This window comes from Podarcis liolepis, assembly GCF_965112155.1.
Source record: "Podarcis liolepis genome assembly, chromosome: 9".
Taxonomy (NCBI): domain Eukaryota; kingdom Metazoa; phylum Chordata; class Lepidosauria; order Squamata; family Lacertidae; genus Podarcis; species Podarcis liolepis.
In genome coordinates, this window is record NC_139564.1 from 29,190,775 (window position 1) to 29,324,191 (window position 133,417).

The 133,417-nt window shown below is 40.2% G+C and overlaps 1 protein-coding gene across 37 annotated transcripts; it reads left to right on the forward strand.

Annotated features, from left to right (window-relative positions):
* Positions 1-2,281: 2,281 nt before the first annotated feature.
* On the forward strand, positions 2,282-104,504 carry BLTP1 (bridge-like lipid transfer protein family member 1). 37 transcript variants are annotated; one of them, XM_083460286.1, is made up of 88 exons: positions 2,282-2,443; positions 10,725-10,851; positions 12,148-12,264; positions 13,624-13,702; positions 14,208-14,272; positions 17,380-17,566; positions 19,286-19,367; positions 20,038-20,231; positions 22,156-22,235; positions 22,722-22,872; positions 24,827-24,983; positions 25,556-25,634; positions 26,322-26,413; positions 27,335-27,452; positions 28,871-29,026; positions 30,917-31,014; positions 31,905-32,083; positions 32,226-32,332; positions 33,008-33,213; positions 33,727-33,954; positions 35,022-35,159; positions 35,986-36,162; positions 38,398-38,526; positions 39,075-39,194; positions 39,435-39,715; positions 40,414-40,664; positions 41,111-41,366; positions 42,026-42,869; positions 43,787-43,857; positions 45,629-45,802; positions 47,358-47,478; positions 47,765-47,908; positions 48,244-48,371; positions 48,837-49,039; positions 49,299-49,496; positions 49,583-49,794; positions 50,147-50,298; positions 50,987-51,137; positions 52,234-52,386; positions 52,756-52,996; positions 55,232-55,380; positions 55,942-56,161; positions 57,923-58,081; positions 59,147-59,322; positions 60,637-60,812; positions 61,625-62,331; positions 62,579-62,824; positions 63,462-63,555; positions 65,105-65,155; positions 68,773-68,979; positions 69,118-69,356; positions 70,314-70,558; positions 71,017-71,122; positions 71,910-72,007; positions 72,304-72,489; positions 72,891-73,059; positions 73,342-73,553; positions 74,655-74,714; positions 75,281-75,479; positions 76,593-76,652; positions 77,547-77,773; positions 79,143-79,343; positions 79,539-79,669; positions 80,025-80,148; positions 81,978-82,087; positions 82,666-82,756; positions 83,224-83,286; positions 84,592-84,836; positions 86,270-86,485; positions 87,481-87,661; positions 88,903-89,080; positions 90,748-90,909; positions 91,019-91,158; positions 91,819-91,999; positions 93,612-93,815; positions 94,249-94,428; positions 94,699-94,836; positions 95,958-96,218; positions 96,676-96,826; positions 97,659-97,816; positions 98,373-98,565; positions 98,768-98,985; positions 100,415-100,666; positions 101,159-101,362; positions 101,606-101,800; positions 103,026-103,160; positions 103,454-103,619; positions 103,878-104,504. In XM_083460286.1, the coding sequence occupies exons 1-88, from the start codon at positions 2,297-2,299 to the stop codon at positions 104,092-104,094; spliced, it is 15,474 nt and encodes a 5,157-aa protein (XP_083316412.1). In that variant the 5' UTR covers positions 2,282-2,296; the 3' UTR covers positions 104,095-104,504. The 37 variants fall into 37 exon arrangements, with proteins under 37 accessions (XP_083316412.1, XP_083316423.1, XP_083316446.1 ...); XM_083460297.1 differs by having other exon boundaries at positions 95,961-96,218; XM_083460320.1 differs by having other exon boundaries at positions 88,903-88,999.
* The last annotated feature ends 28,913 nt before the right edge of the window (positions 104,505-133,417 follow it).

Below are 133,417 nucleotides of genomic sequence, written 5' to 3' on the forward strand. Positions count from 1 at the left end.
TGTTATTATTTCCATATTATGGGTTAGGTTGTCTCCGTCTTATGGCAGCCCTGCACTATAGTCCACTGCTACTAAGCGTATGTACATTCTGCGAGATAATGTACATTGCAGTGCGAGATGCACTGGTGTGCTGTACACATGATGTCATCCCCATGCTGTCCCTTGTCCCATATTATTTGTCCATCTAAAGTGCATTCTACTGGAACAGTTACAATCCTTTTGGTGCCCAGAATGCACTTCTCAAGTTCTTGCTGGCCACATGTACATGCAGAGAGTGCTTTCTCAGGTCAACTCCTTTTGTGGCAGGTCTATTGACATTGCAGGGCTATGTTTAACTTGTCTATGGATGAAATAGGAAGCAGTACAGCAACACAGCAGCCTCTGTATACCAATATATACCGTATTTTTTGCTCTATAACACGCACCAGACCATAACACGCACCAGACCATAACACGCACGTAGTTTTTAGAGGAGGAAAACAAGAAAAAAATATTCTAAATGAAATAGTGGATATATGATTTTTGTGGTTCATGCTGTGGCCACAGACATGTGATCTGACAGTGAGTTTGGAGTAGCCCAATGCAAAAATCCTGAGGATCCATGTGGATCCATGCTTTGTAACCACGGAGGAGGGAAGGAAGGGGAACCATGGATCCTCTGCTCATGACTGCAGATCCCCCCCCGCCACCTGTAGGCATTCCCTCCATAACACGCACAGACATTTCCCCTTACTTTCTAGGAGGAAAAAAGTGAGTGTTATGGTGCAAAAAATACAGTATATCCTCTGTATATCTGTAAATCAACACAGCTGTTCCAGCACCTGTCTCTCTCAAAAAATACAGCACACACACACACCGTGGAAACCCTACTTGAGGGTAGAGTAGTGGATAACACCAGTGTGCACTAATCTGAAAACACACCCATCTGATAGTAGCTGCCACGATAAGGTGTGTACAATTGCAAACTGCTATGTACAAAAGGGCATTGTGGAAGAAATCACCCCTGTGTGTTTCAAAGGCTATGTGTGTACACAGCCTAAGTTACAGGTTGTCTTGAGGCAAATAGAATACTGAATGAACCTGCAGCGTCCTGGGAGCCTGCAGTGGTTGACCCCGGCGGTGGCTTTTGGGGAGGAGGGTAATTAGCACTTTCCCTGTGTTGTGGACCATTATTAAATCCTTATTAAAATAACCTGCTTTCACATGTGAGAGGAAAAGAGGGAGACTCCCATACCCTCCAACATTTATTCAATGGAAATAGGGGTGTTCCATTCCATAATAATAATTTTACTATTTATACCCCATACATCTTATTGGGTTGCCCCTGCCACTCTGCGCAGCTTCCAACTTATATAAAAACATATTAAAACATTAACCATTTTTTTAAAAAAACTTCCCTATATAGGATTGCCTTCAGACAGCTCAAGGGTTGAGTAACTCCACACCCTCCAACATTTCTCCACTGAAAATAGGGACGTCCTAGGGAAAAACAGGACATTCCAGGATCATATCAGAAACTGGGACGCATTCTCAAAATCACGGATGTCCCGGGAAAATAGGGACACTTGGAGGGTCTGGATTCCCCTAGGTGAGATAGTAGCACGTGGGGGTGCAGCAGTTTTGATGGTGAAAATGGCCAGTAGAAAAAGGGTTGATCACATCCTCCCGCCCTACGTCTGCAAAATCAGTTTTGAACCTCCCGAGCCTGCACTTCCTTTCCTTCCTTAAAACAAGAGTTTAGTGAGAGCCTTATTGGTTGTTACATAGCGTGTTGATTAAATTGTTGCATCCACAGCCAGACAATACCTTTACTATATTTGGACCGACCAAAATGTTACAAAATAGCGAGCGAGCTTTCGAGTTATCCCGCTCTCTTTGTCAGGCTGGATGCTAAGCAGTGATTAAGAGTTCTGGATAACTTGAAAAACTGCTTCCCCCTCGCTTTTCTTATTAATTAGGCTTCTTTGGCAGCCCCAAATAACCTCCTCCCAACCCCCAGTCAAATTGCCTTGTGCTCTAGTGACGTCCGCGCCGACGGCGCTTTCTGACGGCGGCGTAAAAGCTCAGCGTGAAAATTTCCAAGCGTACCCCGAAGCCGAGCGGCGCGCGCAGGTCTCCCCTTTTTATATACATCTATATACGCGCTTCGCTCTCTTGCTCCGCAGCCAGGGCCTCCGCCCCCCACCCGCGCTTCGAGTCTTCCGCGTTCCTCATTGGCTAGCAGCCTCGTTTTTGCCAACCCCCTTCTTCCGGCTGCGGCCCGCTTCTATTGGTCGGCGGGCACCGCCTGCGCCCCATGATTGGCAGGATCGGCCCTGAGGGAAGGGCTTGGGTGGAGCCCACCGGTGTTTTGCGGCGGAGGTGGAGGCGGCGCCGGTTTCCGGGTTCTTCAGGCAGGAGCCGAGCAGGGGGCTTTGGATGTAGGTGGTACCCGGACCATGGGGTAAGTGCAGAGAAAGGGCTGCCGCGCCCTGGAGCCGCGGGCCGGCTCCCCCCGCTCAGCAGGTAGCTGTGGGCCGGACGGAGGGGAAGAGGGGCGCCGACGGAGGGGCTCCAGCCAGGCCTTCCTTGGCAGGCGAGGCTCTACCTGGAGCAACAGGGAGGCTCCGGCGGAGGCGGCGCCTCGGGGTCGCCGGGCGTTTCTGTCAGCAGCCGGGCGAAGGGGCTCCGGTGGCTCTTCGCCTTTTCGATGGGCTGTTTAGCCCCCCCCCTCCGTTGCCTGTTCGCCCGCCTCGAAGCACCCGCCCCGTCACTTTCGGGTTCGCAGGGACGTGGCCCCGAATAACGGTGCGCGTGAACGCTACACGCAAGCTCCCCGCGCGCTCTTCATTCAGACGCGACGCTTCTCGCAGGTTTGCTTGCACGTGGGGGTTTGAGACTCCCCCGTCGCGCGTGTTTAGAACGGCGCCACCCAGCAGTGGAGTTCTGCGTCTGTTGACTCTGAAGTAAATCACGGCCTGTTCAATAGGGTTGTAGCTTTAGAACAGCACATATAATACGTATAACCTGAAGCCGTCAAAAAAAAGAAAAGAAAAAAAAGAAGGTAGCAGTTCCAACCTGGATGATTAAAGTCTAAAATAAACCCCTTTCTTCCAGCCCTCTGATAAGCACCCCGATTGTCAATACTGTAAAGCAGAGCAATTTAAACCATACATTAAGGAGGTATCTAGTATGTAGGCACACTGGCTCTGAAATGAGGTTTGATATCTCTCCTTAAGTATGGAATAGTTGTGGGTTGTTACTCTCAGGGTCAAAGTTGTGCTTACAGTAAAACAAAAGTAAAAGTACATTGCTTATAATCTGAGAATTGTTGACTCTGTGTACAGGTGTGTATACAAGATGCAGCCAAACCTACTATGAACTTAGTTTATATAGTTTAAACGTTCCTGCCTTCAGTTAGTGCCCCTACTTGTCTGCCTGTATTCTAGTTACCTACCTACACTTTACTTAAAGTACTTTATGTTTATTCTCAAGTGTCACAAAATGCATTGATGTTTTGATGTAGCTGCATGGCCCTCAATCAAATAAAAAGTTGTATTGAAGGTAAAAGTGATTTCATAAAAGAAATTCTTTATTAAAATTGGGTAAATGTTTCATACTAAACGTGTGACAGCAGCCACACCCTGGAAAACCCAGTATGTTTCTGAGCACAATTCAGAGTGTTGCTACTGACCTTTAAAGCCCTAAATGCCCTTGGCCCAGTATATCTGAAGGAGTGTCTCCATCCCTATCTCTCAACCCGGACACTGAGGTCCTCCAAGGGTCTTGTGCTGGTTCCCACACTGCGAGAAGTGAAGTTACAGGGAACCAGTCAGAGGGCCTTCTCAGTAGTGGTGACCTCCTTCTGGAACACCCTCCCTTCAGATGTCAAGGAGATAAAGAACTGCACAGCTTTTAGAAGACATCTGAAGGCAGTCTTGTGTCGGGAAGTTTTTAATGTTTGGTGTTTTACTATGTTTTTATATATGCTGTAAGCTGCCCAGAGGCTGGAGAGAAACAGCCAAATGGGCGGGATATAAATAATAAAATTATTATTATAATTAATAATGTTACACTGTTTCAGCTTGCTGGTTAAGTTGTGAGTGTGGCTGATGGGTCTCAAACCCTCAGGGAATTCCTTGTCAGCTACGACTATAGTAGAGAATCCTACTTCCACAGTTGGAGGCAGTATGCTTCTGAATACCAGTTGCTGTAAACTCTGGGAGGTAGGAGTGCTGTCATGCTCAGGTCCTGCTTGTCACCTTCCCATAGGCATAAGAAGAATAATAAGAATAATAAATTTTATACGTATGCCGCCCATCTGACTGGGTTGTCCCAGCCACTCCGGGTGGCTTCCAGAAAATAAAAACATCAAACACAGCAAAACATCAAGCATTAAAAACGTCCCTATACTGGACTGTCTTCAAATGTCTTCAAAAAGTCAGATACAGTGGTGCCCCGCAAGACGAATGCCTCGCAAGACGAAAAACCCGCTAGATGAAAGGGTTTTCCGTTTTTCGATGCGCTTCGCAAGACGAATTTCCCTATGGGCTTGCTTCGCAAAACGAAAAAGTCTTGCGAGTCTTGCGTTTTTTTCGCTCCCCCCCTTTTTCTAAGCCGCTAATAGCCTTTTAGCCGCTAAGCCTTTAATAGCTGCTAAGCCGCTAATAGGGTTGCTTCGCAAGACGAAAAAACCGCTAGTCGAAGAGACTCGCGGAACGGATTAATTTCGTCTTGCGAGGCACCACTGTAGTTATTTATTTCCTTAACATCTGATGAGAGGATGGGCACAATTACTGAGAAGGCCCTCTGCCTGGTTCCCTGTAACGTCACTTCTCTCAATGAGGGAACCACCAGAAGGTCCTCTGAGCTGGATCTCCATGTCTGGGCTTAATGATGAGGGTGGAGATGCTCCTTCAGGTATACAGGGTAAAAGCCATTTAGGGCTTTAAAGGTCAGCATCAACACTTTGAATTGTGCTCAGAAACATTTGTTGTTGTTGTTTAGTCGTTTAGACGTGTCAGACTCTTCGTGACCCCATGGACCAGAGCACGCCAGGCACTCCTGTCTTCCACTGCCTCCCACAGCTTGGTCAAACTCATGTTGGTAGCTTCTAGAACACTGTCCAACCATCTCGTCCTCTGTCGCTCCTTCTCCTTGTGCCCTCAATCTTTCCCAACATCAGGGTATTTTCCAGGGAGTCTTCTCTTCTCATGAGGTGGCCAAAGTATTGGAGCCTAAGCTTCAGGATGTGTCCTTCCAGTGAGCACTCAGGGCTGATTTCCTTACTCAGAAACATATTGGGAGCCAATGTAGATCTTTCAGGACCAGTGGTAATATTGTCCCAGTGGCCTCTCCCAGTCACCAATCTGGTAGCTGCATTATGGATTAGTTGTGGTTTCTGAGTCACCTTCCAAGGTAGCTCCATGTAGAGCACATTGCAGTAGTCCAAGCGGGAGATAAGCACAGCATGTACCACTCTGGTGAGACAGTTGGTGGGCAGGTAGGGTCTCAGTCAACATAACAGATGGAGCTGGTGAACAGCTACCCTGGACACAAAATTGTCCTGTGCCTCCATGGACAGTTGTGAATCCAGGCTGACCAGTGTGAGAATAGGACATTAAACTAGATGGATTTTTGGCATGATCCAGCAGGCTCTTTTTGGGATCTTGTGACTATCATATATTAACAGAAAAGGACATGCATGTGCTGTGGTCTAAACCACTGAGCCTCTTGGGCTTGCCAATCGGAAGGTTGGCAGTTCAAATCCACACGACAGGGTGAGCTCCCATTTCTCTGTTCCAGCTTCTGCCAGCCTAGCAATGCAAAAGCAGACCAGTGCAAGGTAAACGGTGTTTCCTTGAGCTCTGGCACTCGTCACGGTCCTCTTTGTGCCAGTAGTGGTTTAGTCATGCTGGCCACATGACCCAGAAAGCTGTCTGTGGACAAATGCCGGCTCCCTCGGCCTGAAGTGAGATGAGCACCACACCCCATAGTTGCCTTTGACTCGGCTTAACTGTCCAGGGGTCCTTTACCTTATGTTAATAGAAAAGGAGAATCAGTGTTGCATAAGGTCTTCCCACTCTGAAAAGGACGTAGTGCTCAATGCAGCAAGAAGGAAGCCATGCATCATGTTTTCTTAGTTTTTTGATGTTAAGTGAGGTTTATTCTCTAATATGTGTCTGTAGTTGCAGTATTGATGATCACAGCTGAAATCCTGTGTACATTTACTTTGGAGTAAACCCCGTTGCATGTAAAGGGATTTAATTCTGTGTACCTATGCAATAAGATTGCACTGGTAGGCGCACTTCAGCCCCTCTTGTGACACGCTAACATACAGTTTGAAAAGTGAAGCACAGTGTCATAATAAAGCTGACAGTCAGTAAAATCTGATGGAGATGATCGGGGCTGGTTTGTTTTTAACTAAAAGAAAGAAAACTAGCTTTTAGTTCTTCACAATTCTAAGCTATTGTTGAGGATTAGGATGTACTCATGCGGTGTCTCATGTTGGGAAAACCCTCTGATTACTTGAGGATTCACTTACATAGTTTTAATAGAAAACATGTTGATTTTAAGTTGAGCTCCACCATTCAGCGATTCAGATGGCAGTCAGTCAACGAACTCATTGGCACTGAGCAATGAACTATGTTTGGAAGATGTTTATAGTGGTGCTAATGTTGTAACAATTTGTGCACGGGCAGGGAAAGAAGACTAATAATAGTCTTTCTTGCAATATTGTTTAAAAGGGCAGAGTAACATGAGAAGAATGCTGTGTTAAATATATCTTGAGCATATTTTAAAGTCTGGTAGCCAGTTCAGGTAGTAAACATAAAGTTATCTCTAAGTTGTTTAACAGTATAGTGGCATAGGCTTTTAAGAATTGAAACTGTTCAACAAATGTTTCGTTCTCATGGAAGTTACTACAGTGGTACCTTGGTTTACAAACTTAATCCGTTCCAGAATTCCATTCTTAAACTGAGGCATGCTTTCCCTAATGAGGCCTCCCACCACTGGTGCCCTTCCACCATTTGGCTTCCATTTGTAGACAGAGATAAAGTTCGCTAACTGGAACACTACTTTCGGTTTTGCGGAGTTCGTATACCGAATAGTTCATAAACAGGGCTGTTCTTAAACTGAGGTACCACTGTAATGATGAGCTTTGAGTTAGCACATCAATCCTTAAAGACTGGTTATAAGCAATGGTCCAAGAAGACTTATATGTTTCAGTAAGGCTGCAGTCCTATAAAGACATATCTGGAAGTAATTCCCTTTTGATTTTGATTTAGTTTACTTTCAAAGAGACATGCATGGGATTGCATTGTACATTTGTTAGCTTTTAACTGTGTGTATGTATGTAAGCAGCGTATTTGGGGCAGATGAAGAAGTTTAAGAAACAGAATGTCTTTTGTTTGTGATGGATCTTTGTGTGAGGAATTGTCAGTTAGTTTCATAACTTTTCCAGGATAGAAGTACAGCAGCTAGTGCATCATTGAACCAAACAAATGTTCTCTAGTCTTAGTGAGAGTGGCTTCTTTCGCCTTATGCTCCTGTTAATATGAACAGCGGTTTCCTTTTCCTTTTGCTATTTAGCACAGCACCAATAAGTTTTTTTTGTGAGGCCAACAGTTCTTAATTCTTTCAATGTTTTCAACAAAGTATATGTGTAAAGTATATAACAGGTGAGATATGGATGCCTCCCCTGTCTTATCTAGTGTATCTTTTGGTTTAATAAAGTCACCAGCTATCCATCCACTTGTAATCTTTGGCACAACATATGCAAGTTCTCCTGGTTCAATAAGGTTAAGAGGAAACAAACCCACATCAAGGCTGCAATCTTATTGTTTATACAAAACAAAGTATTATTGAACTAAGTGGAAACTTTGTTATGAGCAAATATGCATAGAATGGTGCTTCTTGAATGCACACCATAAATCTGCTTTCTTGCAATTGCATGCATGCATAATTCTTAGTGTTGACTATCAGTTCTGGGGATCAGTCAAACAACTGTCTTTTGGCTTTTCTGGAATCTTGATGTCAGTGTTCTTGCTTTTGATCTCTTTATCTCCTGTTTGAGAGAAGAAGCATCTGTCTGTTTGTCTTTGGTGTGGTTGGGGAACTCTAATATTGTGTTCTTGTCTTTATGATGGTTAGTGTGATGAGTGCCCCCTTTAAAAAACACGTTCCCTTGAGCAAAATATTAAAATGGTAAGTTTGTGGATTATGGAGGGGAGTCTTCACTTAATTTATTGTATTAATTTTTACCAAGGCTCTCAAGGCCTTTTGCAATTTTGTGTGTGTAGCGGGGGGAAAGATAGAAAAGATAGGATAATGAAAAAGCTGGTCAATGGATGTCTGTTCTGGAACTGATGGTATGAGCTTTTTTGTGGACTTGCAGGTGCTGCGGTGATGCTGAATGTGATTTTTGCCTTACTCATCTTCCAGTACAATATAGTCCCCTTTAACATTACATTACATAGCTGTGGGTACAACACCTAAGAGAATCCATTTACCAACCTCCAGATATCATTTGAAATTACAACAAGTTCTGTTTTTTCAGTTCTAATATTACGACTGCAGCTGGTAAGAAAAGTATTTTAAATTACATTGCTATCTAATGTGGCAGTAAATATTTTTCTGTTCTAAAATGTCCTACAACTTGGCCTTTTGAGGCAATACCTTTGCCAAGATAACTAACGCTGCTTCCTCTACTGACCCTTCCACAGCTAAACAAACAGAGTTCTTCTCTCTGTTTATATTTTTCATGATGGAAAAAGGAAGCAAACAAAAACATGTAAATGCCAAGTAGTATGAAGTGCTGTTAGAATACCATTGAGTTTTGTGAGAGAATAACATTAATAAACTTGGGGAAGTGCTCAAAGAACAGACTGCAAACACAGAAAACTTAACTATAGTTGGTATTTAGCATAAAAAGACTGAAAATATATTTGAGTACACTTAGAGCTTCATAGCATTTTAAAGAACTGGGTCTGTCATCATCTAAACACATAAATCACATAGTTGCTAGAATTTTAAAAACATTTCCTTCAGTGGCTGTCTTCAGTCTACATCACTACTGAGTCTATTTTCTCAACCTTTTCACAGTTAGAGAACTTTCCCCCTAATAGTCTTATAGCAATGACCTGTTTATTGAGCTTAGACATTGGTTATTTAATTAATGCATTATTATTTGTTTGTGCAGAGGGTAGATGATGGTGGGTCAAAGGAAGTGTTACCACACACTTTCCAGTGTATTTTTCCATCACAAAAAGTCCTTATCACAAAAAGTCCAGTCTTTTGAAGAAGCTGGTTTGTTGCACAATATCTCCCAATCATTTATAATCGTGCAACCTGAATTTGCTCTTCTGTGATTGAATTCCACCCAATAAGCCCTACTCAATAGACTGAAAACCATAGCAATGAATATAGTGGTTGTGTATGCTTGGAAGCTTACCATTGTTCAAAAGGTTCCCTTTCAGAAAGTGCCCCACAGAACCCTAAACTTTGCTTTACATTTTCCAAAGTCAATAATCTGGCACGCAAGCTTTTTTGAGCTTTCTTCCTATTATGAAAAGCAAATGCAAGGGAGTTGGGTTCTGATGCTGAATGAAACAGTTCTGGGAACAAAGATTTAAAGTTCCCAACACCACTCCCACAGACCACACTCCTGATCCAGCTTCGAGCAGACTTGAGAGGCAAATACGTAGGGCCAACTAAAATCCAGTGAATTTTATAAAGTGAAATTTTATGAAAAAATTATACCACAACATATCTGTTAGTCTTTAAGGTGCATCAGGTTCTTGCAGCAGACAAAGAAGGCTACTTTTGGTAACTTATTTTGAAGTTGTTGCTTGGTCAGAAGAACACTTTTTCCTTGAGACTTGCCTGCATGTATTGTTTGCTATTAAAGGAAAGGATTTGGTAGGCTATTTGTGACTTTGTGCTCTCAGAAATATGTCAGAGCAAGTAGAAAAATGAAAGGTATGCTCGCCCTTTAATTGCAAGAAATACTGCACTTTGTGATACAAACAGGAGTCCAAATAGAACAGTAGAAAAAAAGCTTAGCTAATGTTTTTGTTTACATTACTGTGAAGTTGAGCTAAAGCAAAAATATGCTAGAGCTAACATTGGCTGGGATTCCAGCTCTATGTACAAAATGGGTTTAACTGTACTACTTCCTGCTAATCACACCTAATTATTGTAATGAGGTCAAAAGATTGTATAAAGGGTTTAGAATGCCGTCTCAGTGTAGAATGTGTATAAAGGTGCTTTTGAGAAACATTGGTTGTTAGGACATAAAATATTATCTTCAGGAGAAAAAAAGTATGTAAACATCACTGAGAAAGGAAGTCTTTTTAGCATGGGAAAGGCAACAAGATTCCAAGCCAATGAACTGTGTCACGCAGAGAACTTGACCAAAGAACTCTTGCAAGTGATAACAGTGCAAGCACTTCAGATCTTGAAATATCACCTTCCTCTTCTTTCTTGACAATGTCATAGAACTTGCTAATTCTATCATGATTTTAACATGTGCTTACTGCCACAATTCTGTGCACACTTATATGGGAATAATTGCACACAGTGGGACTTGCTATAGAGTGGGCAATCATAGGATCAGATATCTTATAAAGTTTAAAACTGTTTGAAACTCATTAGATATATCCAGAGTAAAACATGTGCAGATGCTTTGTAATAAGGAATGAAGCTACTTCATAACTTTGAAAAGTAATTATTTTTTCTCTCTTCAGTCATCTCGACCCTATTGCAACATTCTAGCAATGGATACAAGAAACGAAAGTAACATTGTTCCCAGTATCACCCAGTTGGAAAATTTCCTTACTGAACATGACTCCAATGTTGTTTGGCTTCTTGTTGGTATGTAACAGTTGTCTTGTTGAATATTTCAGGTATTTTGAATGCTGTGAAATATCCCATCTTAAATACATACATCCAAAACAAACATGCTATACTGGTTAATTGGAAAAGTTGGAGCAAAACATTGCTTTCTAAACTACTGAACAGTGGTCTCTTCCCAGTTTGCCGTTTTTGTGGGGACTGCTGAGGCTAAATCAGTAGAGCTTATTTGCCTAAGAAGTTCTGTCCCTTTGCATACACAACTCATTGGCTGAGAGCCAACATGCATAATTTGCAGCATTGTCAGTGCCTCAGAGGAGCAGTTTGTGATTTGGAATACAATGCTGCAACAATATCTGAGACAAAGCTGGTATCGTTGTAACTGCTACTATTATTATTATCACTATTACAATAATTATACATCACTTCTTATTTGCAAAGTGCTTTACTGTTTTATTGTATTCAACCCCACTGCTGTTCCATTTTATATATAGGAAAGAGGGGTTGAGCAAAAGTGGTTTGACTAAGGCCAAATAATGACTGTTCACATGTAACAGTGCACCATAGTTTAGTGTTATGTGCAGAAGCACGCGTCCCCTCACTTCCGGTGTAATATGAGGAGATAGAAGGCATTTGCTTCCAGTTTGAACTGTGTTATTGTGTCTGAATCTGGACAAATTATATTAGTGTTAAATATGCTATATTAAAACAAGCCAACTTCGGACTGTTATTAATTATTGTGGTTTGTTTGAGTAAGCCATATTTCACACTAACCACAGTTTCTGGCTTGGACATAACAAACTCTGGTAAGTTGCGTCCATTTCAGGTTACGTCTTTTCAAGTTGCGCCCCACAGCAACAAGAAAGTACCGGAATGGTTATTTCTGGGTTTCGCCGCTCGTGCATGCGTAGAAGTGCTATATTGCGCTGCGCACATGTGTTGACGTGGTGCTTCTGGATGTGAACGCTTCGAGTTGCGGATGTGCTTCTGCAATGGATTACGTCCGCAACTCAAGGTTCCATTGTAAATGTTTCCACTCTCCCTCTAACTTTGCTAAGGAGAAGAGAAGTGGGAACAATAAGAAGCCAAGGTTCATACTTACAGTGCTAAAAAATGGTTTAATATTGTGTGATAAATGGACCCAAAGCAGAGGTGTCCAGGGCTCCCATACAGCAGTTTAGCCCTCTCTGGCCCATAATGAAGAGATTCAAATGCTACAGCTGGGTTTGTGTGTGTGTTTTTCAATACAATTGTTCTTTTATCTTTCATAATAATGCATTTGCACTTTTTTGGAACGTATGATCATTTCTTTTGCAGCTACAATTTTGTCCTGTGGCTGGATAATTTATCTAACCTATTACAATTCCCGGAACATTGGCCTTATTTTGACATTGGTTCTTAATAGATTACATAAAAATGGCTACATCCATATTGGTAAGTGTTCTTGGAAATATATACTATTGAATACATACTGAAATATTGTGTTAATAATAGAATGCACCATCTAGCCAACGTTAGATGTCTTTACGTTTTGTAGCTTTCAGTAAGAGAGAGATGTAAGTACATGCTTAGCTGTCCCACTGACATCCGTGTGATAGGCAGAGCAATCCTATACCCAAATTACTTTAGGTGGGAGATCTGTGGCTACTACAATGGCAGCATGACCACAGTATCCTATATGTGTCCATATAGGAGGAGAAGAGAAAGCACGCAACTAGGAAATATAAAAATTACACATGAAAGCCTGTAAGTGGCAACCAGTTAGAAACTGCATTGGCAGTTATGCTTACATGTGGCCAAAATGCAGAAGACATGGAGGAAGCCAGTGAACTAATGACTGCAAGGATATGCACCGACACACTTCCTGCATTACAATACACCATGATGCCATAACACCCAATTTTTCTGCTTCAGTGATGTAGTCAGCAATGACCCTGTTACCATGGGAGGCCAGGCATCCCTACAGGCAAGGATTCAAGTCATTTATGCTCCTCACAAGCATAGTATGCGAAGGGAAGGATAGAGGCCACACAGTACAGCACCTACATAATTCCCACAGCAGTACATCTGCAGAGAGCACGGACAATTTTCCTAGTTTTGTATAGCGACGATGGTGTGCTGTGATAGGGTTAGAGGTTACATCATCCTGTGTTTTTGATTGTGGTGACATGGTTAGGGCAGTTGACACAGCGTACCTCTTCTCTATATTTTTATTTCCCACCCATTAAAGTAAATGGCAGGGAATTTTCTTTAGCTAGGTCTGCGGCTGGCATAAAATTGCACTTTTGATGGGGACAGGGCTGTGAATTGAAGGGTTATTTGATATGTGCTACTCACCAGCCATTCCTGCTGCGATGTTTTAATTCAGGGATCAGCAAACTTTTTCAGCAGGGGGCTGGTCGACTGTCCCTCAGACCTTGTGGGGGGCCAGACTATATTTTTTTGGGGGAAATGAACGAATTCCTATGCCCCACAAATAACCCAGAGATGCATTTTAAATAAAAGGACACATTCTACTCATGTAAAAACACGCTGATTCCAGACCACCTGTGGGCCGGATTTAGAAGTTGATTGGGCCGGATCCGGCCCCCTGGCCTTAGTTTGCCTACCCATGCTTTAATTTTTGCCCTTCCACTGACATATCTGAGAAGTTCTACGGTATATCTTGAATTTGGCAAATGTAGCCCCTTGCCAATGGAGTATAATATTGTACTTTTCATCTAGCTAAAGTAACAAAAATTTGTGCTAATAATGTTGATGATTGACTTACCAGAAATCTTACTTTTAATATAGGTTCCTTCTCATTCTCTGTCCTGTCTGGAAAAGTCATGGTTCGTGAAATATATTACATTACAGAAGATATGTCTATTAGGTACTTAACCTTGCTTACCATTTGTTTCAAAATAGTGGTTGTGTTAAAATGTTTCTTCATCCTCATATAGTGCTAGGCTCTAATATGCTTTGGATGATGCATTCCATTTTGACATCAGTAGTGGTAGAAAAAGCATGAACACAGGGTAGTTAGCCATTTCTGTAAAAATATGAGAACTTCTTAAATGGTCTCTATCTTTCTCTTGTTTAAGATAGTGAGCTCCCCATGCTGGTAACATTCACTTTCATCTTTGGTCTAGAGCATAGAGGATTAATGGCAGATAGTGATGAGTGACAGTGAGTCAGGTGGTTTATGGTGCTTTTTAAGGTTCTGAAAGAGGAACCACAAATACATTTATAAAAACCAAAATGGCTTATGCATTGTTTGAAATAGTTTTTAAATTCACCGAAGCTGGTCTGGGACCGTAATAAATTTCATTTCATTTCAAATTTGTTATATATAACAAGATTACTTATTATTTCTAATTGTGTAAAAATATTTTCAGAATCCAAGATGGCTTTATTATATTTCGTTGGTGGAAGATGTACAATCCAAAGCAGAAGCAACATGGTAAGTTTTCACCCAAAAAGGAGACATGTTACTGGATTTTCTGTTGAAGGAGCAATTCTGCATGGGTTGAATAAATAGTGTTTGTATGTTACAAAAACAAATTATTTTTATAAATATTCAGTAAAGCAAAAAATAAAAACAACAACAACAACAACAAAACCACAAAAAACCTAAATAGCTTTTAAAGGTTAAATGGTGTATATCTTCTTAATTTAGTAGCTTACTCTTATCAGAGGCAGTATTTCCATGCTGGAGCTGGGCTGAATTAATATTTTCTTTTAGTGCTTCTCTGGTCTTGCATTTTAATTATTCCCCTGTGGCTCATATGTTAATAAAATTCTACCTGCATCTCTATGGTTACATGAGTTTCAGTTCATTTGAGGTATCCTAACTTGCAAGGATTGCAGCATGGTTATTTAAGAGGTTTTAAGCAGGCAAATGCACCAGTCATGTCTCAAATTAAAAAGAAAGTAGAATAACGTAAGAGGAGATTTGCTGGTTGGGACAAAGTTCCATCTGATTTACCTTTCTAAAAGTAGCTAGTTGAATACCTCTGGGAACCTTTCAAATAGGTCATGAAAGCAGCTGCTCCACCCCCCCCCTTTGTTTCTAGTATCTGGTATTCAGAGGTATAGTGTACTTGGAAGCAGGGGTTTCACAGGTCTTCAAATAGCTATATAGGCATTGATAGACTTATCCTTAATGAATTTATCTTACTCACTCCTAAAGCTGTCAAAGCTAGTAGCCTAATCACAAACTGTGCCAGATCCCAGCTCCTCCAGAACTGTAGCATAATTACAACAAATTAAAGAAAACTTACTGATAGTAAAAACAACCAGTACGCTCTGTAGCCCCTTAATGTCTTTTTAAAAATACTTAAAGCATTTTATCTTTTAAATGACAGCTGCATGTGAATCTCTAATCTGAAATCAGAAAAGATACAAACCTTCTTTAATTTATTTCACAAACTTTTAATGACTAATTGGATTTGTTTATTTCCTATACTGCAGCTTTGAAGTCGAAAACATACTAAAAAATTTAAATGATAGCACTGTCCTTTATTGCTTGTGGCAATAACTTTGCTGCATTGCATTGAAATGTAAAGAAAGCATTCAAAATTAGTAATTAGTATTTTGATATCTATACGGGCCATTGTGGGCTAGAAGTAGGTTTTCACTTTTGTCTCTGTAGGTAAGTGCAGAAAGAAGTGGTTGGCAAGATAATAATCTACTTTAAGAGACCCAGTTTACTGGATTATCAAAGGAGTTCATGTCTCTTGAGTAAATAAGTAATAGGGCTGTCTTAAAGAAAGAAAGAAAAACTAGTTAATTATAACCACATTGTTTTAACTAGGTCATAGCTTTTGAAAATGTAGATGTGATATATCATTAATGTGCTACATTATTATATAGAAAAACATCTGAAGAACCCTCTTGCATCAGACCAAAAGCTATGTAGTCCAACATGCTGTTTTTATACTGCCCACCCAGATGTCTGTCTTGACACCAGGACAGTAGCAATCTTCTGCTTGTGTATCCCAGCAAGTGGTATTCAGATTCATATGATCATTTATAGTTTTGAATGTTGTCTTTTGAATTTATGACGTAAATTCCGTTATTTGGCAGTTTTAAACGGTTTCTTTGTCAGCCAGGGGTTGCCAATCTTTTGGGACCAGTCGGCACATTTGGAATTCTGAGAAAGTGTTGTGGGTGCTGGTTATGAAATGGGTGCTCTGGGGGTGTGGCATAAAACAAATGGCGACTGTGAGACCATGGCAGTGAGGATGTGGCATAATGGCAGCTACATCTAAAAAGAAGAGGAAAAGAAGCAGAACCTCAAAACGGTGCAGTCATGACCCATCAGCGGGGGGGAAGTTTCTACCTTGTTACAGACTGGCAGAGGAGAGACAAAACTCTTACGCATTTCTATGTTGAGTGTGAAGCATTAGACTTGCGTCCTCTGGTAGCCTGCTTTGTCAGCTCAATTGCCTGAATGGAATTTCATGCACTCACTTGCTGTGGCTACTAGGCTGGGACTTAAACACAAAGCTTGCCTTTTGTCGTATATGGTAACCCAGTGCTATTGGGCGGCAGTATAAGCTATACATATAATGAGTAAACATGACTGTAGAAACAGGCTGAATGAGGATACGAGAACAAAAAGTTATTATGCAGTAAATCTTTAAGATCTCACCGGGTTCTTCGTTGCTTCCTTAGCTATTTGTAATACACTTCAGCTTTTTCTGTCTATTGCTAAGGAGATTTCCAGTGACTGTCACAGTGTGGGTTTTTATATACCGTATTTTTCACCCTATAGGACGCACTTTTTCCCCTCCAAAAATGAAGGGGAAATCTGTGTGCGTCCTATGGGGCGAATATAGGTTTTCGCTGAAGCTTGGAGAGCGAGAGGGGTCGGTGCGCAGCGACCCCTCTCGCTCTCCAGGCTTCAGGAAGCTATCAGCAAGCCCGGGGAGCCCGCGGGAGTTCGCACGGGGCTCCCCACGCTGCGGATAGCAGCCTGCCGCCCGGCACGCAGGGTGCCCTGAAGCAGAGCGCCCCGCGCGCCGGGCAGACATCGGCCAGCCCCATAAGCTCGGGGGACAGCGGGGAGGCGCAGCGCCGCCATCCCGCTGTTCCCCGACCTGGTTTTGGGGGGGAAATAAAGGGAATTTTTCCCCCCTTTATTTCCCCCCCCAAAAAAAAAAATTAGGGGCGTCCTATGGGACGGAGCGTCCTATGGGACGAAAAATACGGTAATTAAACCATTTATTTTAAAAGTAGCCTACCTGCCCATGTAGGCCTAAGACAATCTATGTAATTCTTCCTTACTTTAGTGCTAGGATGTAATAGGGGGAAGCCGCAGGTGAAACGGTGAGTAGTTATTTACAGGCCTCAACTTCAGTTTGTTAGTCATTCATACTGGCTTATAATTCTCCCAAAAGTTCACTTTTAAAGCTTTGGGCATTTGTATACCTCTGTTACTTCATTACTCTATAAATTTGTTAGTATACATATTTTTGTGTGTGTACTACTGTTTTTATAAAACAAGTGTGTTCGTTTTCTGAGGCTGTCTCATGAAAAGCCCCCCTGTTTTGTTGCACTTTACAGACCCAAAGGCAGAAACAAGATTGTATATCATGGTCAATGATTTTGAATTTCATGTGTATAACCGTTCTGACCTTTATGGGCAACTTCAGGAATTATTTGGTTTGGATCCAACCATAATTCCTCCCAAGAAAGAGGAAGAGAAAGCACGAGAAAATGGGAGAGAACGAACACACACAAATCTGGAAAGGTACAGCTATTTATTCACTTGAGTATCTATTTGAATGTTGTGTCAGATTGAGTTATTTCATTTTGCGTTTTTGTTCAGTTGATTTACTAGCCTCTTCCTTGAAGACCATAAAGTAGCACCTTCTTCTTACTTAAAGAGTATGTTTGAACATAAACTGCTCTATTTTTTAAGGCCTCTCAGCCACATAAACTCTTCAGGCTTTTAGGTGATAGTTTGATATTGGAAAATCTAATCCTCTGGAATGTGGAATATAGCACAGAGCATTGCTTGTTCAACATAGTTGGGACATGCACTTTTACTATATACACCTCTGTCAGAACTGAACGGTGCCACTATTGAAGTAAGAGTAGCAGTATTTGTTAACTTTATTATTCTCTTTTTTAATAAAAAAAAGTTTTTGTTTTGTTTTGACATAATCTAACTCTCTGACGCGGGTGGCACTGTGGGTTAAACCACAGAGCCTAGGACTTGCCGATCAGAAGGTCGGCGGTTCGAATCCCCGTGACGGGGTGAGCTCCTGTTGCTCGGTCCCTGCTCCTGCCAACCTAGTAGTTCGAAAGCACATCAGAGTGCAAGTAGATAAATAGGTACCGCTCCGGCGGGAAGGCAAACGGCGTTTCCGTGCACTGCTCTGGTTCCCCAGAAGCGGCTTAGTCATGCTGGCCACATGACCCGGAAGCTGTACGCCGGCTCCCTCGGCCAATAAAGCGAGATGAGCACCGCAACCCCAGAGTCGGCCACAACTGGACCTAATGGTCAGGGGTCCCTTTACCTTTACCTAACTCTCTACCTGTGGAAGGGACACTGTGTTTATGCGTTCGTGTGTGTCCACTGTCCCATTTAATGTGGGAATAAGTGACAGTGGTGTCCAGTCTGTGAAATCATTTATTTCATGAGAACTGGATAGATACTATCTTGGGTACATTTAGTTATCAGATTAAGGTACTCTTGTTTAGACAGCTATGTTTCAATTTTTTGTTTTATTCTTTGTCTCAGATCTTTGCTACTTTTTTGTCGGTATTGTTTTGGCAGCTTTTTGTGTTTTAAATTGTTCGTGCTTTTATTGTTATTATCAATTGCTAGCTGCCCTGAGGGTCCTATTGGTATGGAAGGTGTAGGATGACAACAATTTTATAAGTAAATAAATGGGGACATAAAATAGAAAATGAGTTTTAGAATGCTGGTAATGGCCTTGCATATTGCAGTTGCAGTTACTTTTAAAGGCCGATGGAATTACCTGCATCTGTTCTGTTTTGTGTTTCTCTTTAGAGTAATTGTAATTAACTTCAGCAGAGAGCATTTCCAGGGGTTTAATGGCCTAAGAGAATTACCCAAATCAGTCACTTTCGTGCAATAGATGACTGCTATAAAGTCATTTTTGCTTAAGTAAAAATTGGAGAAAGGAAATGTTACTGCGTAATGCCTAGATGGAAGCAGCAAAAACCCCTTCCTTGTATCACATCTTGTGAAGCTGTGAGACTCCCCATTATTAATAAACAAATAAATAAGTTGATAGGTTGGTATGTTGTGTGCACTTGGTTTTTTAATGTACTCAGTAAAACTCTTGTGTTTTCTGTAGTCAGTTTCAATATGCTTTAGAGTATCAGGAATTTGATTCCATTTCCTTTTTTGTCTGACTTCCATGTATGTTTGGGGCATCAGTGAAATATTTTTTTGAATGTGTTAATTATATAAATCTAAGTATGTTTCCATCCTCAGTGTTAAAGTAAAAAGTGAATCACATGACCCTTCATCATCATGGAGATCTCTTATTCCTGTGATCAAAGTCAATGTCAGCACAGTAAGTGAAATATTCTGTTGTGTTTACAGATTACCTGGTTTTTTCCTCTGCAGTTCGAAGACCTACTTTAGTAGCAATTTATAATATTTTACTTTTATATAATAAAAAAATTAATTTAGGCAGCATAAGAAGTTTGTCACATGGCTTCCTTAGGGTTCTGAGTAAGTCTTTCAGAAATTGATTTCTTTATACCTTAGTTTCTGGAAGGACATTATAAGAGTTTGGTGAGGGATTGCTATTAGATGGCTTGGAGAAATTATGATTTCATTGTGGAAATTAGGATCAATATGCTGCAAAGAGAATAGCCCTGTTTGCAGTGGCAGCCCCATAACTGAGATGTATTTTATTCTCAAACAAATATGCAAATTGTAAATGCCATTCATTGACTGACCTGGATTTAAAATCATGCTTGTTGTTTCCTTGAGTCTAATCTTCTTGTTCTAAATGTTGTGTTTTCAGTACAAAAACCTTGCTGTTTTCAAGTGTAATAACCTTTCATTAAGAAATAAATCCCAATTATTCTGGTTATAAGTTTGCAACACTAATGGGCTGCTCTGGACTGATTATAGTCCTAACTGGAGAGAATACCAATAATAAAGAAATAATTGAGAAGGATGACTTTTATGACGATGAATTAAAAGCTAACATTTAATTGTCTTACTCATTTAAGGGTCGTTTAGCCTTTGGGAATCATTATCAGCCTCAAACCATCTGCATTAACTTTGATGATGCTTTCTTAACATATACCACAAAACCACCTTCAAGTCACCTTGATCAATTTATGCACATTGTGAAAGGAAAACTGGAAAATGTGAGGGTTATGCTTGTTCCAAGTCCAAGATATGTTGGCCTTCAAAATGATGAGTAAGTGTTTACAGTTTATGTAGGAATATTTTGAAAAATATTTTGGAAAATGTAGTGTATACAAAATTGGGTCCAAAACTCTTCATACAAAGGACCACTGTGCATCCTCAAGCACCCTGCAAATATTAATGCACAATTTTAATTGGTGATAAACACCCAACACTAAAGGGGAGCATTAGTGAGGGGTGGTTAACTTGTGGACCCCCAGCATGTTTTTGTTGACTGTATTTTTAAAATGATATTAGAATTAGTTGTGTTAATCCTTGGTTGCTGATATAAGATAATTTTAACTTGATATTTTAGAAGGAATTGTTATAGTAATTGGTATCGTACGCATTAGTAAAGATCAACATAGAAGTCTCACCTCGGCTTCTCATTTCACTGAATATTGTATAACAAGATAAAATCACCACACAACTATAAAGTTACCTTCTAAGTGACCCAAAGTGTGTTTGTCATAATCATGAGAGGTGTTATTATTTCTGAAGCTCAAATGAGGCTAAACATTTAGTTCTAAGATTTCAACGCTTCAAAACTAGTGTAACTGCAAGCAGTTAGAAACAGAAAAGAAATATATTTTGAATAAATTGAAAATGATTAAATAAATTACATATCAGTAGGGTTGAATCCATACTAAGTTAGTCACATTTTAGCCCCACTGAGATCCATAGAATTTAAGTTAGTGATGACTCACTTGTCCCATTGATTTCAATGAGATGAAAGTGTATGTCTGGATCCAAGTCATGGTGAACTATTGCAAACTTTAATATTATTGCATGCACATCTTATAAAAATTAGGCTTTCTACCTCACAGATTAATTGATGGATAATTTATTTGCATCAGCCACCCACCATTGTGAAAGTGAACATGTATAAACATACTAAGCAAACAAAATTGCCAAACTAAATTAATAATTGTATCGTTTAAAACTCGCAGTAAAGCAGATGACCAAGTGAGGCAACACTGGTTTTCTATTGACTACAAACTAAGTGTAATATGAGACAGCACAGTGAGAAGGTGTATTCTGAAATTATCATGTATTGCTTTAGCAAGGTCATGTTCAAGAAGTGAAGCTACTATACATGGCTCAATTAATTGGCTAAAGTAATTACATTTTGGGGAAATTATTTCATATGAAAGTCACAAAATAACTGAATTTTTCCTTTATAGTTATAAAATGTGGATGTCATTCTCAGGGTAACATTGTTTTGCTCTTTTTTTGTATGGATTTGTTACACCTATTGGTCTAATTACTGAAGATGGTCTGTCCCTATGGGCTCAGATTCTATTTTAGCTGGAAAACTATTAGCAAATTAAAAGAGTGAATATAGAGCAAGGGTAAAGCAAAAGAAAGGCAAATCAAGTCTTCAGCATAGAAGGTGAAAATGTAAGAGTTTTGCCATTATGGTTGACTAACATTGGATTATCTTGATTTCGATATCAATTTTGATCTAACCGGATATCTTAATAAATTCATTATAGCAATTGGAGTTTTAAATTAGTCTGGTGTGTTTTCCAAATAGTGTTACAGGTTTTCTTTCTACAGAAAGTTGAAAACTACCAGAGGAATTAGTCTTTTAAAGACTTAACTGATTGATTGTGGACTGCTACATCAGATACATGAAGTGTTATCACTGAGAGTAAAATGGGACCAAGTGGCCATAAAATCAAAAAGTACAATCTGTAACAATTCTGTTCTCTGGTTTGCATATCATGCTAAGCCAAACCATATCATGCTAAGTGTGCGGGCTCTGGGAGAGATTACAGCCACTTTGATCCTCCTTAGTTGTTTTGCTGCTGAATTGAGTTGAGCCATGATTTGGTACAATGTGGATCTGAACCTGGGCTCCTGGTTAGCTCACCCAGATAAACCACAAGCTTAGAGTGCACAGTGTTTATATCTCCCCCTTTCTTCTTTAACAGACCACCAAGATTAATGGGTGAAGGTTTTGTTGTGATGCAGTCAAATGATGTTGATATCTACTATTATATGGATGAACCAGGTAAGTTCAGTTTCTGCTCAGAGGCTAAAAATCGTTACAAGTACGTAGTTCTCATAGTTGCTTAGTAAACAGCTGCTAAGTAGGCATTTTTAGATTGGGAAAATAGTATGGGGGAGGGGGGGAGTGTTCAAGTCACCCCAAAGCATCCCAGCCCCTCTAGTCCCTGGTAGTTACTTTTAACTAGTTTTAAATAGTTTTCATGCAAGCAGGAGGGACAGGGCACCTTGCAGAACTGATGGGCAGGGAAGCATCTCCCCTGCGCATTAGCTCTGCCCATCCACAGAGCAGCCCTGTGTCTTTGGCTGGCGCGCAAGCACGGGGGACAGGGAAGCATTCCTGTACCTTTTTTTTCTAGAAAAAAAGCACTGCATATATTAATTGCATCGTAATAAGTACATGGTTCTATGTTAATTGGTAGTAGTTTACAGATATGTTCCTTGAATATTTGTTATATTTAAAATGCTTCTGCTGTTTTCTAAAATACAGGGCTTGTACCAGAAGAATCAGAGGAAACTAATGAGGGAGAAACAAGTGATGAGGATAGTAAATTGCAAGACCTCCCGCCCTGTTGGGGATTAGATATAGTTTGTGGCAAAGGAACAGATTTCAACTATGGTCCATGGGCTGACAGGCAAAGGTACTGTTGTTTAATTATTTTGTTTTTATATCTACTGTAAAAAAGGAAGAATATAATCAAAACAGATTTTCCAGCAAAGTTGTCCTAGCTACTTTCATGTGCCTAGAGTTTGAGGACATCAACCCTTTTTAAAAATAAAATATATGCTTGTTTGTATTATACTGTTATGAATTTTGCTTTCTCTATAGTTCACACCCATGTTCATGCACCTGCATGTTTATAGAGTAGCTGTTTGTTCAGAGATTAGACATATTCCAGTTTGATAATTTTAAAAGGAAGGCCTCTGTACCAGATGTCTTCTAAAAGTTTTGGGCTACAGAGGTCTCATATTGCTCTTTTATAAGACAACTTTGATCAAGTGTTCAGTGGTGAATGAACAGTAGTGCTTCCCTGGAAACTCATTTCATCTGTTCATAGGGATTTTCCTTCCTGAACCTTGAAGAATAACTTTATATAAGGCTGCCACTGGGTCCACTGTGCTGATCGCCTGTTTGAGGAACACAACTTGGCTTTTCAAAAGCAGATTGGTGTTTCAGAATGATTCTTATTATTTTGTTACTTATTGATTTTGTTAGTCGCTTTATCTTGCCCAGAGCAACCCAAAGCAACTTTCAACCAACCAACCAACCAACCAACCAACCAGATAAGAACCCCCCACATAGATACATTAAAACAAAGAGAAAAAAGAAATACATTAAAAACATCCATCCCACTTTTAAATGGCTACAGATAGAAGGACAAAGGCCTGGTTATAGAGGAAAGTTTTTGCCTGGCACCTGAAATTATATAAAGATGGTGTCAGGTGAGCCTCTCTGGGGAGAACATTCCACATTGCAGAAAAAGCCTGTTATTGTGTTGCCACCCTTTGGACCTCTTGTGGAGGGGACACATGAATAAGGACCTCAGAGGGTCTGGAATGGATACCTTTTTCTTTCTAATGAAGGCTGCATTCCCTTGGCAGTGGTGGGCAGGGCCAAAGTCAACAGTGGGTGAGAAGGGTATACAGTGGTACCTCTGGATGCGAACGAGATCCGTTCTGGAGCCCTGTTCGCATCCTGAAGCGAATGCAACCCGCGTCTGCGCATGCGTGGGTCGTGATTCGCCACTTCCGCGCATGCGTGTGACATCATTTGGAGCGTCTGCGCATGCGCAAGTGGCGAAACCCGGAAGTAACACGTTCTGTTCCTTCTGGGTCGCCGCGGAGTGCAACCCGAAAATGCTCAACCCGAAGCTACTTCAATCCGAGGTGTGACTGTAAAGCCAAAAATAGATGCACCACTTTCTTTCTGTTTCTCTCCATGCAGTGGGTTGTCAGGGGAGAGTTAAACCCCTCTTGCGTCAATATTGCTTGCTTCCAGAGAGTTTTCTCCACCTTCCATTGCTTCATCCATTTTGGCTTTTCCCCATTCCGTATTTTTCCCCTCTCCCCCTCCCCATCCTGGCTCCCCCTGGAATAAAACTAGGCCAAGGTCTGTAGCTTTCCACCCTTTCTCTGGACAATTTAGCAACTTCAGTTTAGCAACTTCATCTTGAATAAGTTGTGCTGAACAAGGCAGGGATAGGTAGCATGCTTCACTTCTACAGCCTGTTACCCTTTACTGCTCTAGGGAGCAGGGTTGGGTTCCGTACAGAAGTGCATTTTATATGAGTTCATATGCACTGTTTAATCTCATTAGTTAACTTCACAAGGTCAGCTGTGTAAATCTTTTTGTTTTCTTATTTCTATTTTCAGTTTCTAGGGTAATTGAATTTTATAGTGCCTTAAGATAAATCTGGAATATAGCTTCACTAATCAAGCCTTTTGAGAAATATAGCAAAACACATATTTTTTCACTCTCCAGTTCATGTTCTTGCTTCTTGTGTGCTGTGTAGAGTGTCTTATAGAAAATATATAAATAGCTCATAATTATTTCTAGATGAATAACTGAATTAATATTCTGCTGTTGTTTTGTAGGGACTGTTTGTGGAAATTCTTTTTCCCACCAGATTACCAAGTCATGAAAGTCTCAGAAATTCCACAGCCTGGGAAGCCAAGACAAATCCTTGCTTTTGAGCTCCGTATGAATATCATTGCAGATGCCACTATTGATCTGCTCTTCACAAAAAATAGGGTAAATAAGAAAGACATATCTACATGTGAGATCTGGGAATATACGTGTATATTTTTTAGATTAGTCTTTCAAATATCATTTCAGTTTTGAAAGATGTCTTCTGAAATAAAATGGAATTTTCTTTGTCATTCTGTTTTTGACTATATGTAAATATTCATATCCAATATATTTTGGCTGATCACATAAATCATAACCTACCAAAATATATTACTTAAATTACTAACAATATTTCCACCCGTCTGGTTGTGAATAAAATTTCACAAAGTGAAATGCTCACCTTGGCGAGGACTGTTGAATCATAACCACTAAATATAGTATGCTGTTCATGAGCAAACATTAATTTGTCTAGCTGTTATCTGTTGCCGTTCTTATAGCTTCAGATGAATACTCCTCATGCTTTTCTTCAGCTTCATTGAGTTTTTCTTTTACTTTTTAAATGTATATCAAGCTTTTAATCAGCTGTGGTCTACTAGTTCCCTTTCATAAATCCTGGAAGTTTCTAAAGTGATAACTTGAGGTGTGATTTAGTCTGAGTTCAAATAATCAAAATAATGTCTGATTTTTATTGGCAGGAAACTAATGCTGTTCATGTAAACGTTGGAGCAGGCTCTTATTTGGAGGTTAACATTCCCATGACTGTAGCAGAAGATGGTAGGTTGAGACTGAGAGTGTTTTATGTTGAAATAATTCCAGAAGAGCAGTTACTTGCAGAACCTGGTTCAATAAGATTACATGCGTTAGGGTTGAGTTTCAGTAATACCAAATAATTTTCTCAAAATAATTCCTGCGTTGGAATGGGTTGGACTAGATGACCCTCATGGTCCCTTTCGAATCTACAGTCTGTGGATCTATGTCGGTCCACAGCTTGCATTCATTGTTTAAAACTTTTTTTGTTGTTGGCTTCTATACTTTAAGATTTGTGAACTTTAGTTCCAGTGCTATCTACTTGGGAGTGAGATACAGTTTTACTTTTTAAGTATATGAATGATCTGGAACATTGAAGAACTATCATGCTGATCGTTCTTAATTAATAAGCGATGAACTCAAGATATGACGCCTTTGGTTGTATTCTTTGTATTCTTCTTTGCAAATTTCCCTATTGCAAGGACATGATAGATAAAGAAAATTATACTGTGTACTCATAAGATGCTCTGCCCCCTTGCAGCATCAGATTATTATTTTTAACTGAGTAGAAGACTGATCTAAAAATCTTAATTTTTAATTCTATCAGTCCATGCTGTGTGGTTAGCACTGGTAGACTGGAGGGACCACTACATTTTTTAAAAAATGAAGAAAGACATAGCGGCAATTCTTGAATTTTTTGGTTCTGTTTACTAGGTTACTCTCCTACTATTAAAGGACAGCTTTTGCATATAGATGCCACCAGCAGTATGCAGTTCCGGACTCTCTTAGAAGCAGAAATGTTGGCAGTAAGTATTTTTTTGCATAAGCATCTGAGTGATTTCTACTATAATATGCTTTGAAACTTACTTGAATGTAAGGAATTATTGGGGGAAAATGGGGAGTTAAGGGATTTAAAATAAATTAAACTGGAACCAGTGATTTCAGATGGTCACTTCTTTGGTATGTAGGTTCTAGGCTGCTACATTCTGCATCAGCTGCAGATTTCAGTTTTTGAGAGCAGCCCCACAGAGACTATGCTGGCTAGGTCTAGCCTGGGTGTATGTTAAGGATTCTTTTCCTTCACTATTATCCTTTCCCGGTCTTCAGAGCACCCACATTGGACTGCAAAGTAGCAAACCAAACCAAACAGCACAGAGATTCTGATTGTGAAGCTTCTGTATCAGGCTTAGCTTAATCCTGCCTTCTGGAACTTTTCATTCACTCTGCCTTGCCCACAAAGCCTCTTCTGATCCTTCCGCCAGTGTGAGGATTTGTCACAGACTGTCTTTGTGAACATCCCATCTTGCCAATTTCAGTCTCTGGAACTTGCTGCACATTTCAAGATACCACACCAGTTCTGCAAAATACTTCATTGTTGCTGCCTCAGAATCTGGTCTTCCAGATTTAGCAGGCTTCTTGTACAGGGGTGTGTCCTTTTTTTTAATACAAAAAAACTGTAGGTCGAAAGCCGCTTGATATTTTTGCAGTGAAAGCAGATGGCGAAATTACATAGTTTGAGTTCATTTATTATAGATGTTTTCAGATAAATCATGTGGGAATTGACCTTTTAACTTGACAGACTTAAACATGAGTAAACTGGGTTAACTCTCTCCTCATCTTAGAAGAAATCATTTTTTAATTACCCATTGATTACATGGTTGTCATTTAATTTTGGCTTTTGATCACCATATTAAGAGTGAATCCTGCTGCTTGTTTATTTTGTTTAGTTTCATATTAATGCCTGCTACCCCCGGATATGGAACATGCCACAGTCATGGCAGTGTGAAGTTGAAGTTTACAAAGCAACCTACCACTTTATATTTGCTCAGAAAAGTTTCTTTTCAGGTAACTGTTCTGTTTTTGTGTACTTTGCTTTTTCAAATGGTATCAACATCAATATGGGGTGTGTTTTTGCATAGATGTATGCTTATTCAGAATTGTTACAAATATATACTATTTTCTTGTTCACTCCCTCCTGCTTTAGTCATCAAACCCATCCGTGGAACATTTTTTTATATCACAAGAGCATGAAAATACATGCCTGCGTAGCAATTTCAGTAAGGTGGTTTGGGTGCACTGGCCATCTAAATGATTCATGTTTCACAGAAATTCTACTGTCGTGAAGCATATGTTTGTGTTAAATTAGAAATATTAACAAATCTCTCATCCCTTCAACCCCACCCTTGCCCCCATCCTCCTGGGCCATACAAGCTTGTTGTTTTGCTTTCTGTTTAATAAGCAAGCACTATTCAAAAGCTCTAAGCAAACAAGGGCAAAACAAAATTAGTAATAGTAACTGACTGTTTACTTTTCAAGTGGCTGTCTTTTCTGTTACTTTGTAATCCCACAATATTCCATAGAAGTTGAGCTGTGTAAAATTGCAGCTGTGTTTTCAAATTATATTTAATTCTTTTTATAATTAAAGGTTTCTGTGAATGCAGCTCATTTCATAAACACCCTAAGCCAAGCATGAAGTTAAAATGAAATAAATGAGAAGCAGAGGTGATTTCCAAAGTCATTTTTGCTTCTTTTTGCAAAAAAGGGAAAGAATGTTGGACTACTTTGATTGCATAACATTCAGCACTTGTAATATTTTAAATTTTGATAGCTCATTCAAGTGTATTATTTCTTGTCTTCCGAAATATACTTATTTAAAACTGAAGTCAAAATTCTAAAATGGAAACAGAACACTAAAACTGACTTTTGCAGTCTATGAGACTACTACAAACGTTAAGATTTTTGAAAATGGCCGTTTGGATTAAAGTACTGGGAATGAAGCAAATGAGTATTTCTCTTTCCCACAAATGCCTTCAACTACATATTTAAAGTAGTAGAGATGGAGTTTGGTTTGTACAACAGGACATCTTCCTCTCTCCAGATCTGATCCAAAGGGCAGATCTTAAAGATGAATGGGAGGACAGGGAGGCAGTGCTGCAGGGAGGGAAGAAAGGATGGGCAAGTCCCATTTTTTTAACTGGCCACTGCTGTATATCACTGTTGCTATTATTGCAGGCATAGATGCTTAATTTTTTTTGCAGTGTGGTCCTTTGCATACTTAACTAATCCCATTGAACAAATTGGGATTTATTTCTGAGGGGGGGGGAATGCATAGATTTAAACTGCAACAGGGCAGGTTTTTTTTTAGTGCATTATGCAACAGAAAAGGTAAAGAAACTACCTTTTTCATGCAAAAAAATATAATTAGTTTTACAATTGTCTTTTCCCACTAGTGACTTGCAGTAACATGTCTCCTTTATTTTTAGATTTGATTCAGGACTGGTCTAGTGACAGTGCTCCTGATATCTTCTCATTTGTTCCCTATTCATGGAATTTTAAAATCATGTTTCATCAGTTTGAAATGATTTGGGCAGCAAATCAGCACAACTGGATTGACTGTTCCACAAAACAACAGGAAAATGGTGAGAATGTTTTAAAGCAGGCATGCTACACTCCTTTCCATATGCAGCAGTAATACATGCTTAACCAAAACAAATTCCTTCTTATCTGAAGATAATATTCATCTCCTTTTCCCCTTTAATTGTGAAAAGCCTTTAAATCCCTGATGTAGCAGCGCCATTTGCTAGTTCTACTAATAGATTCCAGTTCCTACAGTCACTAAATTTCCACTTTTTCAGTGTAGCTAATTGTATATTTTATAGAGTGCTCCACAGAAAGGGGAAATAAATCAATAGTGATTAACCAGGAAGTATGGATTTGCCTGCATGGTAGGGTAGCTGTTTCTCATACGTTCATTGGGTGTCCTTTCTCAGGCCTTCCTTAACATTGAGGGTATCGCTTGTCCTTTATTGTCATTTAGAAAGCAATTGATATTGAAGAGGTATTGACTCATCAAAAGGGGAATGGAAGCAGGTACAAACAAAATTCTAAGATGCCTGTTCTCTTGTTCCAAGTAGGAGCATTCCAAAACTCAATGAATTCAGAGGTGACAAGAGTAGCTTATGTGCCGTTTGAATAAGCAGATAGAAATCCATCTGTTTTGACAAAAACCAAAGTCAGGGATGACGGGCCCAACCCATGTCCAAGCAGAGGATTTTGGGCACCAGTGTGGCCTGATGATATATTTGACCTGTGCTGCCATTTTCAGGGCTGTGCTTGTAGTGAGCTCACTGTTTTCGATGCCAGATGACTTTTCTTCAAGGGCAGTGACCATCGTAGGGATGGTTCAGGTTATAGCCTGCCCAAATGTCCTGAATCTATCAATTGCAAGGATACAGCATGACTGTACATGACTCAGTCATTTGTGGGAGCATCTTGGGCTTCCTGGATACTTTCTCATGCTGAGAAACTGTCCTTTTCCAGTAGTTGTACTACTCATACTGTTGTTATTGGGAAAAGCTCACAGCTCATCATTCTCTATCTAGTCATTTATAGTCTTAACATATTGGTCTTCATTATGAATGATGATGAGTGACTTTTCTCTGCTCTCCGCCCCGCCCTGCCCCCCGCCTTGTTGGTTGTGAGTTTTAAAAATTATTTTCTGGATGAATGCTGTCATATGTTAAATGATAAATAATGGGAACACTCATATATTTAAAACATGTATGATAGGTTTCGGCTCCATTGCTCTTTGGTGCCACCTGGATTGATGTTACCAGACCTTCCTTTTCCTCCTCTTGCAGGTGTCTAGTCCCCTTTTGCATTTGATACAGTCCTGCTTTTTTGTTACAGCAGCATGGCTGTGCCATGTGTGGATCAGAAATATGCAGGTGACACATTGTTCTCTTAATGATCCACACAGATGTGTTGCTGGGTCTTTAAAAGACACAAATTACCTGCAAGTTGCGTATGCTTATTTATGTATGTAGATGCAAATCTAGGCCAGTGGGAAAAGTCACTCTGTAAGTAAAGTTTTTTTTAAAGAATAAGTTAGAAAGAAGGGATGGAAGGGCTGGGGCAGAAGAGATGAGGCTCTGTGCAAAAGACTTTGGGGGGGGGGCCCCTGGGCCACTCTCCATCAATGTGCTTGGTATTGCAGTAAGGAGAAAAGTGGTTGCATCGAGTGGCTGCTTGAATAAGCTTTCTTTTGAATCTGAGTAAAAATGGGAAAGGCTCTTTCATTATCCATATAAATGATATCTATTGAATTAAATTCTTTCAGTTTTTCTTCTTGTTCTGTTAACCTTCTGTAGCTGAGTGATACATGTGTGTAATTTGTTTAGGAAGAGGAATGATAAAAAGCTCTTTTTTGTCCTGTCTTATATCTGCTGAAGCACCAGTGTGGTCTTTGTTAAGAGAATTTTAACAAATAATTAATATTTGATCCCCCCCTCCATTTTATTTTCTTGCAGTTTATGTTGCAGCCTGTGGGGAAACATTAAACATAGTTTTCTCCTTGCCTTTTACTGACTTTGTTCCAAGCACATGCAGTACTAGATTCTCTTTAAGGGTAAGTGGCTTTACTATTAAAACAATAAATTCCATATGCCTCCTCGTTCTTTGCAAAGAAAACCTGAGCTTTAAAGAAGAAGAATTCATCACAACTGTTCTAAAAAAAATCTTATTTTTCATTCTTTAGTGCATATTCCCAGTGCTTTTTATCTTTTACTCAGTTATCTCAAAAGACTGTGGCAGTGCTGGTGTGACTAATGTTAAGTAACTGCATTAGTAATTGAAGGCCAAAACTTTAAATAACTGTTTCTGTTTGGACAATAACTCTTCATAACATGCATATCTTTGGCTAGGCATTTTAATCTCTATTCTAAAGGCATGCACACAGTGGCAATTGTAGCCTTCAGTTAAATAATAATAATAGAAATACGAAGATTAACAATTTGGAACGATAAGCACAGTGCCTTTTGTATAGCTTTGAATATATGAGTTTACTAACAGTAGTAGGAAAATGTGGTTATTTGCTTTGCGTTGAATTTATTGAGATTGTTCCAGTGATATGCATTTTCTTTAATGTAACTGATTTTATCATACATTATGTAATTGTGCAAAACAGTAATAACTCTTTGTAAAAATGTTATGATGTATTATTCCTTCTATAAAATGTTCTTTAAAAGTGCAAGTTATGTTATTTACTATGAATAAAATAGTAAATTCCCCATTACATTCCTTGAAATTGTTATTCTCTACACTCAGCTTAGATTGGTGAGAACAGTAGATATGAATTGCGCATGAAAGTAATGTTTTTGTTGCACATGTGTTCAAAAAAGTAATGTACAAAAATGGTATAGGGCAAATACCAGTCCTCAGGCTAAAAGTATTTTCCATAAAGGTTTGACGCTGTTGTATGGCTATTGTGTAAGTCTTTTATTCATTTTATATTTTCAGGGAGAAGGTCTTGATCTTCACTTACTTCTACCTGACTGCCACCCCAGTAAATATTCTCTTTTTATGCTGGTGAAAGATTGCCATCCTAACAAAGTAAACCCTGAGTCTTGCGTTTCGGCTGATAGTCAAAGTGGTCAAAAACCAAGCAAACAAAAGTGGAGGAACTTGACTCAAGAAGAGTGAGTTCTGTTTCTCTTACTAAATACAAAAATGTAACAAGGAGCTAATGTGTTACTATTCATCTAGGTTCTTGTGTTTTCTCTCAGTGTTATAAAATGGTTAATAAAGCAGTCAGCTATCACAAAAATCTTTTATTTGAAGGGCTGGCTGGGTTGAATGCTGGACTGTACCAAGCATTATGCTCACAATTGACTATGTGTGGCATCCAATTTATCCCCAGAAGGCTGATGAACAGTTAAAGCAGTCATGTAAGTGCCAACTTTGTTCCTATTATGTTTTAAAATGTTGAAAATGGCAGCTGTTATCATTTTGAAAGAGAAAATAGAGCTTAATCAGAATACTTTGAATCCAAGCAGTACAGTTCTTATCAAAAGTAGAAGGAAGGTGACCTCAAAGAGGCATTGATTAGCTCGTGTTTCAAGACTTGTGGCCCAAGACTTGTGTCAGGTAACCAAAGTTAACTAGTTTACTTGTTTGTATTTGTTTTTACATTTTCTAGCAGTAATTATAGCAACAACCCATACTTTGTTCAGTGAATATATAGGGTCTAAAAGCATAAAACATGTGTTTATTTATTTTATTTAATACAATTTACATGCCACTTGATTATTGTAGGGAAAAACTCAAAGCAGTTTATCCCAAAAGGTAAAACATTAAAATCATCACTAAAAATTTACAGCTGTAATTTAAAACACACAGGTTAAAAATGCAATAAAACAGACTAAAACAAATTAAAAATCCTGCAGACTTTCTAAACATCTGGGTAGACTTGTCCAAATAAGAATGTCTTCAGCAGGTGCTGAAAGGAATACAGTGAAGTTGCCTACCTGATATCAAACGTTAAAGCTTCCTTGAGTTTTTATAACTATAAATCCATAAATGTTTTAGCTTGTTGTGCAAAATTATTTTCATTTACTCCCAAGTGTCAGAAATGGAAGAATCAATCTTATCTGCATCGAGACCATCACAGAAAATGACAGACAGGGGTATATCCCCTTCCGGTTCTTCCCGTCTCCCTGTTGACCCCTCAGAGCTTCCACCAGACAGACTCCGTGTAGAACTGGAACTCTCTCCAGACTCCCATATAACTTTATATGGGCCTCTTTTGAAAGCCTTCCTTTCTATAAAGGTATGATGAACTCGCTGGTCTTACCTTTATTAAAGCACATGGAACAAGCAATGTTTTGATCTATGAGTCATTTTACCGTGTGAAGGAAAGTCTAGATGGTTCTAGCTTGGGGAACTGAGTGTGATGTTTCTGTGTAGATATGGGTCAGTGTGTGCTGCCTTTTCATGTGGGTGATAGCAGAAATGTGAGCTGTGCAGTCTACCACCAAGTTTTAAGTGTTTGCAGTTTGTTCTGTTTTGCTCTAGTATTGGGTACTTTATAAATAATGAATACAGTTTTGTTATTGCCAAATCAGCCTTCCTCGTTGCTTAAAAAGCTTGGTAATTGGAAGCTTTTCATCTGTGAAGCATATGATAAGATACTTAACCCTGATCATACTAACTATTCATATATAGTTTAAAAATGAAAGCTTGTTTATTAGTTTAAATGGATTGTGGGATTGGAGCTTTATTGTGGTGTCAAAGGTTTACGTTATGCTCTTTTATGATGTGTTATGCTAATTGGTCCTGCCAGGAAAATTATTTCGGTGAAGATGACATGTACACTGATTTTGAGGAAGTGATTTCAAGCCCCGTACTGTCCATGTCAACTTCTTCAAGCTCTGGGTGGACTGCAGTAGGAGTTGATGCTGACAAAAAGGAGAGCGACACATCAGCCAGACATGCTCACCCCCTCACTTTGCGACCTTGGGATATTACTGTGCTTGTTAATGTGTACAAAGTGCATGGGCGACTGCCAGTGGTAAGTGCTTTGGGTGCTTTGTTTATCCGCAAGCATCAGATGTGCACTGGGTTGTTTAAAAAAACAAGTACGCACATAGAAAAAGAGAATTCCTGACTTTGATGTATTGGTCATGTTTGACTTGGGTGTGTCCCTTTAAGTAGTACACACACATCAATAGGAAATATTGTAAAGGCACATGGCAAAGCAATGTATAGTTCCTTGGACAAACATATCTTATTGAGGTGGGGCAGTTTTTACCTCTTCCTCCCTCCCTCCCTGCTTTCTTTGGTAATGATGTTGCTGCAGCCACAAGGTTATGGAGAAGCTGCAAATAGCTGCAGCCATTTTAGTAGTGAGTCTCTCACAGAAGCTGTTGGTGCTTCTTCCCCCTCCATAGGATGCCACACAGCAGTTTTCTGTATTGTGCCAATAATCACATTTATTAATTAGTTCATTATCAAGAGTTCGGTTCTATCTTTCTATAAAATATCCCAGATGATCTCTTTCTTTCCGCCAGCTGCTTGTGGAGTATTTTACCAAGCCTTAAACTTGAAAAAAAATGTGCTCTCCCTCCAGGCTTACTGTACAAGGAAACTTATACCTGTTGGGAAAGACTTTTCTAATAGATGACTAGCTGAATGTTGGCAAGAAGCTAGCTATTAAGAGTTACATGAGCTTTATTTTCCTTGGGAGCACTCAATGTCAATTCGTCTCTGAGTTGCATTTCAAGACCCATATCAATGGACAGTGTTAAAGTGACATCCCTGTCTCATGTGCGCCCATACATAGATGTAGGCATGTGTCACAACCAGAAGCCCACTCTTTCAGATCTTGGCCCTAGAGAGATGGGCCATCATAGGGACATTGCTGCTTGTATTGGGAAAGGGGAGGGCACAAACTTTCAGCCACACAGCACTCAAGGATCTGCACAAATAGTTAAAATATTATGCTGATTTATGGGATTGAATTACTTCCCTATGTGCTTTGAAGAGTGTTGCGAGTCCTTTTCGTAATCTGACTATTTGAACAGCTTTGATATTCCATTGAACAACATTTGATGGCATTTTTGGTGTTTTGTACTGCAGCACTGCAACAGTGAGGGCCCTGAATGTCCCACAGCTTTCTTGGAAAGGTTGTGCTTTGAGATGAAAAAAGGATACAAGGAAACTATGTTACAGCTTGTGTTATCACCATTGAATTTATTCTTGAATGACAACTATCAGGTAACATGGGTGAATCATTTTCTTGTTAGTTAGTTCAAGCCTTCATGTAAGGTTCTCTATGACTACATACTTTCAAAGCTGCTTGAACAACTATTTGTTAATTTGACAAATTGTTTAACAAAATTTATATACTGCTTAACTGTAAATAAAACCTCTAAGCATTTTTTCCTAAGGGTCAGTCAGTTCTGCTATCCTTTCTTAAATGTGATGTAGCACTGCCTCCTCTCGCCACTGTGTTTACATTTTATGCCTTAAGATACATTAGTGGTGGCACTGAACTTACAAGTATTCTGTGATAACATTGCGGAAGCAGATGAGATGGAACTTCCCCTTTTCCTCCTTCTCTTTTCAGCTAACTAACTCTGTTCCCCTTCTATCTGGCCAGTTCTTCACCTTCTGAGCAAATTTCAGGGCACACTGGGTGCTGTAGGGAGGTGGAAAGAAAAGGAAGTCCAGTTCTGCAAATGGAAGTCCATTGTGCATGAGGGATGACACTATTATATGTCGCTCATTACAACCATGTTTTTTCTCCATAAAGATGTGTTGCTTCAGCAACCTTAACTCATATTAATTGTTTTAAACTGTTTATTTTGTTCGCCATAGGTAAACAAAATAAGTAAGAGTCATAAGCATCTTGATCTAATTTGTGCATTTTGACAAAATTATAGCTTACATGCATCTGATGAACCTATAAACATTTGCTTTTCTATTTCAAAAGAAGAGCAACACTATTGCATAGTTGCAAAATATTAATCCATAGCCAGGTAAAGCAGGCTTATTTTAGTGGGCTTTCTCCCCCACATGACCAGTCTTTTATTCTTCACAGAGGCCCAGTGTGGATGAAGTTCTTCGTGAGGGTCATATGAGCCTTTCAGGTCTGCAGCTAAGGGCCCATGCTATGTTTTCAGCAGAAGGGCTGCCTCTGGGAGCTGACTCTTTAGAATATGCATGGTTGATTGATGTGCAAGCTGGGAGCCTGACATCTAAAGTTACAGTTCCACAGGTATGCCTCATAGCTTTGGATCTGAACGTGTGCACTGTTTTCTTAGCATGAACCAAGCGCCTGATCCAAACACGCTAAGCCATATACAGCTCCTATACCTCCTTTCTTCACATGGGCAGAGACGCAAGTCAGGAAGTCCCAGTTAATCATAACTTCCCATTTAATGCAATCTAGGAAACTATGGTTAATGGCTTTCAAACAAGCCAGACTATGAAGCCATTATTTAAAGTTGGCTTATGAATCCTGGTTTGCTCGGAAACCATCAAAACTCATGGTTTGCATGTAATGGAAAGTGTTCGTTGAGTGCAGCTTTCTGGCTTGTTTTCCTGCTCTCATGAAAGGGTGGCATGTGAGTCCCTGAAACTTTTGCATATCCTGGCTTTATTAAACTAGGTTATGATTCTGCAAGTTAGGTCACTAATTTTAGGCTTCCTTGCTGTTTTTCTGAAACACCAGATATTGAAGGGAATATTCACATGATTGTTTCTATCTAAAATGAATTGAAATTCCAAAATGATAATCAAGGGAGGAATTTTAGATAGAGAGAAAGAAGGAAAAGAAAGAAAGAGAAGTACATGGACTGTAAATGTTGGTCCAGATTTTTAAACCTCAAAATGTTAGACTTAGTTCTTTGTTTATCCACAGTTTAAGAAGAAAAGCATCAGGAATTTCAAATAGCTTCCACATGCACCTTTGTTTGGTTTGCTTTAATTTACTTGGCTTGGATCCACACAATATATATTTTTTTAAGCCAAGTTCTTTAAATCTGACTGAATTAGTAAAACTTAACAAAGGTGGATAAAGCACTGTCAGCTTTTGTGTTCCTTTTTTTCAGGAATCTACTGTAGATAACGTTGAGGTTCTCATTTGTTCATGGCAGTTTAGGTTCTGATTGCATAGGAGAAAACACCTTGTAAAAAGACTTGAAGAAAGAGGCTTGTGGTGAACTTGCATGTTGAATACATTCTTACTTTTTCTATATGAACGTCATCCCCCCCCCCTTTTTATGAAGTACCGTATTTTTCGCTCTATAAGATGCACCAGACCATAAGACGCACCTAGTTTTGGGAGGAGGAAAACAAGGGGAAAAAAATTCTGAACCCCAGAAGCCAGAACAGCAAGAGGGATCACTGCGCAGTGAAAGCAGCAATCCCTCTTGCTGTTCTGGCTTCTGGGATAGCTGCACAGCCTGCGTTTGCTCCATAAGATGCACACACATTTCCCCTTACTTTTTAGGAGGGAAAAAGTGAGTCTTATAAAGCAAAAAATACAGTAGTTAAATGTTGCATGAGAAGCCATTATGTTTAGCACTTCAGTTTCTGTGAAATATATTTTCAGTGAGAACAGCAAAGTTGTTCACAATAATACGCTTACTAAAAAGATTTCTCAACAAAGTGCTGCTTCATACTCTCTAGGGATAAGAAGCTTGTTATAACTGAATATATTATGTGTATAAAAACTAGAATGGAAAGTCCATAGGCCTCTTTTCCAGCTGAAATTACTTTTTTAAAATTAAAAGTCCAGTTATTTTGTATGTGTATTTTGGCAAATACTTCGACTAACATGTGAATCAATACGTTGGTTGTCATGCAACTTAAGCAGCTTTGAACAAGCAGCGTGTTTTTCAATTTTAATGTTCCATTTGTTGATCCTTTCCAGTTTTTCCTGTGTGCTTCTTTAGTGTGAATATGAAGAGTAGAAGTTATTGGTTGAAGGATTTAAACAAAGAAACAAACCTGGAGTCAAACAAATGCAATTTATAAAAAGAGGGTGCGATGGGACTTTCACACCTCCTCCTACTCCTCGTTGCAGCCCCTGTCCCATCCTACCTGTTGTGGATAGTCCCCCAAATCTCTGCATCAGATATTTGGGAAATGCAGGGGGGCTATGGGGGGGGGGAGCGGTAGGTGAAGCCACCTTTACACAAGCACAAGTCTGTTGTACAAGTGAGTTAAAACTCTATAGCAAATAGTTGGTAATAATTGTTGACTACACCTGGCAGCTTGCATTCAAAAGCTACCTTGTATGATGCCCTTTCCCTTTTTGCAGACCTAGGATGTATGTCATTACAACGATAATTATAAGGGCAAGATTTTGAGCTCATTTTGTAGAATCAGTTGCAAGGATCGGAAGCCATGAAAGTTCAGTTTCTTGGGTCATTTTTCAAATAGTTATGAAAACCTTCAATTTTAATGACTGTTTCACTGTAGTCAACGTGTTCTTACCTTTTTGCAGCTTGCGTGCCTGCTCGAATGGGGACAGACATTTGTGTTTCATGTGGCGTGCCGTGAGTTTGAACTGGAAAGGCCGAAATCTGTAATCATATGTCAGCATGGAATTGATCGCCGCTTCTGTGAAGCGAAGGTAAAGCCTAGCTACAATCTGATATTTTCTAGCTATATTTTGGTAAGATAAATTGGTCATGTAAGAAATAGGTGAACATTTGGAGGTTAATGCCCTTCCAGCTTTATTAGTAGTTGTGGCGAAGCCCCTCCCCCACCACCATTGCTGCCACTTGCTCATGAAATGGGTGAAATACTTTGTACACATTGGAATTCATAAACTAGATTGATGCAAGCTTCTGAAATAAATAAATTCTTTAAATCCATGCCTCCCCTTTTTGTGGAAAACAGAAATGCAGTTGCAGCATTCAAAATGGCAATATGGAAGAGAGGGATTTCTTAAAAAGTTAAGATATTATGCAGAAAAGTAAGACACCCCCTTCCCAGGACACCAGTTTTCCTGTTTAGAAGGTGGAAATCCTGTTCGCATGTTCCACAGTTTGCAGAAGAATAATCACTGTTCTCATGCCTTTTAAATGATACCAAGGAGAATATGTAATTATGTCCTTTTCTTTTCTTTTCTTTTCTTTTCTTTGCATAATTGTGTTTTCTGTTCCAAATATTCTTTAGATAAGTTGCATCTCAGGCCCTTGTCCAACATCAGATGCATTAAAGTACACTATGACACGACTTGCAGTAGATGGGGCAGATATATACGTTGTAGAACATGGTTGTGCCACTAATATAAAGGTAGGTGTTCTTTTCATATCTCATGACCCTTCATTTCTGTAGTACTGTAATTCTAAAACATTATTTTACACTTTTCTTTAAAAGAATAAGCTGTTGCTATTACATAATGTGCTTGGGAAGGAGGTGCTTGAGGAGGGAGGGACATGGGTAATGCCATCCAAATTTCATTTATCATGGGTAGGGGGAGAGGCAGACTTTTTACTGCTACCTACTGATATTTTCTCTCTCTTTAACTTTTAGATGGGTGCTGTACGCCTTGCCAATTGTAACCTCCACAATCAGTCTGTTGGTGAAGGTGTAAGTGCTGCCATTCAAGACGTCCAGCTACGACAATACATTGAGCAAGTGAACAGTTGCCGAGTTGGCCTTCAGCCTGCAGTGCTGCGGAGAGCATATTGGCTAGAAGCAGGGTCAGTCAATTTGGGCCTTATCACTGCTGATGTTGCTTTAGCAGCAGATCACCATTCTAAGCATGAAGCACAGAGACATTTTTTGGAAACTCATGATAACAGAACTAAGAGGTAAGAGAAGCTACAGGTGAAAAAATGTCTTTAAGTAGTCATATGGGTCTAAAAGTGAAAATGTGGCCATGCTTAATGGGCTATTGAATGATGCACAAGTGAAATGCTTATATTTAGGATTTTGCATGAATAAATCTTAAGTACTTTGCTAATAACTAGAATAAATATACTAAGGCAGAATTTTGTCATTGTGATTTAATGGGCTCCATGTTTAGGAGTTGATGTACTAAACCATGAGAGTTAGTGACAAGGATTTTTGGGGAGTGGGGTAATTTAATTTTATGCTGCAACCCCCATGCCATAGCCTAAGTCTTTAGAGCAGCAGTTCTCAACCTGTGGGTCCCCAGATGTTGTTGGACTACAACTCCCATCACCCTTAGCTAGCAAGGCCAGAGCTCAGGGATGATGGGAGTTGTAGTCCAACAACATCTGGGACCCACAGGTTGAGAACCGCTGCTTTAGAGGCACGCTCCCATTATTTTTAGTGACAGTTGGCTTCCTTAAGCACCTGTCTGCTTTTAAAAAACATCCAACCCAGCCTTCTTAATCTGTGCAGATTAATTTGCTTGTTTGGCTAAATGGGTGAAATAATTAGCCTCAATTTCTGTGAAAGTTTGGAGGCTAGTAGCACTTGGAATCATATTATTCCATTGAATTAAAATATGCCTCTTTTTAAAATGTTACCTTTTCTTTTGTAGGTTATGGTTTTTATGGCCAGATGATAATACAAAGAATAAGAGAAGTAAGAACAAGTGTGGCTGTCTTGGAGGTTGTAGGTTTTTTGGTGGCACAGTTTCAGGATTAGACTTCTTCAAGCTTGAAGAGCTGACACCCTCAAGTAGCTCTGCTTTTTCAAGTACAAGTGCCGAATCAGATATGTTTTATGGACAATCTTTGCTACAGCCTGGAGAATGGATTATTACCAAAGAGCTTCCCAAAATTATGGATGGTAATTAGTGTGTGTGTGTCTGTACAAATGCATATACTTGACAAAATATTAATATATTTTGGAGATTATTTAGCATCATAGTAAATAATTTCCCATTTAACACTAGCTAGCTAGTGGCATAAATAAAATAGCCATTATTTAGGGGAAAGTGATATAAAGAGATGTCACTGAAATACTGTTGATGTTATGATTATTGCTACATATATAATTAAATTGGTATGCCTAGTTTCTAATATTGGAGATGATAATGTGTTGTACTGTAAAAAAATATTCCAAATTGGTAACTGGGTTGATTCATGGATAGCTTGTTACAATTTCTACAAAAATTACAAATAAAACATATATGTACTTGCTCCTCAAATCCTTTTTACCAAGAACAAAGGGAAAGTGCTGATACCTTTATTATTGACTGTTTTGTATACAATATTTTCTTGCTTTGTTCTTAGGCAAGGCAAATGGCATTAAAAGGAAAGATTGGGAATGCCGAACTGTGGGAATAGAAGAAAGAAAATCTCAGCACCTGAATTTACAAGTACCGCTACGATCTCATAGTTCTTCCTCCTCTTCAGAAGAGAATAGTAGTTCTAGCGCTGCACTCCCCTTGCTTGCAGGTGATAGAGAAAGCCCTTCTTCCGCTGTTGAAGACCACTTGGGGCAAAAGGAGTTCTTGGCAGGTGCAAAAAGAGAAGATGCCCATGGAAGGTGAATATGCTGCTTCTCAATGTTCATTTACTACACAACAAAAGCTTTGGCTATAGAACGTAAAAACATTTGTGGCAAAGCTAGCAACAGATAGTACCCAACTAACTTGTTCCAGCAGTGCAAAGATTTCCTTGTGGGCAGCATTCATCCCCCCTATGAGTGCTCCCTATATCTATTCTGGATTTCTCCCCAACACTCCAGAGCAGATTTGGGGAGGACAAGGAGAGGAGGGGTAAAGTTATTTGGCGCAGGTTGGAATCCTAGTGCTGACAAAATGGCTGATTTTGATGCTACCCATCAAGTCTAGACTTGTTGCTTCCTTGCTATGTAGAGCACTGGAGGAGTGAAGGGCAGGAGAGAGGAACCATTAGCTTATACTGTGTATGGATTATATATAGTGGCTACTGTCCAGTCCATTATATACTGTATACTGAAGATACATTGAAAATAAATTGGGACTTTAGCAGGTGCCACAGTTTGTGGAATTGTGACCTTTGTTTAATCATTTATTGTAATCTTTTGTGAATCCCGTGATTATGGATTATATGCAAATTTATTTCTTCAAATCATTCATATTCCACTGTTCAACTGGAAAGTTTCTTCTTATTATAGAGAACATGTGTATCATTATTGAGAAGAATGTTTTCTCCCCCTTCTAGTTCTGCAGCAGAAGGTTCGGAAAGTAGTCCTGTATCTCCTAACCTCCAAGAGAGACCTGTTGGACAATCTCCTCTTAGATCTCCTTTGAAACGGCAAGCATCAGTATGTTCTACTCGACTTGGAAGTACCAAAAGTCTTACTGCAGCCTTCTATGGAGATAAGCAACCTGTTCCAGCTGGTGTGCAGTTCAGCAGTGATGTCTCCCGCAGTGATGAAAATGTCTTAGACTCTCCAAAGCAAAGGAGAAGCTTTGGTTCATTCCCATATACCCCTTCTGCAGACTCAAATTCATTTCATCAGTATCGCTCCATGGACTCCAGCATGTCAATGGCTGATAGCGAAGCCTACTTTTCAGCAGCTGAGGACTTTGAACCCATAAGCAGCGACGAGGGTCCAGGAACGTATCCTGGGAGAAAAAAGAAGAGAAAGCAAGCCAAGCAAATTGATTATGGGAGAGGCTCAATCTATCACAGTGTAGAAGGACCCTTGACTACTACATTGCATGGAGAAACTAGTCACGATCCAAAGGTCATACCAATAAAAACTCATCCCTCCCAAGCGTCATTTGTTTCTGCTTTGGGAGTAGAAGATGAACTTGTAGAGCATTTATATGTCATAGAAGCTGAGAAGGCTCCAGAGAATGAGCAAATTACTTCCCAGCAGCCTGTCATGAACTGCTACCAAAGTTACCTTACCCAGTACCAAGTGGTTAACTGGTCAGTCAAACATCCAACAAACAAAAGAACCTCTAAATCATCCTTACATCGCCCTTTAGATCTTGACACTCCGACTAGTGAGGAAAGTTCCTCATCTTTTGAACAGCTTTCTGTCCCAACCTTTAAGGTAAAAAATAGCACAGTGAATTTGAAATCAATTTAAAGGAAAGCAAGCACTTGAATGGGTTGTAAAAAATGCATGGGGAGTGCATAGTTTTAGTGAATCTTTGTTACGGTGAACTTTGAAATGACTTGCTAATGTTATATAAAATAATTATCATGGATAAGTGTGTTGGAATTAAAGTTGTAACTTGGGAAATGGGAATGAGTTAGGGTTAGATACATAATTACATAGCAGTCTGTTAAATGGTTAGCATACCTGCTTTACCAAAAAACAATTCACTTCAGTCCTTCACAGCCATACGTACATTTTGTTTGAATTGTGAATCAGTAAACAAGAGCTGCAATATTCTGTTGTAAATCTCTTCAAAGTGTTCACAAGACTGATTTTCATGAAGAAGTGCTCTAATTGGGTTTCTATTTCAAGATTCAGTCAGGGCGTTTTGTATCTATTAAATATGTGGTTTTGTGTAACATCTTTACAAAGTATCGATCCATTGAACACTTAAGACTTATGTGTCTTGTTAGAATCATAGAATTGTATAGTTGGAAGTTACCCCAAGCATCATCTAGTTCAGACCCCTGCAGTGCAGGAATCCTGCCCACAACCGTATCTTGGTGGGCTCGAATCAGCCAACCTCCTGGTTAACATCCAGACACACTGACCCCTTGTGTTGCTTTCAAGCAATGTTTTTAAAAGTATAACGTGGAATTATGTGGTGCTCTTGTTTGTTTGCTTTTTAACAAATCTGTATCATCAGTGCAGATTTCAGCTGTAAATTCAACTGTAAAGTCAAATGTACACATGTAGCAGTGTTCATAGTGATAGGGGAAATACAAATAGGATATTGCATGTTAAACTCCTATATGGGTTGTAAGGTTAAAACCCCTAGAACAGAAGTAATAAGAAATTTTCTCTTCTAGATTGTTAAGCAGGGTCTCACAGCGAATGCTCTCCTGGACAGAGGTATGCAGTTTACAGGATCAACATCTAAGTGAGTAACAAATTGCAATATGTTTGTTATATTGTAAAAATCAAGTTCCCTTCCTGTGCACTTGAAAGACGGTGGCACTGCTTCTGTTGGATGCAGCCCTACACTACAAAAGGGTATATGTAAAAACCATGACCATGTCAACAGGGCTGAATCTTTCCCACCCAGTTGCCACCCTTCTTCTGAATGAGATGCTAATTGTCTCATATTCCCATGCACACCATGGATTTGCACACCACTCAAGCAGCTTCCATGCTGCTTGAAGCATATAAGAAGGGAATCTTAAAAATAGGCTGATACAGTGGTACCTCGGGTTACAGACGCTTCAGGTTACAGACTCTGCTAACCCAGAAATAGTATCCCGGGTTAAGAACTTTGCTTCAGGATGAGAACAGAAATCGTGTGGCGGCAGCGCAGCGGCAGCAGGAGGCCCCATTAGCTAAAGTGGTGCTTCAGGTTAAGAACAGTTTCAGGATAAGAACGGACCTCCAGAATGAATTAAGTTCTTAACCCGAGGTACCACTGTATGGGAAATAATTCTTTTTCTTTGAGTCTTCACCAGTTTGAACAATTTCCCCCATTTTGCAGTAAGGACTATACTGATCTATAAGACCAGGGCATCATTAAACATGCTTCTGCTTTCCAGAATCTCTCAAAGTATGGTGCTGAATCAGAGATAGACGTCTTTCCTGTTCCTTTCCAATGATCCCTGTGTTAAAATTCTGTTTGCTTTGAAATATCCTTGCAGTTTGATGCTGTTAGACTAAAGAGCAAAGTGTACCTCCCCATTGGCTATCTGCTCTAAGCACAAATGGCTTTTCAGGGGATTATGGAAATGATTGTGAAACATTCTACCATCTGACAGATAAAAAGCATGCACAGGCTTGATAAGTGGTGCCAGACTGTGTAAATGTGAGAGTCTTATGTGTCATTTTCCTTACTTTTGTTCCCGATTAAAAATTTCTCATTCAGGGTAGCTTGTTTATGATGATGAATCAAGGCATGCTGCTTTCAAAACAAATTTCAGTCATTGGAGCTGTTAATAATCTCATGCATACTAGTCACTTGCAGTTTGCTTTCCATAATGCATGCAGTCATGTACAACTCAGCATGTAGAAGCTGTTTAATGCTGACACTGTTGAGATTGTACTCGGATTTCTTTGAAGCATAAAGCTTGCAAGCTCTCTTTAGATAACCCACATTTCTTCCCTAGCATCTTTTCCCCTTTGAATGTCTGTGTAATGCTTTGTAGTACATTTCATTAGTCATATTGGGCTGAGTCTTCTAGGAAATACTGAAGGAGACAAAAGAAGTATATGTGCCCCGTGGGTACTAGTAATCTCTGATTTATATTGTGACTAAAGGCACTTGCTAATTGGCTAAAGCAATTATGCCTTTAATGTCCTGAACTGACAGCATAAACTACATCCTTATTTACGAATCACTGAATTATGAACCAAAAATATGTTTTTGAGGTTAGGTTAAGCTAGTCATTTGAGAAAACACCCAACAAATAAATGTGCCAATGCTGCAGTCTTACTGGGATTCTTATCTTTGTGATTGAATTGGCCTTGTGTGAACACCTGCCATTCTTCAAATTAGACAGCTTATTAAACTCTCTCACCTTGTGCTCTTAGCACTGCAAGATAGTTGTATCTTGAAAAGAGGGTTAGCCAAATAAATGCTTCTAATAAATTCTGCTGTATCAAGTAACAATAGAAAGCAGCTGCATATTTTCTTTAAAAACTAATAATTTGTACTTTTGTTTGTTTAGTAACCCGTATACTCCCTTGGATAAGAAAATCCTTGATAATACAGATGATGAAACAATAACGGAAGAATGGACGCTCGATCACCCAGTTTCCCAGACACGAACAACAGCTATTGTGGAAATAAAAGGAACTGTGGATGTAGTTCTCACGCCTCTTGTAGCAGAAGCTTTAGACAGGTATTTCACATTTTGGGGAGAAGAATGAACCTAACAGTCTGAACTTATAGCAAATAGCTATATGGGCCTGTTGCAGTAGCACAAGTCATGGTGTTGTTTTTGTGCTTCAAATGGTCAAGGATAACCAACCTCCATGTTGACATGGTAAAGTAATGCTGCATGTCAGCCCAATCTCTGAGTGGTGTGAGGTTCCAGGTGCTTACCCAGGGTTCATGTTTCCTTTTGCAAATGAGGCACGGCGGCAACTATGATGTTTTTAGGATATATGATTTATTTATACATATATACAACCTGAGCCTATAATAGAGCAGTTCACAGCATCAACACCCCAAAAGGGTCTTGTTTCTCCAATAGCCACAGCCTTGGATTCAAACAGTTTGCTGCTTTACTCTAGGCCACCTCTCTGCACTCTCAGCTCCAAACTCTGGGTTCAACTTCTAACTAACTAAGCTGGGGGAGTGGGTCACCCATTTGCCATCTCACACAAAGCCTCTCTCCTTTGTTTCCCTTAATGGCCGATCACCCAGGCTATTGCCTCATCACAGGAAGCTAGCCTGACATATTTTAAGAAATGAGTTGCAGCCAAATAAGGATCACTTCAATGTCCTTTCTTATCTGTCTCACTGGAACTAGAGATATCTCTCCCTCTTGCATGGTCGAAATACTGTGGTTGCAAAACACCAGTATTAATGAGAGGCTGCCACTTCTGCTTGCTCTGCTCACCAACCCTTCCTACCCCATTTCCCTTCCCCCCACACCTTACCAACCTCCTCCTTTTATACCTTATCCACCCCCTTGCCTATCCCTCTCCAGCTTGACCCAAGCCCCTCCCCTATTGTCCCACACCCTTTTTAAGGAATAGGGAAGCACTTTGCACAATAGTTTGCTAAACCGCTAGGTGAAGGGCCTCTCTCTGTTAAACAGCTTGCTTGGGCCTACCTGCCCTTCCTCATGTTGATATGACTGGCTGTTGGCAAGCGAAGTGAACTGCAGCGTGTGACAACACATTCCGTTTTTAAGAATATAGGAAGATAATTTGTAGCACATGCCAAGGCTTAAATGTTCGTGTTGTGCCACACTCCAGTGATGCAACACACTGACTTGTTCTGATCCTGACAGAGACCCTACCCCTTTATCCCATGTTCTGCCAGACCATAAAAGGTTGGGAGAAGCATACGGCTGCCAAAGGTGAAATTTAGTTAAGGAAAGGGACCCACAAAAGCAGATCACTATTGTCTCTTTGCAAGGATTGATTGGAGGGCTTCCCATGTATTGAGGAAGCACAAGACTCCTGCTTGGTGTTTGTAGGAGAACCTAATATTTGTGGAAATTTGATCAGTTGCCAGAATCAAATGTCTAGGTTCAGAACTGGCAAATGGTTTTAGAGAAAAGGTTTAGACTCAACTTGCTTCAGTTTCTCCCCTTCCCATCGTCCCCACCCGCACCCATATTTTTCTTTAGAAGATAAGCTAATAAATGTTTGTAACCTATGTATGGTTCGTGTCTTGATTTTATTTCTTATGAATGAGATTGTTTTGAACTAATTTTCCTACAGGTATATAGAGGCAATGGTTCACTGCGCTTGCACGTGTCACCCTGCAGCCATTGTGGATGATTTACATTGTAAGGTCCTCAGAGAAGCTGTACAGAACAGAAAAACAACCTTCTCAGAAAATGTATGTTTATTATGTCATAGTATCTTTACTAAATGCATAAGGTTTATTCACAGAAGGTGGGGTTGGAAAGGAAATAGCCATGGTGATGTTTGTTTCTGTCTCTCTTTTGTAAGTAGTAGTGGTCTGCTTCAGAACGGGGAGAGACACCACAGCTTTTGATTATGTTATTTTGCTTTAGTTCCTGCCCTAAAAGATCTTTCTGAACTTTCTGAATTATGTGCCATTTTTACTTCTGCTAGCTTAAACGGGCTAAACGGAGCACTAACTGGCATCACTTTCTCCCCAGCTGTCCTCCAAGCAGGATATCAGAGGAACAAAAATAGAAACCCCTGCTGCAGGAACAACACAAGTAAAAACACAGACAAATCTTTCTCTCAAGCAAGATAATGTGACCATTAAAGGTCTTCAAGCCAATGTTTCACTGCCCAAGGTAACAAGCAATATGACCAAGTAAACTTGCAAGACGGGTAATTTTATGCATTAGCTTAATGTTGTATCTTATTGTGCCAGCAGCATGGAGTGGGGCACCAAGGCATAAAATGGAGAGCTGTGTGGGGACAAGACACTCCATTTTTCTTGATCCCACTTCAGACAAGATAGTTTGGCTGTTCAGTTAACATTGTTATTTTAGCAGCATTTGGGTGAAGTGATATTCAGGTTGTTGTTGATTTTTCTGGATTCAGTGGGATGAAAAGTAAGCCTTGTTTTATATCCTTAAAGAACACGGTAAAGGTTTTCATTATTCTTTTGGATCGCTTTTTGTAGGTAAACTTGTGTTTACTGCAAGCGTCAGTGGAAGAATCGTCAGGCACAGCTGCAAGCAAAAATGTTACCCATGTTTCTTTAGTGGCTTTGTGTTTTGATAGGATTGCTACACAGGTTCGTATGAACAGGTAAGGGAGTACCTTTTATAATTCATAGGGTCTGTGTGTAGTCACATAGCAGATCTTAATAAACTTCCCGTCAAGCAATTTCTTGATAGCGACTTCTTCCTAAATTAGAAATTAAGTCTCAAACTGAGATGGAAAAAGAAAGGAATGGGTTCAAATCATTCCAGATTTTCTCAAAATGAGTGCAGTGTAGATTTCTGGGGAAAACGTTATGAATACGTTAAAAACGGTTTAACCAGCTTGTCCTATGTATGATAGGCATTTCATATTAGACTATATAGGGCAGACTTGTGGTGTGTATCTTGCAGTAGTGACTGTGAGAACTATGACTTTCACCTGATTGCCCTGATCAGTTATTGTTGTTTGCTATTAGCATTTATTTAGGCAACAAAAGCACTTGAATTGTAAATATGTTTGCTGATGGTACAAATTAAGAAACAACTAAAATATTTCCTTTTTATTTAAAAGGGGTGTTGTTGAAGAAAATCCAAACAGTACCGAAACGAGGAGAAGCTCCGTAACTTTTGACAAGTATGTCCATACCAATAAAATGCAGCCTCAGTCTTCTGGTTCTCTGCGATCAAATGCTGGAGCAGAGAAAGGAAAAGAAATTGCAGCAAAGCTTAATATTCACCGTATTCATGGGCAACTCAGGGGCCTTGATACAGCAGGTAAACTTGCTTGTAATCCTAGTTTCAAAGAGTTTCCACTACGAAACACTTATCAGAACTGCATTACCCATTTCTTGTTAAAATTTACTCATTGCAGCAAATTTTCACTGTTGGAATAACATCTAGCCATAGCACAATGGCCTAAAATGTGCACTGCTCTAGTCTTCTGTCTTGAACTGTATCTACATTCCCACAAATGAAATAAATAACATTTTACTGGACAGCTATACTGATATCAACAATATTTTCCTCCCTGCAGATATTGGGACCTGTGCCATAACAGCGATTCCTTTTGAAAAATCAAAAGTCCTTTTCACATTGGAAGAGTTGGACGACTTTTCATTTGTAGATGAAACGGATCATCAGGCAGTTCCAGATGTAACACGGATAGGTCCCAGCCAAGAGAAATGGGGCTGGATAATGTTTGAGTGTGGAATCGAAAACTTGACAATAAAAGGTAAAGCAACATATTGGACCATTTCTTTTGTGCCCTAACATAATAAATTGAGCAAACCAACATTTCCCTCTTTCTTATACTTCTAGGTGGCAGACAGTCTGGTGCTGTTTTATATAGTACATTTGGGAACATGGGTAAATCTTCAGCTGCAGAAAGGGGTGGATTGCTTGCATCCAACAATTCTTCTGATTCTCCAACCGGTAGTGGTTACAATACGGATGTCTCTGACGAAAATCTCCCCTGTGATCAGTTAAGTGCTGCATCAGACACTCATCCAAATTCCATTTCAGATGAGCAGGTGAGACATGTTTTCTTTTTTCTTTATATACATACATATACATATATATACTGATTTTGACAAAGTAATCATAAATAAATAACCTCTTGCGATAGTTTGACCCCTTTCCGTTTTAACAGTACAAGGCATGTTTTCTATTGCTCTTGTTCGGGTAGCAACACATTTTCTTATTTGCTAAATGGATCTGATTTTCCTGCCATTGCTCACTTTGGATGCATCCCACTGGGAAAGCATGCAATCCACGAGCACTTTCAGAATATTTTAAAGAGCTGGAAGCATTTCTTCCATTCTGAAAAACAAATTTATCTTGCACCTTTCTTTCTTCTCTCTTCCCTTTATCTTTTTTATATAGGATGAAGGGGTTGAATCAGATGATCTGAAAAAAGACCACCCTCTAAGGCCACCTCCACCTGATTCTTGTAGCATGAAATTGACAATCAAAGAAATTTGGTTCAGTTTTGCTGCTCCTACAAATGTGCGTTCACCTGCCCATATATTTTCAAGGTACGGTGGTTTCCACTTTAGAGTATTCAGGCTGCGTGCTATAGTCTTTTAGGCCAAACCACATGGTATGTTAGCTATGTATCTTTGCCTTAAAGTACAGGATCCCCCCCCTCCACATACACAAATGGGGGCCCTGATGTGCTCTCAGTCCAGAAGAGTCTCCCCTCAATGTCTGTAATTTGTATCGGGTGAGGGAACTCCCCAACTCCCAGTTAAACCTTTCTTCCTATGCAAATTGCAGGCATTCTAGATCAGGATCCTAGCAGGAGACAAAGAGTTAAAGCCCCCAAGCTATCCATGCTAGGGCCTTGATCCAGATCAAGCTCCTCGCCTGAGTTTCCTGAGCTGAGGAGCTTTCACGTCAACTGTTGCAGTAGGTAGTTATTGTCATAACAAAGGTCTACTTAACGATTACCTCAGTTCATAATTATCCAAATTTGGCATTGCTCGCTAGCATTGTCTCCTTGATCTGCATTGCTAAGTCTATAATAAACTTTTGGAACTTAACATGCTTTATATGAGCTGGTTTTGGATTGGGTTCCTAATAGGTACAGATGAAAGCTGGGTTTCAATTAAACCTTTCAAGTGTACAGTTAAAGAATATTTAAATGGAAATTCCATATTCAATCACCAGAGTTGAAGGAAGGTGAAATTATACTTTTATATCTGATTCCCCCCCCCCCAACAGGCAGCTGAACCTTCTAAGCACAGCAACTCCTGCTGTTGGTGCTTGGCTTCTTCCTATTGATCAAGTGAAGTCCTCCTTAAACAAATTAGAAACAGAAGGAACGCTACGAGTTTGTGCTGTCATGGGCTGTATAATGACCGAAGCCTTAGAGGTGGGTGTGTTGTTGATGAATAGATAAACAATTAAGTGCATCACTACTTCCTTTAAAAGTGGTTTAATTTTCAGAAGTGTGTTGGCAGGCCCTTCTGGGTTCATAGTTGCAAACACTTCTTAGCTCAGTATAGTTTTCCTAGCCTGTTCCTTTGGAATACATGGAATAACCTCATGTATACTATCTTGGAGGACAAACAGAATGCAAATGCGAATATTATAATGCCGCTCTGGAAATGGATATTGATATTGATATTGGCATCTTTGTCTTTTAAAAATAATTGTACTTCTACATTCAAATACCTGAACCCTGGAAAGTACTGGAACAGTGCTGAATGCTTTTTTCTGGCCAGATATTAACACTTCTACTGTACTTCTGCATGTGGCTTTGAACTAGTTATTTGCCTTACAGTAGTTATATCTAGCCCTAATATTTCATTAGTAGGCTATCATATGAAACCAGGCCAAAACATTACTCGATATATCATTACATTTTCCATGCATCTCAAATTGTTATTAGGGGTGACCCTTGCAGAAACAGAATGAATGCTTTTTGGTGCTCAGGTGACTTGTATTTTAATTTATTCTGATTGCATAATGATTTTCATTACTAATTGCAGTACTTGAGTACTTAGTATTTTGTCATGTACTGATGTGGCTGTGGTAGAAGATGAATACTAGACATGCAAATGAATTCAGCCGAAAAGGAGTAAAACCACATGGAAACATCAGCATGGGTCCTATAGGAAGAGATTGAAAGACTAGGGATTTGTACTCGACAAAGAAATTGTGGGTCCACAAAACATGTTGTTAGGTTTATTTGTTTTCTGTAGTTTTCATATAATGTGAAATGCATAAGAAGTTAAGTTTTGTCAACCTTCTGTTTTAACATCAATCAAAAATAATGAAATATTACAATGTTGCTAAAATGGTAATGTCTTTAAATAGTAAAATCCTAATATAATTCTGTATCTAGGTTTTGGTATATGCACAATATGTGCAGGCCTGGTGCTAGATTTGTAATGTGTTGTGTATTGATGTATTCTGATGTATTGAATCAGTGAATTTAATAAATGTAACCACTTTTATATGTTCAGAACAAAAGCATACACTTTCCTTTAAGAAGCAAGTACAACAGACTGACTAAATTAGCCCGTTACCTACAAGAAAATCCTTCTTGTTTGCTGTGTAATATACTGCACCACTATCTTCATCAAGCAAACTATTCCATCATTGAAGATGCAACTATGGTAAGCTAATTTGTCATGTGTTTACAAATGTATTTAAGTGGAAGTTGTTTTCTTAAATTTCCTAGCCCAAACCTGTATGTTTTCAAGTGTCTGAATTGCTTTGGCCATGAAGTGTTCTATTGAAATAGCACAGAGACGTTAATGTGGTAAGATAAAAGGAAAAAATAAACCTTGTTTTCTTTTAATAAAATCAAGAACTTGAAGGTCCATCCCAGCTGGGCTTTTTGTGGGCTAGCTGGTAGGATCTGTTGTCTGAAAGACGTATGGGTTGGCTCCTTGCATACCCTGGTTGGGTCCCCCTTTTACAGCCTAAAAGTAGTTCCAGTTTTTGAATTTGTTTTTCGAATGTACTATGTGTTTGTCTTCTAGAGTGATGGCCTTCCTGCTCTGGTGACATTAAAGAAAGGTCTCATTGCACTTGCTAGACAGTGGATGAAATTCATTGTGGTAACGCCAGCCTTCAAAGGGGTGAGTTTACATAGGCCGGCTCAGCCAATGAAACTCCAGTCAACTGTACACCATGAGCAAGAGGATGGCTTTGGCCTAGACAATGGAGGTGGTCTTCAAAGTGACACGAGTGCTGACGGAGCAGAATTTGAGTTCGATGCAGGTATCTTTGTATTTCAGCTACACTTTCTCAGCTTAACTTGCTTCTGTAAATGTATTGTGTCAAACTTTTCTTTTTCTTCTTTCTTCTTTCCCACTCCATAAATGTCCTCTTATTTAATGACTGTCAGTTGCACAAGCACACATTGGGTTTTATTTTCTTTAAGTTAATCTACTTTGCTTTGGGAATAAATAATAATAATTGCTTCTGTCTTTTCCTTCTGTGTGCTATTGCATATTTCATTATGGAATGGAATGCTTAAGGCTAGTATATATGTTCCTTGCTTATCCCTAGATAAGGTACTCAACTTAGTTGCTTCACAAGCTGAACTTATAGCCTCTAATACGGGAATAGTTAACCTTTTGGGCTATATTCACCTTTGGCCAGCCTTCTGTGGGCTGCATGGCAGCAATAGGTGTGACTACGCTGCACTCAACGTGCACGCACAGGATGCAGAACAGGACAGAAGGCACTCAGGCAGATACACAGACACACAGACTCTTCCTCTGATCAGTTGAGATGGAGAACATATGATTCCCTGCCCTCTCATTAAATGATTGATTTGAAGACTGAAAATTTGCATCCCCATCAGGATGCTGACTGGGTGAAAAGATGTAAGCCCCCAAACTTTGTCTACTTAATACTTTTCATTTTTGCTACCAAAATTTGTGATCTTGGAGAGCCAGAATAATTTGCTTGGGGCCTGAATCAGGCCCCCAGGCAATTAAGAATCAAGAATCCAGAGAAGCGGACACGGAGCAATGGATCCAAACTACAAGAAAGAAGATTCCACCTAAACATTAGGAAGAACTTCCTGACAGTAAGAGCTGTTCGACAGTGGAATTTGCTGCCAAGGAGTGTGGTGGAGTCTCCTCCTTTGGAGGTCTTTAAGCAGAGGCTTGACAACCATATGTCAGGAGTGCTCTGATGGTGTTTCCTGCTTGGCAGGGGGTTGGACTCGATGGCCCTTGTGGTCTCTTCCAACTCTATGATTCTATGATTCTATGAGATCTTAGTGTGTAATAATTTAAAATATGGTTAGCATGGACAGTTCAGTTCAGTTACATATCTGCTATTGCATTTCTTCTTGCAAATTTATCAGTTTTAACATATTTTGATTTCAACCTACACAGAAGTGTTGTTTGTGCCATGTGGAATTAATTAGTAGTGGTTATGCAGTCTTTTTCTATTCTTCAGGTATTCCTTTCTCCACACGATTAACATTGCATATAGAGATAAGCATGTTCTTCCCATCCCTTTCATCCCTGCTCCTTTTGCCTTACATGAGTTGGAGGGTGACTGCAGCTGGAAGCGTATTTTAATTGTGTAGGATCCTCGAGTATTTTAAAATCTTGGTTATCCAGGGTTCTAGAGCGTGATGGACCTACATGAGAAGAGCCAGTTCCCTGCTGCAGACAGTTGCTCTACAGTTTATACAGGGAGGTGGACGGTTGGATGAATTTTTCTTGTCTCTGCTGTCTCCTGTTCACATTGTTAATGGCATGGAGAAAGTAACACTTGTAAGACGGCTCTTGTGTTAGGGAAAACTGGGGGGGGGGGGAGGGAATTAATCAAAACGTTTAGAAATGGACAACTATGCTAGAGTGTGCAAGTTGGCAGCAAATATTACACTTTGGAAGCAAGTACAAACTTATTTAGTATTGGCAGCACCTTCTGAAGCTTTTTAGCCCAACAAGAAAGAAAATATTGCAGTTCTGAACACTAGTCTTGTTACCATTATGTAACTATATTGAATTACAATTTTGCTTCCCACACAACTATTGAAAAATGTGTGTATTAGAAAAGACTCAACAAATCGATATTTGTGGTTCTTAGTAATTTTGCTGTCTCTTAAGTACAATATGAAGAACACTCGTAACAATGCTGCTACATAAAGCTTTTCACTTAGATTGCCATAAATTGACAAAGAAGATCTTGATGCAAAGGCAATTGTGAAAAGATCATACAAATGGAAAACTACTTTATAGTTGTGGCAAAGAGACGAGGAAAAAAATGGATGTGAACAGCTCAGTCTTCAGAAATGCATTATACTCTTTGAAATGTCAACAGGCCTACATTTTAGGGTCTCAAATTGGGTTTAAATCAAATGTCTGCAATTCTGTGTACCAGATGTAAATGAGCACTTACAGGGCAGCCTAGTAATAAGCATCCTCAATAACCAATAGCCTTGGCTACATTTCTCCTATAATTAATCTGTGCAACTGTTGGGTGTTTCAGCCACTGTCAGTGAACATACAATGCTTCTGGAAGGAACTGGTGCCCGCCCCCCGCCCGCTGGTGTTTCTTCTGGTCCTGTGACAGGGGCTGAGATTATGAGGAAATTATCCAAGACTCATACACATAGTGATTCTGGTCTTAAAATAAAGGTAAAACTGCTTTATTCTTAAAACGAGGAGGAGATCGGATATAAAACAAGCCACTTTGTGAAGTGCCTTCCCCGGCATCAAATGTAGCTTCATTGAGGTTTCACAGAGAGGAGTTGATTCAGAAAACCATACTCTGAAGCTCTTCTCCATTCTTTAAAGCGGGTGAGGGCTGTGGGGTGAGTGTGAGGAAATATGCAAGCAGGTGGGTGAGGTGTAAAGGGGTGGGGGTTTGTCATGTATAAAGAGAGGAGGGGTTGGCAAAGGCGTTGTGGCAAGCAGAATGACTAGGGGCAGCAGCGCTTAAAAGTTACAAATAAATAAAAACCTCAAAAGAATTTATATATATATATATTACCATCTGATCTTAACTGTGTTTACTGAGAATTCAGACCTACTGATGTCTAGCTATGTCTTGGGCTGCAATCCAAGCTATGCTTTGGGCTGTAATTTACAGGAATTGACGCTTCCTCTGGTTCTAATTGGTGTGACTTGTACATAAATAAACATGTGCAGGAGCTGACTGTTGGTGGACTTACTGCGATGCCTATGTTTACATTTCAGGGTATCCATCCATATCACTCCCTGAGCTACACCAGTGGAGATACAGCTACAGACTCTCCGGTACATGCTGGTCGTTCTGGGCTGCTTACCAAAGAAAGTCCAAGAAAAGAGAGCCTACTCAGCTACTTGACAGGAAGCTTTCCTAGCCTACACAATCTCTTGGAAGGGACCCCTCAAAGAAGTGCTGCAGCCCCTAAAAGTAATTCTTTAACAAGAGCAGGTACAGAATGCTTGTATTATGGTTCAGTTCTAGCCGTGAAAGCGTTGATTGATAGCTTAATTTCACAAAATTGATGTTGCTCTACTTGTTGCCTTCCAATAGCCCAGACACTAAGGTTGATGTTCTTTCCTCCTTAAGTGTAAGATGTCCTCAGGTGGGATGTATGCTACCCCGAGTGCTTGAAGGCAGGAACACTGTTGTTTCAAAGGACATGCTCATTTTCTCTGAAGCCTCATTCTTGTCTTTTCTTGAAAGTGGACAGTGAATTCCACTCTTTCTCTTCCTTCTCTGCTCCTCAAATGTCTAAATTTTTGTGTCTTCTGTTTGTGCATAGTTGAGATAGTATTGTGTATTATTATTAATTATTATTAGTTATAGGGAGCAGGTGGTGCTGTGGTCGAAACCACTGAGCCTCTTGGGCTTGCCGATCGGAAGGTTGGTGGTTCGAATCCACACGACGGGGTGAGCTCCCATTGCTCTGTCCCAGGTTCTGCCAGCCTAGCAGTACAAAAGTATGCCAATGCAAGTAGATAAATAGGTACTCCTGTGGTGGGAAGCTAAGCGGCCTTTCTGTGCTCTCTGGCACTCGTCAAAGTGTCCCTTTGCACCAGAAGCAGTTTAGTCATGCTGGCCACATGAGCAGGAAAGCTATCTGTGGACAAACGCCAGCTTCCTTGGCCTGAAAAGCAAGATGAACGCTGCACCCCATGGTTGCCTTTGACTGGACTTAACCATCCAGGGGTCCTTTACCTTTTACTTTATTATTTGTCCTCAATGGACACGATTTTATAGCTTGGGTTTTTTTTGGTCTTTCCCCCTTCAGTAGTTTGATAGTTGTTTGCTCTTCTCAGGGACTTCGCTTTGTGACATACTTGTAGCACATCACCTGTTAGTGGTGATGTGTCCTGACCCTCTGAAGTCTTCCCATTGCTTTCTTCAGCTCATATTCCACTTGAGGACATCTTTACACTCCTGTAAAGGCCAACGTTCCCTTTGTCCTTTGGAGAAAGACTCAGCAAGGGCTAGACAAAAAAATCACCTCCCTCTTCTTTCATAGTTCCTATTGAAATAGCATTATATTACCTAGCTCAAACACTACTGCAAAGATATATTAAGAAAAGGAAAGACCTAAAGCATTTTAACTTTATCAGTAGTAACTGAGACTAATAAGGAAATGCTAGCTGCCTCCTAGTCTGTTCCTCAGACAAATCTTCCTTCCAAGAAAGGTCTTCAGTGAAGAATTCACTCTAATGACTGGAGCATTGTTTAATGAACAAGTAGAAGTCTTATTTTTGCAACCTTATTTTTAATGCTCTGTTGACGGTTACTGATGTTCAACAATAGAAATGTGTGCACAGATTTTTACATAGTTAAAATGTACAGCTAGTTTTAAGCACACTAGTTAGCACCAATGCGTTTCTCTGTAAAAGAGCAGAAGAGAATAATAGTGAAGAATTTTCAGAGGCAGGAGGATAAAATATTAATACCTTCAGATCAGTTACATACTGATAAACGTGTTCATTTAAGCACAGGAAGGAAAGGACTGTTAGCTCAGTGAGAGGTATGGGCAAATGTCTTCTTCCCTCCTCTTCATTCCCAAATTGTGATGTTTTTATTTAACAAGAGCTTTCAAGCTGACATTCTCTGTGTGCTTTGAAATATTTTTCTGTCTGTCAGAAGTTGAAAAATATATCACAAGTATAACTACAGAACCCACGTTTTATGGTACATGAAGTGGTCAGTTGTTATTTTATATCCTAGTGAACACCATGCCCTCTGAAATGTTATCTGAACATCCTTTATTATCGGAACCATCATCTGTGAGTTTCTATAACTGGATGTCAAATGCTGTGGGCAACAGAGGAAGTGTGGCTCAAGAGTCCCCCGTCACCAAATCTGCACACAATAGTCTGCCAACAGGTACTGATCGGAAATTCAGTGTTTGCTTGAATATTGACTATTGTATGCAGTTCTTATGAAATACTTAAGGAGCTGACTGTTCATTTAGAAATAATCTTCTTTGGTTGCTAACTGAATCTGATAAATTTCAGGCATGGGCTGCTACATTCAGACAAAGTAGAAACATAAGTTGGAGCGAGCTTCTTTTTTCCTGCTCTATAGGGTGGGACTCAATGGCTTCAAGTTACAATAAATGAGATTCCAAATAAACATCAGGAAGGTTGTGGACTCTCATTTGAGGTTTTTAAGCAGAGGTTGGATGGTCATCTGTCATAGATGCTTTAGTTGAGATTCCTGCCTTTCAGAAGATTACCCTCAGAGTCTCTTCCAACGCTACAATTCTATGAGTCTAAGAGTCCTTCTGAATTGAATACTGATTTATCCCGTCCAGTATTACATTCCCAGCAGAGCTCACTAGATACTTCCAGAAACCCACTAGCAGGGCGTCCCTCATTGTTTGCTCCCCAACATCTGGTTTTCAGAGATATGCCATCTGTGAACATGAAGTTGCTATCAAGGCCATGGGTTGTGGAAAAACCAGAATGGCAACTTCAGGCATTTGATTTCCTGAAGAAAGGCCAGCCATTAATTCCCCTTCTCAAAAATAAAAGGGTGAAGACAAAGCAGTTATTAGAATCTTAGAATTGTAGAGTTGGAAAGGGACCCTTAGGGTCACGTGATATTTGTGTCAAGATGTTTTGCTTTGCCAAATGATCGGAGACTTAAGGCCATTTATCATGCTGTCCTTCTAAACAAAGGTGGTACAGACTCCAGGCACTAAAGGATATAGTTTTTAAATCTGATTTTCACCAGCTGGAATACAGCTTGCGGGTGGTAATTTTCATACTTCAGTTCCTCCTCCTCTGTGAGTAGATGATATGCCAGCTGAAACTGGTGCTGTATCATAAAAATGTCTCTCTTCCCTGACTTGAATTTAATTCTCCTCTTGCTCAGTAAACTATACAGCTTTACATATTTTAGCACTACATATGCTGCTGGATAATTAATGCAGGAACTATTTTGTAGGGGTAGCTCCAAATCTTCCGACTATACCGTCAGCATCTGACTTCAATACAGTATTGTCCAGTGATCAGAACACATTGGATGGTACACATTCACAGCACAGTACGAGTCAGGATGACATTGCTGGAATCGAGGAAGGTAACCAGGGATTTCCTGCAGTTCAACTTGCAGATGCCCAGGTGAGTGTTTTGCCTTTAAAACTGGAGGATAAATAACTTATCCAAGAAACCAAAGAAGGAGCTAAAATAGTTACCCCAGTGTCCAATTATGGTAACATTTTAGCTGCTCCAGTATTTCATTTCCCCCCTAACCTATAAAAGGTTCTTTCTCTGAATCAATTTGTGATGTCTCACCAGCATCTCATTATGAAATGACAACCTTTGAAATGAGTAATAATTATATCTTGCCATCCCAGAATTACTGAAGGCATATCACACACTGCTGATATTGGGCCATGAGAGCAGTAGGCCACTGAACTGAGTTGAGTCTGGCAGCTCTCCTAAGCAGAGAATGGAAGGCACATTTGCACATACATAGACAGCATTGATCTAGACCAGCGCTTCCCACTGTGTGAGCTATAGACCCCTGGGGTGTAGCGGAGTTATCTCACAGGGTTTACAGATTACAAGGGCACGGGGAAAGAGAGAGAGAGATTATGGCCCCTAACTATCAGGTATTTTCCTCAGGAGGAGCTGGACAGAAACTGAACATCAGGGACCTCATCCAAAAGTAGGGTGGAGGAGGGAGAGGGTGACTGCTGGCACAAATCCCACTGCTGCCACAGCAATAGCCAGTTCTCATGCCTGGATGCTGGGTCTCCTGCAGTAGTGGCAGATGCGCAGGGCAGGTACTGTTTGTGCTAGGCTCTTTCTGATGTCAGCATGGCAGCGAGGTAGCGAGCCCCCTTTCTTCTTTAACCCCTCCTTAATCCTTCCTTGAAAGGTGGCATTATTCATACCCTCGTGGCAGGCTAACCTGGAGCGAGAGGCTGTGTGGCACAGAGACATCATACAGGGGATGTGGTTCATGGACACTTGCACCAACCTGACTCAAAACATGGACCCTCATGGGCAGGGCAACCACCCATTTTATTGGGGCCGCTTTTCTCATCAAGGTTACTGCCATGTTCTTGAACTTGCCTGTCCTGGACCAACACCTGGTGGAATTCCCTGGTTCAGGGAGGGGTTTGTCACAGTCTCCTGCTCAAACGAAGGGTTTTTTGCCATATTATACTCGAATGGAGAGGGAATTCACATCAAAGAAAGAGAGGAACAGAGAGCACTTGTGTCTTGAGCCTGGTTTTTTACAAACGTATGTTTTTCTTTCTGATTTGGACTACACACTGATTTGAACACTCTATATTATCCCGATAATACTGTCATTTTGAAATGCTTAAAGTATGAGAGGTGCTTTTAAGATTGCAACTATGTTTTCTGCAGGTGTTGAGCAATTTTTATAGCTCTAAAGAAATAACTTGATTCTATTTTTAATAGGTTGTTTTCAAACCACTCCTAAGCCACACAGGAATTCAGTCTCAGGATGCAGCACCACTGTGCTACAGGATGTACTTTGGAGAGCATCTTTCATTCTCAGGGACTCTGGATTGCCTTAGGGCAGATATTGTGGATTCAGATACAGCAAAAGAGAGGAGAAGCAAAAGAGCCCGAAGGTATAGTAGTCAAGTTACACGAATCCATTCAGCATTAAAGAGCATGAACATATTGCTTAATTACTTCATTCTATTCTATTCTGTCTGCTTTCTTTTTTCTTTTTTCTTAACTAGTCAAAAATAATTTAATCCTAGACTTTAAGGAAATTATGAACTGAAAGCTAGTTACAATTGCAGCTTTTAAATTTTAACCTTAGAATAGATGCGTTTAAAACATTAGGCTGCTTTGGTGGGTAAAATGCCCATCAACAGAAGCTTACAAGCAAAACAGTGCAAAATTTAAAACTTAACAGTTTGAGTCAGTATGTGACACTGAGTTCCTTGAGAGTGTCAGCAATCACATAGATACTTGTATACGTATACAGTCATACCTCAGAAGTCGAACGGAATCCGTTCCAGAAGTTCATTCGACTTCCAAAATGTTTGGAAGCCGCTTCAGACGTTCAGGTTCCAAAGAACGTTCACAAACTGAAACACTCACTTCCGGGTTTGTGGGGTTCGGGAGCCAAAATGTTCAAGTCGCAAGGCATTCGTCAACCCAAGGTACAACTGTACTGAATTAGACTATTGGTCTATTTAGCTCAGTATTGTCTAAACTGATGTACAATTGCTCTCCAGTGTTCAGGCTTTCCTTAAGATGCCAGAGATTGAAGCTGGGACCTTCTGTATTTGAAACATTTGCTCTACCATTGAACTATGGCTCTTCCCTAATATCTTAAACAAAATATACGAAGGGATAGTCTTCAAAAGGAGAATGATTTTAACATTTAGCTGTTGCAGAATCTTAAAAATGTTTTGTATTTCTTTCTTAGGCAAGGAGCAGTCAATCTTCCTCCCCTTGAATTCAAACCAGCGTTAATGTTGGAAACTTTTAGCATCAGTGCTGTTATAATGGAGAAGTCAGTGAGCACACCTCAAAACTCCACCAATGCCCTTGCTTTTCATGACTTTAACAAACGTCATTATAGCACCTTCCATTGCAATTTTACAATCTCATGTCAGTCTATAAGCCAGCATGTAGATATGGCACTGGTTCGTCTTATTCATCAGTTCAGTACCATGATAGATGACATCAAAGCTACGCAGACAGACATCAAACTCAGCAGATACACGGCTGGTTCAGCTTCTCCAACGCCCACCTTCAAAACCCGCAAACACAGAGATTTCCGTTCCTCTGACTTCAGTCGCAGCTCTCGCGGGAGTCTCAATGGTGTCAACAGAGTGAACAATGCAAAAAACAAGCGATCGAACAATGAGAACAATAAAAGAGAATCTCGAAACAAAAATTCACTTGGGAGATCAGAAAGAAGAACTTCTAAAGTATCCAGGAAAGGTTCAAAGGATGTTGTTGATCATGTGACCATTCATATGGACGACTCTGATTCAATTACAGTGTCAGAGCAGAGTGAACCTTCTGCAGAGTGCTGGCAAAATATGTATAAACTGTTGAACTTTTATTCTCTTATATCTGATCCAACAGGGATTTTAGAAAAATCTTCTGAAACATTTTATCCAGCAGGTAAGAGTTTTTGAAGATACAGAACATGCATAATTCTTAGTTCACACTTACACAGGCTTAATAGGCAAGTCCTTACTACAGTGTATAATATCTATATTGAATTTAGCAGAGTATTACTGCAGTAACTGCCCTGATAGCATTTATGCATAGGTGTAGCATGTGAATCTTTTGATGACTAAAGTAATTGTAGGTTCTGGTCTTGTCAATTTTGCCTAAATACTTCCTGATCTGATGCATTTTCTTGTAGGTGTTCGGAGCCCTACTGAACCTGCGTGTAGGGTTGCATTTGAAAATGAGCAGGATAACAGCAGCTTAAGTAGAACACAGAGGAAACGCAGTTTGGTCACATCTGAACCGCAGCATGTGACCCTGATAGTCTTTGGAATAGGCATGGTAAATCGCACACATCTTGAAGCAGATATTGGTGGGCTAACGATGGAATCAGAACTGAAGAGAATCCATGGCAGTTTCACACTCAAAGAAAAAATGAAAGGTAGAAGAATTATCTGTAGAAACATACTTGTTTTGTTGAATTTATATATAATATTTGCCAAGTGTGTGTGATATAATCAGATCGTTTTTGATAATCCTGCTTTTGCTACTGAAATACACAGTAACAGAGAGAGAGAAAATTCCCAGCCAAACTTAAGTAAGTAGAAAAATCAAATTAAATCAGCGTGGAATATTTATTTAAATTAAAATGTTCATAGCATGCCACTGTGGTAGTAAAATTATTTCCAGGTGGTTTAGCTTTTACCACAGTGATAACGATAAATATCTTCTAGCACAGGAGTTGCCAACTTTTTGGGGCCCATGGGCACATTTGCAGACTGAAGAAACTCTTATGGGCACCACACACACCCTGCAACCAAACACAGCAGCCTGCCCTATTGGTTACAGCAGAATGCATCTTTCAAGCCAAATTTCAGTGGGCTCAGGGACCCCTGTGGGCTACAGGAAAAGCCCTCTGCGAGCACATGCACACCCCTGTTGACAACCCCTGTTCTAGAATTAAAACAGCATCTTCATTATGCTTTGCCTGTTGCCTCTCCAACACAAATATGCATGCAGGAAATACATATTTTTGTACTACATCAAACGCATTTGTGTTGTTTTTTTTCTGTTTGAAGATGTACTGCATCAAAAGATGACCGAGACATGTGCTACTGCTCATATAGGTGGTGTTAATATTGTCCTTCTGGAAGGGATCACACCAAATATCCAGTGAGTGTACAATTTAAAAAGTGATACATATTCTCTAAACAGCAGTTATGCCTCCATTATAGCCCGTCCTGCTCTTTTAAGGCTTTTATGTGACTGGATTACAAGGAGCTGTCATATGTAAGTAAGCTAAAACTGACAAAGTGACGAGAAAGAAATGCCTTTGTGTACTCTTCTGTCAGGCTTCAAGCTTTTAGATACAACTGCATAAAATATAATAATCTGAGATGACTAAAATTAAATATTTATAACATTGCACAGTATTTCTGAGCAGCCAGTTCGCAGTAGGAAATGGACAGAATATTTTCCGTAGTCAAGACTGTTTTGTTTCAGCAGATTTTGCATCATCATTGAAGTGTGTCAAACCAGCCACCTTTTATAAACCTAAAAGGATCTCCCTGAGTATCTTACCCTTTGACCTATTTTCTGGCATATATTTGACCAAAAAGCTTTTATCAGTTTCAAACTATCCCCAATCCCATTTCTTTTATACCACTGTTCATTTTATTATTATCATTATTATAACTATTTGAATTCTGTACAGTTTTTTGTGACTGGATGAAAATGACATCGCAGCATTGCTGGAGGTTGGACTAGATGACCCTTGGGGTCCCTTCCAATCCTACAATTCTATGATTCTATTATATATGTATGTTTATATGAAATGACTTATGTAAATTTTTGTACTTAGTTTCAATATCCTTTCATATTATTCTGTCTTGACAGATTCACTGTGTACAGTAATTCTTAGAACAGCAATTTGTTTTTTTTAATGCTTTATAGTTTTTAATTCTTTATAGTTGCATCTTATAAGACAATCTGAACTTCCTTTAAGTGTGGCCCTATTGTTTCACTTTTATATTTGCGCTTGGGTGTTTAAAACAAATCTACCCACCTTTTCTGCATGAGCATCTTGAATGATTTTCCTAATACATTCACATTTCTAATAGTCACACACTTGTAATTGCATGATATTGTCATACACTTGAGCACTTAAACTAGAATAGCAAGACACTACAAACCATTTCCCTCTGATTTATGTACTATATGAACTAGTACTCTTTGTTTTTTGGCAGCATTTTCATCACCAACACACTTTTAGAATCTGTATTAGTCCCAATAATTTGTAGATAAATATGAATTTAATATAGGCAAGCAAAGTTTGTCTTGTCGTGAAGGATAGTTGAAGTTTTTCACAAGAAGCAATTAAAAGTTGGTTCAAAGTGTAGCTGTTGCTTCTGTTGATAGTATAGTGTGTGCTCCAATGGGACCAAGAGGCTCTTGCATGAGTTGACTTCCTTATTCCCAACTGGGGCAGGAACAGCTCTGCACATACCCTTTTGGTACAGGCAGAAATGTTATCTGCACTGAAATGAATGAGTTTGCTGAGCATTCGTTGGATCCCCCATGCTTGCAAAACGCCATTGCTTACAAAATAGTATTTTCAGACAATTGGTCTTATTGTGGGTTACAAATATGACTAATTCTTCTGCATGACTGTTCTTTATTTTGCTTTGTTTTTGTTTTGCTTTCTTCCAATCTTCACTCGTAGACTGGAGGATTTCCCTACATCACCAACAAGCACAGCCAAACAAGAATTTCTGTATGTCACATTATGTTTAAATGGCTTGCAGTTAACACTGTGTGTAGTGTAGCTGAGATGTGTTTTTGTGTGTTGAATGTAACCAGCTGCACCTTAATTGTAATTAACATGAAATAGAATTGATATAGTATATCGATCAGCCTATATTAGAAAAGCTCTGGGTTAAGTAGTTTTACTCAATAACATAAAATAGTTTTGAAACAGGGTTTTCTTCCCTAATCACAAACTATTTATCTAGAGTCACTAATATAGACTGTAATATGTCAGACAGTTCTATGAGGATAACCCAGGTAAATTAGATTGATTTTATATCTTACCGTACAGTTTTCCACTAAGTTATGCAAGCTGCTAACATGTCAGTGATGACTTTATGTATTCAACAATGGGGGTGGGGTGGGGGTGGGCTCACCTCAACTTTTAGAAATAAAAGTGTAAAGGCAACTCAGTATGTGAGTTAGAGACTCCGTGCTTCCAGATTCTACAATTTTTCTTTTTACGTGGATGCCTCCCTCTAGTAAGAATAACAAGATGCAGCCCTTTTTTTAATATTGAAGCTGGATAGGTGGGCTGGGTTTCATCCCCTCAGTTGTGCTGTGCTTTGGAGGTACTAGATTTTGCAATGCACACATACACAAACACACCTCAAGTGGCAGAAGCCTAAACTGTGGTTTTGTGGACTTAGATCAGGCTTCCTCAGCCTCGGCCCTCCAGATGTTTTGAGACTACAATTCCCATCATCCCTGACCACTGGTCCTACTAGCTAGGGATCATGGGAGTTGTAGGCCAAAAACATCTGGAGGGCTGAGGTTGAGGAAGCCTGACTTAGATATTTATCTCTTCTGCTTAGGTCTCTGCTACATGAGTCAAGGAAGTTGACAAACCAAATAACTTGTGATCATGCAGCTAAACTTTATTCTAAAAACCTGTCATGAAAACTCTGGATGTTGCACAGAAATAAAGGAAAAGCATTAGGTTCAGGTTACCTCAGGAACTGATGGATATCACCAAGGTGAAATTGAACAATATAACTGACACAAAGAATGATTCAGAGCAGCTTTGTGTGGGAGATATTTTGGCCTATGGATTTTGGGTATTTGGCTTATGAAAGCAGTGTATGGAAAGCAGGGGCAGAGGAAGGGGTATGTGGTGGGGCAGAGTGACCTAGGTGTCATCTCTGAGGGGGGTAACATTTGGCAGTTGTGGGCAGACGGCGCGCCAAATGTCCACCATCGGCAGCTCACTCTGCCCCCGGCTGCAGGGTGTGCGTGCCACTCCATGCACCCAAGTGGCTATCCCACACCTGGGAGGGCACCCTCCGCGCTCCCCCCCCTTGGGAGCATGCCCCGCCCTGGGCAGCACAGGCATATGCTCTGCCACTGATGGAAAGAGTTATTTTTCATCTGAACCAGGGGTGGGCAAACTGGATCCAGCTGGCAAGCTAGAGCCTTACCTTACCCACCCTTCATAGGCCAAATTTGACAGGTCACTGGGACCACTTACCTGTTGATCAGCTGAAATCAGTATTGATGATAGTTGATTGGCACTTGTCAAAGTCCAAAGGCGGTCACCAGTCATCGGTGATCAGCTGATAGATAAAGTGACTTCCTTTGAAGATGTGCTTTCAGGCCCACCAGTCAGCTAATTGGCAGAAAGGGGTTGGCTTCCAAAAGGCCTTTTGAAATCTCTGCAGAAGAAAATTTTCCCCCAAACTGGAGCATTTTCCATCTGCAGAGAAAGCAGTTTGTATTCAAAGCAGTTTCCACAATAACTGCTTCTCTGGAATGAAAGAAAAAATGTTCAAAATTCTCCGGCACTTTGAATACATACTGCTTCCTTTGGAAAGAAAAGAAATTCATTTTCAAAACAGAATGTGTTTTTTTCTTTCCAGAGAAAGCTTGCAAAGCCCTTTGTGCAGTACTTCCCATTCACTCGACAGCTAATGTTTGGTTGCTTGGAAAGTGATGTAATGGCCTTTGCAAGCCCCTGTGCCTGACACTTGGGAAGTGCTAAGCACAGGATTAATTGGTCACTGGGCAAGCACTGGGGGAAGAGCTTTGTAGGTGCCTGCAAAACCTCTTTTGTCCAAGCTCTTCCTTTACCTGCCCCTCAGGTGGCACAGCTTGGCCAAAACAGCCTCACAGAGTCAAATGAGGCGATCTGGTGGATCTAAACAGACCCAGAGGCAAGAGATTCACCACCTTTGATCTAAGCAATTGGTCTCAACAAGACCATTTAAGATCAAGTATTTCAATTAAGGCTGCATTTCTAAACCGCATACACAAAAGTAAATTTCAATGAAATGTTTCACAATTTTTTCTATATAATGATTGCAGTTCACAAGACTTGTGAGATATTAGGTTTTGGCTGTAGGTTTTCCTGCAGGTTTTGTAAGGCAAGTATAGGGGAAATTTCTCCTTGCCGGAGCCAATACTTAGAGTCTTATTTTGATAGATAACATTTTGTATACTTATGTCTTGGTTGAAAGTATGAAATGTTGGCTTCTTGATCCCCAAGAAAATTGGAAAGGATATTTAAAGTACAGATATGGTACGAGTAGTATTTGTCATTCATACATGTCAGTCAACTGTGATGAAATAACTGTGTTTCAAGTTTTCTTTATTTTTATATTTAAAACATATTGCATTTGCTCTTTTTCTACTTACTTCAGAAATATAAAATAGCTACAAAGTTTTCATTGAAGCTTGCATTTTAGTGGAGAAAGATATATTTCAGTGTTCTTATTAGGTAATCTATTTGTCTGTTTGAAATTAGCTATTGGAAAGGTTATCTTCTTAAACAGTAAAAGTAAAATCCTTTACTGGGAGATTTGCATGGTGGTATGTCTGTGTTGTCTTTTTGCCCAGAGTGTGGTGTTGTTTTTTTAAATGATTGGAATTATTTTGCTGCATATGCCCGTGCATGTCATTAAAGCAAATGACTGCATCAGTTGACAGTAGTCATGCTTAATTTGCGGTCGTTCTTTGCTGGTTTCTAGCCACAATTGTCAGCTTCAGTTTAGGTTCCTGGAATGGGAATCTCCCTTGTAATATGAAATTTGACTATTAGTCTCTGCAACTATGCAATCATATACACCTCTACCCTGAAGTAAGCCCCACTTAGTTCAGTGGAGTTTACTCTTAGGTAAGTGGCGCTGTGGGTAAAACCTCAACACCTAGGACTTGCCGATCGTCAGGTCGGCGGTTCGAATCCCCGCGGCGGGGTGCGCTCCCGTTGCTCGGTCCCAGCGCCTGCCAACCTAGCAGTTCGAAAGCACCTCCGGGTGCAAGTAGATAAATAGGGACCGCTTACTAGCGGGAAGGTAAACGGCGTTTCCGTGCGCTGCGCTGGCTCGCCAGATGCAGCTTGTCACGCTGGCCACGTGACCCGGAAGTGTCTGCGGACAGCACTGGCCCCCGGCCTCTTAAGCGAGATGGGCGCGCAACCCCAGAATTGGACACGATTGGCCCATACGGGCAGGGGTACCTTTACCTTTACTTAATTAAGTGAGGATAGGGTTACAGCGTGAATTGCTGATAAATTTTACTGAGGATGCAAGATGATTCACTAGAGCTGCTTTGTATTTTAAAACATGTAAACAAGTCTCTTCTTCTTCTTAGAACTGTGGTGAAATGTAGCATTGCCAAATCGCAGGCTCTTTATAGTGCCCAAAGGGGGCTGAAAACAAACAATGCTGCAGTCTTCAAAGTAGGGGCTATTAGCATCAACATTCCTCAGCATCCAGCTACCCTGCACAGCATGATGGTACGCAGCTCTCATCAGCTCTCGAAACAAATCTCTGACCTCATCAGACAGCCAACTGTAGTGTGAGTATCACAGTTGATATATGTGTGGAGGCTTGGCCTGTATGCTAGGGTGAACTAAATTTGCATGCTCAAGCTCATATGTTACAATGTTTTTAATATCTAGTAATTGGTATTCTTTTTTAAAAAATAAACAAATAGTGCCCAGCCTACAAAAGAAGATATTGCAACACCAATGCCTGCAGAAAAAACACCCACAAGTGTAAACCAGACGCCTGTAGAAACCAATGAGTTTCCACAGTTGCCAGAAGGTTTGGAAAAGAAGCCCATAGTTCTTAAATTCAGTGCCATGATTGATGGAATTGCGATTGGAGCAGCACTGCTGCCATCTTTGAAAGCAGAATACAAGATGGGAAGAATGAGAAGTCATGGAATGACAGGTAACATAGCTTCATATTGGGGGGTGTTCCCAGGTTGGTTGGCACATGTGGGAATGCTCTAAGTGTAAATAAATGCATTGATTTTGAGTGCGGAAAGTAGCTAAATCATTAAACAACAGTTGTCGGTTTTGCTTTTGGGAAGAAAATAGTTCTGCATCATAACAAAGTGTCATTAGTTCACATTTTAGTGGCTGCTTGAATTGCTATTGCCACACTCAGGAAGGATTTTAAAATAGACAGCAATATGTAATATTTTGTGTTCAATATACAGTTAGGTCTTCAGTGATGTTTGAGTGCCATGAAACAAAAAGGTTTGGGGGTTTAACTCTCAAATATTTAAATATGAACCTCCACCTGTCTTACAGAGATGATATATTATCTTAATATTGCATATGCAGTGTACTTTGTTCATTGATTTCTGTTGTTTATTTTTAGCTTGTTAATGGAGTTGAATAGCTGTTAATGGAATAGAATAGGTTCTAAAAAGTACTGTTTGGCCTGAATATAAGCCTCACTTTTTTTTCCGAATTCTGACTGTGAAAAGTTTAAAGTTCAGCTTAAATTTGCAACCTTACATAAATTGTCTTTTGTGATAATCACTGCTGAAACAGATGTATGGTAAAACAGAACAGGTGTGAGTGCCTACAGAATTTTAAGGAAGTGGCTTATATTCGGGTATTGTCTTTTTGTCTTTTCTCCCCTTGAATTTTAAAGGTGCGGCTTTTATTCGGGCCAATATGGTAATGGTTGTGTTTTGGGACAGCTGGTAGGCATACTTCCCTTGCACTTGCATAATTTCCATACCGTCTGAGGAATGAGATGAGATAAAAACTGTTGAAATCCAGCCTCATCAAGGGGAAGGGATAGCACTGACGTGGAAAGTAGGAAGTGGGTGACTCTTTCTATAACTGCAGTGTGTTTATGTAGACTAGTCAATTGACTGTTTTCTTTTCACAGGTGCACAAACAATGTTTACATTTGAGCTGCCAAATCACAGGTTGCGGTTCACTTCCAAAGTCTCTGCCACTGATATGTCTACCATACCTCCTTCAGCCAGTCTTAATCTTCCTCCTGTAACTATGTCAGGCAAATACATAATGGAAGAACACGATACCTATTCAGATCAAATATGGAGTATAGATGAGCTGCCCACTAAGCAAGGTTACTATCTCCAGGGAAATTATTTGCGCTGTGTAGCCGAGGTATGTAGTCTATATATATATTATTTATCATTTTTATTTTAACAGGATTTATATGCAACTTAATCATCAAAGCCTCACAGTGGTTTAGATAAAATATGCATTAAAATTACTGAAAGAATCAGGTGTTAAAAGCAAGTTAGCCTGATTTTTTCCAGTAAAAAAAGCATTAGCATTTAGACATTATGCCTGTATATTTAAAGTTTACATAACAATATATTTTTATGATTGCTTGTGTAATTGTACGATGTCTGAAACAGTTTTGCTTCTACCATGTGGCTCCTTACATCCAGGTTTTGCAACATAAAACTTCCTAACTATATTGTATCTTGAGTTGTGTGTATTTTAGTTTTAGCAATTCTTCCATCTCAAAAATAAATGTTACATTTTCCCTTATTGTTTGCTTCAAGCCCTTCATCATGAATCAATATCTGTTAAAAGGCTTCTCCCTTTCCTCCCAGGTTGGGTCCTTTGAGCATAATCTGACAACAGACCTTTTGAACCATTTGGTTTTTGTGCAGAAAGTATTTATGAAAGAGGTCAATGAAGTTATACAGAAAGTCTCAGGTAAGCCGAACTGCTTGAAAACATTACTAAACTGAACAGTCAGCACTCAGAGCTCCACACTAACGTTGCTTCCTACTATTTATGGTATCTGAAGTCACATATTTTATTCAAAAAATGTGGACTGTGATGTTTCCATTATGCTGTATTAGTCACAAGCAGGCAATAGTTACACACTGTGGGTGATATCCAACTAAGTCATATATTCGGAATAGACCAACTGAAATTGATTTTAGTGAATCTGCTCTGGAAATGATTAATACTAAAATATCACCCTTTGGTAGGAATGCGTTTTTGCAAAATTTCACTGACTTACTATTTCTTTTATTATTATGTAATTTTCTGGAACAGTGTTACCACTCGTCAAATGCCGTTCATTGTTGGAGAGATGGCACAGTTACTTTGTTGTCATTAAAACTGTGCTGTTGTTGTTTTAGTCAGATATAATAATAATCAGTGTGTTGTGGCAATTATCTCTAAGTCAATGTATGCCGTTTATACATGCCAGCATGTTTTGAATGGGTTGGGGTACTATGAAAACAATGTCTGTCCATTTCTAATACTATATAATCATTTAATATTTGTTGTTCTTACAACTACTCTTGAGTTCTCAAATCTTGTTTCACCTTTGGGTACTGGAGAAATGACAGCTGATCATATAGGGCAGTTGCATTTAGAAAGTTGGATAGGTGTGGTGTGTTTTTTTTAACCCGTCCTCAGCCTTAATCTTGTGGAAATGACAAATGCTTAATTGAATTCTGGAACTGTGTTGTTTTAATTATAAATGCAGGAGGGGAGCAACCTATTCCTCTTTGGAATGAACATGATGGAACAACTGATGGAGAAAAGCCAAAGATTCTCCTCTACTCCCTGAGTCTGCAGTTTAAAGTATGTTTGATATTCATGGGTTCTTCCAAGTGTGGCCAGTGGTAATATTGTAATGAACTGTGAAATCAATAATGAATAAGAATGCAGGGGATCTCGTTCTCTCTTGGGTATTAGGATGTCTATCAGTGGTTTGTTTTCCTCTAATAATATTTTCCAAACTAAAGCAACAAACAAAAGAATTATTACCTTTCATGGAAACTGCTGTGAAAGGCAGAAGGTTTCTTAAATGATATGTTTATAAAAATGTGTTTGAGAGACTGAGGTGTGTATTTAAAGTCTTTCCCTTACATTATTAGGGTATCCAGGTAACAGCCACCACACCATCTATGAGGGCGGTAAGGTTTGAAACAGGACTAATAGAACTGGAGCTCTCAAATAGATTGCAAACCAAAGCAATGCCTGGTAGTGCCAGCTACCTAAAGCTCTTCGGTAAATGCCAAGTGGACTTAAATCTGGCATTGGGACAAATCGTTAAACATCAGGTGAGTAATTATGATTTTATAGCCTGCTGGTGACATTTTCTGGTTCTCAAAATGGAATGAAGAAAGAAATGTTAAACACAGCTTTATAAAACTTTGGATTAGATCCCCATGTGCCCTTCTGTAAACAGGATCCTGAAAAGCTTCAGTGAGTGGGAGTAGAGGGGGCACAGAGCTCAAAGCACCCTGTTCTAATAAGCTGAATTCCACTCACAAAATGAGGTGCTCTCAGCTTCTTTTTTGGTCTCCCGTTCTCCCCCCAAATCTGCTCCAACTCTGGTCCCTAGCCAATAAGTGTACATTTAAGAATACCTCTGTTTTAAAATTATTATGTTTGTATCCTGCCAAGCTTGGTTTTTTGCTCTGCTGTGTTCTCCCTGTTGATATGTTTGGAATGTCTTAAGGTTTATGAAGAAGCTGGATCAGACTTCCATCAAGTTGCTTATTTTAAAACCCGAATTGGATTACGAAATGCTCTGAGAGAAGAAATCAGCGGTTCGTCAGATCGAGAAGCTGTGCTCATTACTTTGAACCGGCCAATTGTTTTTGCTCAGCCTGTGGCCTTTGACAGAGGTACTAGTGGGCTTTGTGTTGGTTTTTGTTTTACCAAAATAGACATGTGCACTGAAAACTATGGTTAGGCAAGGAAATATTACTTTCATTAAAAGGCCAATAGCCGGAATCATGTTGACTTGGTTCCCTGCCATATTAACATATATTGTAGTCCAGAAGCAGAACAAGACAGAGAAACATGTGTTCAATAACTGACAGGGCACAGCAATTTATTATAGTTGAACTTAGAATGATTTTCTATATTGTTCTAAAATAGTGAAAACATTTTTTCCCCTTGCTAAGCTGTGCTTTTCTGGCTGAACTACAAGGCTGCTTATGACAACTGGAATGAACAGAGAATGGCCTTGAATAAAGATATTCATATGGCTACAAAGGAAATAGTTGATATGTTACCTGGAATCCAGCAGACATCTGCTCAAGCTTTTGGGACACTCTTCCTCCAGCTAACAGTTAATGACTTGGGAATTTGCCTGCCCATCACCAATACACCACAGGTATTAAAGAAAATAACATAATTTTTAAAAATTAAATGATATTGAAGTTTACTATTGCAGTATCAGTACGCTTCTGGGTAATAATTATTGTTTGAGAGAAGCTACAAAACTCAAAAATTTCAGTAATCCTTTTCATTGATGGTTAGATATCTCAAAACTGAATATGTTGAAATGTTTGAAGACATTGGTTTATCTTAATTTCAGAAATACGTTTTTCAGATTATAATTAAGAAGGTTGTTTCACTAATATTTATAGATTCAATTTATTTTCTTAATATTCTTTTAAGTATTTGATAAGATCTTAAAGTGTACCTACATAGTAACCATTAACAATGTACATCTTTTAAAAAACTAAAACTGTGAATGTTTCATAAATTAATCAATTTAGGTTGTATTCAATGCTAATCCTACTTGGAATAGTTCCACTGATGTTAGTAAACACGACTAAGTTTGGTTCATTAATTTCTATGTCTACTCTTAGTAGAATAGTTGAGTTCACTGAGAGCCAGTGTGGTGTAGTGGTTAAGAGCGGTAGTCTCGTAATCTGGGGAACTGGGTTCGCGTCTCCGCTCCTCCACATGCAGCTGCTGGGTGACCTTGGGCTAGTCACACTTCTTTGAAGTCTCTCAACCCCACTCACCTCACAGAGTGTTTGTTGTGGGGGAGGAAGGGAAAGGAGAATGTTAGCCGCTTTGAGACTCCTGAAGGGGAATGAAAGGCGGGATATCAAATCCAACTCCTCCTCCTCCTCTTCTTCTTCTTCTTCATCTTCTTCTTGTCCCTGACCTTGTCCCTGAAAGAATTAATGTAATATACACTACTCTTAAAGCCTTATAAGGAAAAAACAACATATAATTTAATAAATTGCAGTTGATATGGATTAAAATAAATGAAAGAATGTATATTTACTGTTATATCATAATCTAATGATTATCTATAATGATGGATACAATTGGGATTGTATGATATGTACCATAAAATTGAAGCTAAAAGGTTTGGGTGACTTAGTGTTGAATACGATACATATCTTGTTATACTTTTGCTTTTAAAATATCTCAATGACCAAAACATATCAATGTAATGCTTTTAATATTGGTACAGATTCAGAGGCAGGGCCACAAGATTAATTTTGGGGGACAGAAAGAAAAACAGAGTTACTGTGTAAGTAATAAGTGTTATCAATAACATCTGATGAGCTGTATTTCCCCATGTGTAATAGAATGTAGAATGTAACTGAGAGCGCTCTATATATTCCTGTGAAGTTCATGTTAGATTTGAAACTGAAAAACTACCTTTTCCAGATATATGTTCTGCTGCAGCCTCTAGATGTATGTTACCTTGTTAAAAATACTGCTTATCATGGATTTATCCATGAAAATGATGTTTTGTAAAACTAGATAATGCTAGGTACTGTAAAGTAAATAACTAACATTAGGAAATAACCCTTAAAACTCATAAAGATGGGCTTAATTACAAGTTTGTGCATACCTGTAACGAAAAGCAGGAATTTGCTGTAGGGGGTTGATCTTAAGAGAGCTGCCAGGAATCCAGTTATTGATTAAATACTAATTTATATAGGTAAATTTTGGGGTGTGTGTGTGTGTGTGTGTGTGTGTGTACCTACTTCATAAAGGGAAACTAGAAATGACTATGAGTGAGGAATTCAGCCTGAATTCTTTCTTATTTCTGAAATAGACTTTTATACAATAGTTCCTTGCTTTTTTCAGTCTAATCATACAGCTGATCTGGACACTGGTTCTGCATTAGTCCTGACCATTGAAAGTACTTTAATTACTGCCTGCTCTTCAGAATCTCTTGTCAGCAAAGGTCATTTTAAAAACTTCTGCATTCGCTTTGCTGATGGCTTTGAAACAAGCTGGGATGACTGGAAGCCAGAAGTGCGAGGAGATCTAGTCATGAATGCCTGTAAGCATTTATCTTATTGTCTCTGCTACTGCTAATTCTGAACATTTTGAGAAGCTCCACAAAAAAAGCATAAGGTGTTTCTTACATAGTGTTCCATGAACGTTCTCTCAGCACAAGGATTTCTGCTTGCACAATAGAACTTTCTCTTCCTCTCCTTCCCCTACTAAATCTGTTCTCAGGGTTTCCCCAACCCTCTGGAATATATTTGGGGAGGGTGTGGGGCATGCACAAAGGGAGAAAAAAGGGGGGTCTCATTGCTCAAGTGGGAATACTTGTACTGATGGGATGCATTCATGGAATACACCCTAACTTGTGTTTCACCTTCATGTTTAGAAAAATAAGTAAGCAATTCTTATTTTCTGGATCATCCATTGGTGTGTCAGCACCAGGGCTTATCTAGTGGAACAGGGAGAGAAGTCATTTTTGTCGATTCCCTCTCACCTCTGCTGTCCTACATGACTTCAGAAGTTCTTCCCAGAGCAGATTTATAGGGGACATGGGTTGGTGTCTGTGTGCTGAAACTGACTCCTGTCTCTTTCAGTTGAATAGGACCCTTCCATCACTGGGCAGACACTTTCAGAACAAATGGCATCCAAAAGTGCTTTGGGGTGGGGTGAGGGGAATGTCTTCCCTATATAGAAGAATACAGAAATAAGAATTTAGTATTACTATAAGAAATGTCCAGATGCCAGTTCAAGGAAATTGATGGGGTGGATACAGTCTTCCCATGAACAGAGTTCCATGCATGGGCCACGCCTGCCAATTTAATAGAGGGAAGTGATTTTCAGTGATTCCTGCTTCTTCCTGCAACCCTGTATGCCCGCCCCCAAAAGCTCTCCAGAGGTGAGGAACCAACCAGAACCCTGTGGGGAGGTGGCACAGGGCACTGCAGAAGGAAGGGAAGGTTGATCTTTGATTTACAGAGTCCATTCTGTGGACAGAAGGAATCCTTCTATTTGCTGAAAGGAGCGTCTTGATCCACTCCTGTTTATTTAACCACCACAGGAGAATGAAATATCATTAGGAAATGATTGATTCTATATTAGTGCAAGTTTCACCTAAAAAGCCTTGTGATGTGATGGTAGGTTCACTGTAGTTTTCTTACATCTTTAGGCGTAGTGCCAGATGGCACCTACGAAGTGTGCTCAAGAACAACAGGGCAAGCAGCTGCAGGTAAGAGCTATTTCAAATCGGCACTTATTTCAAAGCAGCTTTAGTCTCTGTGTGAGTCTTCCTTTTTATTGTGCATCTGTCATCTCATCTTAGTCTTTAATACAGGAGATTTATATTCAGGAACAAATTGTAGCCTTGGGGGGGGGGGTCTTAACAGTTGGATTAAAACATTATAGAATGTTACAAAAGCTGGTCCAGTGGTACCTCTGGTTATGTACTTAATTCGTTCCGGAGGTCCGTTCTTAACCTGAAACTGTTCTTAACCTGAAGCACCACTTTAGCTAATGGGGCCTCCCGCTGCTGCTGCCGCCGTGCCGCCTGAGCACGATTTCTGTTCTCATCCTGAAGCAAAGTTCTTAACCTGAGGTACTATTTCTGGGTAAGCAGAGTCTGTAACCTGAAGCGTATGTAACCCAAGGTACCAATGTATAGCTTTTAATCTCGGTGTCATGGGTTTGAGCAAACTATTCCATTGCAGGGGGTTGGACTAGATGACCCTTGTGGTCTCTTCCAATTCTAGTTCAGTGTGTGATTATTCTGTTCAGCCTTTGAATAAGAATGTTAAAATATAAGAGATGTTGAGGTAAATGTTAAAGTAATAGCAATAGTAAATAAAGTTTAATTGCCCATTTGAAGAAAGCACTGCACATTTTTTCTTGTTCCTGTGACAATCCTTCATTATTTTATCCTTTTTTCCCATCTGCCAAAAAGACAAAAAGAGTATGCAGCATGTGCATTGCAGAATGTGGTAAACTGCTATGATGTTTCTAACCATGTGCATTACAACTGAGAAAAAAGTCTTAAGCTGCTGGTGAAATACTAGATATTAGTTTTTGCATACCTAAATCAAAAATGTGATGTTCTCTCTCCCACCCCTTTTTTCTATCAAAACAGAAAGTAATAGTGCTGGGACATGGACACTTAATGTGCTATGGAAGATGTGTGGCATTGATGTGCACATGGATCCTAACATTGGGAAAAGATTAAATGCTCTAGGAAATACACTTACAACATTGACAGGAGAAGAAGATTTAGATGACATTGCTGACCTTAACTCCGTTAACATGGTTGACCTATCAGATGAGGATGAAGTTGATAACATGTCTCCTGCTGTTAGTGTGGTTAGTAAACTGATTAATAAATCTTAAATATAATTCTAATACATGAAGGGACGCGGGTGGCGCTGTGGGTGGAACCGCGGCGCCTGGGACTTGCCAATCGCATGGTCGGCTGTTCGAGTGCCCGCGGCGGGGTGAGCTCCCGTCGTTCGGTCCCAGCGCCTACCAACCTAGCAGTTCAAAAGCACCTTCGGGTGCAAGTAGATAAATAGGGACCGCTTACCAGCGGGAAGGTAAACGGCGTTCCGTGTGCTGCGCTGGCTCGCCAGATGCAGCTTGTCATGCTGGCCACATGACCCGGAAGTGTCTGCGGACAGCGCTGGCTCCCGGCCTATAGAGTGAGATGAGCGCACAACCCTAGAGTCTGGCAAGACTGGCCCGAACGGGCAGGGGTACCTTTACCTTTAATACATGAAGCAAAATAGCAGCTTGGCATACTGCATATTTGCTTAGACATAAGAATTTCGTAATATGTATTAACAGAGTGCAGCATGATTCAAGTTATATTTGTGGGCTCAGACTCTTGCAAGGAGCTTTCATTAAGCTCAATGGTATGTGTTTGTATTGTTTGAACAGCTAATGAACATAGCACAGACTGCTTTTAGAATTCCCCTTAGTTTCCATTGCTGAACTGTTGTTTAGAGGAAAAGAAGTTTCTTTGGACCCCCCCCCCCCCCAGAACTAGTTTTACAGTTCTTTGAATGTTGGTATTGGATTAAGGCTGCAGTTCTGCATATGTTTACTAGGCAAGTCCAATTGAGCTCACTTCCAAAGAAGCATGCATAGTATTGGTCTCTTCAGTTAAAATTAAAGAGCTAGTTATCCCATTACTGAAATTTATTTACAGTGTAGTAGGGTTTTTTTTAAAAGAAATGATTTGTTGAAGACCCTTAAGTCAGGGATAGCCAACATAGTAACCCTGGATGTTGTAGTCTAGCAATTCCCATCAGCCCCAGCTAGTATGGCCTGTGCCAGGAATGATGGGAGTTGTAGTTGAACAAGCTCTGGAGGGTGCCACATTGGCTAACACTGCTTTAAACAACAAACCTTAACCTAGTTTAAAGATTATCTGCAAACCAGTGTCAATCTGCAGACCCTGACAAGTAGAAATTCCAGTTAGGTGATGTCAAGTGAGGGACAGCTTGGTTATGTACAGGAATAACAGGACCGGGATCAGTGGAGAGTAGATGAATTTGCTACATCTTTCTAGAATTAACAGTAATACATAGTAGACCATGTGGGAGCCAAGGTTTGTGGGAAAGAATAGAAAGAGAAAATCTGCAAGGAACCCTAAGAGAAGGGTCAGATGATAAGGAGAATGGTGGCATCTACGTTTCCTGAGTTATTAATCTTGCTATTTGTTATCATTTAGAAATCAGAAGGTGGTCCACTATGTGGAGATGTACACAAGCTCACTTTTGGGCAACGGATTGTAAATCACCTGCTGGGCTTGAGCCCCAAAAGCCATCGTCACTCTGTTCCTGTAGAATATCTGTCGGGATCAGCATCAAGTGATACTGCTTATCCTAACAATTCACACTTAAAAGCGGGCAGGTCTTGCTCATGGGGACATGTATGTAGCATATATAGCATCTCTTTAAATGAATGGTGGAATCAGTGGGTCACTGGCAAATCAAGAATCAGCTGGCTTCTTTTCAAACTGATTTTGCATGCTATTTTGATTGGTGGTAGAAAACCTGGTCTTCTGCTTAAATGCTACCACTTTTAACAGACAATGACATGAAATGATTTTCTAATTCTTAAATAGGAGAATGCTGACTATAGGAGGCAGGGGATATCTAATAACCAGACTGGAGAGCAGAGAGGAAGAAAGTATGTGAAACGTTTAGTGGACATAAGGGAGCTGAATGAACAAGCCAAAGTAATTGATGATCTAAAGTAAGTATGCGTGTTTCCTTTCTAAAAAATATATCTTTTAATCAGAATAATTAAATCAACTGTGAGAGACCTGCCTTTTTGATTAAAACTGTATCTTACATTTTTATGCCACTATGCTTCCAAACATCTCCTTGGCATATAGTTGTCCTCTTTTATCCTCACAACAACTCTGTCCGGCAAGAAGAAAGTGGCTGGTGTCAGGATTTCATAGAATTGTAGAGTTGGAAAGGACTCCCAAGTGTCATCTAGTCCAACGCCCTGAACCCGTGCCTCCCCTTTCCAGGTCCACCGCTCTAATCATCACACCAAATTGTCTTTAGTTTTCTATTCAGAGTTTTCACCATTCTGTCCTCAGGAAACTGGGTGCAAGTGAAGGAACCATAAACCAAGAAATTCAACGTTATCAGCAATTGGAGTCGGTTGCTGTCAATGATATTCGCCGAGATGTTCGTAAAAAACTGCGCAGGTCAAGTATGCGGGTGAGCAATTCTTAAGATTCCTTTGTAGCACAGTAACATTGCTACATGAACATTGTTTTCACATTTTAAAAAGATAATAGAACACTTAATCTGATATGGCAGGACCTTCTCTGTAGTGATCCGCCCCCCGCCCCCCCATTACGGAATGCCCTCTGTGTAGCTGTCCCCTTTGTTATTAGTGTTTAGGTGGAATTTGAAAACATTCCTGTTCACCCAGGCATTTGGTGACTGCTACTTTGAAATGATTGGCTATAGTTTGTTTAGAAATGTTCTTTTTCAAAATGTTGCATTGTTCTTATTGTTAATTCTTCTTATTGATAATTTTACAGTTTTACCTTTTGTAAACCACTTTGAGGGGTGTTTTTGTTTTACAATCAAGCAGGGTGTAAATTTTAAATAAATAAATATCAAGACACAGGTACATAAGTCACTCTGAGAGCCATTTTTTGTTTTTAACAGAAGAGGGATGCATTTCTGTGTTGACTATGGAAAAGCCTTTTTGGTGCAAGTCAGCAATTTCGTTTTTAGCAATTTCTGTCAGCTCTGGGTTTTTTGCACCTATTTCCATATAATATAGATTATATGAACCCATCCTCCTTTTCCTCTCTCCATTTCACAGTACTTGCTGTCTTATCCCTTTAAATGTAGATAGGTAGCCGTGTTGGTCTGCCATAGTCAAAATAAAAAAAATTCCTTCCAGTAGCACCTTAAAGACCAACTAAGTTAGTTCTTGGTATGAGCTTTCGTGTGCATGCACACTTCTTCAGATACCAATATTCTTCAGGTATCTGAAGATACCTATCTGAAGATACCTCCACTATCAATATTCTTCAGGTATCTGAAGAAGTGTGCATGCACACGAAAGCTCATACCAAGAACTAACTTAGTTGGTCTTTAAGGTGCTACTGGAAGGAATTTTTTTTATTTTCCCTTTAAATGTGTTCTCTCATCCCATACTCTCCACCACAGATCTGTGCTGGCTTACTGTTCTCTCTGGAGCTGTGTTCACAATTACTATTTTTTTCCTTCTTTACATCAAAGGAGTGGGGGAACCTTTTTGGCTCCAAAGGCCAGATCCTTATCAAGATTGGCTTCCTGGGCCAAATCTAATGTACAGCACTATGAGCCCCCCCCCCTCCATTTTTACATCTGATCTGGGAAGTTTAAAAGGAGCATGAGGAGACTTGCCCAGGCTTTAAGACAGCCCTGTGCTGCCCTTCTATTTCAGCTTGAAACAGGAGCACAGGGCCCTTTTGCTAAAGTTTTGTTTGAAGCAGCTGTCCCCTTCTATGTTAAATGAAGGAAAAACACATTAGAAAACCCCAACACTCCCATTTCAGCTGAAACATGAGTGTGGAGACTGCCTTCCATTGCTTTTCAGTAGCACTGTTTGAAGCATCTTATGCATGTCTCCGGTAAGCAAACAGTGCCAATCATCTACTTGCAGGAGAAGTGCATGAGAGGCTTTAAACTACACTTTTGAGAAGTTCTTGAAACCCTGCTCAACCTTTTGATCCAGCCCAACAATCATTTGAAAGTTCCTTTGAACCTTTAGCTCTAAGGAGCGAGTCTAAATCTATTCACAGACCTTACGCTAAGCAGACCTAATGTAGAATGTGACCCAGCTGGCCAAATAGATTCAGATCTCAATGGAACTTCAGCATAATTAACTTTTTCAGTATCATACCTTTGATCTACAATATTTGTAGCCTGTGTGAATGTGTAGGTAAGTAGCATTCCTAAATAGTTGATTTGCCTTAGTGTCAAGCTATGTAAGTGTCCTGTTGATGGAATATTGAAATAATGTTGTTTTTGTTTGATTGTTTTAGGCAGCATCTCTGAAAGACAAATGGGGCTTAGGCTACAAACCTAGCTATAATCGATCCAAAAGTATTACAGCATCTGGAAGGCCACCTTTGAAAAGAATGGACAGAGCAAGGTAAGGCGATTAAAAAACACACACAAATGCATATACTTGTTCAGAGGTCAAAGATGTTAATCTGTATGTTTTCTTCATCTGCTCATTATTGTCTAGTAATTTAGGTTTCCCCAAGGATTCAGGTTTTGCCTACCCTCTTTGCCTTCCACTTACTTTGTCCCATAGAACTGGATGGAAATGACTGAAAATTGAGCCAACCCCATCTGAAGAGCCCCACCCCTTCAGCTTTTTCCATTCCATTTCTAGGTGTCTTTACAATACATTTTACCACTTTAAATCAAGTCTTATATATGCCTTCTGTATCCAGTGCAGCTGTGTCGCTCCTAACCATGCGAAATAGTTGGTTTCTTGCAAGTCACTGAATTGCCATTTAATCTGCCTAATCCAAAGACCCAGGACTAGAACATCTAGAAGATGTTCATGTTGTGGCTCTAAATTGAGAAGGAGCTCCACAATAATGGAGCAACTGTCAGAAATGCCTCTGTGTTTACCCTTTATTCTCTAGATTTACTATGTGAATAGAATAACTGAGAAGTTCTGCATTAATAATATTAAATGACTTTTTATATATGTAATAGTACACGTCTTGGAGAAAGTGAGGACCTCCCAGAAATACGTGTAGATGGAGCATCTCCTGGACCCAGAGTCACTTTCAACATACAGGACACGGTAAGACAGCCATCAGCTGTTGTGCTGCATTCATTAAGTCCCATGATGAAATATATACTAAGAATAGGTGATGGTTACATAGAGATGGGAAAGTTTGTCTGGCATTTCAGTACCCTAGATGCATATTTCAAAGATTCCAAGTAAAGAAAGATTAAAATGTATTCAGATTTAATTCTGCATTCTTTAAACTACCTTCAGTTCAGTAACTAGGGTGTGAAAGATATACATATTTTAAGTATGTGCATTTATTAGTATATTTATATATTATGTTACATACATGCACATGTTATCCATATAATGCATTCTGTCATGCTTGGTGTGTTAATTTTTTCAGTAATTTGTCATATGTAGCCATTGCTATGTTCACTAATGAAATTTGGTTTTTATACAGCGTTACCACATTAAACATGCCAGTGTCTTCGATATGCTTATTTTAATTTTTGTTTCTTTTTTCACTTTTAATTAAGTTGAATAAAACAGTTTTGGGGATTGCACAACAATCCAGCCTTCCAGGGGAAGGGTATTTTCAGGTATTTGCAAAATCAATAAGTATACTAATTAATCGCATGGAAAAGCGCTTCATTGATCATCTCTCTCAGCTAATCATAACGCATACAGGCAACACACTCTCAAACCTGGCAATATGGCAAAGTGCAGTACTTCTTTTTCTTGGGTGGTGTTAATCATTTCTCTTTTTCTGGAGCTTGTTCTCCGTGGAAGTCTGGTAGGTTGTAGGATGTCTTTAACATATTTGGATTGCTAAAACTTTAAAACTACAAATAGATATCTCTAAAACAAAGGCAGGAGGTAGAGGACCTTGTAAGTCAGAAATATGAAGCTAAATTTTAGATTATTGTCATAGGCTGACTTTTTCAGCTGGTGTGGTCAGTGACAGATTGCTGATGAAAGATCAGTTATTCCTCATCAGAAATGTATCCTGTCTCACTAAACAAACCAAGAATATTGGCACTGATAGTTCTAAAAAGGCCAAGACAAGATTCCACTCCTTAAAATAATGGGCGATGAATGACAATCTAAATAAGTGCCCAAAACATTATATCAGAATGTTTAAACCCAAGATCTTAAGGCATAAAACATTACCCAGGGTATGGGAATCAGAAGGAAAATACACAAAACACTTTAAACATGTCATTTTCTAATGACATCCGAATTGTATATGCATGTTCTCTATTATGTCCAAACCAATGAACTTTATTGTCAGTTAACAAACCAGAAAAGCAAGCCAGGATGGAAGGATACAGTTGGCACATCCTGATCCCTATACATATTTCAGCGTTCCTTGAAACTTAAATGCTCATCTAAAACCAAACCAGTATTCATGAAGGCCTCTTGAAACCTTTTATCCTTAAAAATGCCTAGGGTCGTATTAATAATTATTATTTTTTGAGCTTTAAAAGCATATCTGTAAAGATAGTGTTAAACATTTTGTATCAGAATTTTGCATGCACTTTCATTCACTAACAATTTCTGTTCATTCCTCTTATTTGCAGGTGGTCTTGGGGTTTCTTGCTGTTCTGTAGCTTTGCTTTTAATTTTTTTAATAAAATCATCATACATACTAGTATGTATTCCCAACCTAAGCTTATTGCTTTCTTTTTTAATTTCTCTTTCTAAGGTGCTTGTCCTAGATCATTCACTCATCTGTTTGTAAACATGTTTCATGGCTTAATTTCCTTGGACTGTCCAAAGTAATAAATATTACTTCGGATAATTTTTTGATGTGCTTTGCCTTTCAGACACCTGATTTCTCCCCACTCCCTCTGATAGAGATAGTAGCTATAACTTGGATGTCTTTTTTTTTTCTTTGCAATTAGTTTCCAGAGGAGACAGAATTGGATCTTTTGTCAGTAACCATTGATGGTCCATCCCATTACTCATCCACTAGTGAAGGATCATGCTCAGTATTCAATTCACCCAAAACTCCAGCTGTCTTCTCACCAAGCATTCCCTTCCAGCCTGAAGAAGGAAGACGAGATGACAGCTTGTCTTCAACTAGTGAGGATTCTGAAAAGGAAGATGATCATGAAAGAGAGAGGCCTTATTTTTACAGGAAAACACAGTGAGCATATTATTAAAAACAATATCTTAATTGTGAAAGTAAAGCTTTTACTTAACAGTAATTTAGATAAAGAAATACATCACTCTCAACATCCGGAGGGCTACAGGTTGGCTAATAGTCTGCTTCCATATAAAGCATTTGCTGTTTTCCTAAATCCTTTTTAAATGCTTGAGTGATCTGAATCACATGTGCGCTGCAATATCAACTTAAGATAAGTGTGCTTCATGTATTCAGATTTATTTTTTTTAACTTCCTCATTCCTATTCTTAAATTATACATCGCTAACCAGTTACTTTGAAAGGGCTAAGACTTTAGGAAATGGATAAATCATTTTAAGCTACTAAGACTCCTTTGGTAATAAATTTTATTTTATTATTTATTTATCAAACTTATTAAATGTGTTTATTAAATTGGCATTCCGCCCTTCATCTGGAGATTACAGGGTGGGCTACAACATAAAACTACAAAATGAGAACACAAAATGCATAACAAAACAACAAAAACAAGTCACAAGAAACTGAAGTTTTGGTAAGTTTAGGGCTCCCCTTTACCTGAAGAGTATACCTGATTACGGATTCCCCAGTGTCTTTTATGGAAGCAACCGGTTGTTTAGTCAAGATGGCGTCATTAGTGGTAGCGTCGACTTGAGCTCCGCATCAGTTGATGCGGTTTTTATTATTTTTATCAGTCTTTTATTAGCTTTTATCAGCCGCAGCATTTTATCTCTATCATTTGGCAATTATTATATTCACAAAAGCTTGAGTTAAGGGCTTGAGTTAAAAGTCTTAGAGAAAGTCCTGGAAAGTCTCGGAGAAAGCCTTAGTTAGCTCCAGCTCAACTAAACCTACCAAATACTTATCAGCAGGAGTGGAGATTAAACACCCTACCATGGGAGGACGTCGAACTTCCTGATTTACAGCAGAAATTAGTAGCGGCTCTATCTCTGGGAAAATGTCTAGGAAGCAACCAGAGGGAGGGTGATTTGGATGCCCCCTTGTGACTTTGGGGGAGTCAGATTTAAGTGATTTAAGTCAGAACAGACTTTACGTGAGACCTGGAGGAAAGAGGTAAGCCTCCTCCCCCCAGCATCACAGCGCAATCCAAACGAGTTGGGGGGCGGCCTCTAGAATAAGGTTACCAGATGTCCCTGTTTCCCAGGGTCAGTCCTCATTTCTACAAATCAGTCCCCATACAAAATCCTATCATTCCTACTGAAGTTGAAAAGTGTCCCTGGATTCATTGAAAACAATCTGGTAATCTTACTCTAAAACAGCTGCTTCCCGTGAAAGTAAAACACATCCACTTCGCATATAGTTTGGCCCTTACATGTAGCATAGTAAAACACTAAAGAAACATTTCAAGTCCTTGCATGAAGTAAGCTGGATAAGCTTCTTTTTGTCAAGAGCTCCAAAACAGTTGTTTGCTTTCTACAGGACTCTTTCTCGCAAGAAAGCAACAGGTTTTGCTGCTGTCCACCAGTTGTTTACTGAACGGTGGCCAACATCTCCGGCCAGCAGAAGTGTGACTGGCACAACTACAGAGAGGAATATTGACTTTGAACTTGATGTGAGAGTTGAAATTGATTGTGGAAAGTGTGTGCTTCATCCAACAACGCTTCAGCAAGAACATGATGACATAAGCTTAAGGAGGTAAGAGTCCTGCTGAAAGCAGAGCATGTTCACTAAGTCATACTGAGAAGAGCAGCATGCTTCTGACACAAAACTTCTCCAAGTCTCCATAAGATTCACCAACAATTTACATTATATGCCATATGCTACAGGGTTCATGGTAATTTTTATGTCCCGTATACAAAAAAATTAAAAATGAACAATTTTATTTTAAGGCAACGATCTAAATAGGTAGCCATTGTTTTTTCCCATTCAGCAACATTAAATAATATCCATTCTTTTTATAGATGTGAAGCCTTGGTTAGTATCGAGAACTCTGATACAGAACTTGATGGATCAGATCTGTCTGTCTTCTCTAAATCATGAATATATAGATGGAACATAACCACATTCAGGTGGCTCTTTTCCATTTTGATAGGAAAGATTCTAAGGCTGCAGTTTTGCATAGATGGGACTTGTATCTACTTCAGTTGAATTTAAGCAACCAAAACGTCTGCAGGGTTGCAACAGCAGTCAACATATTTTATTACTTCCGGTTTGTGTCTGTGTAAATGGAGTCCTCAATAAAATGCTCAAGGAGGCAGTATAATAAATGAAACAGACATAAATATTATACTATATACATTTAGACCCAGAGGTACTCCTTTACAGATGGAAGGAGTCTTTGCATTCACAGAAGAGGCTTGGATCCAGTAGAGGCTTCCATGAACAGAAGGTGGAAGCATTTTGCACTAATTCTGCATACAGCCTTCCACACCATCTCCTACACTCTTCTAGAGGAGCCCTCAACTCTCTGGAGAATATTTTTTGAGGCAACAGGAGCCATCAAGAGAAGGAGAAGCTAGGACACAAAGCACCTCATTCCATGTTTAGAATTCTGCTTACGGAATTCTGAATCCAACCCATGGTTTATCTTCAGTTACTCCTAGCAGTGCTCACTTTCAGCTTTGGAAATAACATAATGTTACACTTACATTCCTGTTAAGTCATGCTGTGCCTTGCTGTTTACTGTTTAGAAGCTATGATCGCAGTTCCAGAAGTTTAGATCAAGAGTCTCCTTCAAGAAAGAAGAAATTTCAAACTAACTATGCATCAACTACTCATTTGCTGGCTGGAAAGAAAGTTCCATCATCTCTGCAGACGAAGTCTGGTGACCTGGAAACAACAGTATTTTACATTCCAGGTGTAGATGTGAAGGTAAAAAAGCATGGAGGAAAGTTGGGAGATGTTAGTTTTTTTCTTGAAACAAAGGTGATCAAGTATAACCACAGTTGCTTTTTTTATCCCTTAACTCGTAAACTCAGTGGTGCAGCTTCTGTGATGCTGACAATTACACATATGCAGTGAAGTACAAATCCTGTATTAGATGAGTGACAGTTATTTTGGGTTTACAAGGTATGATGCAAATGTGGATTGTCTGTTATTATAGTCTCCATAGTTTACAGAGCAACCTTGTTACCAAGTTGAAGTGTGGAAACCTTCAAGATAAGGTAAATCCTGGAAATGCTAACCTAACGAGACAAACAGCTTTCAGAAACAATATGTTGGGCTAGATGGAACTTGATCTGACCCATCAGGGTAATTATTAGATTTTTAACCCAGCCTCTGGTATAAAATCAGTATGTGGCAAAACCTGGATTTTACCATTAAATAAGGTATCAGTACAAACTCTGAGATGTATCTGCTGAGATGAGCATTCCATTCTAAAGCATATTATGGTGGGTAAATGCCTGGGCATTGTCAGTGTTTTGAGTGGATGGAAACTTCATGTAGTGAAAGTTAGGTTACATAAAGTGCTTACAAGGATGGTGCTTTTGTTGTCCTTGCTCTTCTGTAGACATGGCATTGGCAATGTACTGTTTGGGCATTTGTACCATGAGCCTTAAAGGCCATAAAATGCAGAAGATACCACCTGTGATAATTCTAGGCAAAACAAACATGCAGAGTTTCTAACACTATGGAATGCAAACTAGAGCCTGAACAAAGCCTGTTTATTTTATTCTAAAATACACCGTCTTTTCTCTCTCTCTCTTTTAAAGAAAATACTCCAGGCAACACCCAGTACAGTTAGAAATATAATAGATGATAGATCACAATAATAAAATTATCAAACTTGTATAAATGATATAAGGACAGCAGCCCAGAAACCCAATGCAAAGACAATAATTAGCTTTGAGTAAATGACAGCTAGAATATTGCCAGTTTGGCAAGACTTTTCATCGAGTGCATTAGAGCAGTTTTGAATTGAAGATGTTTATGTTTCAATATAAAGATTTGCTTCAAATAATAGGTTTCCTTCTTTTCAAAAAGAAGTTTTGAAGAAACTATTACTCTGCCTAGATGTGGGAACTATGGCTGTGAATGCATAAATAAATAGGCAGGGTTTTTTCATTTGTGGCACACACTGGTGATGGATCTACGCTTTTCTTTCATTTCAGCTACATTATAACTCAAAGATGTTAAAGACTGAATCGCCAAATGCATCCCGAGGGTCATCTCTGCCAAGAACCCTTTCCAAAGAATCCAAGTTGTATGGTATGAAAGATACTGCCATGCCTCCTGCCTACAGCAAAGCTAAATCTTTACTTCCTCCCCAACCCCCACCTCTCCCATCAGGTAGAGATTTCTTTTACATGCTGTACCTTTGCTTTAATTCTCTCCATACTGTGGAGTTCCATACTTGGATCTAAATCTGCTTCATAGCTTAATAAAGCATCCTGCTTGATTGATATGATCATGGTCATTAACTCCTAAAACATACTGATACCAGGAGTCCAGTACTATTCAATAATTCTAATTTTTGCTAAAACTTACTGGATAGAAACTTCCTTGTACCTTAAAGACTCTCATCAATTTCTTGTTCTTTTTCTATTAGATTTTCTCTCCGTAGAAACTTTATTTCACCAAATAAAACTAGTTTTCCCTACTTACTTTGCCTTTACTTCAGGGGCCTTGGCACTGAAAGTTGTGTGACTGAAATCAAGCATTATAATATGACGCAGTCTACATACATATTTGCTTGGTTTGCCTGACAGTGTAACCCAAACTGCGGCTTATCAGGATCATGCGAATGTGCAGTTTTCTGAAAAGGAGCTTGCAGCTGCTTTGCTCCTGCCCTGTTCTTATGCTAACCTAAGGTTTAATTTATTGTATCTTCAGAACCAGAACTCAGGGTTAAACTCTCTCTCCCCACCAGCCACAAACTAAGAACAAGGGAAGAACAAATCACAGTTTGTTCTTGCATGTTGTTTCTTATCTCGAAAAACAGTAAATATGTGCTCCTCCTTTTTATCCATTCTTCTGAGTGTAATACCTGGGACTTGAGTTCCCCCTAGCGTTTGAAAGTGAGACTGCTGTTGCTGCAAAGAAAGTTTCTGGATTTCTTTCCCTCTGAAGTCTCAGTTCATTCCTGCCTTTACTTGAAGCAGATGTTTAGAGTGTGTTCTTTGTCTTGTTTTCTACTTCTCAGGCTTGTGCATTATTATTTGCGTTTTTGTGTGAGTGTGTTGTGAGGTAACAACCATGTCTCTGGTTGGTTCCTGATCTTTTGAGACTTGAGTGGTTTACTGTGTTTTCTCCTCAGTGTGGTTTTATCTCAGCCTTTTCCCTCCTCCTTACCAGAGACTTTCGCCTCACTCTTCGTCTCTACTTAGTTGTTGCTGCCTGTGAAAGTCTTACAGGATTTTTTTCTACTCCTCCCCATTTGTTCTTTTTTCCATTGTTCATTGTGTCTCCTCAGCTCCCTTGTCAGTCCCATCTGCTTCAGGCTGCTGGCTGCAGCAGCAGTGAGCAAAATACTAACGTTTAGACCACTGTACTCATGTCCAAAGCATGTGCACAGTTGGCACCTGCCTCACAATCTCTCTCATCAGTGGCTGTCTAGAGGCTACCTTCTTCCCTGCAGGGATGGGTGGGGCTGGCACTATCAGAAACCTATAAGGCAGGCCAAAAGGAACTTCTTCCTGTGGGACCAAGCTGCAAGCATTGGAGGGGAAACAGCAGTGGCAGCTTGTTGGAGGGGAGAGTGCTGAAAGCAGGAGTTAGCAGAGCTGAAGACAAAGCACTGAAATATGTTTTAGTTGAATCAACATGAAGCAACATTGTACATGGGAAAACCTCACGGGATTTAGTCCATTGGACAGGAGTAAATTGTTGTCTTAATCATCCAGAATGGTTTGAGTGATCCTGACTTAAATAAACGCACCTTGTATTTTAATTTGTACTCTAATTGAAATGGTTGAATTAGTATTCCACTAAACCGTTTTCCCCCTCAAACTTTTCAGCCAAAGGAAAAGGAAGTGGTGGTGTAAAAACAGCAAAACTATACGCTTGGGTTGCACTCCAGTCCTTGCCAGAGGAAATGGTGATTAGCCCCTGCCTGTTAGACTTCCTGGAGAAGGCCCTTGAAACAATTCCTATAACTCCAATAGAAAGGAATTATGCAGGTATCACAGATTGTTTCTACCACATCTTTTATTTTATGATCCACTTCCATTAAAATGTTCCTTTCTGTTTTAATAATATCCTTGGTTCTTTTTTTCTTTTCTTTTTTAGCTGTCACTTCACAGGATGAGGATATGGGGCAGTTTGACATGCAAGACCCTTTGGAAGAATCTACAGCCTCCTTAGTATCTTCATCAACATCGGCATATTCATCCTTCCCTGTTGATGTTGTAGTTTATGTAAGAGTCCAGGTGAGGACATGAGTTACATATTGAGGGCAGTTCATGCCCCATTAGAGTCAATGGCAAAACTGATAGTTATTTGTATGTGTTACACAGTTTTTTGGAAATGTTTAAAGGGGAAGAACTGACACCTTAATATCTTGATTTGTTACATTGTATCCCACCCTTATTCCAAGGAATTTACAATATAGCTAAATCTGAAGACTGCGGAAACAGCTAGAGAGGGGACAGTCAATCTGTGCGCTTAGTGTAGTTGTCCGAATTATAATCCAGGCATTGCTAGCACAGATAAAAGCCTAAGACAGGCTCATTCATGTGTCATTTTTGTTACAAGAGAAGTGTGATAAAGCAACCTAAATTTCTTGATTTGCTCATATGGAAGTTTTCCTCCAAGCATTTCTTGCACAAACAATATCACTTTGGTTAGGAGAAGATACTAACTACCTTATTCCTTACTGTTTTCTCCCTGCTGTCAGACTTTATATGGTAAGCTCCTTGGAGCTGAATGATGTCTTCTCCAGTGGGTGCTATGTCACCGCCAAGTGGCTATCATTATAGTCCACTCACATAAAGGCATAAAAGAAAAGTTAACAGAAGATGCTGGTAGTTGTTCTGTTCTGATTATATGGTTTGATATGTGTCCTAAAAATGTGTTTCTCTCTTGTTCAGCCTTCACAGATCAAGTTCAGCTGCTTACCTGTGTCACGGGTAGAATGCATGTTGAAACTTCCCTCCCTTGATCTTGTATTTTCTTCGAATCGAGGGGAACTAGAAACTTTAGGTACAAGCTGTCCTACGGAAAATGCTATGCAAAGTGGATCTAAGATGCCTTCTAAAACTGTCTCGCCAGGTAAAAAAATGAAATTAAAAAATCCTGTTACATTTCTAGTTATTCAGAGGTGTGCAAAACAATTCAGTTATGGTATGGCTCCATTTAGATTCACTTCAGGAATTAACCTGGATGAGCTCCCCCCCCCCCCCCGCCCCCCGTCTGATATTTCTTTATTTGGCACAGCTGCATTTTCCATTTTCAACAAACTGCAGAAACCAGTATAGCATGAGACTCTTAATCTCAGAGTTATGGGTTCAAACCCCATGTTGCCCAAAAGATTCCAGCATTGTAGGGGGTTAGACTAGATGACCCTTGTGGTACCTTCCAACTCCACAATTCTATTATTCTATTATTCTAATTTTGTGCAAATAGAGAACTGTAGTTAATGTTAGCTATGGTTCAGGGAAAGAAGAACCAGCCACAGTTTAAGTTGGCTTGAAGGACTGAAGTTGTTGAGCTTTTTTGGGGTGTTTTACCCCCAGGAGATGGGCAGCCACAGGGGCTTGATTAAACCGACCAGCAGGCCACATTAGGCCCTGAAATGGACTTTGGACATGCCTGCCTTAAACCATAGGTAACACTAAGGTTTGTCTGGGTTCAGCTAATTGAAAATTGAAGCTTTTAATCTCCTGTGCAAGAGGAGGCGAGGGATGTGCATGAGCCTTGAGGCTTGTGCATGTAACACTGAACCAAAGTATTCAGTGCATTGTTATTTCCTCTTTGGAAACATTTAAATGTTTAAGTGATTTACTTTTTTAAGAAGGGGGGAACATCTCTTCGATCTTCGTTCTGTTTCTCCAGTTATCTCCTCACTGTCAGAATTTAGATTTAATATCCTAAGGGCAACATTCATCAAAATTTTGTTTCTGTTGTCTGTAAAGCACCATGTACACATAAATAATAATTTGTTGCATGTATCAGAATGGGAATTTGAGTTGTAGATTGTTTTGTCTCATGTAAAGCTACTTTTTTAATTTGAAGGAAAAAGCAGGTTTCTACATTGCATGAGAAGGGACGTGGGTGGCGCTGTGGTCTAAACCACTGAGCCTAGGGCTTGCCGATCAGGTCGGCGGTTTGAATCCCTGTGACGGGGTGAGCTCCCATTGCTCAGTCCCTGCTCCTGCCAACTACCAGTTCAAAAGCACGTCAAAGTGCAAGTAGATAAATAGGTACTGCTCCGGCGGGAAGGTAAACGGCGTTTCTGTGCACTTCTCTGGTTCACCAGAAGCAGCTTTGTCATGCTGGCCACATGACCTGGAAGCTGTACACTGTCTCCCTTGGCCAGTAAAGCGAGATGAGCTCCACGACCCCAGAGTCGGCCACGACTGGACCTAATGGTCAGGGGTCCCTTTACCCTTTACCTTTTACCTAGAATATAGTCCTATTTGGGCATTATACTCACAAGTAAGTGGAATATGTAAGTGAAAATAAGCGCAATAATGGAGGGAAGCCGTCTACAGTCCAGTTTGCTCTGCCCATGAAGGCTTTCAGCGTGAAACAGAATCTTGAAAAGGCAGGTTTCTACATTGCATGAGGAGCCTCTGTAAGTATAGATGCTCCCTGCTGAATACCTAGAGGGTTATGGGGGGCTGTGCTGTTTTTTAAATTGTTCTTTCATTTTGCACTATAGGTTCATCGCCTGGACTGGGCAGCCCTTTTGGCAGAACACGGCATAGTAGTAGCCAGTCAGATTTGACAGGTGCTAGCAGCAGTTCTTCAGGTCTGAGCTTCACTGCCTGCATGTCCGATTTCTCTCTCTATGTGTTTCATCCGTATGGAGCAGGGAAGCAAAAGTCCAGTGTAGCAGGATTGTCTTCTGGATCAGGATCCCTAGGTAATTGCAGAATATAAAATTTCACAAAAGTGTATTGGTTGTTCTTAAGCTTTGGTGGGGCGGGGAGGGCTGTTCTAAGAGAAATACAAAAGAGTTTCTGCAAAAAGTGTTTTTCTATTTCTATGAAAAGCTAATCATTTCAACACATGTGAACATACATTAAAGATGCAGTTTTCTGTGTATGCATTTCATAGAGTTCATGGGTGTGTTAGTGCCCTTTCCACTAGTATATGCAAAATCTTTCCTAGCTGATTTTTACAATTTTTTTAAAGAACAAATGAGATATATAGCTGCTATTATCAACAGTTTGTGTTACACAGTCCAAAGTGCCTATGTCTTTTTGTGCTAAGCTGAAATCTGCAGGCACTAGAAAGAACAACTTAGGGTCCTTCAAAACAAGTGAAAACTGTTATGTTGTTCCTTATGGTTTCAGGAAATGTAGACGAAGAACCCTCATCAGTTACTGGTCGTAAAGATTCGTTGAGCATCAATCTGGAGTTTGTAAAAGTTAGCCTTTCAAGAATAAGGCGTTCAGGAGGTGCTACCTTTTTTGAGAGCATGTCTGCAAGCAAATCTACAAGCAAAATGGATACTACATTAATAAACATATCTGGTATTTATCAATCTTGTTTAATGTTGGACCTAGGCCACCATGCAGCCTGGTTGTATATGCTCCATTGCATTTATGGGTGTAACAGTAATTAGCATTTCTTACGTGTTTTATTATTGTAAATCATTTTGGGATGCCTCTGGTTGTGTGAAGCAATATGTAAATATACTATGTAAATATAATTAGCAAAACTTACTTAAAAAGGAGGAAAGCACTTTGGAGCGTATTGTTGCACATCCGGTTTTATACTTACTTTTTTAATTCTTTTATTAGCTGTGTGTGATATAGGATCTGCTTCCTTTAAATATGACATGAGGAGACTAAGTGAGATTTTAGCATTTCCAAGAGCCTGGTACAGGAGGAGTATTGCAAGACGCCTCTTTCTCGGGGACCAAACAATAAATCTCCCCGGTAAGTCATTAAAATAATAATAATCCAGATTACAATGTAGAGAATTTTTAGCTGTTGTAGTTTGCTCATTTTATTATTTAATTATTCATTCATTCATGCATTCTTTTGCCGTATTTCAACAATATGATTAGTTAATATTGTGAACATTTTTTGTGGTGGAGTCTGTGATGGAAGTAAGCAGCGAAGGTGTGTTTAATATATGTATGATTTGTCTTGGCCTTGAATCTGAACTTTTTTTGAAAACAGGGTTCACTCTTAAGCTTACAGTGGTACCTCGCAAGACGAAAAGAATTCGTTCCGCGAGTCTTTTTGTCTTGCGATGTTTTTCGTCTTGCGAAGCACGGTCCATCGCAACTGTGCCTCTTCAAGCGGCTTTTTAAAAAAAGCGCAAGACGTTTTTGTCTTGCGAAGCAAGCCCATAGGGAAATTCGTCTAGCAAAGCAACACAAAACCGAAAAACCCTTTCGTCTAGCAAGTTTTTCGTCTTGCGAGGCATTCGTCTTGCGGGGCACCACTGTATATCCAAGTATGGTGTCCCGCTTGCACAACATACTTTCATTTGTACTAATGGGGCTTTCTCTCTTCCCTTCTCTACCCCATCACACATACCCAAGATCTGCCCTGGGAGGTTGGGGGACCCTCTAGAGCAGGTTGTGTGGTGGGGAGTGACTTCTGTGCACACACTCTGGTGCACTATTGGATCCCACCCTTAGTAATTCGTTAATTTCTGTATCTTGCAACTGTGACGAATTTGATATAGGATGGGCTGATAAAAAACAAGGTCACACTGGAGAAACACACGCTTTGACAAACTGATAACATTTGCTTTTGGCTAATAATAACCTGCCATTCAGTGCACGGAATGGTAACGTAAGCTTTATAGTGGTACATCGGGTTAAGTACTTAATTCGTTCCGGAGGTCCGTTCTTAACCTGAAACTGTTCTTAACCTGAAGCACTACTTTAGCTAATGGGCCCTCCTGCTGCTGCCACGCCGCCAGAGCACGATTTCTGTTCTCATCCTGAAGCAAAGTTCTTAACCCGAGGTACTATTTCTGGGTTAGCGGAGTCTTCAACCTGAAGCGTATGTAACCCGATGTACCACTGTATTTTATTTCTCAGTAGCATCTGGCCCGGGGACACCAGATTCTATTGAAGGAGTAAACCAGCACATGTCTCCTGAATCATCGCGAAAAGCATACTGTAGAACCTGGGAGCAGCCAAGCCAGTCCGCCTCATTTACGCACATGGCTCAGTCCCCTAATGTTTTCAATGAGCACAGCACAAACAGCAATATGTCACCTGGAACAGCAGCACATAACTTAAAATCTCCAGCTGTTTCAAGATCCAGGAGTGTGTCAGACTCTTCAGTTCCCCAGAGAGGTACGAACATCATTCTTTCCTTTTACTGCTTTAATTCGCATGCTGCTGTGTAATAATATCTTTGGGTCATGCCGTATATCATTCAGATTTATAGCGATTGTATGCAAGAATTTAATCAGCTGTGACAACCATCATGTCACTATTATCAGCCACTGGGAGATGATGTCATGTTAGCCGTTCCTTTGAAGCCGAATTTGGAAATTGATTCAAGTCGTGTGGACTATTTCTGCATGACAACTCTTTGCTTTTAGCCACTGCTGGAGCTGGTGTAGAGATGCTCCACAAGATCATACAAATATATAATGGTAAGAAGTTTCCCCCCATGAAGTCATCACCGCTACTGAAACGTTTTCTAACAAATTTCACACAGTAGTGGAAACAAATTGTATCTAAAACTGGCATGTCATTATTACTTTTTAATATTAAATTTACAAAGTCTGATGATGTTTCATTCTAGATACTGTCTCAAAAACATCAACTCCATTTAATAAATCAAACAAAGTTGGAAGTCAGCAAGTGACACCATGGGAAACGCTGGTTGTGTTTGTTATGAATTTGAAGCAATTGAATGTCCAAATGAACATGAGCAATGTAATGGGAAATACTACGTAAGTAAATTTCTGATTCCTGTAATCAAAAGAAATCTTTCAAATATGTGTGTATGTCTGTGCGACCTTTTCTTCTAGTAGTCTAAGTGAGATGCTTGGAACATTTCTCTCATTGACAGGGAGAGTAAGAGATCAATCTAAACAGAATGTATACAAAGAATGGAGAATATTTAAGGAATATCTAACAAAATTATTGTAAGAATAAGATTCTCCTGGTAGAACTAGAGCGATTCTTGTAAATAAAAGGTGGAAATGATATTATGTTTGGACGTACGAAAATAATTAAGTTAATTTGAGACTGTGCATTATAAAGGAAAGAATAGATATAGTAAATGAAAATATTTGGAAGTCTTTTTTAGCTAATTTACAGTAATGTTTTTGTTCTTTTTTGTGAGTTTGTAAATATATGGCATTTACATATATGAAATGTATAGTATTATTTTTTTCCTCTTTTTCTCTCTTCTTATATTCTTTCTTTTTTATTTTCTCATTTTGTGTCTGTATTAAATGTTGTTACATTTTGAAGGGGGAAAAGATTTTTCTCTAATTAAACATGTTAACCTTGTCAGTAAAAAAGAAAAGAAAGGGAAAAAAAGAGAAACATTTCTGTCATCTAGATCCATAAATATATTTCCTTTCTAAAATTTAAATTTTGGCACTCGACTTTCCTTGTTTTTTGTTATGCCCATGTATGATTTAGAAAAAATGAACAATTCCCATAATACTTAAGTTACTTTTAAAGTTTTAAATGCTTTCCCCAACTTTTATTTTTGACATATGAGAGTCAGAGATGGCATACAATGTATTTTTCTCATTTTTGTTCCTGTTTTAGGTGGACTACTAGTGGTTTGAAAAGCCAGGGCCGTTTATCTGTGGGCAGTAATAGAGATCGGGAAATTAGCATGTCAGTCGGTCTTGGGAGGTCACATTTGGATTCTAGAGGTGGAGTGGTTGGAGGTACCATAGATGTTAATGCCTTGGAGATGGTGGGTAAGTTGGAATGTCAGTGTGTGTGTCTGTATGTGTGCATGCACACAATAAGTCAATCATTTGTTTTGATTTTTACATACACTTTTCCTTGGCAGAGAAAGGCTACAATCCAGTCTTCAAACCCATAGAAGTTGTATGGCTTTTAATGTGAACGTTAGCCTGTTATTAAAGCCTCTCTCATTGAAGTTACTGGGCCTAAGAAATGCACAACTTTGGCTAGATTGTGTCCAGTTTTTGCCTGGCAGCTTCCACTGTGCTGTTCAAATCTTGAGCTGAATTCTGTGGCACATTTCAGTTATTAATAGCAGGAAACTGTCAGTTGCCCATGCTCACTAGAAAGTTTGCTGAAAGTAGAGAGCAGGTGTGCTACAGAAAAGCAGCTGTCTCAGGCAACCCAATTCTCATATTGCAAGTGATCCACTCTCCTATTGTCATCCGGAGCTGGGAGAGACCTCAAATCTTATGACATGGATTGGGCTGTGTATCGGCAAACCATGGTGGAGAGGCGGGCCAGATATTATCTTGTTCCCATATAATGCAAATGTTGTTTTTTTAGCTCATATTTCAGAACATCCCAATCAGCAGCCAAATCACAAAATTCAGATTACCATGGGTTCTACTGAAGCACGGGTTGATTACATGGGGTCCAGTATCCTAATGGGCATTTTCAGTAATGCAGACCTTAAACTGCAAGATGAATGGAAAGTTAATCTCTACAATACTTTTGAATCCAGTATTACTGATAAAAGGTAAGGTTTCTTGTCATATCTAATGGTGTACATTTCTGCTCGTATGGTTTCTAATCAAAGCTATTTTTAAAAATTGCCTTCTTAAGCTGTTATCCCATTTCTACTGTAGTTGCTACATTTATATACATTGACGATCCTCTCATTATAACCAAGTAAAACAATATGAATTCACAAGGGATATTATCTCATTTCAATGTTTCAGTGAGATATTTGTCCACGGAGATTTGAAGTGGGATATTTTTCAAGTAATGATTTCCCGATCAACCACACCTGACCTCATCAAAATAGGAATGAAGCTCCAAGAATTCTTTACTCAGCAGTTTGATACCAGCAAGAGAGCTTTGTCTACATGGGGGCCTGTTCCTTATCTTCCCCCAAAGAGTGTGGTCCATGTTGTAGAGAAAAGCTCACACCAGCAATGTATGTATCGAAACTGCTTTAGCCCATTTCGTAATTAAGTTTTATATTCCGATTTCATGATACGCTTGAACAGTGTTTAATAATTTAACTAGGGGTGTTGGTACTGCGGGTTCCAAAGTCTCAAAAATGAGATGTTGTAAGCAACTCCTACCCAGATTATTATTATTATTATTATTAATACCCCGCCCATCTGGCTGGGTTTTCCCAGCCACTCCAGGCAGCTCCCAACAGAATATTAAAAATAGAATCAAACATTAAAAACTTCCCTAAACAGAGCTGCCTTCAGATGTCTTCTAAAAGTCCCACCCCGCTTAACCTGGCTGCTACTGATAATGTGGTAGCAAGTGGCTGGGCAATCTTTTCCCCCCTGATTTTAGAAGCCCTTGATAAAAACTATACAGCCCAGAGGCTTCTTGCATAGGAGCATGCCGGGTGCAAGTAGTCCTGGGATAATATAGTTTAACCAAAGGCTATTAATTCAGGGCTTGTTGGGACAGTGGAGGGAAGTAGACTTGCATTAAAATACAAAGCAGAGATGTGAGTATTATGAGCCTACAAACCTTGCATCCCCAAGCCCGGAAATGTGTATCTCAAAAACATCTCTATTTTTAAATGTGTGTGTTAAAAAAATATATGTATCCTGCTGTGAGAACCCGCAAGAACTTTGGCATAAGTCCTTTGAGATGAAAACTCATTTTTCTTTTCTACAAACGGAAGGAGTTTTGAAGCACAAAGTACTTCTAAACATCTAATCTACTTACATCAGCATTGCAAGGCACAAAAGATGAGCAAGCACTTTGCATCAAAAGAGACATCCTACTCAATCAAAATAATACTTTATTTTAGGCAGGCTACCCATGTCTTAAGAGAGTGAATTGGTATGCAGAGTACCAGTGTATGAGAAAGTGAAGTGGTATGCAGAGTTGTAAAGTGCGTGCTCATTCTTTATGCCTTCGTTTTTGATGCAAGTGTAGATTAGATGTTTAGAAGTACTTTGTACTTCAAGCTACTTCCTTTTGGGTAAAAGAAAATGGAACTTCACCTCAAAAGACTTTAGTCCATGTTCTTGTGGTTTTTCACATGCATTTTTTAAACACACTCATTTAAAAATGCTATTGAGATGCATATTTTTATTTAGTAGTATAGCTCTTTTTATGTTTATATATGGGGGTAATCTAAGTTTTATAAATAGTAATCTAAGTTTTATAGATAGTTTCAAGAATCCGTTCATACCACTGCTGCTGATCTCTCTGCAATAAATGTACCTTCAGCTTTGAAAGAGCCTGACCTACGTATATATAATAATGTGTATATTTCTATATAGGCTCAGAAGTTTTAGATTCCCTAGAGAGAGACACACACAGAAAGGCAGAGATTCTGTTAAGTAGATATTAATGCCACTGTTTCTTCTGTATGCTTTCCTCCACAGTACTGGATGCAGCACATCATCGTCATTGGCCAGGAGTTTTAAAGGTGGTGTCAGGGTGCCACATATCCTTATTTCAGATTCCTTTACCGGAAGATGGAATGCAGTTTGGAGGCTCTATGAGCCTGCATGGAAATCACATGACATTGGCATGTTTCCATGGACCTAATTTTCGTTCAAAATCATGGGCTCTGTTTCATCTTGAAGAACCTAATATTGCCTTTTGGACAGAAGCACAAAAAATTTGGCAAGAAGGTATCAAAACATATTTCTGCTTTCTGTTTATAGATATTTTTTATCCTATTAAGTTGTAAATTCCACAAGCGCATTAAGTGCAAAGATCTGGGCTGGACAACTCCATACTATGGGTTGACCTCTTGGGCCAAAGCTTGGCTGCATGTGGAATCATCAGACCAATGAGTTTATAACCCAATGACTACTCAGGAACAGGAAAGGTTTTTTTCCATGACTTTTTGAAGCTAGATGAATTGTGGTTGTGACAGTCTAGTATTCTATGAGGCTAGTGATTGCATGTCTAGATACTGACAAGAGTCTCCAGACAAAGGAAAATACCAAAATAAATATCTGATACAATACATGGTGGGAGTTTTTCTCTACTTCCGATTATTGCATACATGCTCTGTAATTATGCAAACCACACTTTTTTTTGTTAAAAATTACATTCAACATGATTAGGCTCTTCAGTAAGCAAATAACTGTGTTTTTAAACCACCCCCACCCCTCCAGGTTCTAGTGAACATTCTACCTATGTTGTGCAAACACTAGACTTCCATTTGGGTCACAATACTATGGTCACAAAGCCATGTGGAGCCCTGGAAAGCCCAATGGCAACCATCACCAAGATCACAAGGAGGCGCCATGAAAACCCACCACATGGAGTGGCAAGTGTGAAAGAGTGGTTCAATTATGTTACAGCCACAAGGAATGAAGGTGAGCTCTTCTATCACATTTCTGCTTCCTGATCTGGTTATTGCTGGTGGAATTGCATGGATTTACAATTCAAAGTGAAAGAAGGTGGGGCAGCAGCATACTAACCGCATAGACTACAGAGTTCAGCAGAACTATGCTGAATTAATTTCAGTTATAGTATCTGAAATGATCTGTGAGTAGCAGTGATAACAATCCGAAGCCCAGTGAAATCAAAACGTAGCTCTGCTTCCTTTGTATTTGCAGAGTTGAACCTTCTCCGAAATGTTGATGCAAATAACCCAGAGAACAGCACAACAGTGAAAAGCTCTAGTTTGTTAAGTGGATTCAGAGGAGGCTCCAGTTACAATCATGAGACCGAAACTATCTTTGCATTACCAAGGATGCAGCTGGACTTCAAATCTATTCACGTTCAACAGCCACAGGAACCTTTATTACAAGGTAAAGTGTGATGTGCTATACCTTCTGAACTACAAACCTAATTCATACCTTATGAAAAGTTAATTGAGTATTATTCAAAATCTGAGATAATCTGGCATAACAGCATTAAACATATAAACTGTTTTTTTGTGATGTAGACCATTTAACAATCCGGTTCAATAGCTGAAAAATTAGATCAGTTCTAACTGTTTAATCCAAAGGAAAGAAAGTACAGTGGACCCTCCGGATACGAACTTAATTTGTTCCGGGGATCCGTACGTACCCCGAAAAGTCCACATCTAGAGGTGCCGCTTCTGCGCACACACGTAGCACGATAGAGCACTTTTGCACATGCACGCACAGCGAAACGTGGAAGTATACACTTCTGGGGTTGCCACGTTCGCAACCTGAAAGTTACGTTACCTGAAGGGAACATAACCCGAGGGTCCACTGTAGTAAGTCTGCAGTCTCTCTGATCCCACAAGCAATGGCATATATACCATTTAATGGGCTTCCTTGACACCAGTTGCACTGTACTAGCGTCCTATTTAGAACTTCTGGTGTGTGGGCCTAATTAGGCTCATTAGAGCTTCTCATTTGACCTGTAAGGCCATTTCACCCAAACTACAGCTACCTGCACTACACCTGACCTCAAGCATTGCATCTGGAGTGGGGTTAGGTAAAGGAGGTTTGCTGGCATCACCAATAAGCTGGTGAGTGGGGCCTGCAAAGCCCTATACAAAACCCTGGGCCAAGACAGCGCTTTGAAAGAGGCTTCTGAAAACCCAAATATCAGAACTTTAGCTTAATTCTCAAAAGTCCCTTTCAAAGCACTGCTTAAAATACCACTTTGAAAGTGGATTCTGAAGATCCCTGTGGGCAAAATAGTCACGTGATATAATTGTGATATCAGGTGACTGGCAGATGGGTGTCTCCACCCCACTTGTCAGACTTGACCTCCGAAGGGCAGGGGAGATAACAATCTGGTCCACCAGCCAGATCCAGTTCCCACTCCTGGTTTCGAACTTCTGTTTGGAGATGTGCAGAGCACTAGTTGTAATAGCATCTTGAAGTCAGTGTGCACCTGCCTCGCCAAGAAGAGATGCCAAATGTATCAGTAGGATTTTTATTTTAAGATCACGCTGCAAATGATTAGCACTTTTTAAATACTACCGCATTTTAACATTTGCCATTAAAAAGTTTGCATGCAAATCACCTCTGCCAAAATTATGACATTTTGTTACAGATCCCAGTGCTAAGCCAAAAGTGGAGTGCAGTGTCGTTACAGAATTCACTGATCACATCTGCGTAACTATGGATGCTGAGTTGATAATGTTTCTGCATGACCTCGTATCGGCTTATCTTAAAGAAAAGGAGAAAGGTATGTAGATCAATTTCGGGATGATTTGGAAATGATACACTTCACAAACCTAGCACATTAAAATGAGCTTTTTTGTAACTACAGTTAAGATACTATATGTAAACATGTCTTGTAACTATATTGCTTTTATTTTTATATTGTAAACTGCCCTGTGATCTTTGAGTGAAGGGCAATATAGAAATTTAATGAATAGTAATTATAATTAGGAACATCTTTGGTCATTACATTAACAATTCAATCTGCAGTTTAAAGAAATCTAATATCTATTCCTTACTGTTTTTACCCTTTTCTAGCCATCTTTCCACCTCGTATTTTTTCTAGTCGGCCGGGACAGAAAAGCCCCATCAGTGTACTTGATGAGAGCTCCGCTGAGAAGGGAGCAGAAGAAAGTATTACTTACACTACTGTGGATTGGAGAGAATTTATCTGCAATACATGGCACCTGGAGCCCACACTCAGGTAAATGTGTCATTCTGTTTGCAGTAAAATTGGGAAAATTGGAATGTTCCCACCCTTCCAGATTGGTTCTACATAGTGAGAGAGAAGCAAGGGAACCTTACATTGCAGTGCGGAGTGCTTCTGTTTAGCATTGCAGCCACTTCATTCTGTTCCCCATGCCCTAATTTTTTCTCTCTCCCCTTCTCCCCTTCTCAGTGGTCATGTTTATTTCATTTGCATGTTCAGATATTGACAATGCTAACATATTTTAACTTTTAGATTAATCTCCTGGACTGGAAGAAAAATTGACCCAGTAGGTGTTGACTACATTCTTCAGAAGCTAGGCTTCCATCATGCAAGAACTACTATTCCTAAATGGCTTCAGCGTGGGGTCATGGATCCACTGGACAAAGTTCTGTCAGTTCTTATCAAGAAGCTTGGCACTGCACTACAGGATGAGAAAGAAAGAAAAGGAAAAGATAAAGAAGATCACTGAATTAACAGGGCAACTGAAAGAACCCAGCAGTTTTTGCTACTTTATTTAAAACTTGATTGACGTTGTGAATAACTGTTTACCGTGGTGTACATGATGCCATTTTGTATTCAGTCTAGTACTACATGACCAATGTTTGTGAAGAAAAACTGTAAAGCTGCTGTTTAGCATTCACAATTGTATTATGTGCAATATTTTGCATCTCTAAGCTACAGATTAACTGTGAATTTTCATAACTTTTATTTGCCATAACACTGAAAAAACCCTTTTGGATAATGTGATTCCCTGAATGGCTTTTTCTTGTCAATGTAGATTGTATAAATTCTATATGTATTTAATTTATGGAACCGTGATTGCTATAGTGCTAAATCATTTTAAGTTTGTTATACTTGGAATAAAAATTAATGTCAACATGCTGGTCTTTTTATTATTATTTTTTTAAAAATGTTATCATAGGAGTGCTGAGAGTGAGGCAGGCAGGCGAATAATGACAAAACTGTTAACACTAAATTCAGTGTGACCAGCATTTTGCCCAAAGCATTCATGGGATTTGCCTACAGATACAGTGGTACCTCAGGATAAGAACTTCGTTCCGGAGGTCCGTTCTTAACCTGAAACTGTTCTTAACCTGAGGCACCACTTTAGCTAATGGGGCCTCCCGCTGCTGCCGTGCCACTGCCGCACGATTTCTGTTCTCATCCTGAAGCAAAGTTCTTAACCCGAGGTACTATTTCTGGGTTGGCAGAATCTGTAACCTGAAGCGTATGTAACCTGAAGTGAAGGCGGTGAAGGTCCTGCGTGAGTGTCTGGAGGCGGTTGGAGGATGGATGGCGACTAACAGATTGAGGTTGAATCCTGACAAGACAGAAGTACTGTTTTTGGGGGACAGGAGGCGGGCAGGTGTGGAGGATTCCCTGGTCCTGAATGGGGTAACTGTGCCCCTGAAGGACCAGGTGCGCAGCCTGGGAGTCATTTTGGACTCACAGCTGTCCATGGAGGCACAGGTCAAATCTGTGTCCAGGGCTGCTGTTTACCAGCTCCATCTGGTACGTAGGCTGAGACCCTATCTGCCTGCGGACTGTCTCGCCAGAGTGGTGCATGCTCTGGTTATCTCCCGCTTGGACTACTGCAATGCGCTCTACGTGGGGCTACCTTTGAAGGTGACTCGGAAACTACAACTAATCCAGAATGCGGCAGCTAGACTGGTGACTGGGGGCGGCCGCCGGGACCATATAACACCGGTCTTGAAAGACCTACATTGGCTCCCAGTACGTTTCCGAGCACAATTCAAAGTGTTGGTGCTGACCTTTAAAGCCCTAAACGGCCTCGGTCCAGTATACCTGAAGGAGCGTCTCCACCCCCATCATTCTGCCCGGACGCTGAGGTCCAGCGCCGAGGGCCTTCTGGCGGTCCCCTCATTGTGAGAAGCAAAGCTACAGGGAACCAGGCAGAGGGCCTTCTCGGTAGTGGCACCTGCCCTGTGGAACGCCCTTCCAGCAGATGTCAAAGCGATAAACAACTACCTGACATTCAGAAGACATCTTAAGGCAGCCCTGTTCAGGGAAGTTTTTAACGTGTGATATTTTAAGGTGCTACTAGAAGGAATTTTTTTTGTTTTGACTATGGCAGACCAACACGGCTACCTATCTGTAACTGATATTTTACTGTATTTCTGTTTTCTATGGAAGCCGCCCAGAGTGGCTGGGGAGGCCCAGCTAGATGGGCGGGGTATAAATAATAAATTATTATTATTATTATTATTATTATATGTAACCCGAGGTACCACTGTAGTAGCTTTGAGAAGTTGGCTGTGCTGTGACACCTTCCTAAATAATCATTTACAATGAAGCAAACAAATCAGAATTTTGAAAGTCTCAGACAGACGCTACACCCATGGCCTCCTGCAGCTCTAATACTAAGTCTGGACTTGCTGAAGGAACTGAGAGTACATCTCCCTTGAAGTCCAGAGGAATGAGGGGGAGGGAGAATTTGCCACTTAATTCCACCCCTTCTGGCCAGGAGTGAATTAAGTGGCAAAACGTAGTGAGCCCTAGAGCTCCCATAAGGACCTTGCTTCCCTGTCACTGTGTAGAACAGGCTTCCTCAACCTCGGCCCTCCAGATGTTTTTGGCCTACAAAACTCCCATGATCCCTAGCTAGCAGGACCAGTGGTCAGGGATGATAGGAACTGTAGTCTCAAAACATCTGGAGGGCCGAGGTTGAGGAAGCCAGGGGTTGAACCAATCTGGAAGGGTGAGGACCTGCCTCCCATTAGAGATATAGAAGATTGACCCAGACAACTAATCCAAGAGATGGATAACAAATCAGAATACCCTCTGGGAATCCCGTGTCATGAAGTGGCAGGTCGATGGGAAGGGGGTCTTTACAAGAGGTGTAGGTGGGACTGGGAAAGGAAGTGCTCTCAGGGTGATGAAGGATGAAGAGGAGATTGGGGTCAGTGCATAGGAACCACAGCTGTTGGACCCATCACCAAAGGGCCCCCTTTCTGCACGAAACACGGCAGGCTGAGGCGTAGGGAGCAGCAGGAGGGACGCTCCAGGAGGCTGAGGCAGCCAAGAACCACAGCCTAGCTCCCATATAAAAGGGTAAAAGAGTATTGGGAAATAATTCATAATGAATTGAAAAAAATGTTTAAAAGTACATTTATATGTGTGTGTGTGTGTGTGTGTGTGTGTGTGTGTGTGTGTGTGCGTGCTTTTTGTTGGGGATAATTCAGTTGGAAATTCCCAGGTGTCAAAAAGTTATTTTTGTATGCCACTATGCGGCCCGTGTTTTGTTAGCCCCAAAATGGAAAACGAGCAAGGTCCCAACTAAAGTAGAATTTAACTAAAGTAGAACTTAAACTGATGTAATATGCGCAGCTTGCAGACCTATCATATAGAATAAGAGAACAAGAAGAACATACATTTAAAGAAGATGTTTATTGAATATATGGGGGGGATTGTGTATACTTGAAAACATTGGCAGCATTAAGATAAAATCAACAGTGTAAATAAGTTTTGATGGATGTAATAATGGAATATTGAATGGTTTAGTTTATGTAAAATAGGCAGGGATTTATGTTTTGCAAAATGAACTATGAAAAGAGAAGCAGGGAAGTCATTGATATTTTAAGGTGGTTTAAATGAATATTCTAAAATGTAAAACAGAAAATTAAATAAAAATTATAGTAAGAAAAAAAGATCCACAGCTCAGCTCCCTAGCTGGCCAGCTGGGACATATTAGCTCTGAGAGGAGGTGTTTGATTCCTCAGCTGAAGTTGGCTTGAAACAGGTGAGGGTCACCTGCCTCATCAAGCCCAGATGCTGCAATTAGCAGGCCAAGAACAAAAGGCAAGCAGAACTGAGGTGCTGGGTCTGCTTAACTGCCTGTGTTGCTGGACTTTGACTGGGATACTCCTGGACTTTTACGGGACTGTGCTTTGGGTTTGACTCTGGACACTATCCTGGACTTGGAGTGACCCTGGACTGTGTTTCCTGATCTTTGGACTTTGCTTGTGTGGACTGAACTTTGGATTTGGCATAACAACTCGCTGCCAGGTAGGCCCAGGGTCCAGAACATCCTGAAGAAATAAAACATTTTAATATTAGGGATTTCTTAAAACAATTTATCTTTTTCAAACCATCCAAGATCCTTGCTGGTCTTGATGGCTTCTGATATTTTCATCACCTCATTTTTTAAAATTAGTTATAAAATTTGGGGATGAGGGAGGACAGGTTGAGGAGGATTTCAGCTTGATTTGCCAGGGACTGTAGAAAATAAAGCATATTAACATTGGAATAACATTTTCACACATATCACTAAAAAGTGCCTTCAAACCCAATGTGAATGTCAACATGGGTCCAAAAGTATTCTGCCCAATGAAAAAAACTTGCCCAAAGCTTCTGAACTCCTTCAGGCAAGCTAAAATGTTATAGCCAGGGAATCAAGAGCCACTGGGAGTTTGTATACTTTGCATACAAAGAAGAACATCACAGAAAAGGGAAGACCAACTTAGCAGCATCCATCAGTTACAGCAGTGATGGCCAAACTTGGCCCTCCAGCTGTTTGGGGACTACAACTCCCATCACCCCTAGCTAACAGGACCAGTGGTCAGGGATGGTGGGAATTGTAGTCCCAAAACAGCTGGAGGGCCAGGTTTGGCCATCACTGAACTAGAGGATCAGCAGCTGGTAAGGCATTTATGTTCATTGTTTCAACCACAGGCTGAACTTATTGTTGGTGTGTAAGAATATAGATGCTGGAAACTTGTGTAGTCTTCTCTAATTGCTATACATATATGTATCTTGTTCTTATTCATTTCATTGGATAAGGCAAAGACAATCAGAGAACAGAATTATTAAAATGACTGTCAGATTCCTGCTGGATGTGTCAGAATGCATCTGTTTTAGCTGTGCAGTCAGCACTTCCTGTAATTTTAATTGCTTCTGAATATAATCAGTAATGATAAGCAAATTTGGAAAGAAGTGCAGAGGCTTGTGGCATTCTAAGCCAAACAGATTTTGGTTTTGTGTTTTGTCTGGACCTTTTTAGAGACGTCCTTCTTGAACTAATAGTGGTATCAGATTATTTGCTAAAATCAGATTGCGATGTGACTCAGATTTGTGTCCATGTTAATTCTCTGGTTGATATGTTGCAAGATCTCAGGAATGGGGCAGGGAGGAATTCACTAAAATTGTGGCGATATGGATGATAAATGTATAAAGATAATGTTAGATTGACAAAATATGAATCAGAATCCTTCGGCCTTGAAACTTGTCAGTCATTTTGCATAAGTGCCTAAGTATTGGCTTATGCAGTTTATTTAGATCTACATTCTCCTCACTCTCTTACAGTGAGTGACAACCTAATCTGCCAGAGACGGGTGTTTAGATACACAATCACATGCATTGGGTTTCTTATGTGTACAGAGCTCAGGTATCTGTTTGTTCTTATTTTTCCTTACACTGAGAGTCCACATTGCTGGCTCTGCCTGCACTGGTTCAAAAACAACCGTTTTCTTTAAAAAGTATTGTTTCGGTCTGTTGAATTTCAATGTGAAGTGACTCTGTGTTGTTTGAAAGCCTTTTTCCTAACTGTAGTTTGGATTTGGTTAATATATGCTACATACAAAATTATTGCATAAATTAATTAGTATTTACATGATTTCTCATACTTTGGCTATGACGCTTTAAAATAAGTGAGGCTGAACAGTTTAAAAGTGAAGAATTGTGTGACTGGCAATTATTATTTTGCTGGGTTTGGTACCTGTTTGTAAGGGCAATGCAAATTACCATGCCATCACCTTGCTTTAAAGGTTGGTTGCTTCTATTCTGGCTTTAAAAACCACAATTTTCCTTATTAATCATTGTGAAACTTTGTGGGCTTTTTTTTTTTCAGTTGTGGGCACCCAACTTTTTAAGCCTGTAGGAAACTACAGCAGCAGAAAACCCCACAAATAAAGTGGCAACCAAATATCTGATCTACTGATGCTACATTATGGAAAACAGGTCTGGTATTTTGCGCATAATTGTGTTTGCGTATGGAAGCAAGTTGGAAATTGTATCAGGTGTCTTAAATATTTAATGTTATTTCAGAAATGATGTTGATTACTTAAGAATTTAGAAGGAAGGGCTTGAAGACTGCATGGTCTTAATCACGCACAATAGTTTGCCATTTAAATTAATTCAGCCAACTTCATAAAATGTTGTGTGTGATACATTCACGTCCAAGAACTAGCAAGCACACAAATGTTCTACTGCTTTTGTTGTCCAAGTGGTTAAAATGTGCAAACCAGTGACTAAACGTATATTTAATGCCATTTCTTTGAAGTTTGTGTCCCCCTTAAGGAGTTGATTTATATATGTGAAAGATATACAGTGGTACCTCAGGTTACATACTCCGCTAACCCAGAAATTGTGCTTCAGGTTAAGAACTTTGCTTCAGGTTGAGAACAGAAATCGTGCTCTGGCGGCATGGTAGCAGCAGGAGGCCCCATTAGCTAAAGGGGTGCTTCAGTTTAAGAACAGTTTCAGGTTAAGTACAGACCCCCGGAACGAATTAAGTACTTAACCAGAGGTACCACTGTATTGGAAAAGGCTTTTATTGTTTTTAAGCTGTTTTCAAGAGTCTTCATAAGCTAAGTTTTAGAATCAAAGTGAAGGAAGTTTCATGAATATTAATGGTCATATGGTAACCACCAAGAACATGCTTGGATATGGGTGGCTCCACATGCAGCTGTGTAATATGTATATGACTTACTGCCAGTGTAGTGTAGTGGTTAAGAGCAGTAGACTCGTAATCTGGTGAACCAGGTTCGTGTCTCCGCTCCTCCACATGCAGCTGCTGGGTGACCTTGGGCTAGTCACACTTCTCTGAATTCTCTCAGCCCCACTCACTTCACAGAGTGTTTGTTGTGGGGGAGGAAGGGAAAGGAGAATGTTAACCGCTTTGAGACTCCCTAGGGTAGTGATAAAGCGGGATATCAAATCCAAACTATTCTTCTTCTTCTTCATGAAGAGTCTTTATGGTGTCTGCTGGCCCCAAAATTGAAGTGGAGCTGTACAGTTGTAGAAGCAATGGGGCAAACAGCTTTTATGCCATGTGAAGCCACTGTGGTCTAAACCACTGAGCCTCTTGGGCTTTCCGATCAGAAGGTTGGCGGTTCGAATCTCCGTGACGGGGTGAGTTCCTGTTGCTGTGTCCAAGCTCCTGCCAACATAGCAGTTTGAAAGCACGCCAGGGCAAGTAGATAAATAGGTACCGCTGTGGTGGGAAGGTACCGTATTTTTCACTCTATAACACGCACCCGACCATAACACGCACATAGTTTTTAGAGGAGGAAAATCCGTAGGCATGCCTCCCGTAGGCATTCCCTCCATAACACGCACAGACATTTCCCCTTCCTTTCTAGGAGGAAAAAAGTGAGTGTTATGGTGCAAAAAATACGGTAAATGGCGTTTCCGTGTCCTTTGGTTTCCGGCACGGTGCTCCATTGCACCAGAAATGGTTTAGTCATGCTGGCCACATGACCCGGAAAGCTGTCTGTGGACAAACGCCGGCTCCTTCGGCCTGAAAAGCAGGATGAGTGCTGCAACCCCAGTCACCTTTGACTGGACTTAACCGTCCAATGGTCCATTACCTTTTTACCTTTTTGCATCACCTTCATTTTGATATTTTTGTGAATGAAACAGGCCTGAGCCTGACTTACACTGTAACATGTAAAAAAATAATAATGCTAATTTATTTGACTTGCTGTGTTCTGATTCACATTTAGGAATTTTAAATCTCATCTTCCTAATTTTTCCTTACTAATTAACTGGAGTAGCCTGCATGATGCTCTCCTCCTGGTTTACAATTTCCCCCATCCCTGACCACTGGCCATGCTGACTGGGCCTGATGGGAGTTTTTGTCCACCAAGATCTGGAGGGCATCACATTGACTGCTCCTAAATCAGTGTGTGTTGGAACAAATAGCCCAATAAAGCATTGGATGCTTTTGTTAAATGCTGTGAATTGTTGTTTGACTTGTGTGGCTGAAATATACTAATTTGTTCATTTTCACTGGAAAGTTTGATTTCCCCCACCCCTGCTCTCTTTAGTCATTCATAACTAAACATTTTCAGTATGCCATTTTCTCCATAGGCATCTGTTCCCACAACTCACCTTAATGCGAAACGTCATGCACTCATGCTGCTGTGTTAGCACTTTTTAAATATCAAACAGTGCGCTGGGTTCATCACAGGACACAAGTGACAATAGATCTGAGGAAGGTGCGTTCTAGCTCCTTTTAGTCTAGGAAAAAATCACTGTATATACCAAGGGTGGGCAATCTAAGGCCCGTGGGCCAGATGCGGCCCAACCGCCTTCTCAATCTGGCCCCCAGACCGTCTGGGAATCAGTGTGTTTTTACATGAGTAGAATGTGTCCTTATAGTTAAAATGCATCTCTGGGTTATTGGTGGGGCCTGCCTGGTGTTTTAGTAGAATGTGTGCTTTTATTTAAAATGCATCTCTGGGTTATTTGTGGGGCATAGGAATTCGTTCATTCCCCCCCCCCCAAAAAAAAAAATTAGTCTGGCCCACCACAAGGTCTGAGGGACAGTGGACTGGCCCACGGCTGAAAAAGGTTGCTGACCCATGGTATATACCCAACCCTTTGTGGCCATCCCATGTCTAGCAGTAAGAGAGAGAAAGAGAGACTTCCCAGTGCTCTCAGAGCTCATGTGCAGAGAGCTTAAAAGCAGAGAGCTTATCACCTGTTGTGATAAGAGCTTTAAGGCTCTCTGTCTTGGTGGATGTAGACCATAGCTGTCAACTTTCAGATTTGAAAATAAGGGATCAGCAGCCTCACCTGTCTACGGGATATCTAACGATCCAGGATAGCAGCGGGAAGCAGCGGGAAACGGCACTGCAGTAAGCGAATTTTCCGCAAAAAAAGGGAAGGTTGACAGCTATGATGTGGACTACGCCTGCTCAGCATGCCAGCTCTGGAAGGCTAGAGATGCTTACCTAGGATATTGTGCAAACTTAGGGTGGCCCCCACAAGATCTCATGAGGGCATCACCCCAGAGTCTACATGTTGAGCAGGCCTTGCCCCCACCCCACGAGTAAGGCAGAGAGCTTAGAAGCTCTTTTTGAGCCAAGTAATCCCAAGTGGACTCAGCACAAAAAGAGCTTTTCAGCTTGGACCTTGCTTGGACTGAACATGCACAATTTCAACCAGCCTGTCTTCAGCCATGTATGGTTGAAATTGTGTAAGTTAAATGTGCATAAGATGCAATAGTATTGTATCTGCAACAAGCACAACAATTTATGACTTGACTGCTCTGTCTGTAATGCTTTAGGTACCCTGAATATTGACTCTGCAGGGGACAAGAAGGGCAACTGTGACTGTCCAGAGGAAACTCATTACATGAGAAAGATAAGTTTCTTTCAGACAGTCAAAACCTTCCTCTGCATAAAGTGGTCACACTGCCCATTTAGTACAACCTTCTGATTTATGTTCTTTAACCAGTTTGCCCATTAATACTAACTGAGTCCTGCACTCAGGGTTCAGTTTGCTCAGCTCCATGTCAGCAGTCATGAATCATACATGGCACCCATTGAAAAAAGCCCAGATCATTTAAATAGCAGTGCAGATGGTTGAATCTAGAATATTAGGGTTCTAAAGCATTCCCTGTAGTACTGTGCTGGGACCTCTTTTGCTTCTGATTGTTGGAGATCAATGGTATGTCAGAAGCCTTTCACAAGAAAGCTTGAGAAAACATATCTCTTTCAAGTCAGTTGATTGATCATCTACTGTTGTTTGTTCCAGATAATAGCTGCGGGTTTTTCCCATTCTTTAGCTGCCTGTTTATTGCCTGCTTGAGGTGTACAAATATCTTCATTCTCCACCTACAGAGTAGAACACATCAAAGAAAAAACGATAGACAGATACTATACCAGTGGAGCTTTCTTTAATCTTATGTCTGTTGTAGAGAATGCTGAAATGATGTTTCTCATGTTAAATATGTTTTGTTTCACGGTCTTCCAGTCTACTTTATGCTTGTGTTATTTGACTAATTTGGGCTCTGCCACACAATTTCAGGAACTAATCAAAATGTTGTGATGGAGAAGCAGAATGTGTGTTCAGGTTTGTCTGTGAGCTACACTTAACTGTAATGATGAACTCGAGCATAAACAAATGTTTACTAGGCTCTTCCAAAATGTGGTTCAGCTCCCTTATCAAGGCTGACTTAAATGTTGGATCATGAGAGCTGTATGTACAGTGCAAACCATTTGAGTTACATGAATGCTCTTTCCCACCATCATTGCAGAGCAGCACTTCTCACCAGAGAGAAGCAGGAGTTAGCTGGAAGTGACGTGACAAGAGCTGAGAGATTGTGGGAGAGATATTGGGGCTGGCTGTGAGAAAATAAGCGAGTTTTGCCTTTGAACTGGGGTTGTTGAGAGACTGGCTTGAACTTGCAAAAGACTTCTTTGCTATTGTTTGCTTTTGCAGTAAGTCTGTTGATACTTACATATAATGGAAAAATGCTTATTAGGGGAGCAAATTATTAAATGGAATGTAAAGAGTGAAATAATTCAGAACGCGAATAGCGAGGCAGAAAGGAGCAAGGAAAAGATGGGGGTTTTTCTGTGAAGGTACAGGTATGTCACTAAATTCTCTCTAGGGCCCATCAGCATTACATGTGCCTCCCTTCATTCGCTGACGCGTCAATTTATGAAGGGGGGGGGGAATACATGCAGAAATGATGCACACAGGGCATCTTAATCAAAAGGGAAAAAACTAGTCTTGAACTAATGTTGCCCCCCCCCCACCTCTGCCTGGTTGTTGTTTTTAATGAGCTAAAAATAGCTTTGTCATGGATAGTGGGACGCTTAAAACGTTTTCATTTTGGGATGTAGATTTTAGAATCTCTGCCTTACATTGTGCCTTGGGGAGCTGTTTTGGGGCAGCAGACAGCCTGTTCAGCCCAGTCTCTTCCAATGGTCACCAGTTGTGGCACTATAATAATTTGAGGGCCACTATGCAAAGTTGCTGATTGGAATCCTCACAGGAAAGCATATTGGGGAAATAGAACTTTGCCGTACGTTTTGCCTTTTCTGATCTCGTTTTGTTACCTCCTGCTTTTCCTTACATTTTGACTTTACAGTTATAGGAACATCGTTTTAAAGGTCTGGTAAAAAAGTATGAGTTGACTTTGTTTGGGCCACTAGGCATGATTCTCAAAGGTCTGTCCAACTAACAGTGCAATCCCATAAGTATCTACTTGGAGGTAAACCTCACCAGACTCGGTGGGACTTAAATAGTTGTGTGTCGGACTGGAGTCTCATTCTGCATGGCAAAACAAGCTTCTGGTCTTCTCTGTCTTCGACAGCAGTCTCTTGTACTACACTGCAAACTGCTTTTTAAGCTTGTGAGAGTGTTTCAGGAGGGAAAACATCCCTCTGATCACAGCCAAGCCTTTGGACATGCCACTTCATGATGCAGTCAATGACAAATAATAGGTGAAGGGGCTTTGCTCTTCCCAGCCACTCCTCTCCTGATTTAAAGTGGGAGGTTGGTTGGCCAGGAGGAAGGTGGGGCGAGAGCAAGAAGGGATCAGTGAGCATCTGCAGGCAAGTCCCAGGGATGCACTGGGAGGGGGGGCAAAGGAAGGGCCTGAACCTGGGCGTGTCCTGCAGGTGATGGGTCTGTTACTCTCGTGTGTGTGGCCTTAACATTGCTTGTCTTGGGCTTAACTGGGAGTAGTGTGAATGCCTATCAGTGTCCCTCTTCTTAGGGGTTGCTCCAGCTTAGATACGTAAAGAACCAAGCTGTATTGTTGACAATAAGGAAGCCAGTGTGGGTGGGCCATAATTCCAGTGGCGTAGCGTGGGGGGTGCAGGGGGGGCCGGCCGCACCGGGCGCAACATCTGGGGGTTAGGGGGTGCAAATCCACGGGTTAGGGGGCGCAAATTGCTTGCCTGCCCCGGGTGCTGACAACCCACGCTACGCCACTGCATAATTCAATTATTGCTAAGTTTTTATTGCCAAAATGTTTGGTTGATATATATTTTATGGAAAACCTTGGAGTAGCTTGGCCCCATGTATCTTTAATTGGAAGTGTGATATGGCATACCTCAAAGTAAGTGTACATAGGACTGCAGCTAGTTGATTTTATTGACCCGTGAACTTTCACAGCTGGCAGCATCAAATACATTAAACCAGTAGTTTTTCAGCCAGTGCATCTGACATCATAATCAAAGGGGAAAGGTGTCTCAGAGCCTGTACAGAGTGCCTTTCATTTCCATTTCCTCACTTAGTCACTGCCAGTTGGGGCTGCTTAATAACCTTGTTGTGATTTTATTTTATTGCGTGCCACCTTACGAAAACGTTTAGCAGGGCAAGGAATTTAACTGGGAGTAAGCTAAGGTAATTGTGAGTTGAATTAATAGATACAACTTTATCTCTTTCCCTCTCTTATGTATATGTTTGTACAAACACAACTATTAAAATATAGCTATTGGTTTAAAAAAATAAGTTTGGAGTTCACAAACGAAGGACTAGATCTAATATGAAATATTTTTTTAATTATTAAATTATAGAACAATATTTTAATCAGTTACAGGTCACATAAAAGGTAACTAAGAAAAGCAAACACAATAAATTAGACTTTAAATAAAATAAATTAATTGCCACATGGTGTGCTGTCAGTTTGAGTAACATTGCTGGAGAAATGTATCTATTTCCTTAAAAGCATCTTCCAGTAAGAGATCTCGGTTTTCTTGGCTTACTTCATTTTCTTCTTCTTCAATTCCTTTCTGCAATGAAAATATTTATGACATTTGTCGTTAACCAGTTCTAAAGGCAAAATGAAAGAGGTGGGCATTATATCCCAAATAAGGAATCGCAAGGAAGCAAAAACTTTTAAACTGGCACAGAAACATCAGTTTGCAAATGTACAACAGGCTGTGCATTCAGTCTTTCCCCCTTTTCTGGGCTCAAAGTAGCTTATCTGTACCTTTCTAGGACTTCTTGCTCTTTTTTTCAGTTGGTGAGCAGAGAAGCCACTGACCCCAATCCATACATTGCCTGCAGAAGGGGGGAAGATTTGCAAGGTGAAGAGAGATGTCTCCCCTTGGTGTTGCTATTGTTCCTGGTCCCTGGCCACCAACCAAGATCTCAGGAGATCTCAGAAGCTCAAAATTCACAAGACCCAGGATTCTGAGGGCCTTCCAAGATAGGGAAGTGGCCCAGATCAAGGCATTGGCACCACCTGGCCAGATTTTAGGCTACTGGGAGGTGGGGCTGCCCTTCAGCTGAACCATATGACCATGCTCTGGGCTTCCCATAGTCACAGGTGACCAAGAATACCTGGGGGGGGGGGCAATCACAGCATGGGAAGCCACACCATTCCACCCTCAAGGAATATGATAATGATAATATATTCCCCGCCTCACTACTAATTTTACTGATACCATTCTAATCAATTTTCTGGAAAGTTGTTTCCATTTTCCACCAGCACTGTGTCAGTCTTCGTGTTTGCCATTTGCAAACAAGGACCACTCAGTTGTAAAACAATAAAATTATTGTGTCATCTCTGCTAATATTCCAGGAGTGGCTTTAGAATAAAGATTTATTGAAAGCGGTTTAGATGGAATGTCAAATTTCACTTGCTATACTGTATCCTGTGACATCCTAGTAAAGTCCCACCTTTGGAGGGCAGATATGAAAACACTTTAGTTTTGTAGACTGTGTTAAAATGCATTGTTTTTATAGTCTGTGGGGTGAATCTGGTAGGATACCAAGGCAAAATTAGAACATGGTTTCTATGCAGGACCACTTGTCAACATGCAATATGTGTGTTGATCTTAAATGCAAAACCAAAAATCGAACCAAAATTAAATCTTAGGTAAACTTACCCAAGCAGCATCAATATTCTCCTGGATATTTTGTATAGTAGTCACAATGTGATCTTTGCCAACATTTTCTTGTACTAGAACATCAAGTTGCTTCTTGAAATACTCTATGGTTGAACGTGCACATGGCCTCTGAAATAAGCAGGAAAAAGCAATATTATGCAGGGCTGTCTTTTACTAAAATCAATTGTTGTTTGAATAGCCAGTATTATTACTTTATTTTAAAGCAGGCATCCCCAAACTCGGCCCTCCAGATGTTTTGGGACTACAATTCCCATCATCCCTGACCACTGGTCCTGTTAGCTAGGGATGGTGGGAGTTGTAGTCCCAAAAACATATGGAGGGCTGAGTTTGGGGGTGCCTGTTTTAAAGTCTCGTCGTTGTAACTGTAATCAGAAATAATTCATTATAAAATACTTCCCACCACACTCCCTCTCTTTGAGTACCAGTGTAAAGACAATTTTCAGTACAATAAAGGACTTTGGCTACAATCCTACAAACATTTCTTTGGGATTAAACCCTTTTGAGCATAATGGGACATTCCAAATATACAGCCATAACTATTCTATACAGCTATTTTTATGCAGTGTTTTAACCACTGGATGACTAGCTTGGAAAACATTTAGTTGTACTGGTGTTCATTCAGTGATAGAAGGGATATTCCCTCATAAGTAGCTGCTTTATACAAAGCTGGGTCCTTGTTCCAGTTGGGCCAATAGAGTCAACACTGATTGGTTGCAGCTCCCTGGGGTTTCAGACAGCAGACTCTCCCAGGCATACCTAGAGCGGGCACTGAACTGTTGGCCTCTCTGCCTTCTGCCCTACCAGTCCCAATTGGTACTAGCCACCATTGTTATTTGTAGTAATGGAAAGTACAAGCTGGGGGAGAACTATATCCAGCTCTTCTGTTTGCCAGCTTAATTCCTAGTTGTAAGGGGTGGGGGAACCTCCTTTCCTAGCATGGGAACTATCTTTGTAAACAATAACAACCTCTTATTCAGAACCAGTCAGTGCATTTTGTTGTTTTTTTATTTGGTCCTACTGGCACATCTAGAAGCTGTGGGAGAGTTGTTAATAGTGTCAATATTTATTTATTTATTTATTTATTTATTTATTTAACTAACTAACTAACTAACTAACTAACTAACTAACTGACTGGCTGCAGTAAAGGGCTAATGAACTCATTGCCACCAAAACATAATGACAGAATTACCATTTACATACAAAGAAGAATAGTTGATTCAGTAAGAAAAGGATAGTCATATTGTTCAAAGTAAAATATATTCAGACTTATTATAGTCTTAGAAATACACCCTGAAAACACAATGACAGTAACCTCTATTGTTCCAAGTAAGAGGTACAATTTTAACGTCACCTTTTGTCTTTCTATTAGTCATCTACAGCTGTCCAATCAATTGTCTCGTGATTTAATGTATACTAGTTCTTAACAGCTTGTTTCTCCATTTTTATCGTTTAATTTTGGTTTTTATTTACTTTGTTTTATATAATCAGCATTTTGATTATTTGTATTTGTGAATGTGATTCACTGTATGCCTTTCAGCATGTTTACATTTTTTGCAGAGGCCTTTGGCTGTAAGGCAATACAAAAGTTTGACCTGAATGTACACTAGTTCTTATCTTTACATTTACAGTTGTGATCTGGCCAGGAGCACATTCAACCATATTTCACTTCTTCAGCTCAGAGATAAAAAAGATACACATTTAATGCAGAGATAGACAAGTGGGTAATCATCTAGTCAGAGATCCAAAATCACAGTCTTAAGACCGTTCATATGTTCTAGCTGGGGTTGATGGCTATTTGTCATGGATGCTTTAGCTGACATTCCTGCATTGCAGGGAATTGGACAAGGTGACCCTTGCAGTCCCTTCCAGCTCTTAACAATTCTATGATTCTATGATGACTTGAAGGAGAGGTGGATGTGCCACAAAAAGATGATGGGGTGGGGCAGTAATGTATTGTCACCCACAACCCAAGAAAGCCCTGGTGACTGATTTCAGGATTTAACAGCCCTTGCTAAGCCATCAACACGAGCTGAATTCACCTGGCTCAAGAAAGTATAACACAAGGACTAATAAACAAGGTATCCCAAGTGCCACATGCTGTCTATTATATAAAGAGAGAAATAAGCCTTTAAACAACCATACTGATAGAAATATGTAAATGATTTAAATAGATTTTCTAAATTAGCAGTGATGAATCTCTTGTGGGCCTAATTAGGTCTGGTCTGGGAGACCGTATTTTTATTTTTAATAAATCACACCCACCTACCCTACACTTGATGTCCTATTCAACATCAGATGTGAGCCAGGTAAAGAAACAGCAATTGGAAACTGCTACATTTAATTACAAGGAAATTCAGATGGAAGAGATTAGAGGAAGTCAAGTAATATGTTTATGAAGATGGATTTTAATTATCTAATTAAGTTTTAGTGTATGTGGTGGTATATGGGATGTTGGAAGTATTTTATGTTCTTTACTTCCTTTTTTTTCTTTTTCTTTTTCTTATTGTTTTTTTTTGTTATGTTATTCATTTGTATGAAAATTAATAAACATTATTGTGAAAGAAGAAGAAACAATGGCAAAGCAAGGATTGCAGACGCTGCTCCTTAGTGGTGCCTGCAAAGCCTCCTGCCTTTGCAAATGCTAATGAACACACAGCTGGCTGTGCTTGCAAAGCCCTTGCCTGACAGCACACCTTCAAAGTCTGTTTGCAGGCTCAGTTTGGATTCAAACCATGCCTGCAAATGGACGGCGGGGGGGGGGGGGCGACCTTCCAAAGATGAGCTCCTTTAAGTATTTATCGTGCTGTCATGCAAAATCCTGGGGCTACTCAACAGCAGCATGCTGTGAAAAGATAACGGGCAGCCTTCATCTTTGGCAAAAGTCAGATTTTCAAGCAAAGGTTTGTACACTAAACTCAAACAATAGTCATTGATATTATCTCTCGTTGCTTTTTTGCTTAAGACATTTCTGTCTGCATAGTTGTGCAAACCACAGGGCACATTCTTTTCCTTTTGTGGTCTGGCATATACTATATCCGTAGGGCAGGTTGGTGGGAAAGAAAATACCATTCAGTGAAGGTTTGTCAATTGAGAGATAGGCAATACATTATTAGATTGGTGGGGAGAGTGAGCAAACAATGTCAAAAAGGAGAGGTGAAAAAATGTGAAATTACTGTCAGGAAAGTGTTGCCTTGACAAGACCTATAGATGCCTTGCCACAAATGAGTAAAGGCAGCACGCATTTTTTTTTTGTTTTAAAGTAACATACAGTGGTACCTCGGGTTACATACGCTTCAGGTTACAGACTCCGCTAACCCAGAAATATGACCTCGAGTTAAGAACTTTGCTTCAGGATGAGAACAGAAATTGTGCAGCGGCAGCAGGAGGCCCCATTAGCTAAAGTGGTGCTTCAGGTTAAGAACAGTTTCAGGTTAAGTACAGACCTCCAGAACGAATTAAGTACTTATCCCAAGGTACTGTATGTGGAAATCGCACATGTATATGGAGCGCAATACAGTCAAAGGTTAAGTGCTCCTTTGTCCCGTTTGTTTCTCTGGAAAAGCTTTTTTAAATGGCCCTAATATTTTGAATCAATCATAGCATAGAAATTCTACTTACCCCGGTGCTGCTTGGCATATATAATGTAGCTCCATTATTCTGAAAAAAGAAATAAAATAGGTATGGAGTCTGGCTTAACAGATAGCAAAATCAGTGCAACAAAGAATAAATTAACCACTTACTGGTAAAATCTGCTGAAGTTTTCTGATGTCCGTCTTTATTGCAACTAGATATGACAGGTTAATCCCAGGGGCATCGGTCACAGGTGCACAATTCCCAACCATTGTAGCTAAGCTTAGTGTGATAAAGCAGAGGCTTAATTCTGTGTACATGACGGCAATAGTTTGAGTCTGACTAATTAGTTCTTCAACTAGTTGGTGTGGGTATATATACTGATTTTGGAAAGGAAAAAAAATGTGAAAAGTTATTACGCCCTTATCTTCTGAATGGCAAGTGTCACCTTTTCCCCCCTTCCACTGATGACATTTTGGAATTTCTTTTATGAAGGGATGTGGATAAAGTGCATGTTAGTAACAGAAACCTTAACCAACCTTGGGCATCACTTGAGTGTGCTTTTTCCCCTGAAACTTTCCTCCCCACCTTCTCCATTTGGAAAGACTGGGCCAAGCACTCCAACGCTGATGCGTTAACCACTGTGGGTATGTGTGGGTGGGGGAGTGGCCACAACAGAGTGGCAGAGCACATTGCATACTGTACTTTGATTGCAGAAGATGCCAAGCTCCACCCTGGGCATCGGGGGGGGGGGGGGACACCGCAGGAAGGAAATCTTATGTGACAGACAGCGATAGACCACTGTCTGAGGCTTGAATAGCTAGTGCCAATCAGAGCAAGCAATACTAGCCTAATACTGCAGTGAAAGGTTTAATGCGATTGCTTAACAGGTTTAAGTTTAAAGATCGAGACACAATTGGGATTTTTCTTTTTCTTTTAAAGAGTTCTAAACATAATAACATACACAAAACCTATCCTTCCTATACATGTTTTTCCCTGTCATATCCACATAAACTAGTTTGAAAAGAATGATGCAGAGATAAGAGTTTTGCATGTCTTTGTGTTTTCTTTCGTCTCTGACACACAGGCAGTGCTTTTTTTCTGGGGGGACGCAGGGTGACGCATACCCCTAAACCACTGGTGTCGCAAGGTGGGGGGGGCGGTGCACCCCAGGTTCCATGTCTGGGAGGGTGACAAGATGGCACCCCGTGGGGTGCTTGCTCTGCGGCCCTGGCCCTGGCGCGGCAGCACGAGCGGCCACAACACTGCCGCTGCCACATGTGGAGGATCCTCCGCTCGCAGCTGCAGAGCAGAGGATCCCGCCGCTGTTTGTATAACGTTCAAGTGATGCCAGCGGCAAACCACTACGTACAACGCATGCACAGTGTCCTACGCATGCGCTGTGTGTAGTGTAGCTCCTGTTGCTTGGTCCCTGCTCCTGCCAACCTAGCAGTTCGAAAGCACATCAAATTGCAAGGTAAACGGCGTTTCCGTGCACTGCGCTGGTTCGCCAGAGTCATGCTTAGTCATGCTGGCCACATGAGCTGGAAGCTGTATGCTGGCTCCCTCGTCCAGTAAAGCGAGATGAGCATCGCAACCCCAGAGTCAGCCACAACTGGAACTAATGGTCAGGGGTCCCTTTACCTTTACCTAGGAAAAAGAGAGTACCCCTAAACATTTTTTTTTTGGAAAAAAAGGACTGCACATAGGTAAAGGACCCCTGGACGGTTAAGTCTACTCAAAGGCACTCATCTCGCTTTCAGGCCGAGGGAGCCAGCGTTTGTCCACAAACAGCTTTCCGGGTCATGTGGCCAGCATGACTAAACTACTTTTGGCACAATGGGACACTTGTGACGGAAGCCAAAGGGCACAGAAATGCTGTTTACCTTCCCGCTGCAGTGGTACCTATTTATCTACTTGCATTTTCGAAGTACTTGTGCTTTCGAACTGCTAGTTTGGCAGAATCTGGGACAGAGCAACGGGAGCTCACCACCGTCACATGGATTCGAACCACCCAGGTCCCATTTCTTTACCTTTATCTGACATATAAATTAGTAGCAGGAGCATGAAAAGTAGTTTTCCACATGAGGGCAGAGAGAAAGTTTTTATACACACAGTGGCAGGTGTGTAATACACATTACAGGACTGTAGTTCCAGTGCATACAACACACCATGCTCCTGAGTGCAGGGGATTTTTTGCCCCAGAACAATTTCTAGAATTTTCAATAAGTGTTTCTTCTTCAAAGTAAACTAAAAGTACCGTAAATACAACAGATGCCAGCCTGCAAGGTGGTGATGCTCTTTGATCCAGCTCCGTCAGTAGAAGCTCAACTGACCTCAGTCAGCCCATTGTGACTGCAGTCAAAATTGGGGATGAACCTCTGGCCCTGCGTGGCCATTGAGGGATGATATTCCCTCTTCCTCTGACTGCGTGGGTTGCATGGCAGTGGGGGGGGGGGCTTGTATATGAATGGACCTATCACGAGAGGGCTGCATTTAAACAGACCTATCACGAGCAAGCAAGGGGGCATGACATGTGGGGTAGACCTGAGTGAAGACCAGTCCCTTGACTTCACTTGCGTCCACTCACTGCATATAAAGAAGCCTCGCCCATCCTCATCAGCTCAGTTGGAACTGGATTCCCCACCCTTCCACCCTATGTAGACCTTGTTATATAAATATTCAATCACTGTATCTGGGGCCAGGGAGGAATTTGCCTGCAGACAAATTGGGCTTGTTTGGATGTTTTGCCTGCCTTATAGCAATTGTCACAACTTGTTGGCGGATAAGGCATTGGGTTGGATCTTTAGTCTAGGTGTGTGGGGGGGAGGGATTTGGGACCCCACCCATCCCACTATGATAAATGGGGGGCACCCCGTTAAAGGGGTCCAGGGGAAGATGATTCTGTCTAGATGGTCAGTTGGGGGCCAATGGGACATAGCACACACCCACACCCCAAATGGCAGTCCTGGAGGGATCACCCCTATTTGAGGTACGTTGTAGGGCGATCCTTAACCCAGGATCAACCCTGCAAAGTAATCAACCAGCAGTCAGGTTGAATGATTCGGTATACATACCCAGTGCCTATGCCAAAGGCTACTTACATCTGTAATCAATAAAGTTGTGGCCTATTTGAACCCAGGATGTTTGTCCTGTGTGGTCATGGTATCGTCTCATGCTTTGGGCCCCACTGACCACGGGTTCCCTGGACCTGCAAGTACCTTTTGCCAGTTTAGGCTTGTTTGCCAGGCATTCTTGAGTAGGGATAACTTAGCTTCAGTAATCCGTGTTCTGGTAACTTCCCAGTTGTGCTACTCTCATGCATTATACGTGGGGCCTACAATGCACCGTATGTGGAGCTCTTGAAGTTTCCATTGGTTTCACCTATATTTAAGGACACTGGCTGCCTGTTTGCTTTCAGGAAGGTGCTGGTGCTTACCATTAAAGCCCTAAATAACCTGGAACTTAAATACCTGCCCGAGTGCCTCCTCTCATACCAGCCTGCCCACGCATTAAGATCTTCAAGCATAATACACCTATCTTGGTATATTATGCTTGCACAAAATAAAGGTCTTCTCTGTGGTGGCTCCCTGACTTTAGAACACCCTCCCCAAAGTTGCTCAACTGGTATGACAATTACAGTCTTTTTAGTAACAGATTAAGACTTCCTTGTCTGTGGAGGTTTTAAAAAGAATGTCTTTTATTGAGATAACAAAGGAAAACTAAGTATAAACGCATTGACAAAAGGGAAAATATATAGAATAGATGAGACATCAAACAGCCCACATATGATATGGTTGTGAGCTCCAGATTTCATGCATTGATGCAGTTAAGGAACACTGCAGATTATTAGAACTGGAATATGTAATCAGTGCCTACCAATTACCATAGGAAGTTTCTGGGTATTTGGTTTTTTCTGGTTGCTAAGTCAGTGATTTATCTTATCAGATACTGCTAAAGTACAAACATTGGTGTACCACAAGAAATGTTTAGACCTTACAATATTTTCCACTTCTGAGCAATGGAACGTATAGCAGCAAATAATAATAATAATAATAATAATAATAATAATAATAATAATAATTAGTATTTATAAAATTTCAATACTGCCCTTCATTTGAGGATCATAAGGCAGTTTACAATATAAAAACACAAAAAGGCATACCATAATAACAAACAACAACACCCCTAAATTGTTCAATGGGATTTGCCCCCTCTCCTCCTCCTGTGAACCCCTTTAGTCTGTTTGGGTGCTTATCCCAACCCTGCAGAATTGGGTAGGGTTTGGGGGTGCAGAGGGGGAACAAGTGCATTGGCTAATGCCCCAAAAGTTGTAACAATTCAATTAAAAATAAAAACAATTCAAAAATAGACCATTTCATTTTCTCAGTTTTCCTAGTTTATTTGTTGACTATGTTAACGGAGAAATCCGAGGGCTCCCTTGGACAAAAAAGCAAGGACACCAACCAGGAAAATTGGAGCAAAACGGCAGCCAGTAGGTTTGGTCTTTATTGAAACTGTCATGACAGGACTCCAACTCACTGCAAGACGAAGCAAGATGGAAGCCCCAAACGAAAGAGCCCCCAAACTTTTATTAGCTGCTAATCCCAATGTTACACCCCCCAAACTACATCACTAATACATCATGGTTATATCATGAAAGGGGAGGTCTGGTGGCAGTAATCTGAGCATCCTGGACCCTGCCCCATGCTTCTCCTTGCCCTCCACCAAACACCCATCAAGTGTAACAAAAGTGATATTTACATTTCCCTGGTTCCCAGCCAAATTAATCACACCCTTTTGTCTTCATCCGGGTTTGTTATTTCTGGAATGGCTACCTGTCTGGCACTCAGGTATCAGGATGCCAGGGATTATCACTCAGGCAGAGGGGCTGCTGAGTAGCTGAGCTCATATGTCTATATGAATTTCTGAAGTTTTCCGAGTGAGCCAGTACATTTATTAGTGAATTATTACATTTGGTATCGTGCAGCAACGGCCCTTTGAATAGATAAGAAGAAACTGTGATGAAGTGTTTTGTGGGGGCAAATCACAAAAGTTACACAAATGATTGTGCTGATTTTGGTAGTGGGGTGCATGTGCATGATATCTACTGGAGGGGCAACCCCCCCCCTCCATACATAAATTCCTGCAACAACTAACAGTAGTGGTAGTGACCTGTTGATTAGAATTGACTATACAGGTACACAAACACATTGTTGATCCCCCCCCAACTTTTTGTTTAACAAATCCCTCCCTGCATGTAGAAAATTAAGAGAGTAGGGACTAGGTTGGGCTAAGACCTTTCTCCCTACTATGCCTGTTTTCCACCCACAGATTATTTTGGGGAATGGGGGAGCTTTTAAAATTGGTGTGTCTCAGTTTCAACTTGATGTAGTGCTGGCCACTAAGACCAAGCCCTGCATATAAAACCAGCTTTTCTTTGTTAAAACTCGAAGAGGTGTTCTTCTTTAATACTTCAAATTCTTATTTCCAATTAAGAGCAGCCTTTGGAATGTGTGTCCTGAATGAATTAGAGTACGAGTGCTGTGGGAGAAGATGTTCAATGACATTTGTTCCTATATCCCCCGCCCCTGGGGTTTCAATTTAGAACATAATAATGGCAGGAAGAGCGATTCAGCACCTTCTTCACCAGTGCCTCAGCACCATTCCAGTTTAGATCTGTAGTTAGGAACATTCTGTCAGAAATGGGATCAGAAATGGCCACAGAACAGAAGTCACACAAGAGAATACGAGTGGTATTTGCTATTCTTGTTTGATAGTCCCCAAATGTAAATAATTATATTAGTTGCTGGGTTGTTTTTGAAATCACTGCTTTTTTATATCCCTATGTGCAACTAATTTTAAATTAAAATAAATGTGTTGGTAGGGAGGTCCAATCATGGAATATTTTCTCTGTAGTTTGACCCTCGGTTAGAACCCTCTATGGGTTCGAACCTGTGCCCTCAAGGTTTTCTCCAGAGATTATTAATAGCAGGGAGGGGAAATCATTTGAGTCATATAAGCCTATTTCATCCTATGCCTATGTTAATGTGTAACAGAATAACCCCATCTGGTTTTGTTTCAGGAAACCAATACCACTTTTACTATGGAAAAGAAGTATAGTCAGATTAATCACGGTTGATGCCTGGTGTCCTTTCTCAGTTACTCATGCTAAACTCACGAAGTGATTTGAAGAGGGAATATAGGTACACGATGCATTTTTTTTTTCATTATTTCACTTCTTTAGCAGTGGTGTGAAATAAAGAAACTGTTGATGGGCATTTTTAAGATAGTGACTTTAGCACTGTGTGTGTCACTGGTTTAGAATAAGGAGAGTGATATAGGAGAGAGATTGAACAGTTCATATTCAGAAAAAAGATGGGCTGTATCTGACAGAGGCTGCATTCAGGCAGCACTTTATCCAACTTCCCCAACATTTCCTTACCTGACAATTTTTGTGTTTTATATGATCTTACATATGATGCAAAAGCCACTTGCGGAAATCTCACAGAATCTAGTGGAAGTTTAGTGTTCATTTATAGGTTAATTGCTTCCAGGAAAAAAAAATCTGTTTGCAGCTCTGTTAACTCAGAAAATGGTGGGAGCAACGTAATGAAATCCGGGGTGGTATCCTGGCACACAGTTATTTCCCACCATTTTAATGGGTGAATCATGGGGGAATAGAAATACACATGTACAAAAATGGTGGGTTGGTAATGATGTATTCAGTGACATCTTCTGTTGTGTCACATAGTATGCACTGGTGTGAATGAAATTTAGCATGACAAATATTGATCCAAAAGCCATAGTTCCATAATGCAACAGGTAATACACAGTGTAAAAAAGAATGTTAGAAACAGGATAGAAGTACTAGCAGTATAACCAGGAAAACTAACACCATAAGCCCTGTGTCGGAATGCACCCAGAGTCCTACTCAGAGTAGACTAATTGAAGTTGATGGACTTACTAAATTAAGCACATTGATTTCAATGAGCCCATTCTGAGTATGGCTTAGTAAGGAACAACCTGTGGTTTCAAAAAGATGATTTTTAAAAGTTATTAAAGTATCATAGTATTTCAATAGCAAATAGAAAGTATTATTGTATTTTCATTATGGAATTAGCATGCTTGTTGTGAATATTCTTATCTTAGAATCATAGAGTTGGAAGGGACCCAGGGGTCATCTAGTCCAACCCCCTGTGGTGCAGGAAGCATCCATAACAGGTGGCCACCCAACGTCTGCTTGAAAACCTCCAAGGAAGGAGAGTCCACCACCTCTCGTGGGAGTCTATTCCACTGCTGAACAGCTCTTACTGTCAAAAAAAATTTCCGAATGTTTAGTCGGAATCTGCTTTGTTGCAACTTGAAGCCATTGGTTTGAGTCCTACCCTCCCGAGCAGGAGAAAACAAGCATGCTCCCTGTTCCATGTGACAGCCCTTCAGATATTTGAAGATGACTATCATATCTCCTCTCAGTCTCCTCTTTTCCAGACTAAACATACCCAGCTCCTTCAAGCGTTCCTCGTAAGGCTTAGTTTCCAGACCCCTGATCATCTCGGCTGCCCTCCTCTTATTCCAAGACTGCTTGTGTGACTAGATGTGAGCTCCTTGTTTAGTGCTTTCTTGCTGACCTTGAAGCATGATAACTGATGTCTTTTAGGGAGAAGGGAGGGGGGTTGCCTGTCCCTTCCAGGTTAAACTTAATGGGATTAATTCTTGAATTCCTGTATCTTTGGACACACACACACACACACACACACACACACACAGAGAGAGAGAGAGAGAGAGAGAGAGAGAGAGAGAGAGAGAGAGAGAGAATGGTTATCAAGTGTGTAAATGCCAATCCTTAAGATGGCAGGGGAGCAAGGACCCATATTTTGCAAGGATTATGGAGGGCAGCTCATGAACATGATGATTATGGCACCCCCATAGCCTGCCCCTGCCAAAGAAGTGACAGTGATTCTAATGAGATCTCATGATGGGAGCTGCTGCTGCTGCTGCCACTTATTGCTTCTCCAGTTGGCACCATGGACATCCCCTGCCCCCAGCACCAAAGAAGCAAGGAGAAGCAGCTGCAGTGGTGGCTTCCCCGTTTCCAGCAAGATCTTGTGGGGCTCTCACAAGATCATGCCAGAAGCCGCTGGCACCACATGACCCCAGTAAGCAAGACTTTACTGGTAGTACAGAAGCAGCAGAGGGAACACACCTTCCTCTTTCACCTTAGGTGGGATGGGTCACCCCTGATTGACACACACACACACACACACACACACACACACACACAATAATTATCTTAGTGCTTTTTTGCAGTTGAATCTCTAGCTGGCTTGTTGGATTTTGTGCACCTGCATCCTAATATCTGAAATGGCAGTCTTGGGGAGGGAAACAGGTGCTCCAAGACCTTCCAGGTGTTGCGTCTCTGCTGAGAGAGCTGTGCTGGCTGCCAATTAGGTACTGAGCCAAGTTCAGGGTCTTGTTACTGACAGCCCTGAATGACTTGAGATCTGGTCACCTGAAACACTTCCTGACCTATTCACCTAGACAAGCTAGTAAAAGTTATTTCAGAGATGTAATAATAACAGTTCAAATGAAAACTGAAACGTATTACTGCCTTTCCTACTCTTAATAATGCTTCTATAAATAAACTGATACAATTGCTTGTGGTTGAGCAGGATAGTATCTTTTGTGCCAGGTATGATACATGGGTAGGTTGGAACATAGGGGATTCCCCACAAAACAGTATTTCCCTGATTGCGGCCACTTAGGTGTTTTTCCTGTCTCCTCTCTCTAGCTCGTTGATTATGCTGTCAGCTTCTTCTCTATTAAGATGTGGTATTCTCTGTTAGCTTAATTAGGTTGAAAAAAAAAGTAGATCTGCCTTAAACTATTAGAGCAGGGGTCCGCAAACTTTTTCAGCAGGGGGCCGGTCCACTGTCCCTCAGACCTTGTGGGGGGCCGGACTATATTTTGAAAAAAGAAAATAGGAACAAATTCCTATGCCCCACCAATAACTGAGAGATGAATTTTTAATAAAAGCACACCTTCTACTCATGTAAAAACACCAGACAGGCCCCACAAATAACCCAGAGATGCATTCTAAATAAAAAGACACATTCTACTCATTTAAAAACACGCTGATTCCCAGATCGTCTGTGGGCCGGATTGAGAAGGCAATTTGGCTGGATCTGGCCCACGGGCCTTAGGTTGCCTACCCATGTATTATAGGCCTTTTAGTAGAAGTGTTTTGGGTGAGTGCATACAGATCTAGCATATGCTCCACCTTGAAATCTAATGAATGCAACAACACTGTTTCTATATCTTATGCTTACCATGAGTCTTCCCCCCACATTTTTAGACATCTGTTTTTCCCAGATGTTTGAGTCCAATGACTTGTACAGAAATCAGAGTGCCCACTATTTCAGACACTCCAAGTGTCCCTATTTTCCAAGGATGTCCCTAATTTAGAGAAGCCGTCCGATTTTCTGATTTGATCCCAGAATGTCCCACTTTCTCTTAGGACGTCCCTATTTCCGTTGGAGAAAAGTTGGAGGGTGTGGAGTTATCCAATCTCTGAGCTATCTGAAGGCAAGCTGTACATATAGGGAAGGTTTTCTTGTTGTTGTTTTTAAATGTTTAATGCTCAATTATGTTTTTAAATATGTTGGAAGCTGCCCAGAGTGGCTGGGGCAACCCAGTAAGATGTGTTGGGTATAAATAGTAAAATTATCATTATGGAATGGGACGTCCCTATTTTCATCGGAGAAATGTTGGAGGGCATGCTATTTCACTCTCAAAACATGTGGTGTACCTGTTAATTCGGCTTCATATTTTTGGATCCTTAAGCAGATGAAGGTATTGGTACCATGGAATTTCATCAAAATGAAATTTATCCAGAATATCATGCCTCATACTGTTTCCATTTTAAGAATGCTGATGCTTACCTTCCAGGTTGAAAGAAAAGTTGGACCAGAAAAGTATAAACTGGAGAGATTCCTAGTCAAACATTTTTCTCCATTATACAGGATTAGCAAGTTGAACGTAAGGTATGACTTGTGAGCAATACTTTGTGGTCTATTTACTCTCTATGCATATCACCGCCTTCAGGGAACAATCCTCTATATACATTTTTACCAAGGCCAGCCTTTTAGTTTGACATGATGATTCAGTCAACACATTTCTAGCATTTTTAAAGCTACCCTTTCTAGGAGGAACGCTAGATACGTCTCTAAAAATTACCCACGCTGGTGTATTCATCGAAGAAGAAACTTGCCAAACATTTGTATGTGCTAAAAGACACATCTTGCAGTACCACTCTGGAACTTTCAGTGGAGAATAGGGGTCTCCTAACAACTCTCAACGTTCTTAACAAAAGACAGTTGTTAAGAGGAAGCCATGGTTATCTAAAGTGGTATCATAGTGCTTTAAATGTGTGGTGTGAGTGTGGCTCTTCCCCAAATGCTAAATTGCTCATGTTTCCAAATTGCTAGAAATTTCCATCAACGTATTTAAATTCATTTTTAATCATTTGATATACATTTCTCAGAACCAAAATGCCTAGTTATGTTATGACTTCCGGGCACCAGTGAAATAATCAGCTAGTACACAAAGTATGTGATTTACAATTGCCCACTGGCATTAATTCAGACTTTAACCAGTATACGCTGAGACACTACTTGTCTTTATGAATTCTGAGATAGATATTTCTCGTCTGCTAATAAATAATTGTAAGTCATCCATGTACAAAACTAATTTAAATTCTACTTGACCATGAACAAAACCAGAAATCTCCCTATTCTGTCAAGTTACTCATTTCAACATTTCCAAGCAAAAATCAATGGAGGATGAAAGCCTTGTCTTGTACCTCTCTCCAAAACAAACAGATCTGAAAGGATTCCATTCTTAATTGCAGTTTAGAAGAGAATAATAATATCCCAATCCACTTTATAAATTCTTGAGGAAATTCATTTTTTCCCCAAGGTAACAAGCATATTGTGAATATATGTTTAAAACCATTTTTTCAGGCTGTACGGAAATAAGTGCAGATGGGTCCATTCTATGGCTATTTGGTAACACATTTGGTTGCCTTAATCTTAAATAGTTTGTTCCCTGTCTATGCTTAGCAAAAACCTGCTTGATCTGAATGTACTACTGCTGTTATCATGGACTAAACTCTGCCAAAATTTGCTCAGAAGGCAAGCTGGTGGATACGACCTCTGCTACATTTATCCAGCTGTTGCAATACCAGTAGTGGGTCTGTGATGTAAAGCACTACATCATCAAAGATACAATTTTTTAAAGTTGTCTACCTTTTGTCTATAAGATACCCATGACAAATGCCACATGACATGATAAGAGATATGAGATTTCCTCCAGGCAGTCACGTTTTCTTTGCATCAGGCAATAAGATTGCCAAGGAGATCTTTTTAGATTTACATGTTGTTTAGTCGTTTAGTCGTGTCCGACTCTTCGTGACCCCATGGACCAGAGCATGCCAGGCACTCCTGTCTTCCACTGCCTCCTGCAGTTTGGTCAGACTCATGTTTGTAGCTTCGAGAACACTGTCCAACCATCTCGTCCTCTGTCGTCCCCTTCTCCTTGTGCCCTCCATCTTTCCCAACATCAGGGTCTTTTCCAGGGAGTCTTCTCTTCTCATGAGGTGACCAAAGTATTGTAGCCTCAGCTTCACAATCTGTCCTTCCAGTGAGCACTCAGGGCTGATTTCCTCCAGAATGGATGCGCTTGAACTTCTTGCAGTCCATGGGACTCTCAAGAGTCTCCTCCAGCACCATAATTCAAAAGCATCAATTCTTCAGCGATCAGCCTTCTTTATGGTCCAGCTCTCACTTCCATACATCACTACTGGGAAAACCATGGCTTTAACTATACGGACCTTTGTTAGCAAGTTGATGTCTCTGCTTTTTAAGATGCTGTCTAGGTTTGCCATCGCCTTTCTCCCAAGGAGCAGGCGTCTTTTAATTTTGTGGCTGCTGTCACCATCTGCAGTGATCATGGAGCCCAAGAAAGTAAAATCTCTCATTGCCTCCATTTCTTCCCCTTCTATTTGCCAGGAGGTGATGGGCCCAGTGGCCATGATCTTCGTTTTTTGATGTTGAGCTTCAGACCATATTTTGCGCTCTCTTCTTTCACTCTCATTAAAAGGTTCTTTAATTCCTCTTCACTTTATGCCATCAAGGTTATGTCATCTGCATATCTGAGGTTGTTGATATTTCTTCCGGCGATCTTAATTCCGGCTTGGGATTCATCCAGCCCAGCCTTTTGAATGATGAATTCTGCATATAAGTTAAATAAGCAGGGAGACAATATACA

Excerpts from the sequence above, each read along its gene's own strand:
- BLTP1 (XM_083460286.1), top strand. The coding sequence starts at position 2,297 with ATGATTGGCAGGATCGGCCCTGAGGGAAGGGCTTGGGTGGAGCCCACC. Across the intron at positions 82,757-83,223 it reads CTTTCAACATACAGGACACG|TTGAATAAAACAGTTTTGGG; the intron begins GTAAGACAGCCA and ends CTTTTAATTAAG. Across the intron at positions 91,159-91,818 it reads TAGTTTATGTAAGAGTCCAG|CCTTCACAGATCAAGTTCAG; the intron begins GTGAGGACATGA and ends TCTCTTGTTCAG.